The sequence below is a fragment of the Sceloporus occidentalis genome, unplaced genomic scaffold (assembly GCF_023333645.1).
Source record: "Sceloporus occidentalis isolate IW3139 unplaced genomic scaffold, rSceOcc1.0.p SCAF_51, whole genome shotgun sequence".
Classification (NCBI taxonomy): Eukaryota; Metazoa; Chordata; class Lepidosauria; order Squamata; family Phrynosomatidae; genus Sceloporus; species Sceloporus occidentalis.
Window position 1 is genome coordinate 2,307,845 of NW_028317031.1, and position 144,179 is coordinate 2,452,023.

The 144,179-nt window shown below is 38.4% G+C and overlaps 1 protein-coding gene across 1 annotated transcript; it reads right to left on the reverse strand.

Moving 5' to 3' along the window:
- Positions 1 to 50,137: 50,137 nt before the first annotated feature.
- On the reverse strand, positions 50,138 to 115,219 carry LOC149288426 (BMP/retinoic acid-inducible neural-specific protein 2-like). Its single transcript, XM_089491634.1, has 7 exons — positions 114,975 to 115,219; positions 107,377 to 107,561; positions 95,883 to 96,064; positions 62,055 to 62,160; positions 60,230 to 60,466; positions 58,003 to 58,225; positions 50,138 to 51,251 (listed from the first exon to the last, which is right to left on the reverse strand). Exons 1-7 carry the CDS (start codon positions 115,217 to 115,219, stop codon positions 50,138 to 50,140), a joined length of 2,292 nt encoding a protein of 763 aa, XP_089347760.1.
- Positions 115,220 to 144,179: the final 28,960 nt, after the last annotated feature.

A 144,179-nucleotide genomic window follows, 5' to 3' on the forward strand; every position in this document is an offset into this window, starting at 1 on the left:
CCCCTATGAACCCTTTCAGATGAAAAAAGTTAAAATGCCCCCTGTTGAATGTTTTTTTTTATGTCAGCCTTTTTAGCTTGTTATAGAACATACGTTTCCTCATCAAGGGATGGTTGAAGTTTTAATAAATAAAATTGACTTTTGAATGAATATGGTTATGTCACGTAAAACAATGCCACTTCATCGTCTGAGCAGTGGTCCCCAACTATAATGCACAAAGACACCCAACAGCACAGATATTCAGTAAATCATCGCAAATGCTTAGCTTGTTCTTTAATTAGGACCCCGGGGCGGATCCTGTATGTGGCACCCCCCCACACACACTCACACAAAAAATGAATGTTGGCAAGTATGTTTACTTCACAAATTTATGTCAACTGGGAAAAATAGAAATCTGGAAAATAAAATATTAACTTATAAATAAATAAAATAAGTTTAAATAAATAACATTTACCGAACAGATATGGTACAGCATAAATCCTATCACTATACATTGAGACAGACATTGATGTGGTAGACCTCGGCCCCTAAAATAGCCTGCCTGTGCCACAGCTGCCCCTTTAGCAGCCAAACTGTGCCACAGCTGCCCCTGAAACTGCCCACCTCTGCCACCTCTGCCCCTGAAGCAGCCTGCCTGTGCCACTTCTCCCCGTGAAAGAGCCTGCCTGTGCCAAGTCTGTCCCTGAAGCAGCCTGCCTGTGCAAAGTCTGCCCCTGAAAAAGCCTGCCTGTGCTAAGTCTGCCCTTGAAGCAGCCTGCCTGTGCCAAGTCTGCCCCTGAAGCAGCCTGCAATTGCCACCTCTGCCCCCAAATTAGCCTGCCTGTGCCACCTCTGCCCCCCCAACTCAGCCTATGTGTGTTATTTCTGCCCCTAAACACTAACTTACTCACTACTAACTTCATTCATTCACCCACTCACCCATTCTGCCACACCCCCTTACCTCTCTTTCGCACATTTCACTGGTCCGGGGGCCATCCAAGCATCACCGGGGGCCCGCAGCTTACTGCTGGGGAAAAGAGTTTCCTCACACGGTGTGTGGCCGCCACAGCCGTAAATTGTGGGCCCCAGGCCACCGGGCAGGGGAGGGCTGGCAGCCTAAGGCCTGGGGGGCAAGTCTAGTCAAGTGGCCAGTTGTGCCACCGAATCAGCACACCATCCATGCCCATCTTTTCCTGATTTTCTAACGCATATTGATGTAATGTGATGGGACTGGGAGTAAAAAAAATTATGTTTAATACATTAAAAAACAGCTAATCTTTGTAACAAAAAAGATAAGCATCAAGATAACATTACAGTCCAGAGTGAGCCAACTTTGTCCCCAAACAGCCCATCGTGAGCCAATTTTGTCCCCAAACAGCCCGCCCTGACACCAGTACAGGCTCTGCCACACCGACACCCAAACACACACACCAGGACAGGCTCTGCCACACAGATACCAGGACAGGCTCTGCCACTCCGACACCCAAACACACACACAACAGGACAGGCTCTGCCACACCGACACCCAGACACACACACACACACACACACACATACCAGAACAGGCCCTGACACACAGACAGCCAAACACATAGACGCCAGGACAGGCTCTGCCACATCAATACTCAAACACACACCAGGACAGGCTCTGCCACACCGACACCCAAACACACACACACAACAGGACAGCCTCTGCCACACCGACACTCAGACACACACACACACACACACACACCAGAACAGGCCCTGACACACAGACAGCCAAACACACAGACACCAGGACAGGCTCTTCCACACCGATATCCAAACACACACACACCAGGACAGGCTCTGCCACACTGACACCCACGTCCAAAATGCTTTCCACACTGGTTTGCTGTTTGTTTGTTTTTCCCCCTTGTGTATTGATGCCCCAGCCAGCCCCCCCCTTTGGTTTTAATGTATTTTCCCCCCACACCCTTGTGTATTGCCCCATGTGGATATGTGTACCCAGCCAGCCCCACTTTGTACATTATGCCCTTTGTGTATTGCCCCATGTGGATTTGCGCCCCCAGCCAGCCCCCTTTGTACATTATGTCCCAACACCCTTGTGTATTGATTTATGTGATGTCCCCAGCCAGCCCCCCTCCCTTGTGTATTGATGCCCCCCTTTGCATTGTTAATGACCCATGTATATTGAACCCAGCCACCCACCCCCACCTTTGTGTATTGATTTATGTGGTGCCCCAACCACCCTGTTGTGTACTTATACCCCCTAGCCACCCCCATTTTTTATTTAATTGTTGACCCATGCAGACCCCCCTTTGAATATGGCTCCCCTTCTGCCTATTACCCCAACAATTTTTTTATTCTTTTTAATACTTAAGTTTTTGCTGTCATCCTTCACTGCTGCTGTCCTCCAGCATGTTCCTCTAGCTGTCATCACATTGACAATGTGACGTGTCTCTCAAGGGGGCGGAGTCACATTGAACAGGACACTGTGCGGCATTGTGCAGGCACGCTGGCCGCTTAATGATTTTAAAGCTGCCAGCGTGTCTTACTGCCGCTTTAAGACTCGGTGCTGCGGGCATCGGCCACTTAAATGGGCGGCCGCGCGGCCGTTTAATGTAGATTCAGGGCGGCCTGGGGGGCAATTGCCCCCCTGCCCTCCGGCCCAGCCCGCCCCTGATTGCCCCCCGGCCCAGCCCGCCCCTGCCACCGGGCACCCCCTGATGATTGAAACCTGGGGCAGAGCACCCCACTTTAGGTACGCTACAGTTGGATCTGTCAGAAAAGGTTGATGGAACAGTTGGTTCTGACATGAGGAGATACTGAATACTGAACCGTGCTGCAGCTGCATACCGCAGGACCTCATTTCTCATTTGTAAGTATGCGGTTGTAACGACCACCGGCCCCTATATGCCTAATCATTACTACCCACACTTCCAATAAATATACATTCAGGATTGTTGTTTTATTATAATGGACTTTTTTTCTCAGTGACACTTTTAAAAAGTCCACTTTAAATTTTCCTTTCCCTTCTCAGTGCTAACAGTCTGAATGTAATAACAAATAACTCACATGGTCAGTAGGATGATCTGCTGGCATTTGCCCTGATATTGTGTTACAAAAAACCATAACTAAAAATGTCTCAGATTTGATTTATTAAAACCTACCTTGATTATACAACCAGTGATCATTATTATATGGTTTTTAAAGTAGCGAAATACTACTATTATTTTATTAAACAGAATGGGGGAGCATTTGATGGCTTCATATTGATATAGTTAGCACAGTGAGGAATGCAGAATAACCCACATTGTCACAATGCAGTATAGGGCAAGACAAGGACTGGCTTCTTTTTAGGGTGGGATGTTTGATGGGACCAGTATAAATGAAACACAACGTACAATTTGTACTGAAACTATATTCACAAGCTGATTCTGAAATCACTCTTAGTATTAGTTCTGAACAAGGTGGACCAAGTGAGCTCCCCTTACAGGCTTCAGGAGCGACTTGGTGAAGCTATCTTTAATATTGTATTTTAAAGAATAACATATGTTATTCTGCTTTGTGTTTACCATTTTGTAAGACCACCCAAGTGCCTGCTAAGTATTTGGTGGCTGCATGAACTTGCCAACCTCATGTACCTTCTTTCCATGACTCCTTTATGCATAAACTCAAGTTAAGCACAGCTGAACTGCTTTTATTGGAGACAATAATGAATACTAACAAGTGAGTCTTGGAAACATTGCATGCTAGCAGAGAAAACACATAACCACTAAGCATTTGCTAAAGTAAGTTAGGACACACAGATAGGTGACTCCACCACTAACAATACCTATCTGCTGTGAACTTGCTGTTTTCATAATCTGTGGAAACTCTGGGAGCATGTGGTTGCTCATAATGCATTTATTTTCTTTGCTATCTCTTTTCTTGAGCTTAATATAAGTGGAATCGCAGCAGTGTCTCTATCCTAATATTTTTTATAGATAATTCAGAGTGATTTGCCATGGTTTGGCCTCTGTGTGCACATTGAAGCGCTGGTATTGATGTATTACGTTTCAGTAAATTATCTGATTCTTTTGAGACATTGTTACACAGAACAGCCTCTATACAGCAAGAGCCGGCTAGGATGGGTGACACAGGATAATTACTCCTTTGGCTGGTGTGATTGTAATGATTTGGTCAGCCATAGAAAACCATACATTCATTGCAAGGCTAATATGATAGCGAAACATTTTCAGTGTATTTTTGCACACCAGTGGTTCTCACAATCAATGTACTGTATGAGACAAATTTAAAAACAGGTGCTTGAATATTTTAAAGGGGCTCTACTTTATCTTTCTTGTCCGGCAATCTTTATGGCCACAGTAAGTGGCAGTGAGATCTGTGTATTCAAGGTTATGTTTATTATGACATTGAAAGGATGAGAGATCTTGTTTTGTTATGGATATAGATTTAATGTACTGTACTTTTGGCTTAATAAGGATTCAAGGACATCATTCTGTGGACTGATCTCATTGCTTTGATACCACCAATAAGGAAAAGTGACCCCCTATCTTCTCACCCTCTGTCCTTTTGTGTCATGCATGGCAATGATGTCCCATGTCACTAGTATGTGGAAAAAGCGATTAGCTCCTAGTAAAGTGGACTACTTGCTATCATCACTCATCTGCCCAAATTGTTCACCTAGGTGGTAAGTGAAATATATTGAATGCAGACCAGAGAATCACTCACAGCTGTACCCATTGCCACTCTGCCCCTGAAATCAATGGTGACATCTCTTCTTAGTTCTTTACCTTGTGAGAGGCTACCTTAATTAACTTAATTATGCATTTCTTTTTTTTATACAGTACAGTACAGTACATGCATTTGTTGGGGGTAGTTGAGCCTTCTGTCAATCAGTATTATTATGTGATTTTCCTTTTCTACATACTCCAAGGGGAACTGGTTCCAAAAACAGAAGATGAACTATAGTACTATAGTACTATATATGAATTTAAATTTAACACTCATTAATCTTGGCTAATTTGAGAAGATACATTAATCATATTTATTGGGTATGTTTTACTTCACAAAATGATGCTTTGCATTTTTTTTCTTGCAGTTCTTGAATGTATTTGACCCCTGTTTGTTTTCTTTCAGAATTGGTCTTGCTTTAAAACTGGCGCGGTTGTACAATACATAAACATAGACACAGTTTAATTAAAAAGAAAATTCAGATTACTAAATTACTAATTATTTGTACAGTTCCATAATAGTCATATGTTTTAAAAAATAAATTACTTTGTGTGTATTTGACTCTCTATCTTTACAGCAAATATTCCAAAGTTAGGACATTGCCCTTAAATCAGGCAAATACAGCATAAATCCCAAATGTCTGGATAATTAAATGAGATTCTGCTGCAGCTGAGATCATTTGGTTCCTTTTCCTGGGAGAGTGGCTAGTGGAGTTTTATTCACTATATTTTCACAAATATATTCAGTGGGGTTGTGAAGGTTGCTAATGGCCTGAAATTTGTGACAGCAACAATCATTTGTCCTTCAGACAAAGAGCAGCCAACCTCAAAATGCTCTGAAAGCAGACCCGGCCCTAACTATTCAGTCAATTTCAATAAAATTAGAAAGAGAAATAAGTTATCCTCGTGTTTTGATACCCAACTCTATATCGGTCATCCCTTGTTACAATGTGTCATGAATGTACTTGAGACACCTATCAACTTGTCATTACTTGGTGACTGAAACTGTATAAAGAATCTATTGCAGAGGTTATGCTTTTATGGCTTGTGGAATTTCTAGGTCTGAATGATGGATAATGTGCAAAATAATTGATAATGATAAGAGTTCTTCTAGGATAAATTCCTCCACTGATCAGTGGCCCCAACACAAGGCCTCAAGCAGGTCAAAGTATCTCTGCCACTTCAGGTAGTTTAAGAACACACAACACAAAATCCACTTAGGGGTATATATATATATATATATATATATATATATATATTCATTGTATTTAGTTGAGTACATCATACCACCTCAGCCAGAAATATGCATAATAAAGTTGTGTGTAGCTAGCAAAAATCTGGAGGGGAGTTAAATGGACATGGTAAAGCAGGTTGTGCTGATAGATACACCTGGGTATAATGTAATCTATTAAGTACATAACCAAAATAACCAAAGATCGGCCAAAAATCATAAAGTATTTGATCCATTTGTGGTAAATGTGATTAAAACTAGTTATCACTTATACCAAAGGGGATATAGTCATAAAATACACAATATACTGTAATACAGAACATGATATTTAGGTTTGATTATATATTTTTTTAAATGTCATGGTTAGTGTTTACTGATACTAGTTTTAACAATTAATTATATATCCCACTGTGTATCTAATAATGATATAATGAGCATGAGTTATATCTCAGTGGCAATACTTCTATCTTCTGGTTGGAATTATGTCACTTTACTCAATGCAAATGTTTATTAATACAACAAGTAAGATTTTTCACAGGCGTTTACATACATTATGCATACTGCCTGCTGGGTTTCCTAATCTCATGTTTATGTGAAGTAATGAAACATTCTAGATACACATTTGTATTGTTATTAAACTGTTTGTACATAAGTCTTAGCTCATAAGAGACCTGGTTCTATTGTTAGATCAAATGACAAATTAGAATGTCGCAATCCCCAGCTTGGTCACTGAATATTAGACATCCATACGTGTGTCTGTATGGGCCCACAAAAGGTCCAAACTACCAAAGAGAAGGTGTTTTAGTAAGATCAACTCTGGCTCCAACCCCCCCCCCCCCCCCAGCATCATGTCCAAGACCACACTTCTACCATGTGGCAAAATACTTTACAAATAAAATATTAGTGGAAACCAAACTATTTCATTACTTGATGTGTTGCTTGGAGCTGTACTTGGTAACTATAGTTGGGAAGGTCCCAAGTCTATGCCCCCAAGGCTCTCCCAGTCCTCTTTCTTTTATGAGCCAGGAAGGAGTGTGTCCAGGTTGAGGAGGCACAGCTACCCACGCATATGGTTCATACAACCAGGCCCCAAAGATATGGAAGTGGCCATAATAAGTACATGGAATCCATAATGTTTCCATATATGCTGATGGTCTACAGTGACATCAGCGTGACCAGGGTGTCATCAGCACCAATATATCTTCTGACATCTGAATACCAGGTATTTGTTATTGTCTTAGACAATTAAGGAGCAGAGGTTTGTGGAACATCTTAGAAAGAAAGGGTGACCAGAGCAGTTACATAATACACTCACTGGGTTAGTAAAGTCATGCAACACAAATTTAAGTAGTCCTTAGGATGACAGTGACGTGTTTACTAATAATGTAAATTTAGGGTTTGCAAGTGAGTGCTTAGAGCCTTACCAAATGTATTCAAATCAGAATCAATATAGGAAAAAAAGATCACATCTTTTAGAAAAAAAAACCAAAGCTGGGACCCTGTAGATCCTGCTCAATATCACAAGAATAAATGAATGCATTGAAAAATAAAAATACATTCTTCATCCTTATTCATTCTATATACATAATACTCTTCAAAAGTATAGGGGTCACTTAGGTGTCTTCATTTAAAGCTTCTGTACGCATATGAAGGTATTTCATAAAAAATCAGCCCTTCCCAAATACAATAGTAATTTAGAACTTTAACGTCTACATTATATATCTCATCCATTTGATGCTATTCTAATGGCCAAAATGTTCTTTTCTTTAATAAAGAGGGACATGTTCCAAACATTTTTAACGGTAATATATATATATATATATATATATATATATATATATATATATATATATATATGATATTGTTATACACACACACACACACACCTCTGAATATTTGTTCCATTAATGCCAAAATAGATAAAAAAAAATAAAATGTACTTGAACAGAAAGTGAAATCATGTCATTGTTCTTCCTAGTATTAGGGTCCTACCATCAACAGGTTAAGTTGTTAGATGTAAGGTGTAAAATGAGCATGCTAAACACACGTGTACCAGGATCATAGTGTATGGATACAAACAGGAGTAATCCTTTGGCTATACGTTGGTTTCCTCCCACATAGTGCTCATGTTCTACAGAAGAGAATTGGCAAAGATTTTAGTTTTTGTATGTGAGGCAATAATTATTAGCATAGGTGGCAGCTACAACCGAGAAAGTCTGAAGGGCTTATCAGAATGAAAGAAAATGACTATTCTGCTTGAGGAAAGCTGGCAGATCGGCCGTACCTCGCTGTGGCTCGCATGTACTTTGATGGCTCTAACAGACAGGTAGTGGGAAATAGCTAGGCCGTTTAACCCTTATGTACAGGGAGATCTGACAGGGCGTGAAAATGGCTTCTAAAAACCCCAAAAGATCTTAGTGCATCGTGATCCATGCATTTCTGAGACAGCTCCTAGAATTCCAAATTCATCCTCAAATGTTGTCTGGCAATGATTCTTAATATCTGACATTCTCTTTATAATCTAATCAGTGAGTACATCTCATGCGCTCTGTTCTAAAATAAGCTTTTTAGAATAACTTTCCTATAATGTAGTTTTAAGAACTATGTTCTAAAGTAATATCATTGGCGAGTAATATAATAACATGTTTGCAAAATGTGGCTCCTGCTGTGTTTTTTAAATATCTAATTTGTAGAGTATTTCTCATTTAAGGCATTGTAGCATTATGTTGTCTCCTGCAGTGAGGTTTAAAATAGTCAAACATAGAACATTTGTACCAAAGAGTACTTATTCTGAAGTACTTTCTAAATCCAGTTTTCTAAGTATTAATAAGGTGATGTGTTTTGCACAGTATATTTTAGTATTGACCGAACTATCCTATTGTTTTCTGTGTTTAACGTTGGATCAAATGTTAGTTTAAGAAAACATTTGGGCTTATTCACTAAGAAGTTAAGGGTTAACTCGACAAGATACAACTTGAGATGTGTAACATTCGCAAAGCAGCTTGTATATACACTTGCTTGTGATCAATTCTTGCTTAAATCTTGCCTGTTACAGGCCAGGGCAAGTGAGGTGAAAACAACTTGCTTGTCCTCACTTCAACATGCATAAAATATGTTTTAAAACACATTTAAATGCAAAATAAAACAGTTTTTTTAACTTCCTGGAAGCAGGCATGATCCCCTCCAAGTTCTTCCACCCCATGTTAAAGGGGTTATAAAGAATAACTTTGGGAGAGGGTATAGAGCCCAACCATACTCCCGCCTCACTCCATGTTATGTTTTAACCACAACACTCATACTGGGGCGGGGAAAGGAACCATCTAAACCACTTTTCTACTAATATTTTTATTTTAAAAGGATGTTTTTATTGGAGAAAGTTGCATGTCACTTCAAATCCCCTGATCCCTCTTGCATGCATTTGCAAGTTGCTTGCTTTTTCAGTTCCCATAAACGCCACTAAAATGTAGGCAAGTTAAGTAGTCATTTATGTGCGCTGGCAACGTAAGTAGGACTTACAACCAGGATGTGCACATTTTGTTTTGCAAAAATTGACATTTTCTGCCAACTCACGTGTACTTTCTGTTTAGTGAATAGGAATCATTGTCTGAAAATACTCTGACAGTACTGAGGCACTGGTGTAACAGCACTCCAGAGGGTTTCTGGCCAAATTGTAAAAGTATCTTTGGGCTCTTTTTCTATATAGATATTGACCTCCATTAGCCCCTCTCTGCTCAAAATGTCTGCAGCTTAAGTAATATGTTTAGCAATTTCACTTCGCCGAATGCAGAAAAGATACTTGGGTGGTACATGGCCCAGTAAGGGTGTCATCATAGGGAAATATAACTGTAAGAGGTCAAAAACAAAATAATTTGACAAGATGTTGAAGAAGATGTTGTCATAATCATACAGCTTAGATGCAGAAATGTCGGCAATAGCTGGGTCAACAGAAAAGTTCAATGCAGAGATCCTTCTTTCCCCTCACTATATGTAAGTAAAACATCTATTATGTTCGGTGTACAATACATATTTTCATTTGTTTTTTGCAGTTTTTGTTTAAAGAAAAAATATGCTCTGAATGGCATTATTTTGTTGTGACTTTCCAAGCACCATTGAGAGAAACAATGGAAACAGCCTTGTTATAGAAACTCGATCTGAGGTATAAAGAGCTCCATACACACTGCAAATATTTCTCCAGATATGAATTATTATTAATTTCTATATTTCTTTTGTTACCATTGGGAGCAGCTTGTTTGCTTTTAACGTTGTCATTCCAGTATGGAGATACCCCCACAGTGGGTCAGGAATAGACCGTGATCACGTGGTGAGTGTCACTTGGGGCCGACCGCCCCTTCTACCTATACCATTGGTGCTGAGTAACGGGATATGGTGTCATAACTCATAGCGCATTCATTTGGGGCTGGTTAGTGGGAGATCTATGATCTCCCCAGCCAACCCATAGCCTGAATGGAGACTCTGGGGCTAAAGTATGCTTTAGCCCGAGAGTCTCAATTTGAAGCTATGAAGTTGAGGGACTCCTTTCAGCTCCAGTTGTTCCCCCCACCAATGCACCTATCAGTAATTTATACCTACCCTCCTACACACAGTCCTTTCCCACTTTACCTCAACAGTGAGCTCCAAACAGGTTGTAATGGCGCCAAAACATGGGAAACAAATGAACAAATCTTTGCTTTTTTTGTTTTGCTTGTTTCATTGAGACCTTCCTCGATATCAGAGATTCCTATGAACACTATGAAAAATTGGCAAATTTCATTAAAAATAACGTTTGTACAAATGCACAAGTGTATTATATACACCCTCTACTCCCCCTCTTACCTCACAGAGTCCTGTCTCCCATACTGCTGCCTCTCCGTTCCCCACTCCTCCACTCCACTGACCCCCAAGCTCCTACTATACACACATACACTCATTAACATTCTTACATACACACAGTAAAATCCTTACACATACTGACATACTTAAACACACATTACCCTAACATATGTACTTACACACACTTACACATAGTAACATATTTCCACACATACTTACACACCCTAACATACACCCATATACTGTTTGGGGGATAAGGTGGCACTCACAAGCTGTTTTGGGGCAAAGTGGCATTGTGGAATATGTTGGTTGGTGAAGTCGGGGGGCAATTTTCACACACCCATGCCCAGTGGTTTATAAATATGCCCCTGTCCGTATTTGCCTATGAGATGACCACCTCCAACCCCAAGTCAAATGTGCCAAAATTGTGCCAAAAATATCCCTACCTCAACCGAATATTTCAATGATATACAGTTTTGCAAATCATTTGTAACATTTAAACTACTGACTTTGTTGTTCAGGTTGTGGAAGGTCTGATAATTTACCCAATAGCAGTCTACCATTTATTCCAGACCTGGCCTCAAGCAAATGATTATCAAGCCTCCAAAGGAAGCAGCAAGTCACCTAATTTATTGCCACAAATGGTCTAAGGCTTTGCACAGGGAAAACGATATGGCCTTCAATTGAAACTCTATTGTCAGGTTTCCCCTTAAAGCCTAAAAGAAATCAACTTGTCGACACAGTGTGACCCTAATGAAAATGAGCGCCAGCTTTAACTTACAATCGATACGATTCCCCCGGCTCTATTTATAAGCACCCTAGGACACATGGCATATAAACAAAATAGACACTGACAAGAATTTTTGCTTTGTATCTTGTATTCCCTCACTGGCATTTTATATAATTAAAACGGCACTGTTCGAATCCTTACTAAAAGATTATTCTATCGCTCTACCTTTTTACGTGTATTTTGACCTTGTTAAAATAGTGTATCTGTGTGTATACACAGCTTAAATGTGATTTATGATGGAAAATTCTCAGGGGAGATGTTTAGTGTCTATTAGTACAGAAGAGCTAATTGATCTCCAATATCATTATGTGGATGCCTCATAGCTAAATTACCCAGCTATATACTTATTTGAAGTATATTTGGCTTCTCAGAACACCATTATCGGTGACTAGTGTACTTTAATTAGCCCTATCCAGATAGTAGCTAACTTTAATTTTTAACCATGTCTGCACAAACACCCCATCCTGTCAACCTACTTGTCGGCAAATGCTTGAATAAATGTCACTTCTCTATTTTTTTTTTTCTTTCTCATGCTTACAAATTTTATGCGATTTTTGTACAGTAGTCATAAGAATTAAAATTAGATGCCATATTTATTCAGAAAAAGGGTACATTGTGGAGCTATGTCTGCAAGCTTTCTACGTGTTCTGCTTGTGTTGAATCGGCCCATTGAGTCTTCTTATAAAAGAATCGCTGGGTAGAACAATAAGTAATAAGAGAGACAGCATGGCTTTTGTCTTTCACTGTAAGGGTCCCATCAAAGGTTACATGTGGGAATAATGATTATAAATTGATATCACATCATGCAATATGCTGCATATCTACATCACATCGATGTGTGAAGGCCATTTGTTTCATTGACAGGACTTGGGAGTGATTTTCAACCTCCTTCAAGAGACAGGTGGCAAAATAACTGATGTGAACAATAAGTATAGAAAGCCTTTAATTAAACAAAATCATTTCTTATAAAAGGTTTTGATATATATCTGTGATACAGTCTACATATGAGTCATATAGCTGATCTAAAATGAGAAACTCGTCTGATATCCACATTGCTTCATCATCAACTATACTCAGCCTTGGCAATGAATATTACTAGGTTTATAACCACGGATGAATGGGCCAAAAATCCCACAGTAATACTCCGAAATCTTGTGGAAAACCTTCCCAGAAGAGTGGAAGCTATTATAGCTGAAAAGGGGGACCAACTACATATTAATGTCTATGTATTTAGAATGCCATGTCAAAAAGTCATTAGGGGTGTAATGGTCAGGTGTCCCAATACAGTCTAATTTAAATATATATAATATATAAATTATCGGGACTGTTCTCTGTTGTATACTAAATATTATTAATTGTATACTAATATACTAAACCTACACACAAACCTTCACTGTGTATGGACAGCATCCATGGCACATTACTTAGCCTGCAAAGAGTTAATCCAGAGCTTCTTTGTTGATATGAATATAATGTATTCTGAGACTGTGACCAAGGCTGTCTGCACGATAGCTGTTCTGTGATGAGGAATACATGTCGAGAGAATGGAGCGCTACATTACTGCTGTAAAGAAAGTGTTGTGATGTGCATTGTAAAATGTTGGCGTAGAAACATGAAGAATTGGACTTGCTATGATATATATTTATATATATATATATACATGTATTAATAGTGTTGTTGTTAGAGAATGTTTTTAAAGGATTCACTGTGGTGCAACTTGGACATCTAGCTAGCAACTGTCAAGAGTCTGTAACATTAAAAGAGCTGATTCCAAAGACATAAATCCCATCAAAAACTGCGCTTTAGGGGTAATTTTTTGAAACTAGTGATTACACTGTGAACACAATGAAAATACTGGGATCGTGTAATACCTCCCAAAGAGAAGTTTTCAATGAGTTTCTGCCTCCAGAAGCATTTACCTTCCATTTAACAATATCTTGAGTGCAAACAGAGATGTAAATGCGTTATGTAGGACTATTTAAAAAAAAAAAATAAACAGGTATAGCCATTGGTGGATATTCAGATTACATTACCATCCTTAAATGCAAATATCTGGTGAGCTAGTGGCCAATAGACTGCAGCAGATAACCATTCTTATTCATACTGCCACTCCAGCAGAAGATCAGTGGCCACCAGCTGGATATGCACAGGCACGTGCTGTCAACTGGCGGCTGCTGGCCTTAAAGTGCCAGGGCCTTTTAGTCATCACCAGTCCTGCCCTACTGTTCCTATCTAACGTTAAACTAAACATCTTCAAAACAATACCACTGATTGCCAAACTACAAGATACGTAGACAGATTTATTTAGTTGTGACTGTATCAATTCCCCTTTAAATGGAACATTGCCAAAAAGCAGAAGTTAAATTGGTCTTTAGTCTGTTAGGTAAATAATTTGTGTTTAATCAGCTTTTTATTTAAATCATGGTAGAAAAGTCGTCAAGTTGCTAGGGTATAGGAGCAGGTGCTCAATTTTGTCCCAGAAATCAAAATAAATCCACAAATTGACCAAGAAGTAAAGGTGTGATTAGAAGCACATTGGCACTGGTTTTCAATATCCATTATTGGAAATTATAGTAAATATGTCCTATTATAACTAAGCTGTTAAGAAAGTCCTTGTAAAGATCTCTCCAAAATTAGTAATTGGTAAGAAAAACACTAATAATTTCAGCGGGTTATTCTAAAAAAAACGCTTCTGCTTAATAATTAGGTTTTAAAATACAGCATTGAACTGTACTTATGTGCTAAAAAGTGATTTTCAGCACATTAGAGATGGTACGCCAAAAGTTAGGCAGTGACTTTCTCGACAAATCAGTGTAGGATTTAGGAGCCACACAGAAAGATAAGTAGGAGACAGCACAAAACTTCATACATAGATAGCAAACCATGGCTTACCTGATTCCTGGGATTTAAATGTAAAGTAAATGTACTAGTGGTTGCATACATGTTTTATATCGAAGATAGCATGTAGACATATAATATTTTGACTCTTTTTTAATGAGGTAAGAGACAGTTCTGTATTTTGTTTTTTAGATTTAGAATGCATTATTTATGGTGTCTACACGCAGTACAGCTATAGATACACATAATAGTGAATGTCTATGGTCACTACATCTTCTTACCAAAACAATAATTGTTCAGTATTTTGGTGCCACTTTAGGTTGTGTATGGGTGACAGAGTCTACATTTGGTGTACTCGCTGTAGCAAAGCTTTATACAGATGTGTGTTTGCCTATCATGGGACTGTAATGAAGAGACCTGGGCAAACATCATAGACCAATGGTTTTCAAAACTTTTCTCATGAATCACAAATCATCCTGGAGGAAATGGTTGGAACAGAATTTGGTGTGAGGCACAGATACAGATTTCCCTATAATTAATTATGCTCTTTGGAGTGTGTGTAATTCATAGATACTGGAGGGCTGCCACCTTCTGGGTGGGGCAGGTAAAGCCAAGTTGCCCCACCGGCCCCTTGGCCCCGTAGTAACTCATACACACTGGTACACATATTTACACACTTACACAAATTTACACTCTCATCCTCACACATACACACTAACACACATACTTACACATGCTCACATTAACATACACTTACACACTCATGCTAACACAATCCCTCTTACACACACCTACACATAAACAATCATGCCAACACACTCACTCTAACATACATACAAACATCCCTCCCAAACCTCACCTCCTTACCTCGCCCACAGCTTTATTTCTGGCTGCTCAGACATAATTGGCCTCCACACCAGCCTCACTTTTACCCCAGGGTCACACAATGTTGTTTTACGTGACCCATATGCGTTCCTGCCTCTGCAAGTGGCCCTTTGTGGAAAATGTTGCCCCACCCTGTGGGCTATCATGCCACTATACATAGGCACATCCAGGCAACACACATAATACCCTACTGAAACATACTGAGCATTGTCTGCCTTCTCTTTGTTGTTCTACCTATATTACTGGACATATCATATGGTTTGTGGCACTCATCAAGTTAATAGCGCATATATGGTTAGGGGTTGGAAATCAGGTCTTTTGCATTCTACCAAGCCCCCCTGGCATTGACGTATCAATATAATTTGACATGTTACTGTGTTTTTGTGCGGCAACAGAATATAAGTCTGACCTGTATAGAGAACGCATTAGTATGCAGCTCTTTTTATGTAACATTGCAGTGGGGTGGTGAATATTGTTGCAGTTTGTAGCCATAAACCAAGTTAATAAGATTTACATAAATGAGCACTTGGCAGAAAAATCAAATGCTCAATATCAAAGATTTACGCAAATATGGTCTCCTTGTCTCATGAGTGTGTTTGGTGTGCATTTGTCAGGTAAAATATAGTTCTGAAAAATGTTATGTGAAAGGGTTAGTCAATTAGAAGACAGCAAAAGATTTACATTAAAGAGTAGTGAAACATGTGTAATTGTAAAGTGTCAATAGATGTTTAAAGGGATCTTTAAACATCTTAAAGGGAAAGTGCTGGCAGGGGAGGCTGTCTGAGCATATCGGAGAGTAGGATACGGGTCCCCTGCACCGCTGCGGGGGATCTGTATCCTAACCCCGCTGCCTGCCCGGCGCCCGGGACTGCATGTCCTGGGCGTCGGGTGCTAGACCCCGAATATAGGCCGCACCCCCACTTTAAAGACTTAAAGTGGGGGGAAAAAGTGCGGCCTATATTCGAGCCAATACGGTATATGGCCATATAGTATTACAGAATCCCCAATATTCATGCCTTAGATAGGTTATTTGAATAGTATTTGTTGGGTATGCGCTGAATTCTTGCTTTGTTTTGTGTACATATTGCTCATTATTATTATGTTTTTTATTATTATTATGTATTTTTTTTTTACTTCTGATATATAATCACTTTCAGCCATTATATGTGAATCAATTTATTTTGACAATGGCAATCAAGTTTTTTTTTCATCAAGACAGGTTGTATCACCACATTAGCATTCATAATTCAAGTACTTAGATTACCCTTATGGAGATGAATATTATGAATTGTGTAACTAATGGTAATGGCTATTGCCCTTAGATGTTTGTATTGGGTAATGCGCATATCCTAATACATGTGCCTGGTAAATGGTGGAAGTGTGTTTAGGAAAGGTTTATAATACAGAATTAATTATTGGAGAAACATTTTCTTTTTTAATGTATCCAATTTCCCACATAGTCTACGAGCTTAATTTGATCTAGAAGTGTTGCAATAAAAGGATAAGATGTAAAAATTGAAATAAATATGTATGTGATAGTACAAGTAGCAATATACTGATCTAGCATCAAATTGTAAATGAATGTTAAACTAATTAAAAAAGCTAATATGTGTATGCTGCTAGCAGATTATCATGTGGATTTATGTCAGTGGTGAACACTCGGTGGTGCCTGTTCAGCGTGCCTCCATATCACTACAAAAGATATGGCTTAAAAAGAAGGCATTGTGAGTGGGCATCCTACTGAGACACGTCACTAAAAATAAAATATAGCTTTTATGCTATAGATCTTTAAAAATGTTAAACGAGAACTTGTCACGGGCTAAAACCTTAAATTACAATATACAAATCAGAATTCAATTCATATTCCCAATACCACATAAAGATCCACGACTGACACTGAGAGGGCACCCAGAAGATATCCAAATGTTTCAGTCACTAGTCCTTTTTCAGTGTATATATTCTGACAGTATTACATATTTTTACGCCCAGCTTTAACTGTGATTTGTGTAGTACGCACACCGGGGAGGAACTTTTCATTGACTTGCTTTGGCTTATCTATATACAGTAAGGATAACTGTCTTGGGTGTGTGAATGCGGAGATCTGTGCTTTGTTTGTGCAAATGTTGAGCATGTTGGCAGTAATGTGTTTTAATAGAGCCCCAACCTTCCTTCAACATTCTACCTCTGCAGTCGCCATACTGTCTGCTGAGCTCCATGGTATGATGTCATACGAAAAGGCATCATAATTGAAAGGGACTCGTTGGAATCTGAGTTAGCACTGGGCTCGGTAATTTCCTCTGCAAAATGATCTGAGTTGGCTTCTCAAATACTTTAGTCCAATGCCCAAGATGATGAAATCCATTTTATGGGTAAAATTAGAGAGTACGTTTCCTGATATGTATCTGTGGAATAGGTGTGTACACATGTATTAGGAAATCTAATATTTTGTGTAAAAAGAATAGTTTAAAGGGGCTTCCTACATTTAGAAGAATTGTTGGAGAACTTGTCCATTGATTTTAGTAAGTTTCTAGAAGGTACTCTACCAAGTGTAAACTCTAAGCTGGCTCAAGATCATTTTAATAAATGTCGAAGGGTAATTCAACATTCACGTCTTAGCAGTACTCTGTCTTTTTGTGAATAAAGCCTTGAATTATGTTGTATTAGGTGACAGGCGTAAGTCCAATGATCACTATCATGGTAACGGTTGGATTGACCTCAAACACTTTGACAGAAGAAGGAGTGACTGGATTTCTGCATCATGCTAGACACCATGTGACAGACGAGGCTCTGTATTCACGAAGTCAATTCCTTCATCTTAAACCGAAGAGTTTTCAGCTTTTGTATTTATATATTACTTTATCCCAGTATAGATGACTTTCAAGTCACCTTGTTCTTTCCTCCATGTTGTTTTGCATTTTGTCCTGTTCTGCATATTTTATTGCAGTCTTGTTAATTTTTTTTTAAGATGTATCTGCCCCTCCTTTAGAGGGTCCCAGGACCCCTCCAGCAATCTTCCTCCTGCTGCTGTCTCATGCTGTGGAGCTCACTCACTGCTTTGATGCACCCACCTTCTGGGTTTCCATGGCAACGGCCTTCATTCTACAACGCGGGGAAGTTGCAAGATGCTCCCTTAGCTCAGAGCCTGTTTTTCTCCGTCAGGCTGAGAAGGGGGAGGAAAAACTCTAATGAAGGAAAGGGAGGGGTGTAGAGGAGAAACAGGGAAAGTACATGGAAAACTAACAGGCAGGAAGATGAAGGAATGCAGTGTAAGCTGGGCTGCCACAGAACTATTAAATAAACTGTAGAATAAGCACCGGGGCAAATGTGCGGCATGGATTAGACTGTAAAATCTCCGGGAAAGACCTTAGTTCTTAGATCTGCTGAACTTATGCCTCAAAACTTCTTGCTTGCTTTGAAGGTTCCACATGTTTAATTAATAATATGTTTCTCTCCTATGCAAAATAGTCTCTGTGGTAGACTGGGACAGCATGACTGCTAGGATAAAAAAATGTGTGTGTGTGTGTGTGTATATAGATATATATATATTGACCCCACGAGTTCCCAGGTACACCAAAGAGCTGCTGGACCACATGTGTAAATAGGTGAAAAGCCCCCCAGTCTCACTTTACTACCTGCCTACAGTGCAACCAATCAGCTAATATGAGGCAACCACAGTGGAAGCCATAGTTTACAGGGACAGCAAGTCATCTCTGCATGGCTCTGTACATTATTAATGACCTCAGCCATGTATGTGTATATACATGGGGAACTCGTGGGGTCAATTGGCTAGATTTTCAGGCCCATGTAGTCTGGCGGAATGCTACATATTATGATTCTAAAGCCCTGAAGTAGTGTTTTACTTACTAACATTCCTGAAAACCATGCTTGAATACAGTGTTAAAAAACAGTGACAAATTCTGCCGATGGCTAGAGGTCTTGGGCAACTAAGTCCCCTGATGTGTCACTGTTTGATGGGCCAATAACAAGGGACATCTCTGATCTCCCCAACTGGCCCATTTCTCTATGGAAGACTTCGGAAGTGCTGCACTTCAAGGATACCACCATGGAGGGGCAGTTGTGGGTGCTACCCTGTGGAAATCCTGAAGTAAACTAACGGAGGTAAATACACTTTTGCTTAAAAGACTGCAATATGTCCTTGCAAGTAGGATGTGCAGAACATTGAACAGTACATTCCTTTCCTCCATTATTCTACTTACACTTTGAAACAAAGTGTTATTTGTAAGTACAGTTGTACTGTTGACTGTGTCCAGCACATAAGCTTTTCTATCCATTTTTCTGTAAAATGTGGGGAGGTTCCTTTAATAGAAGGCACTGGGAAAATGTCAAATCAGACCCGGATAACCCAATTTAAGAGGATATTTTAAAAAAATGCTTATTGGTAGCTATGACATGTGACAGGGTCAAGTAAACCTACTCCATATAATGACGGAATGGCAAATCTCAGCTGTTAAAGTACAGTCAATTAAAATGCCTTAGGAATGTTTAAGGTTCTGAGCTAGAGAGTATGGTCTTGAGAATCTGATCATGTACCTTGAGACTGGAGTGGAGACTTAAGCTTGATAGTTGTCATGGATGACAGAGAGCAAGTATGTGAGTGTGTGTGTGTGAGTTTGCTAATAAGAGTAAGACTCCTCTTACAAAGAAGTTCTATTGCAGACAAAATGTAAGAAGTCCTATTGCGACCCTTTCAGCTGGTCATAAAACGCATCACGGGTTTTACATTTCCAGAGGGGTAGACAATGAATTGCTTGGTTAAACTTGCTGATATTATTCTGTATGGGGCATGGCTATGCAGGTAAGAAGGGACTATGCAACTCATCCTCTATAGTTTACTATACAACCAAAATATTTCGATGTCTAATTAACATACAATTATCCCAATAATGATATGTATCCCCAAACAATGTGTAAAAAGAAACAAGATAAATAGTGTTGTATGTCATTCGGAGAAAGGAAAGCCTATATATTCTGACATCCCTGCATTATCAGTCTTTTATAGGTACATTTTTCAAAATGTCACTTCTATAAACACCCTCATTCTCTCATTAATATTCATTCAATTTAGTTGGCCTTCATACTGGAAACAATACATGTATCTTGGAGACACTGGGCTTGCTTCAATGACCTATCTAAACCTCAATTGACTTTAACTGGTTTGCATGGTTGGCGATTCAATGACTTGCCTGAAATCAAATCTTAAATTGTAAAAACTAGACAGCAGCCGCTAAAAAATTAGTGTAGCTTATGAAGTGCATACATACAGTGGATATAAAAAGTCTACACACCCCTGTTAAAATGCCAGGTTCTTGTGATGTTAAAGAATGAGACAAATATATATAAATCAGAACTTTTTCCACCTTTAATGTGACCTGTAACGTGAACAATTCAATTGCAAAACAAACTGAAATCTTTGAGGGGGAAAAGGTGTGTAATGACTTCTATTTAACATGAGTTTGAATGTGATTGGTTAATTCTTAACACAGCCCCAGTTATAAGAGGGTGTGCACACTTATGCAACCAAGTTATTGTGAGGTTTTTTCCCCCCTCAAAGATTTCAGCTTCTTTTGCAATTGAATTGTTCACGTTATAGGTCACGTTAAAGGTGGAAAAAGTTCTGACATGATTTATCTTTGTCTCATTCTTTAATAAAAAGGTTCCAGCTTAGTTAATAGTGGTCACCAACATCATATGGGTTTCTATATGACCAAATAATAGTTATGGTGACAATATTTTAACTTGGGACCCTTTAAGCCACATGCTTTTTTCCCATTACAAAAGAAAAAAATGAAATAACCTGCATGCGTATACACACAAGCGTAGATAATACATTAAATTACTGTGACAGTCATGTTAAGGTGAGAGCCAAATAATTAATACAGTGTGAATGGATGTGTGCATTCAACCATTAGACATAAACAATCTTTTAAAGGATATAAAATTATAGCTACGCTGAAAAATATATGTCACATTGCACCTTTAAATATAAATGTGTTATTTAACTTCAGGAAAACAGAAAGTGGCTTTCGCATAACAAGTGAATCGTAAGTAAAACTGCTCTTTCAGATGACATCATTTATTTCAGATTATAGCTGTCCCTGGCCATTAGTGTATTCCAATGCTATAATTTGAATTTGCTTATCAATGTTTTGAGCCTTCTCTGCCACTCTCTATGCCTATATCTTTCTGTCTGTCTATGTCCAGGCTTTGACTGGGTGCATGGCCATTCTTTTCTTTTTTTTCTGACTTTCTCTTGTTCACTTTTTGTGTGGTTTTCAAGATATTAGGCTCATTTCCGACATTCTATCTAAACTTTATTGTCTAAGCAAGAAAGAGAAAAGGAGAGAATGAGAGAAATGTCGGTGTGTCAGAATTCCAAATGACAGTTGCTCCATATGGAAAATATTTTGTTGTAATGTCATCAGGTGATGACATTTAAGATTAATTTCAACTGAAAATATGGGACAACACACTGTATTATTTTGCTTTCTCAAAAGTATCATATTGCTTCAGAAGAATACGCTATAACATTTAGTTGAAATCAATTTTGTTTTGGAAGCAAAAATGAACTGACACTGAGACCCTTGAAATCTGTGGGGAATGCATGTTGCTTTTTTTCTGGCACTCGAAAACAGAGTCATATTTTATGTTATTATGTATTACTTATTACAATACAACAATAATGGAGATCTGCCATTGTGTTTCAATAAATAACACATGACCTTGTGTTCTCTTCAATCAGATACTTGACTATCCTGTGTAGGTTCATATAGCTAATTGCTGAATAAAACAGAAATTATTTTCATAACTAAGCCCTGGAAGAACAACTACTAACTAGGATGATCATCACATCAGCCACTTTTTATAAGACAGTTACTGTGTATTTTTCCACAGCCACACCTAGACATCCAAGGCTAGCTATGTTTACAGCACCCACATCCCTTTTCTGTTTTGTTTTTTTATTTTTTTTAAACTCTGAATACTTCTAATGGATCACCCAACAATGTATTTATAAAGGAAATTGCACCTGACCTAGGGCAGCACCCCCATGTGTCCACCCTGTGGCTGTTGATCATATTGCTAAGCAGCAGTATAGATCATGTTCCCTCGGTCTTCTTAAAGATGTACAGTGCTGGGTACAGCATGCAATGGAAGTTGTGCCTCTATACTGTAAGTGGGCATTGTAATTGACCAATTGAGTAGTGGTGCACCGGTAAAAATGATCACAGAATACAGAGAAAGATTGAGAGGACAGAAAAGTGAGAGAAAGGAGAAATAAGAGGGTAAGGGAGAAGAGATCGGGGAAATAGAAAATTATTGGAGAGAAAAGAAGGAAAGGGGAGATGGAGAAAGAGAAGTGAAATAGCAAAAGGAAAAAAATAAAGACAGAGAGAAAGAAAAATGGGAAGAAGAAGAAAAAAGGGTAAGATAGGAGAAAAGCAGATAGAGAGAGAAAAAAGAGGGGAAGATGGAGAAGACAGAGAGTGGGAATTAAGAGAGTGAGAGAGCAGGAGAGAAAAGAAAGGAAAAGGAAGATATGGGAAGATGAAAAAAAGTGAAAAAAACTTATTTGCATGCTCCTACCCAGAATCCCTTGTGGTTGTGGCAGCACCATGAGATTTCTGAGGGAAAAACAAGCCTTCTGGCTTGTCTGGTGTCTGTAGATGTCAGGGTCCGCAACCCCGGGTCCGACGAAGTGACTCACCTGAGTACCCGATGCCCGCGGGTACCGGATCCCGCGGCGCGTCTCCAGCTCCCTCCACCTCCGTCAGCATGTCCGCCGCTAGGCGCGCGCGCGCGCCCTCAACTAACTTTATGCGCCCCCGAGTGGAGACGCCGGGGTACGCGCACCGATGACGTCACGGCTGGGGGCGAGGCTTCCCCCTGGCGGCAAGTTTAAAAGCTGAGCACTGAGATTAGCTCAGTGCTCAGTGATTGTTTTTCTATTCGAGCTCTAGTGCCCTTTGGTGATTTTTTCCTATTGATTTCCTGTGTACCAAACCCGGCTTGTCCTCTACTCTGCTGCTCTCTATATCCCGACCCTTGGCTACTAAACGGCGTTCCTGATTTTTTGGTTCCTGACCCTGGCTTCGGATTTTGACCTCGCAGCTTGCTAGTTTCCCTGACCTCGGCTTCGTTTCCTGACTTCGGCTTATTCTCACTTGCCTTATCTGCTGATTCCTGGGGTACGTTCCTGCATACCGGTCTCTACCCTTTAATCCTGCCTTGCAGCCTCACATAATCACTGAGCCCTATGGAGCCCGCAGGAAGACCTGACATGTTCACTGCCTTAAGTCAACAAATGACTTCTATGAACCAGTCTTTGCAAGAACTCCAGGCAAGTCAAAACCAGCTTAGGCAGCAGGTGCAACAGCTTCAAGTTCCCCATGCCGCTCCTGCAGACCCAGCCGTGGCCCCTCTACCTCTCAACATGGAAGGCGCCTCGGCCATAGAACCTCAAGTTCCCCTCCCGGAACGATTCACAGGTGACCGCAAGAAGTACCGAACTTTCATCACTTCCTGCCAAATATTGTTTAATCTTAAGCCCAGAACCTATCTCTCCGACTATGTCCGGGTTCATACCGTTATTTCCCTCCTCTCGGACGAACCTCAACAGTGGGCTCATCACCTCCTCCACAGCAGCAGTCCGCTACTGGATTCTTGGGCCTCATTCCGTCAGGCTATGGACTCTATGTATGACGATCCTTTCAGAACTTCCTCGGCTACCACCTCTCTGAGAACCCTCAAGCAGGGTAGGCGCCCCATCGAGGAGTACATCACTGATTTCAGACGCCTGGCTCTGGACTCGTTATGGAATGAGCCCGCTCTCCACGATCAATTCCGTTGGGGCCTCTCGGAATTGGTTAAATACGAACTTGCTCGCACTTCCATCCCTTCTGGCCTGGAGGACTTTATCACGTTATCCACCCAGATCGACCGTCGGCTCCGTGAGAGAAGACTCGAGCGTCAATCTTCTTCCTCTACCTGGTCGCCTGCCTCTCCTCCTGTCCCCAATGCCTCACTCCCAGACGAGGAACCTATGCAAATAGGTATTATCCATGGACCACTGTCTCCTGCCGAAAGGGAACGCCGAAGATCGTTGGGACTCTGCTTATATTGCGGCAGAGCCGGCCATTCCTACCAAGACTGCAGAACACGCGCCCGATTCCGTAAGGGTAAGGAGATTATCCATCGTCATCAAATATCTACTGGACAGATGTCTCGTTTTGCAGCTCACCTTTCTCTCCCCGTATCCTTGCAGTGGAGTAGCGGTTCCGTCAACCTCTCTGCCATGGTGGATTCCGGAGCCAGTGGCAACTTTCTGGACTTTGATTTGGCACGCTCACTCTCCATCCCCACTCACCGTAAGAAGACCCCTATGACTATTCAACTGGTGGATGGCAGCCCTCTGAAAACTGGACCCATCATTCGAGAGACCACTACACTACTACTTAAGATCGGGGAGGGTCATTCAGAGAACATTCGATTTGACATCATGAACTCTCCCATCTCTCCGGTGATCCTGGGCCTCCCATGGTTGAGAACTCATAATCCCTCTATTAATTGGGAGACCGGTACTTTCCGTTTTGCATCCAACCACTGTACCCAAGGTTGTCTCAAGAAAACGTCGGCCTGCGTCTCTCTCCTGTCCCAACCATCCCAAGACCTACCTCCTCCTTACACACACTTCAAAGATGTTTTTGAGAAAAAGGGGGCAGATAAACTTCCTCCTCATCGATCTTATGATTGTCCAATCGAACTATACCCAGGATCTGCCATTCCGTTTGGTCGCATATACCCACTATCCGAACCTGAACTTACCGTATTAAAAGACTATATTGATGAAAATCTCGCTAAAGGGTTTATTAGACCTTCTACCTCCCCAGCAGGGGCAGGAATCTTTTTCGTGCATAAAAAAGACGGCGGACTCCGGCCTTGCGTCGATTACCGAGAATTAAACAATATTACGGTAAAAAACAGATACCCTCTTCCCCTCATTCCTGGACTATTGGAACATGTTCGTGGAGCTAAGATATTCACCAAAATAGATTTACGGGGAGCTTATAACTTGGTGAGGGTACGCAAGGATGATGAATGGAAAACTGCTTTCAGGTGCCGTTATGGCCATTTTGAGTATCTTGTCATGCCTTTTGGATTATGCAACGCACCTGCCACCTTCCAACACTTCGTCAATGACGTTTTTCGCGATATCCTGGACCAATACGTCATAGTCTACTTAGATGACATCCTGGTGTTTTCCCCAAACATAGAGACACACAGGGAACATGTCAGTCAAGTGCTTTCTAGACTCAGAAGAAATGGACTTTTTGCTAAACCAGAGAAATGTACGTTTGAAGTGCAAGTCATTGATTTTCTGGGTTATGTTCTCACTCCTACCAGCATCCAGATGGACAAGAAGAAAGTCGATGCTATTCTCCGCTGGCCTCCTCCTACAGACCTACTTACAGGACGATTGGTCTCTTTTCTTGCCATTAGCAGAGTTCGCATATAACAATCATATTCATCGCTCCATCAATATGTCCCCATTTCTTGCCAATTATGGATATCATCCCACAATGCTACCTGGATCTCCTATACCCAGTGTGGTCCCCTCGGTCTCAGAACACACTACTAGACTGACCAAAACTTTTTCCCTTCTTCACGAGACCCTAGTGACGGCTCAACGTCATTACAAGAATTTTGCGGATCGCCATCGCAGCAATACGCCACACTATCAAACTGGTGACAAGGTTTGGCTCTCTACTAGGCACCTCAAACTATCATGTCCTACTAGGAAACTGGGTCCCAAGTACATTGGACCTTTTGTTATCAGCCGTTTCATTTCCCCCACAGCAGTAGAATTGAAGTTGCCCAACTCCATGTCCATCCATCCCGTGTTCCATGTCTCATTGCTCAAACCATGGAGGGATAATCCGTTCCCAGGACGTCTTCCTAACCCACCTCCTCCGGTTCTAGTTGATAATATCCCTGAATACGAGGTCGAAGAGATACTAGACTCAAGGTACTATCATAGACGATTACAATACCTTATCCGCTGGAAGGGTTATGCCCCGGACGAAGATTCTTGGGAGCCTGCTGACATCGTACATGCCCCAGAGCTTCTTACGTCTTTTCACAATCAACATCCTGATCGTCCAGGCCCTGAGAGAGCCCGGAGACCTCTCGTCGGAAGGGGGATCTGTCAGGGTCCGCAACCCCGGGTCCGACGAAGTGACTCACCTGAGTACCCGATGCCCGCGGGTACCGGATCCCGCGGCGCGTCTCCAGCTCCCTCCACCTCCGTCAGCATGTCCGCCGCTAGGCGCGCGCGCGCGCCCTCAACTAACTTTATGCGCCCCCGAGTGGAGACGCCGGGGTACGCGCACCGATGACGTCACGGCTGGGGGCGAGGCTTCCCCCTGGCGGCAAGTTTAAAAGCTGAGCACTGAGATTAGCTCAGTGCTCAGTGATTGTTTTTCTATTCGAGCTCTAGTGCCCTTTGGTGATTTTTTCCTATTGATTTCCTGTGTACCAAACCCGGCTTGTCCTCTACTCTGCTGCTCTCTATATCCCGACCCTTGGCTACTAAACGGCGTTCCTGATTTTTTGGTTCCTGACCCTGGCTTCGGATTTTGACCTCGCAGCTTGCTAGTTTCCCTGACCTCGGCTTCGTTTCCTGACTTCGGCTTATTCTCACTTGCCTTATCTGCTGATTCCTGGGGTACGTTCCTGCATACCGGTCTCTACCCTTTAATCCTGCCTTGCAGCCTCACAGTAGATGAGTGTTTAATAATGCTTCTACTACCCCGATGAAAAAAGTGTGCTTGTATATATATATATATATATATATATATATTACTTTATGTATATATAAATAAAAAATGCTTATACCTTATACATACCAGGTTCCAGGCATGCCACAGCCCGGGGTTAAAATCCACTGATTGGTTTCACACGTGGTTCAATCCCTAATATCACCAATTTCACATAGGGCTCTTAATTTGCACTTCTAGATGGGCACTCTACATGTGCAGTTAATGTTATGCCACTTAATGACAGCCTGGGAAAACAGGACGGTGAGTGTTTAGGATCTAGCATGACACAAGAACAGTTGTCAGTGCGATCCCAACAAAAATATCACCTTTGGCAACTACGTAGTTTCAAGGTTTATTAAGAATGTTGCCATCAGATTCTAGGGATAAAAATCAGCATCCCAGATGCAGTTATTTAAAATATACAAATATAAACTGATAATAATGTTGTCATGTAATATAAAGTAGTCACTTTGTCAGCAAAAGGCATCCTGATTGTGTTCTGGATTAGGCACATATACATTATGGGCTTAGTAACTACAGTTGTATACAGGTAAAAGCACCACTGGGATACATCAGTAGAGACAGCAATTGCATCAAAGACCTTAGGACTACCGTACAGATGGCAGCTTTCAGACAAAAAGACGTTAATGGAAATCTAAATTCATAGAGACATTTAACACTGCACATCGCTTACAATGTGACCTATAAAAAGCCAAATGACTTTCGTTGCATTCCCCACTGTTTTGGTGATACCCATTACAAACATACCGGTATTTATACAAATCCATTTTAATTATATAAGTAATTTCAGTTTTTTTAAGGACCTAACACATTACTACTGACATTGGTGGTTATATAGAGAGGAGAGCTGGTAAAAATCAGCTCAGATGGGACAAACCTAGCAAGGTGGTGGTCCAATATTGGAGCCCAAAGATACAGGCAGATAAAAGGAATGAGAAGTAGCCAATATACATTCACCAAAAAGGGACTGCGTAAAAAAAACCCCCACATGGGAGCACATTAAGAATGCAGTCATGTTGTAAACTCTGAGCACCCTAATGATTATGAAAAAGGCAATAAAATAATTTAAAAAAAACCTTCGCCAATCAAATTGCTTTTAGGGTCCTAAAAAGCCTGAGTATTCTAAAGGGCAATTGATCCAATTGTTAGACTTCCCTTGGTTAGTTGTAAAAGGTGACTGTATCACCATAGCAACCAGTTCAATGTACCGGTTAATTGGGCTTTTCCATTGGTTGCTACGATGATATGGCCATTGCACCAAAATCACTTTTTACATGTAACCCCCTGTTTTCTATACTCTGAGCCATATATTTATGGCCAGGAATTGTAGGGCCTGTCTGTCTCTCAGATGCAAAGTCATACACATTATATTTTGTCTCCTACTTAATAAGAACTTAACAGAAGAGACGGAAATGATCTTAAAAGAAATTGGCATTTATGACTCAAAACACTCACAGCATTGTGAAACATTCAAAAAAAATCCAATGTAACATTAACTTGACAGAATGTAAAATGTTTGAACTCTGTTGTGCATTTCAGGAGAACAAAAAAAATGATACTAAGATACTAAGCGCATTGGAGAGAAAAAAATCCCTGCACAAATATAAAAATTAGCACAATTTCAAATCTAATCTTCACTGGTAGGGCTGACATTTTTCAGTTTCACAAAATGCAATTTTAAAAGGGGATGTCTTTGTTATTTTAACAATAGCCTCTCTTTAAAGAGCTTGCAATTTATCCTAATTTAGTTAATCAATAGTTGTCTCACCAGTACCCCCTATTAGCCTCCTGTTGTCCGACACAGCTGGTCGTGAAGAAATTGCTCATAAGGTTCTACTTGTACTTAAAATACGCACATCGTAGTTACACATTCGCTTTGGTTGCATTATCGGACTCAGCTACAATGGCAAGGACACTGCATGTGGGTTCGTTTCCCGCTGTCCAAACTCTGTGTTAGAGGTATATTAGTAGAGATGTGCATAGTGGAGATTATTGAGATAGCAGTGGGTGATATAAAAGTGGAAATGAACTGCATTGTCTAATTCCCCGAGATCAATGCAACCAGAGGAATAGTTGGGTGATGTCTAGGATGAGATAAGTTAATTGGAAGAGCTATGCGTGAAAAGCCAAGAATGGCACTATAGTGCCGTGTTGAATTGTTAAGTCTGTCTGGCAGATATCCGCTTGGACGTATGATATGTATGAGAACAGTAGGAGGTGCTGTATAGCAGGGTGAAGGTGAATCGCACAAGCCGAGTTTCGAAAATAAGCACCCAAGAGATGGATGTGCTGTATGTCTTACTGATTATAACTCAGCGGCATATGCCGTGAATCAGGCTGGAATATACTAGCAAAAGCAGTGTCTGTATGAGGGATCATTATAGCAGTAGTGGAACTTCATTTCTCATAGGACTGGCGGAAGAGCTAAGCCTGGGTGTTGTGTTTTCTTTTCTAATTGACAAAGCAGAAAAACATGGCATTCTTTGTTAAAAAGTGTACTACGATGGCAGTCCTTTATAGTTATAATTTATCACTCACACCAGACAAAAAAAATATATGGTTTGTGTGTCAATTGCTTTTTCCACATTGATATCATCTTTGTTTTTTTTTAACTCTAGAAGCAAAAGTGAGAAATTCAGTAAATTGCCTAAATCTATCAATGGTAAGCTGAGATACAATTCCCCATGGTATGCACATAAAGTATGGTTTTATTGTCTGTCTGAATCTAATTATGGGTGTCAGGTTATTGGATATCCACAAAGAAAAGAATCCCATTGTAATGACCTATGTTTACTGAGCCCTTAATACTCTTTGCCCATGCCATATATGAGGGGGGTTGAAAGATAGGTGGAACTAACCACCAGCATATTTGGTAGAGGTTAATATAATAAGCAGCAACATATTCTGGCATAGACCAACTAGACCTAGGGAGCAGTGCCCCTGCTACAAAACCCTGTACCACTCCACTGGCACAACAGCCCCCCCCACAGATCACCCTCTTGGATAATCTACCCCCAGCTGTGCCACTGCTCAATGGGGCAGCTACAAAGGAACATCTCTGATCTCAGCAGTAGGCCCATTTACACTATGGAGGGTTGAGCCTTTAAGACAAAGAGTATGATATATATATATATATATATATATATATATATATATATATATATATTTAAAGCAGAGTTAAACAGGACACATACTTCTCCCCCTCCTGTAGAGGCAACATTAAATATATTGTAATCCCTTTCAGTGATTGCATTCTTCAAGTTTATAACATAATAACACTAAAGCACATTCTGAATTATAAGTGCCAAAGGCCTATTGTTTAATGTATTAAACAGAAAAATAAAGACAGATTCTATTCATCTTATATTGTTATTGTATAATTTGCATAATACCTTGAAATTGCATGGATGAAAGCCTACCCAAAATGATCGCTTACACACACGTATGTTTTTTCTTAATATACAAATCGTTGCTTCTTGATTAGTTTAATTTACTTTGTTTTTGTTTTTTTTTAAATAGCCAGCTCTAAAGAGATAATAAGCTTAATTCATTTTTATAAATGGAACCTATGGACCTCCTTTTCCTGGAGACAGATATATTTGTAAGAGCTATGTGTGTGTATTGCATATAATGATTAGCCTCAAGACGGACCCACAAGTAACCACATCTGTAGTCACTGGCAGGGTTTCACCTACAATAGCCACTTTTTTCTGGTCTTTTGTGGTTCATCCTCAAGGTACACAATGGAGTCAGACAATAGGGGTTTCTATTGGGGCTATAGGGTGGTCTTGGTGAAAGCATTAGTGTTGTTGGTCGGAATACTCATATGCAAAACCCAAGCCAAACTCACAAGAACAGTAACAACTAGAATCAAATCAGAGGGTTGAGGATGAAGTAAAACCATAGCCAAGTTCATGAACCAACCAGCTAGGAATCACAATCAGGGCCTAGCGTGACAGCTCCAGGGGGGATCAGTTCCCCTTGTGTGCTGCTGCTTAGTGGGCTGGTTACTGGGGAGATCTCCCCAAACAGCCCATTTACACTATGGAGGACTGTGCCAAACCAGTGCAGGCCTCCATACACTGCATATACTGCACACCTTTAAGCTGCAATGTCCCTGGATATGACATCACTTCCCAGCACTCTGTTGGATGATGGAGAAAGCAAAGGGGGCAACTGGCTCAGGCCTAAGGTAGTGCCAGAAGTAAATACGTCTATGAGTTTTGCTCTATGTCTAAGTTTATTTATGTACCAGGAATGCAATTTATGTGTACACCACTTGAAACAGGGCCAACTAACCCAGTAGTAGAATTCAGTGGCAGGTGGTGATTATGGGGATTGAGTGCACAGTTTTCTATAAAAAGGTTGGATACCTTTATATATATGGACATAGCTATGGCTGGGCAAAAGTTAAAAACACTCTCCCCCAGAAGTCATCGTAAAAAGCTGTCTTTTTCATGTTCTTCCATGATCACTCCAGTGGGACCATTGACGAGTGTGTCTTCATGTCATCAGCAGTCATGTCATGTATATGTCAACAGAAATGTATCCATGAAAACAAGGTTTCCCTACCATTGTTTTACCAGTCATTTTACGATTTTTTTCCCCAGCTTTATTTCAAAGGAATACGTTTAGTGTAGGTAATGATTATTCAGGGAAAATGTTATGTAATTTAATATCAGATACCCCTATCATACAATCACCCTGCCAAATTGGAGTACTTAAATGTTCCAATTCTTCTTTCAATAGCTACTGTGGCCACTGTTCATTTTGAGCATACAAAAGTGCAAATCTTGAATCGTAAGTATCTTAAAAACAGGTATTTAATAACACATTTCAAAGTTTTTAATGTTCAACTGTTTCATATCAAATATATTTGTGGTGACAGACCCACGGAGCTGTCAATGAACCCCAACCTGTAAATGACATTAAAAAATAAATCTCTGTCCACAATGTCTTATAAATACGCAGTGCTTGATTACCATTGTACTGGATGATGGAGAAACTGGAGACACATAAATGGTTTTGATAGATTGATGAGTTTTTCACCTCTTTCCATGTTTTTCTGTGGAGTTTATGTATCAAAATGTCTCCCTTGACTCGCAGTATTTTCTTTCACTATCTAATACTATAGGATTTAATCTCACCCCAATGAATCACAGATAGCATAAGATTAGAGCAGACATGGATGCGGCATTGGGAAGTCCAGAGTTAATGTAGCTGTCCTTGCGGCTTAGGTTAGCAATAGGCACAGAGATAGACAGCTGATTAGTGATTCCCTGGAGTTTGTTTGGAATTTAATGTTTAAGAATAATTGCGCTAAAGCAACTGGAGATCCTATCAGACTTGAAAAAGGGATTCTGCGCGGGGAGATGAAATAGCCATAAACAATTAAATAATGTGTATAGGGATGAAACATCTTAAATGGGGCTTAAGCCCCAAATACACTATTAATGAAAAGGAGATGTAAACCTAAATTATACAACTAAACATTAAGACACAGTGTTCTAGAATTAGACCATAGTAATTGTATTGGTAACATAACAACAGAACTAGTGAGATTTCTAGTCTTACCACTAAATTCAAACCTCATCTACCTGGCCATAATCAATGCCTCAGTACACTGAGGGTGATTCTATCTCAGCAGGACTATGGTAACCAAACATTAGAACTCAATGACCTACGTGTGTTTGACTAAATTGGCTTTGTTAGGTGCCATGGATAGGAGACCACTGCAATTGTTATATTGTTATATTCGCGTATCTACCAATACTAGTAATCTGCAACACTTAGCAACTACAGCTATTACAGATTATGGCTTATGTCATATCATAGTTAGATTTCAACTAACATAACACGTCATGTACAGTTTTGCTCTAGAAGCCATTATGCTTGCTGACACCAAAATTATATTTTTCAAAATCAGATCTCAAGAGGGGCCATACCAGCCCGAAATGGTTTTCACAATTTGCCAACATCTATTACATGTACCAATACAGTGACTTTGATGATCACCTTTCTTGGATGTATTTTCGTATATGAGATCTTTGCTGTCACTATTAAGAGTCATACTATTTTTCAGACACTTATTGAAATATCCATAACTTGAAACATGCCTCAACATATGCACTAGCACACACACTATCACACATTGATTCTCTCACACTCACATACATATAACTCACTCTAACACACAGACTCACACCATACTGTGTCACACCTCGCTCCATCACACCTCGCACCCTCACCTTTCCTGGGGCTCTACCTTATAGCTGCTTGCACATGGTGCGTGTGGCCACACATTTTTACTGTGGGTTTATGTTACATGACCCTACTGCCTTTGCGAATGGGCCGGTCAAATTCAGACTGGATTAGTTTAAAAAATTTGGGGCAGCCTTCCCCTGCTTCTCACCCCATCAAAAATTACTCGCAACTTAACAATAGATTTAATGAGGTGGGATAATCATGCAGGACAATACGATAGATACCTCATGCTATACATGCATAAATAAAGGAGCTACATATTGCTTATTTAACACAGTTCTGTGACTGTTGAGTTTTTTAATAATACATATATATATATATATATATATATATATATATATATATATATATATATATATTAGCACACAAAATGTTAGATTATCATTAGGGCAGTATGTTTGTTCTGTCATTTGATGCTAGTACCCTTAAATGTTGTTTATGGTCACAAAACGGTATCATGTAGAATCATTTGTAGCTCCAGCAACTATTTTTGTAATAGACATTTATTGGATGTATCTACAGGAGGACAGCCCAGAAGGAGAACACTTTCTAGGTCCCTGTCTCTACTCTGGTGGTCTTTCCACCACCTTTCTTCCATTGCTGTTCTGACAGGGTGGTGGAGGGGTGAGGTGTAGAAGAGCAATAAGCCACATGTTGCTGAGCTTAGTACCCTCTTACAGCAGCATCATTTAGAACCATTACAAATCCTACACACAGCATTAGAGAAGGGCACCTCAAAACCTACAGGCAATGTATGTTTCAGCTTACGGTCCCAGCTCTATTGACTGAATCATGAATCGAGTGAGCAGTTCCTAGGAGAGACTGCCTGTCAAAACACTATAATTGGTGGATAATTACCTCTGTATCTATGCCTGCTCTGATCATAGAAGAGCTGTGCGTTTGTTTTTGTCATAAAAATGTTTGGCGTCCAATTTGTGTCTTTCTACCTGTGCTCACTGACACGCATCAAATCTTAATAAGGCCCCAAATTAAGACTGGTTTCCCTGAGATACTTTAGAATTGCAGTGACAACAAAGAACTATAACACCCAAAACATTTTTTGGGATATGCATTTGTTGTCTGTGGACATTAAAGATTTTCATGTAGATATCTTGCCAAAAGCAGCCACTACTCTGCATAGAAGCACACAAATAAATGAGTCCTCCCCATAGTGTTAAAAGCAAAGTACAGCAAAAAAGAACCAATATTTTGACAATGTTACAGCACATGTACATCTGCGGCGCTGCTGATCTTATAAGACCTAAATTAGTGATAGGTCAGATATGGAATGTTCTGCAAACCTCTCTAGATGAAAAATGACTTCTGGGGTTATCAGTGTTTTCCATTTGAGGACAATATATCTTCTTTTTAGGGCACAACTACAAGATGACAGGCAGCCAGAGCCAGCGTGCCTTGTGTTGTTAACCCTATCTTTTAATTTAAGAGCAGAACAACAGAATATTTACTCCAGCTGCATCCATAATTTATGTTCTGATGGAGCAACCTATTAAAGATTAAAGAGCTTATAGATTGAAATATTAGAGAGTCAATTCTCAGCATGGGTTTAAGGTAAATATGCCAAGGGTAAACTAGCTGGCTGTAGGGATGGTTCTGCTCGTAAACATGGCCTGATCGAGCAGTCAGGGGGGGAAGTGAAAAATCTGAAGAAATGCAGACAATTAGTGCATGACCAGCTATACTGAGCTCTCATGGACATGAAGTCAGAGGATCACTGAGCCCCGACCATCACAACTCAAACCATGCAGAGGAGAGAACAGTCGGAAGGGTACTCATTGCTCTGGGACGGTCTTATAGATGCCTCTTGCATAGCCACAAATGAGTTAATGAATGCATGAGCAATAGTCTGCAACCATTTTGCAAAACAGATTGCCCTTAATGAGTAAGTGAAGCGACAACCTGCAGTTTCAGTGACCAGGAAAAAGGGAGCATTACTCTAGATTTATCCTTAAACAGGTTAAAGCAATGACACTTTGGCAAAATGATATCAGTAATTGGTTATTGTAATTACCTGCAGCACAGATTTTAGCTCTGTTGACGACTTATGCTGCACAGACTTGCAAATGCATTTACAATGGGGCAACTGGATCAATGTTATGCATCTGAGACACAGTGATTGTTTGCATTGTTTGTACCTGAAAACATGAATGGAATGTGTATAGTTGTGTTCTTTAGATGGGTCGTGTTCTTTAGTTGTGTTCATTGTGTAATCGGACACAATGCAGGTCTGTGCTCGTGACTGCAGACATGACTCAATCACTGGGCAGAGTCAGCTTATGTTACAGACCAGGAACAGGCAGTGTGTTTTACCATCGTGAGAAAGGAGAGTTTTATGGTTACCCCAAGAACCGAGGGGTTACCTGTATTGCAGCTAAATGACAATTCTAATGTCAAATGTTGCAGTACAAAGAGCAGAAGATACTTTATATTGTAAGACTTATCTCATAGTGACAAAAATGTTGTATATTGTTAGTCAATATTCAGAAAACCCCTGCCCCTAGCGCCTTGTGACTAATTTTCTTTTTAATAATAAGAGGCTGACCTTTTAAGAGGACCTATGTTGTTTGCACCTCAAGTCATCCAAGATGGCTTCTGTAGCTAATGGTTTTGCCTCCATCATGGAATTCTAGCAGGAAATGAGCATATCTTTGGGTTTCCCTCCACTAGCATTTACCTGGGTTGTTTTGTTTTGTTTAGTGGACCATTCTTGATTGCTGCCTGCTTTGACCTCTTGCCTGTGACTCGGAGTCTACCAGACTTGCACTCCTGGGAACTGATTATTCTTCTCTCTCTGTGAAACCAATAGTGTTATGCCTTTCATACCCTGATTTTGCGACGGGCAAAGCAATACTTTTCTCTGCCAGTCCACAATAGCCAGGAATCCAAATATCAGCCATGACTGGCCTATAGGTCAGTCCACAGAGTGTTGATTTAAGAGTAATAAGAAACCATACAAGTCCGATCAATATTCTTAAGTGAAGTAACTGAGATAGGGAAGTTCTGGGTATTATTCGGCTTAGTGTACCCAGGAGGTTTCCATATTTAGAAAACTATGCAGCAAGAGAAGCACCAAATCCACCTAGTTATTTCTAAAAAGCATCCCCACCATCAATGTAATGCTAAATCCTCTCCTCCTGCTTATTCTGTTGATCCTCGGTATGCTTGCTGTATTCACATATAGATGTATACAATATAAATCTCTATTAAGCATACATATGGAAAAGGTGAGCAGGTTTGACACTTTATCACTCTATTCTCACTGGGTTCTGAAGCACTGCTGATGAGAGTAGATGAAACTGTTGTTTCAGAATGTCACTCTGCTGTATTTATTGTCATTTTCCATTTACGTAATAGAAATTTTATGTGATAGAACAGTTTCTGATTGTCAGATGTTGTCTGATGGTTTTCCAAGGCTGTGTTCTCGGTCTGTTTCTACACAGATGCAATGTTCAGACACTTGGGTTTCCATTGTCTGAGGCTCAGGAATGCTCAGCTAATTAGAGCAGCCCAGAGATTGATGATATACGGGCTGTGTATAAATCACATCTAAACATAGTTCAGATCTGATAAATGTTTTTTATCACAAGGAATTTATCACCATCTATTACTCCTGCACGCATACGGTATAATTGGGTGTGTGTATATCTATATAAAAATTGAAACGGCACAGAAGCTCTTATGCCAGGTACATTAAAAGTTCCCTCATGAGCTAGTTGCAGCTTAACTAGCTCCCTGTGCGTAAAAAAAGAAAAAAATAGTGCCTGTGCGCTATATCAGAATTGGAGCATGAACACCGTGCGGAATAACATATACATTATCAGGACATACTCATCTACATCATACAGAATACAGAGTTGAAATGCATAATAGGTCATATTTATAAAGAGTAATTCTGGGGCTAAACGTGGAACAGAAACCATAGAAACCAACAGAATATCCCTGGGGATTGATCCATATTAAGGAATACGTTCTAAATTAATATGGATCATTCTAGCACACATTAAGGTGTTGTCCATAGTGTGGGTTCCTAGCCGCCCCATTGCCTGCTCATTCAGAGGTACCATTATGTTCCTGGACAAAGTGTCATGGAAAAGCGAGAACTGCCCCTATTTCATTTTTCTAAGACTTGTCCTTACAGCTGCATGAGCCTCTCGAACATGATGACCAAAGCAGTAGAATCATCAGTCTTTTCCTTTTTCTATGTGTTTTATACAAATACAGTACCATCACGTTAATGGTAATTAAGCTCTGTACCTGCGTCTGTTGGCTAGATTCCCATATTCTTGGTGTAGAAAATCTGGTAACTCTACGAAGGATTGCGCTAGCTAAGAATAAAATAAGAAAATCCCCAAATGTCCTTAAAGAAAATGCATTGATTTTTGGAGTACATTCTCCATTTTATGTGCTGTATGTGTAGTTTTTAGGGAGTATCCTAAGCTCATTGGGCAACTGTTCGCCATTGCCCTTCCCTGAGACAGAGAGAGCATGAAACAGGAGTCACCTGAGAGCTACACTTTTTCCTTGAGTTTATCTACGAACAAAAAATTATAGCTGCTACAAAGATATATTGGGGCATTTTCAGGATTAAAATACATTATTAATGATTTATCTTTATAATATATTTCTCTCTGTGGGTCTGTAGCTTTAGAATAGATACATAACTGATGAGTGGTATGGCATCAGTTGGTGAGCTACAGGAAAGGGCTGGCACGTTTTGTCCCCCTGTGCAGCTACAATTTAGAAGACTGTGGATCACTCGCAGAATGTTTTTTCATTTTTCTTACTTGACATGTTCTAGCACTTGCTCCTTATGTCTACTTGCAACATGGAACATTTTGAAAACTTTTTGTTTGGACAGTACTAATGAGTGATCTTGTTGGTGCAGTTTATACCAAATGTATTTTGGATCACTGTGTTGCTGGGCCATATCTCTGGGTTTGCCCCCCTGGCACAAGAAAAGTTGGCAGCTGTCTAGTGGTGAGCTCCCTCCGAGGGATTTAGTGCTTAGCAAAAACTGTGTACAGATACTCTGCAGAAAAGGTTAATTCTTATCATACACACTGTGAAATGCAGTATTTATATCAGGGTTTTCCGACATGCAGCCCGTTGGCCATTGAGATCTGCAGCGGTAACCGCACCTCCAACCATTGGCAGATCCAGGGGGCAACTGGGCAATTGCCCCTCCTTCCCCCCTTATCTCTTTATCATCCTAATTTCCAGGAGGAGGCAGGGTTGAGCAGGAGTAGTGCAGCAGCTTCCTGGGCGATCTGCATCAAAGATGTGATGAGGCATTGTAAGGTAAGTTGTGTGCTTGTGTGTCTGCATATATTAGTGCATGTTTGTGTGTCTGGCTGTGTCAGTTTGTGTGTCTGGCTGTGTCAGTTTGTGTGTCTGGGTAAACGTGTCTTTTGGTATGTTATTGTATGTATGTCTTTGTATTTTTGTGTGTGAACATGTGTCTTTCGTTATGTAAGTATGTGTCTGGATATGTAAGCATGTGTGTCTGGGTATGTAAGCATATGTGTCTGGACATGTTAGTATGTGTGTGTCTGGGTATGCGGCCCACGCACACACACATTCCTGATGAAGTGGCCCACTGCAGAAAAAACTTGGACACCCCTGATTTATATCATGGCATACATTTTATTCATAACATGTTTTTTACATTGCCATGGTAAAATATTGTATATGTAGGTACCCTGAGTAGCCACACAACACATAGTATGGCCGTGTTTACACACTTCTCCCATTTTTATATGGTCTTGGTTTAGTAAGGGAAAGTCACTGCGGATCTCTGTATTGTCACCTTTTCAGTATATAGCAGACAGATTTAGACCGTACTGCAAGTCTGTGCTTCCAGGATTTGGGACCTTTAACATTGTGTCCAAAGACTTCTGGGAAACGTCCAGGATCCCACGACGAGAACATGTTGCATCACATTTATCTCTTGTGTGCCCTAGTCTCTCGGACACCAAGGACACACACAATGTGTTGGATGTCTGCAAAATGTATGATGTGTGGGCCAAGTCTGGCTGCAAATTTATGTCTGTGGGTAAATCTCTACAATAAGGTGAACCTGTCACCAAATACTTTTTTTCCTGATTGTTTTAGAAGGTGAAAAAAACCCAATCTAAAAATGTATTTTGTCCTCCCCAGTTTGACCTTATTGTAGACTTGATACCTCCCTACATCCCTCGCACATTTTCTGTAGTATATTTCAAAACCATTTAGTGTTTCCTCTGTATTGAATATTCTGTGCTATGAATGGGATTCTTGTTTAACCCTTTTATTGCTCTCACACTGAAAGGGACAAAGATAGAGGAACCTCTAAAATCTCTATTATATACAGCTGGAGATCAAAGTATACACTGTTTAGAATGTAAGCTTTAATTGTCAAGGACCAATGCGTACTTTACATCCCTAATGTCTCTCTACTATGCAATTATACTGTACTGGCATATGGCCAATGAGCGTACCCGTTGATACTTCGTAAATTAAATAGAGCTGCTATGGTACCCTCCAAAAACTGGGTTCCTCCAGGCTGATGGAATGCATTACCAGTACCACCAGTAGCACTGGTTTCAATTGGTCTCTATGGTGGCTGCACCACGTTCCACCAGAACTGCATTTTAAATATAATAAAGTGTTATATTATTTAGTATTACCCCCTCTCACATACAGTACATGCATATCAGGTGGAAGTCACGGTCACTGGCTCCACAATAAAATAATCTTTCCAATACGTTTAAGCACTGCCTCTTTTCCTTCTGACATTTTTCACCTTGTCAAATAGGCACTTTGTACAGCAGTCATTAAAAAGATCAGTCTCCGGCTTAAGAGCCTGGTAAACAGCGAAAGCCAAAACATGTATCATGATGTAACAGGCTTCATTAGCACAATCATTTGTCATTTACATTGAGAATGACAGATCAATGGCTGCTTTTATACAGGTGATATATAATCATATTGATTCAGATATGGCAGTCTGAGTATTGAGAAAAATGCTCCAGAATTCATATATCCTGCAGGGCTGGGCCATGTGAGGTTGTCTAGCTGCTGAACGGCATATCTCACCATTCTCAGACTTTCTGGGTTGATGGAAGTGTACTCTCTGATTGTGCTGTACCCTGTCTGTGGAGTGGGATACCGCATCCTATTCTAATTTGTAGCACAGAAGGCACTTATGTCTGGTGTGCATCAGGCTTTCTAGGCAGTTTCCTCAGGGTGCCTTGTTATCAGGACACCAGGTACTTTTCTCTCTCGTTATAATCCTTCTCTGCTAATGTAAGTAGCAGTTGCACACTTTAGATAATGATAGAGGACGCAAGAGGTGTGCAGTCCACGAGGTGTTATTGTGATATGACCTATAGTGCTATGAAAAAGTATTTTCCCGCTTCTCAATTTCTTCTATTTTTCCATATTTGTCACACTGAAACTCATTTTTTATAGTAGATAAAAATAACCAGAGTAAACACAAAATGCAGTTTTTAAAAAGATGGTTTCATGTTTAGAAGGAAAAAAAAAACCTATCCAACCCTACTTGGCTCTATGTGAAAAGGTAATTCCCTCTTAGTTACTAAATCAACCAATTAACCAAATTGAATTGATAATTGGGTTCATTTTCACTAGGCACACCCAGGCATGATTACTGCCCGCCCTGTTGAATCCAAACAGCAATTAAATAGAGCCTGTCAGATGAAAAACAAAGTCATCGACATTTGTTAGTCTGGAAAGGGTTACAAAGCCATTCCTACGTTGCTGGGACTCCAGCAAACCACAGTGAGAGCCATGTCTACAAATGGAGAACACTTGGAACAGTGGTCAACCTTCCCAGGTGTGGCCGGCCAACCAAAATTCCTCCAAGAGAGCATCGACCACTCATCCTGGAGGTCACAAAAAACCCAGACTAACATGTAAAAAAATACAGGCCTCACTTCAGTTAAGGTCAGTGTTCACGATTCCACAATAAGAAAGAGACTATACAAGAATTGCATCTATGGGAGAGTTGCTAGGCGAAAACAGGGGTGACCAAAAACAACATAAAGGCTTGCCTCACATTTGCTAAAAAAACATCCTGATGACCCTCAAGGCTTTTTGGATAATATTATGAGGACTGGTGAGTCAAAGGTGGAACTGGCCTGGGCAACTTGCCATAATTGATGGAATCATGAATTCTGCTGAAGGAGAATATCCGCCCATCAGTTTGTGACCTAAAGCTCAAGCACAGTTGGTTTATTCACCCGGACAACGATCCGAAGCACATAAGCAAGTCCACCTCTTAATGGCTTAAAGGAAACAAAATGAAGGTTTTGGAGTGACCCAGTCAAAGTACTGACTCTAATTTTATTGACATGATATGTCATGACCTTAGAAATGTAGTTCACATTAGTTAAACTATTTACCCTAATAAATTAAATCTTTATTTAAAAACTGCATGTTGTCTTTGTGTTATATTGAAATGTTTCAGATCATCCAATTTTAACATGACAAACAAGCAAAAATAGAAATGTGGGCAAATCCATTTTCATTGCATTGTACATGGTGTGCCAAAAAACCCTTGTTTCCTGTGTAAAATTTGGTTTTCAGGCTTAAATGGTTTACATTATAAGTGATTGGAGACATACACACTATGATGTATACAGAACTTTTAGTGAATGTACTTGCCAAGATCTAATGGCATTGACTGCCTCATAAGGCAACAAGGTTGGCTGTCTCCTTTAGCAGACTCATTTTTCACTTTGGTCCAGTTTAATTGCAAAGTTGGCTTTATTAACACAACTTTGACAACTCTTATAACAGATGAAGAATAATTCAATGCCCAAGAACCGCCCTGTGTTTTTTCTTCCCATAGGTATCCATGTGCTTTACTGGATATATATTATAAGCAGTGCCGTATACTGACTACAGTATGCATTTCTACCAGGACCAGATTTAAGTACCAGGTGTCCCAAGGACATCTCCCATTCTTGTTAGGAAAAGCTTGGTGAAGCAGAGGCAGTAAATATGTGGTAGATTGGGGAAAAATAATGCAGGACAGGCAACCGGTGGTGGGGCTTTCAAAGGAGAATTGAATGTTTCTGGATTCCTACATTTTGGATAAAAATGGCAGCCTGAACGTTATTGAATGTTTATACTCTTTGTGCTGCTTTGTACATAATCTGATAAACACAAGTACTTTATGTGTTTATTTCTTCATTCTTTTTTTAACAAGATTAAGTAGTGTGAATATTTTAGACCATTTTGTGTTCTGTAATTATAAAACAGGATTAATTGCCACATACAGTTGGGTTATTTGTAAATCTCTATTATCCTGATGAGCAACATAATCAGAGCATTGCGATGAAATATGATGGAATGTCAGTGAAACACAGCAATTGGATAAACTTAGCTACAAATCTTTTCATTAACTATGAAAGCAATGTAATATCTATTAGAAGAACAGCCACTCTAGCACAAACACTGGATCCAACTCACGATTTTGCATTCAATTAAAATACTCAATAACCTAATTCCTCTGCAAATGTTAAATGACAATAGACAAAAATCTGCCTGTGTAGAGAAATTCATTTGTATATTGTAGAATATTTTATAAAAAACATATTGATTTTGTCTTGTTTTGTCTTATTGGTTAATACGGTATAAAATAAGCAAACATAAGGAAAAGAAACGCATGGCTATAGCCAACATTTGCAGCTGTGGACCACAAACCCAATCATGAACGCGCCGGCAGTAATGGAAACTGTTACTGGACGCAAACATCCTTCTGGGGGTATCTATAAGACTTTAAGACTTACAAGGACATCATTTAAAGTGGCTCAGTCAAAAATAAACTTCACATTAAACAATCGAACCCACACAAATTATACATGTTTTTTTTAACAGAATAAATAGGGGTTTCTTTGGAAACTATATAAATGTATATAACATATTTATTAGTACTTGTGTAAGACATTACAGTAATACCCCACATACATAGGTTTTTCTTGTTTTGGATGGCAACATCGTTTCTTTACATAGTAATCTATATTTATAAAGAATTCTGGATTTGGTCAGTAAAAGTTTTCTTTTTTTCTTTTTTTATATATAGTTGTGGGGGTATTAGGTATTGATTCATTTTTTTTATTTTATAACTTTTTTTTTTACACTGCTCCCAGTTTAACATGACTAGAGGTACCATTGGGGATCTCTCATGTATTTTGACTAGTGATGTCATGGTCCATATATATATATATATATATATATATATATATATTTTATTTATTTTTTATTATTTTTTTTTATTCATTTTCATTTTGTATTTCAGTTTGTAATAATTGCATAATAAACTATTTTATTATTATTATTTCTTGCTGTTCTCTGTGGGAGCAAAGCTGGCTCCTGGTGGGAGCCTTGTTAATGTTTTGCGCACCAGCAGGGAAATCTCCCCATCAGTACTAAAAATGGTGGACGTGCTTTAATGTCCAAAGGATCATCTTGACAGTTTTGGGGGGGTGTAATAATGGATCCATAAGAGCCTGAAGGAATTAAAACACCCGTGTGTTGGGCTAATATTTTTTAACACAACGTGAGCTCGACTTAATGACCAACCAACTCTAATGTACCGAGCAATTCAATGACCCTGACTAAAACACAGAACGTCGTACATAACATGTCAGCATTGAAAGGGTTAAATGTCCTTGCACGTGGTTTAATTTTGCTTGACTGCTCATGTGCATGTGGTTCTTGCGCAAACATTTAGAGGAGGTTAGACGAAAGCTTTTGATGGTCTGAAATGTATGGGCAGAAAGTATCCATTTTAAATGCTCGTACACAATGCGCACCTCATTGAATCACTTTCTGGACATGGCTTTCTTTGGTTTTAATGTAGCGTTTTCTGGTAGCTCATACCATAGGCTGTACAAACTGTTGAATTGCTCTTATTTTAAGCCGTTGAGTCCAGTTAAGGATTAATCCTCATATTGCAGTTTTTAACAGTTTAACAGATGAGCAGCTAAATAATATGGGATAATATTGTCTCAGTGGCAAATTTAAACAGCACATTTGTTATAACAAATAACTTTTAAGCCTTTGTATGGTGTTAAAAATCTTAAAAGACTGAGGCTGTTTTTTTACACTTTGTTCATTACTGTTATATTTAATTTTGATAACAAAGTCACTTTTAAGTCGTGCAATAAGGGCAGAATGTGGGGTGTTGATGGATTCAACACAAGTTACATTTATGATGTAATACCTTTAAAATGGGTAATGGTTTTACAGGAGAAATGACACTTTGACATCTCAGCTGTTCCTACAATACAATTACCCAGTTGGAGTATTTGAGGGCACCAGTCAATCCAATATAAGGTATTCACTATAGTGGCCACTGAAAAAATTGGAAAAAAACAAGTGCACATCTTACTGAGAGTATTCTAAATGTAGCTATATGCTAAAAATGATAACATGCAGTTTTTAATAGTCTATTGACTTAAGTGAAATTCACTTAAAGGTTCTGGTAGCCTGTTGGGCCACCAACTATTTGTATTATACCGGAATAGCTAATATTTCAGATGTTCCAATTTAATATTCCAAACTCACAGGGTTTATAAAGATGGTCTGACTTCTTTTTGAAGAAATATAATACAATAAACAAATTACTAGTTCTACGTTTAATCCAAACAACCAATGTGACGGTGTTATCAGATAGTGTATTTTATTCTGCTGTATTTATATTTATCATGATATTATATGTCTCCTGATTACGTAAGCTTTCCCTCAATTTAAAAATCCTAGCTGCGGCTTGACCTCCAGTTTTTCAGAGAAAGCTCTATGATTCAATTGTTACTGAATGATACAGAACGCTAGTAATTTGTTCCCTGTGACATTTGTCTTGGTGGCAGCTGAACATTAATGGCAGAGCGCTGATTTATTATGGTTTGATCGGCTTTTACCACTGGGCACTCATGCATGCGCATGCATCCACCATGAGCACCTTCACATCTACCTGGCAGCACTAACACTTTGGATTTGTTGTTTGAAGACTGAATAATTGAGCTCAACAGTAAGGACACCTAAAGAAATAAAAATACTTTCCTTTGCTTGGGAAACAGCAATATCGAAAGATGTCTGATGCATGACTATACCTCTGATTTGTGGCTGTGCATAGTGAAGCATACAGTGCATACGCAGATGTGCATGCAAAAAAGTGTATGTTTCCAGATTTTCCAACAAACACAATTTTATGGATATAAATTACTATGGTGTTTCATAATTTTTATAAATAGTATCATAGAGCAGGGCCAAATGCATCCCTCCGGACTTCACTGTGCAGCATGGTGTGTGCAAGCCGGCCGCCTAATAAAATTAAAGAGGCCCGCGTGCACACACGGCGGTCTTACCACCTCACCTCGCGCCCACGCCACATGACCGTTGGTCTGCCGGCTTTTTTTCGCCGGTAGGCGGCCGGCTTGCACATACCGTGCTGCTGAGTGGCAGTGCCTCAGTGAGGTTCTTCGTCCCGCCCCTTTCAAGACGTGATGCTCAAGGGGGCGGGCTCATCACGAGGCCGAGGAGCGTCACCTCAGAGGAGAGCAGGAAACAAAGGAAAGCGAAAATTTAAGTACTTTAAGTAAACGTTAGGGGTTCGAGGAAAGTGGATCTATATTTAAGGGAGGGGGGTAATTCCTTGGGACATCATTCATTTTTGTTGTTGAAAATAAAACTTTATTAGTTTAAAAAAAAATCCTGACTCCTAACTTTTTTAGCAGGCTCCTAGATTCAAAACAAATTTGTCAAGCCCTGTCAAAGAGTTGAAAAGGTTGTAAGAGTTTATAGGGAAAAAAGTAAAAACATTACCTTTTCAGTTTAAAAAACAGACTTACCGCTTCTGACATCTTCACTGCTACTGTTTTGACACAACATTGAGGTGCTACTGTCTCTCTTATAGAGACGCTCTATGCCTGACAGCATCTCTATGGTTTCCCTAAGCCATTTTTTTTTACTAAAAAACACCACCTCCCTGGTTTAGTAACAACTGAACTTTTCCATATTCTATGTTCCAGAAGAACAGAACAAATGTACGTAGCAATCTGCTCCAGTAACACCAGACAAAAATGTATATATTATTATGGTTACTAAAAATTATATTTACAGTCATGTGAAAAGGTATTTGGTCCTCCCAATTTCTTCTGTTTTTGCTTGTCACATTTAAATGTTTCAGATCACCCAACTAATTTTAATATAAGACAAAATGAATAAACACAATGCAGCTTTTAAATGATCATTTAATTTATTGAAGGCAACGAGTTAATTCAAGTAAGGACTTTAAATAGGTCACTCCTAAACCTTAATTTAGTTTCTTTTGAGTCATTCAAAGGTAGACTTGCGCGTGTGCTCCTGATCATTATCCTGCTGCATAACCCAACTGCACTCGAGCTTTAGGCCACAAACTAATGGCTGGATATTATCCTTCAGATTTTTTGGTAGAGAGCAGAATTCATGGCTCCATCAATTATGGCAAGTTATCCAGGTCCTGAAGCAGCAAAGTAGCCCCAGACCATCACACTACCACCGCCGGACGTTTGGCACAATGTTCTTATTGTGGAATTCTGTGTTAGCTTTACACCAGATATAATGGGACTCATGTCTTACAAAAAGTTCTGCTTTTGACTCATCAGTCCACAAAATATTATCCTAAAAGTCTTGGGGATCATGAAGATGTTTTTGGCAAATGTGAGATGACCACAGCGGTTTCCACAATGGATGCCATTTTTGCATAGTCGTTCTTATTGTGGGTACTGAACACTGAGGTAAGTGGGGCCTGCAGTTCTTTACATGTTAGTCTGGGTTCTTTTGTGACATCCTGGATGAGTCGTTGATGTGCTCTTAGAGGAATTTAGGTAGGCCGGCCACTCTTGGGAAGGTTCACTATTTGTTATCTATTTGTAGATAACGGCTCTCACTGTGGTTCGCTGGAGTCCCAGAAACATAACAATGGCTTTGTAACCCTTTCCAGACTAATAGATGTGGATAACTTTGTTTCTCATCTGTTCTTAAATTTCTTTAGTTAACAGCATCATGTGCTGCTTTTTGAGACCTTTTAGCCTATTTCAGTTTGCATCACAAGAAGAAATGAATGTTTAGATTCAACAGGGCTGGCAGTAATGCCTGAGTGTGTCTAGTAAAACTGAACCTAATTATCAATTCAATTTGGTTGATTTAGTAACTAAGGGGGCAATTTCTTTTTCACGTAGGGTTGGATAGTTTTTCCCTTTGATGAAAATTTAATAATTTAAAAACTGCATTTTGTGTTTACTCTGGTTATCTTTGTTTAATATTAAATTTAGTTTGATTATTTGAAACATTTAATTGTGACATATATTCAAAAATAGAAGAAACCAGGAAGAGTGCAAAGTATAAAACCAAGTATAAAACCAAGATTCTATAAACCGCTCACTGTTCCGTATTTTTATTATTGTGGTAATGGTATACATTGTATATTTACCTGTTAGTACTGTGAACTTTGATTTGTTTATGCATGTTATCCAGTGTGTATTCCCATGTCAAAATGAAATTACCACAGCATATACTACCAATGCAATATTACTTTTAAATTTAGAAAATCAATTTCCTTTATCATGAGAACCCCACTATAGGCAATGAAAAATGCTACCATCAGCTCAAACATAATATAACCACACAAAACCCCCTAACTAATTCAGTTACACTATCGCTACTTATGTTGAGATACCGCACTAAATACATATGCATTGTGCTGCTGACCCTGCTAGAATTAAGTATTTTTTTGTGAAAAGTCTTTGTAAATCAGCAATTTTTAGGTGGCATCTGCAGTCTCGTGTAGACTGCGACTGCTATATAGTTACAATTTAGTAATCCCAGTTAAAGAAAAAAAAATCCATGCTCTCTGTGAAATCTAATTGGCTGCCTCATTAAATTCTTAATTAACAAGGTTCAATGACCAAAAATTATGGGATGTTAGGACTGCTCAATAATAATAAAAGATTGAAAGATTTTTTTTTGAAAGCCTCTGTGGGAAGGTTGATGTTATGAACCAGCAATGGTGTTGAAGCAAAGGGAAGTTAACTCCTACCTACCATGTTGGACTGTTCGCATATACGCAGCACGGGTGAAATCTGCTGTATACAATGCAACGCAATATTCATATCACGCATTAAATAGATTGGTGTTTGCAGCTTTTTTTATTTTTAGAAACTGATTAGATATGGGCAAAAAAGGTTCAAGAGCATGAAGAATTGGATAACAACATCTTTGCACTGTTAAACTGAACTGGTTGTGTGCCGCCAACATTTTCACGCACCATAGAAAGTAACCAAGAAGTGATTGTTTTTACCCAGCTGAGACATGGCCGTAAATGATTAGATATGCTGTGTGTGAGTTTTGTTGCTTACCTTTCAAACATGTCTCTGCATCTCTTCATGTACGATCATTAATGCAGACACAAAAATAGTAAAGAAATAAAGCGGTGTAGGTCATAAATCACTTTATGTCCCCTGCTCCAACAAATGGTCTACAAGTGCCTTATGGTTTAAGAAATAACCCATATTTTTTCATGCTCATTTATTCCTGATGATACATAATTAGATCAACCTGTGTCCATTGATAAACTGCATTTAAGCTGATACCAGTTTCTTTTGACCTTGGAGAAGCCACATTATCTCTGCTGTGAGTTTACAGACACTCGTTTCATCCTGGACTTTAATCTCTGTGCAGTCACTCAATGAGCCTCTGTTCTGCTGGTACAGATCTGCATTCATTACCAGAGTGACATACAAATTAAATATTGCTAAATTGCATTTGGGACTACAATGCTCCCGTCCTGTGTTGTCTTAAGCCCATGCACACAAAAACCCTGCATATTCATAATCACACACTAAACCTTGTGTCCACACAGACACACTCGGAATGTGTACTTATTCAAAAGATGAACACACAGTGGTCACTGTAAAGTCTTATATTTTCTTGTGCTTTTTTCAGTTTTTGCAAGTTTATGACCTTTTATAATCAAGGACTGAGCTGTTTCACCCCCTTTGTACCAGCTGAGTATACCCTTGAAAATGTCACTGGTGACAATAATAAGGCTTTTTAGAAGAGAGTTGGGCTGTTGAATTACAGCAGAAAGGTAGATACCCAGGGTGTCTGGAGCTCTGACTGCTGGGCAATTTGTGAAAACTATAATCCACTTTACACATCCCCATTTTAATCTCAGTACTACAGATCCATTCTCAGTTTCATTTGCTCATCTTGACACACCATATGGTGACATCCATCGGACGGCTTCCGAATTAGAAAAGGAGAGGGGGTAGTACATTGTTATATGGCTTAAGCTGCGAATCTTCCTATTATTTAGTAACTTGACACAGCTCTTGATATGCCAGCACAAACTGCATACACTCTGGTATTTATCATTATGCCACTGTGGGTTGGATTTTGCATTATCCCGTTTGTACAATTACATTTATCGTGTATTTGCTGTAATGAATCATTACCACATGTCTTAGTTTCCTTTATTCTGCTGGTTTAACCACTTTTGTGCTCAAGGTGTTTGCAACTCTAATAAGAAGATGCTGCAGACCCTAGAGACACCAAACTGGTTAAGAAAATGTACTGCACAAAAGGAAGACATTTTTACACATATTTTGGGTCTAACTAATCCTCTTTTCTGGAATGGTCAATCACAGGGGCTAATAAATGCAGAGGGCATCAGGGGCATCTAGCTGCACAGCTTGGCAGTTTCATATGTTGAGATATTTGGAGTTTGGCTGCTTAATGCGGCCAGTTGGACCTGTATTCGTGTCACCTCATTGCTACTCATCTTCAGTCGATGTCTCAGTAGGCAGCTAAAGAGGTCTAGCTTCCGTGCACCTGGGGGAGACAAGAAATTCACCCTCTTTCTTAGCTCTTGCATTTCAAGCAGAGCTCCCTCTCGTGACCCTGGCTGGTCCATTTGGAGAGCCAAACCCCTGATGGCCTCCGGGTCAAAGGGAACGCTGTAACCAAATGCTTGAAGACCATCTATGCGAACATACTCTGGATTCTCTAATTTATCATCCAGAGTCTGTTTGTCAGTCCATTCAGCTGAATCTTCCTCCCCTTCTTCCTCAAGTGGGCTGCTTCTCATGTAAAAGTGAACAGTTTCAAAAAATGACCTCCAACGATGGCCTAATATCAAAGTCCAGTTCTGGCACCGGTCACCTCCTTCTATGTCCCAAGTCTTCTCCCAGCTAGGATAACCAGGTTCTCCAGCTGGCAGCAGCCAGCTTTCTGAATGGCTCCCACCAAAGGGGTTTACATAAACAGTCACTTGAGGGTCCCGAGTCTCATTCCCAGCCAGACAAAGGCGCATTGAAAGTCCCAGAAGCATGTGCAGTTGCCGTGGCCAATGCTTGTTACTCTTGCATGTCAGCAGCATACGCTTCCTCCCACCCATCTGGAACCACATGCCTAGCCTTAGATCACCCGAGATAAAGAACGCTGGGGCTCTTAGGCGTCCATCACGTTTAAGAAGCAAGTATTTAACTTCCAGGTCCTGCAAACTACCTTCTGTCCCTAGATAAGGTTCTGAGGACTCAGGCACTATAGGCACACACAGGCCTTGAGCTGTAAGAGTGTATCCTGGGTTGCAGCTGGCACACATCGCATGGTGTACTGATGAGCAAAGGGAACACAAAGGACCAGGTCCCTGGATACAAGGAATAGGCCCTTGGCACAGGGGATTCTGAACAGTGCAGGTACAGCTATGGGTGGCTTCTATGAATGTGCCCGGGATGAGGGTTGCACTACAGTAGAGAAGAGATTGAGCCCGTTGCCACCAATAAGAAACAGATCTGCGAGGAATGCAAAGGGAAAATTATTGAGTTTCATACATGAGCACAGTTTCATATAATCTGCTATGCCCTCATCTCAGAAATGTTACAAGAAACATACAGGAGGCCACAGACACACATTTAAACAAAGTCAATCCTATGTCAAATGTGCAATGTATCTTACGAACACTCAATTTCAACTTCAAGCTGCACATTAAGTATTATAACAAAAGCTGAAAGAAACAGTGGGCATAATTTCAATCTATTACATCTTGTTCTTAACAAGTCTTCTTTCAGTCTTCTATTGTGTTCTAAGTGGTCCTTTCAGAGCTGTGCAGTCTGTAGCAGCCCTATTGCCATATTTTTCTGTGTGACTCTAATGTCTGACCAGTTGTATTCTTCCTTCACAGCTGGTATGACATCATGACCAAAGATAATGATGTGATAGTGGATATAAAAATGGACATTACAATCTGGACATAAGATGCACAGATAAGCTCCTTTGCTCTGTATAGCATTGTAAGAACAGCCTGGTAGCAGCTGCATATAATGAGTCATATTTAAGAGATTAAAAACTTCAGCAAAAACCTCTAATATTTTGGCAAAGAGTATACCACGACTCAATATTACATTCCATAATGCAATTTATGTCTACAATGCTCTCTGTTTTTGACATTTTAAACCAATATATGCACAAAGCTTACATATTCATAATCCTGCACTAAACCTTGTGCCCACACAGACACTCTCAGAATGTCAAATTATTCAGTAGACAAACACACAGTAGTAACTACAAATGGAAATATTTCAGGTTTTTTTTTTAATTTCATGAGCAAGGGAAGAAGCTCCATTAGAGGGAAAATCTAGTGTATAGAAGATAGTATTTTGGGATGACAATTTCTTCCGTATTGCAATACAACAAAAGGGTTTTAAAGAAAAGCTGGAATCTTAAAAAAAAAGTGTCTTCAAATGAATTCACTCAGTCTAGTCTACATGTAAATTGATCTTTTCTTGTATAGCTATTTCCAGTGACTATTGATCTTAAATCAAATGTCTGGTTAGCATTTTTGCACATTAGGGTCTGTGTTTAAGTACAAAATTAGTCAGAATAGAAGTTTATACAGTTCAATAAACACTGGATTATTTTGGAACATTAGATTCCAGTTTTCACATTTCTTCTTTACAGAAATACAATAGTCTGGGTTACATATTAAATTAGACGATTAAAGGGGATTAGGCTAATTTATAGGAATATATTCCAGGTCGATAAAAAGGTTTTATCGAGAAGACTTTCTGAATGACACAATGTGACTCTCACAACGAAATAATTTTTTATATATACAATTCAGACGGGTATACAAGGACGAGGAAACCCTACCATAGTGGATTGTTAAAGTAGATTATGATGGTAAACGCACGAGACATAATTTGAGACAAAAAAAAGACAAATTAATTAAAAATCATTGGGCAGGCAATATTTTAAAGGTACAAAGTATGGATGCAGTCATCAGCTGTTGTACAACGTGATTTCTTTTTCTATCTTGTTTTTTCTTTTGTGTTGATAGGTGCAAAGCTGTTATTTGGCTGTCAGGTCTATTGTAAAATGCCTAATTAGAGGCTTTATTTTTTATCCTTTGCTAATTTATTAGCATTTGTAAAGAGAATTGTTCTATTGTTCCAAGATGATGCATTTACTAAACACAAGACATTTAATAAAATGCAATGGGTATTATTTGTATTGCTGGTATATTTTATCAGCTAAACCTTCTTGCTCTCCCTATTGAGTGTGACAAGTTTCAACTAAAAACATCATAGAGAAGTAGGATTTTGAGGCAGTGCATCTGTAAGTATATATAAAACAATATTACCATTCATTTAAGGGTAAAATGTCCATTATCCATCTCCTTTACAATTGCAGAGACGAAGAAGCTGGAATTGCATTATTTTATCTAAGTGTTTCAGCAGTTTTTAGGTTATTTAAATTATATCAACCTGCTAGCGTTGGATCCTATTATCCTGTTGGCATAGATGACATCAATTGCTAATTGATTAACACTCTTCCCCTGAAACAACTCCTCTCTTTTGTAGTATAGAGAAAAGATGTAAGAAAGAGTAATAACAACACACAATATCCTATCAGGATGCAAGGTTGAGGTTAAGCTTATAACTATTGTACCGCAAATTCTGCAAAGCGTAAGTAAAATAAAGCGTATGCAACGAAGGCCAGAGCTGTCATCTATGGAATGACAACTAGCACTCTCTATTTATGCATTACAAATATTGTATTTAGATGTCTTTTGAATACTTATGAAAGTATTCTTGAGTTCCATCTTAACAATGTTATAAGGTCTTGTTTGGAGCAATTTCATGCATAAAACACATTGTTTCTATATAGAGACAATATACTATTCTTTGCATTAACAGGCTCCAATCTTTCTATAGTGTTTGCTGTTATCTGTCCACCTATATAACCACACATTGCTTTTTCATGTTGCTGTTTTGGAGATTTAGGAAAGCAATCAATGTGAAAATTTGGCTTGCGCTGCTAGGTATTTTGATAATATGAAATAAGGGTATGAAAACTGGATTTTAGCGCAACAAAGTTTAACTCACGAAAGATAGTTAAGAAAAAATACAATAAATTATAATATACGAATGTTATAATACATATATATATATATATAGATATACATATATGTATTTATATACATATATGTATATATTATTAATATGTATATATGAATATATTATTATATATTCATATATACATAATATATCTGCTTTTCCTGCCCGTTCTATTTTCTTTTTTCTATCTTTACATAGCCATTGCCGTAAGCATATAACCATGATAATGAGATGCATTTGAAACCACCGTGCATTCTGGGCACTATAGGGAATTCATGAGCTTTCTTGCTAGGAAGGAAATGTAGCAGACTGGGAATCACTGTGACTGACCCTAGGTCATATAAGAGCATATACCGTAAGTTGGTTTTATTTGATGGTGTATATGAAAACGTCACAGAAGTTGCTCTTAAATAAAACAAAACAAAACATCAATGAATTATAAATCTTAAATTCTTGAAGTTCTGTACAAGAAAGAGCTCAAACAATCATAAATTATTATGAGGCTTGAATCGATTACCTGGCAGAGGAACGTTAATAATGTTGAGATTGTGACTTTAGAGGCATTATTGCTGTACATAGTGATGAGCTAGTGATCTATATTTAATAAGCACTACTACATGAGACAGCTTCAAGTGGCTGAGCTAGACACTGCACAGCTACTCACCTTGCTTCCAGGAACAACTGTATAACCTACAGATGACTAATATTATTCAAAGGCTGTCTGATAAATGTATCGCCATTTTTTTGTTCTTACTGATCTGCATGCTTAATATCCACAGCTCTTCCCTTGCCAGGTTCAATCTTCTTTATAATGATTTGCACCCTTTTTATCATCTTCTTGCCTATGCCTCATAAACCCACCTGTCTCACTTGACTATTAGAGAGATGCCTGTAAGGACACATGTGATATTGTCAGTTCACTGAACAGTGTCGACTGTAATTAATTACAGTGCCTGAAAACACGCGTGCTCACAAATATGCATCTTCTTTCAGCAAAATGTTAATCAAATGCTTTATTGGAAATATCTATCTATCTACATATCTCATGAAGCTGTAATGAATCTACATGGACGTACACAGCTCTGCAATGAATGGGACGCACAGACTGAGGGGCAGTCATGCAGATCCTACAGAGAAGAAGCAAAATCTTGTTATAGACAAAATACAGTGAATACATGGAGATATTATATCTATAGCTATATATATATGTATATATATATATATATGTATATATATTAGCTTTAGAGCAACATTCTTTAAAAATGATGTTCATGCTCTTGCAGCAATTGATTACCCAGTTTTTTTTATTTTATATTTTTTGATTGTTTCTTTTTCATGTCTTTATTGCTCTGTTCATCCCATTTTAAGCCTAATACATTTTTTCCCCCAATCTTGCAGGCTTGGTGTCCATAAAAATAATAAAAAAAACCACTGTAAAGGGCGTACATTCTGTTCTTTTATCTTGTGCCACAGAATGCATGGAATTAGTGACCCCACTGGTGTCAGCACTTTCCACAAAAGCTTAGTGTTAAATATTCTGTGTTAAAGCTCAACCTGTGACTTTTACTGCCGCGGCAAAAAAAAAAAAGAATGACAGCAACAAGATATACAAAAGTATAGCTCTATTATCCACAAGAAATGTAACTATGTATCCTTCCGGATAGTATAAACCTCATCATAAAGATAAAATCCCCAGTACCCATTTAGTTATGTGACTTTTCAATAAAGTAGATGTTTTTATGTCTTTTTTTACTTACAAAAAAGGAGACAATGAGATAAATTTGAGACAGATACTATTAAAACAGAGCAGGCAGCAAGAATGTTAACGATGTAGGAGTATATTTGGGTACGCTATCTATAAATCTCAGAACTGTGCGGTATATGGGAATTTAGGAATTATAATTGCTCATTGGTATGGCTGAACTTGCATGGGGTAAAATACATTGAAGTCCAAAGCGATATGGACTCTAACATTCATTAAGACAAAATAAAAATACATTTTTGGGGGCTGGGCTGATTCTTTAACTTTAAATTGTAGATAAACCAGAATTCAAACTCTGGTACTTTAAACCTGTTCTACACTCGTATGTCATCGCTTTAAGCACGCATGGCATATATAAAGGTAAAAATACTAATTAGTGCCTATTTTAGTTTTAGAGGATGCTGCTTTAATTGAGGACTCAATGTTTCAATTTCGTCTCCCAGCATCCATTCCTCACTGTGTATTAGCTTCTTTTCAAAGGTGAGGGTGATTACATAATTAAAATGTAATTAAATCTTTCTCTGATTGTATCTTCTAGGTTAATATACCCCATGCAGCACGGACGTCTCACGGGAAATGCCTCCTGCATAAAAAAGGTCACAGAAATGTCTGGTTTCCTTTAGGAATCCTTCTACCTTTCAGTAGAAACCATCCAAAAACGCATCAGCTAGAGTACTGCATACTAGATTCATCAGAGCCCATCACCTCCAGTGAATACAAGATAAATGTCTTTGCAAGAGTAAGTAAAAGTTGCTCCAAAGTTTGGAGAAGTTTCCAGAAGTGCATCAGATCTGCCTTGGTAAACAAGACCCTAAATCACAGGCCTTCAGTGTTATCTTTCATAATTATTACAATTAATTAAAGGTTTTTAGTGCTGCCATGAATATATATTGTGACAAAAAATACATTTTATGGATTGGGGATACATTTTAAGCCACATATTAATTTATTATTTAGATTTTAATTGCATTACTTAGTGAAGGTTCTAAAGTTTGATAAGACTCATTAGGGGGGTAGCTGCAGACTATTCATGACGTGCAATGACGTTAACCGCTAATCTCATAATGTAGTGTTCTTAGCTGAAGTTTACAGAAGAAATTGTGGATTTTTTAGATACCCAATTTATTCTTATAACACGCATCAAGTATCATGGATACATTCAGTCTTGATTATTAGCGGCATAGGTTGGTCAAAATTTTAGCTATATTTTACATGCTTAGTAATAAATTAACACTTTAGTAAAGTGCCACTTCTTTTGTGTAAACTTGTTTGCCACTTCTGATTTTAAATATATATATAAATCTATATTACTATTTTGTACTAACAGTTATCTCAAAAGTCTTTCCAGCAAAACAAAAAATTGGGACGTGGGTGTATTTTTTTCCGCTACCCGTTCTTCTGTCTTTTGTTTGTCTTGCCGCACGTTGAATAGCCGCCCCCTACTTATCTTCCTGTCTTGTTTGTTCTATGTTCTGCATAGCGCAAGCATATGATTTGTAGTATCATACATATTTACAAAGACACATAGCAGTTGACCCTGTAGGCTTGTACGGTTCTGCTTGCACGTGCAAACATTGTGCACGTGTAAGTCGCCTGACAAGTGTTTAAAGAACATAAAAGTGTTATTTTTAGGTGTTAAGAATTCTTCACTATGTGCAACAAATCTGCGTAATGTAGAATTCTGTGGTTGCTGCAGACAATTTAAAAGAGGGATTCAATTTAACATTCCTACATTATTTTCCATTACACGCATAAATGTAATTTTAGCTTTTATCTCTGGAAAAAGCAGCACCACCCAATCATTAGTAAGCAGCTGGATTCTGGTCATTTAGTACATCAGGGTATGGTGGTCAGATTCTAAGATGAGAGGCACATTGAAATCCTTAACTAATTTGTTTTTAATTTGTTGCATTTTTTTTTATCTTAATGTTGAAGATTTATTTTAATCTTAGCAGCTGCTGCTGGTAGCAAATTAAGGGTAATTGATATATGATTAGTGCTTGTAATTTTAACCAATCAGGAAGTTGGTGGCCCAGTATTCTGGATATTGTGGCCAACTAAAGGACAATTAACCCAAAAAGGAAACTAAAAATACATAATAGTAATTGAACATGCTTAGACTTCTGAGAAAAAAAAACTAATTATCAAACTGAAAATATCCAGCAGAATTCTGATTATTATTTGGAATGGCGTCCTCCCTATTTTCATCACAATTTTGTTTTATGGAATAGAATCCTTTACCAACAACTTTTTCCAAAAACCTGGTGAGAGATGGGTTCCTACAAACACAACCATAATACAGGAGATGATATTTATGAATACAGTAAATAAATAAAATCTAGAGACCAATCACGTAAAAGAAAAAAGAACTCAGACATTATCTACCTCTCCCGGAGAGATGTGTACTGAGGCTGGCGCAGGCAGTGTTTGCTCAGGTTAATCAGACGACGCATTTGACGCTGAGATTTGGTCAGCAGCTGCTTGAAGCCGGCTCTTAGCTGCTCATAGCGCCGAAGGAGATGGAGGTCAGCATTCCAGAGTTTGGAGATAGCTGTGCTGTTAAGGAAGCGGTCGGTAGGCAGATTCTTAAGGAAAGAACGGACCTCCGCTGTAAGAGTAGAAACAAAACACGGGTAGTTAGTAAACTGCTGAGCTAATACAATGTATGTGAGAAGTAATCACGTGGGAGCTTCAGCATAAAACTGAACAAACCCTCTGTAATATCTTGCTCTCGCAAATTTCCGTCAGTATAAATATTTTGGATCAGCGATGACTGCTCAAAGCAAAACTATGACATGTAAATGTAAATAATTCATTAAAACAATTCGGTTATTGGTGTGGCCTGATTTTAGAAGTAATTAAAATACACTTATTTGTAAACAATTAGATTTAATTATAACTGCCTTTTGTGCTCATAGGTGGCACTATCATACATAACCCTCACCAACCAAACCTCACCAACCATCAACGTTACTATAGATGTCACAAAACGCTTTGAAGGACAGGTCCCTCGAAAAAATGGGGAGCAAAATACCCTTTTAACCCCAGGTATTGTCATTTTAAATTGCCCTCCATCATTTTGTTTTTAAAGAGGAGTCTCTCAAGAAGAAAGCAAGTAACCCTCGCTATAGCTTTGGGCAGGTTGTAGATATGCTAAGTGATAGTTTCAGCCACTTATAACATTTTATTCATAACTTCCCTAACAGCTTCTATATGTCTATTAGTCAGAGGCATTTCTTCATCTATAGCTGTCAGCTGTCTCCCCAACATTCCCTACAATTTAAGTCGCATCAGCATGCTTCTGTTGTCATAGCAACACCATCCAGATTATTAACAGGACAGATGCTACATGAAGAACCTGTCAGATGCTCTGGGGCCTTTAGTGAGAAATATCAAGGACTGTAGGAGTTAGGTTATCTCTAGAGAGCTCCTCATCTAAAATGCATGGACTGTTTAAAAGTACAATATAAGGTTCTCTGGAATCTAAGCAAAATGTTCTTTCTGAGTAGTTCTGGTGTATACAAAACAGCATAGTTACAATGTAGCTAAAAACAAGTCTAATTCCAGAATCAGACTGTCCTGCACCGTAGATATTCTACAGACAAATAGACAGGGAATAGACAGGGGATGATAAAATATCTGCATACTAGCAATTATTTCACTGACAGGCCATAGAAGTGTTTCACTTTTATCTAATAATATGGCCAACCCTAATCATTACAAAGAAACTGGCTTAATGAGGTATCATCTTTCCTGACTGGTGATAACAATGACCTTGGGATATCTGCCCAAATCCCCAATTTGTTCAGGTCAGTCCCAAGAAATTCTAATTTCTCTGGCACCTTTGGGGATACCAATGGCCGTCCTGCTGCAACAAAGTCATTGCACAGGAACAAACTGCATCACCAGGATGGCCAGGATATCAATGCCAACAGCCACGGCGCATGTGCAAAAAGGGCATGGCCTCGGTGCCCTGCAGAATCTGGGAATCTCTGATCTAGTGGTAACTTCAAAAGCATTCTCTTTTTGTATTTTGGTTCTTGCAAGTACATGTATAGACACTGACAAGGACTAGCCAAATGTTGGGGGTGAGTATGACACGGCTAGTTATCAACTGGACAAGCCAAAAATGTTTCAGCTTGTGCCGCTCCACCGGCCAGATAACCAACTTCTAAATCTCCATTAGTACAAATGTTAAATACTTACAACATCCAAAAGGTAATAATATAGAACATTTAATAGCTGCTAATGTGTTGGAATTGGCCAAGGACTGTCTAGTGTGATATATGTTTAAATAAAGATAATTAGATAGTAATTCCAAAAGTTTAAATAATTTGTCAATTCAGCAGCCCTTTCAGATTCAGCCACACAGCCCTTGCCTAGTAAATTTTCTTAGAAGTTACTCCCACAGTGCAGTTTTATTCCAAGATGGGAAGAAGAAGAGACAAACCATCTTGTGGCTGGGCCTAACAGCGACCACAGCTATGAGCAATGTAGGCCATTCCTATATATTTCATGAGACAACACAATAGGCGCAGTTGATTAATATGTTTGTGTACAAAATAATCCGCCATAAAGGTCTGTCTCGCGTGAACTTGAATAGACATCTCACCTGAGTCCTCAAACTCTTTATTCTGACTGTCAGCCTGGTCTTGTGCCTGTTCTAGGCTCTTTTCCAAAACGTGGATGTCTTCAGCAGGGCAGTTGCATTGTGGGTAGGCTGTATCACAACGGCACGCGCATTCTCCTGCTTGACATTCTAGCTCTCCTTGGGAGTTACAGGAAATGTAGGCCAGCGCAGCCCTCACAAATTTTGCACGCAGGTACTGAGGCAAAAGCGCCTGCAGTCCTGGAAATAAAGAAAAACGTAATTCCCCAATTATAAGCGAGCAGCATTAACAATGAATCCCTCAGAACCCTTGTGTATACATCAACGTAGGTGTACTTATCTATAGATACAAGAAGGCGTATTTATCTCTGCGTAGAGAGTGCTGCTTCTATTGAAGTAACGGTTGTAGGTATATTGAAAGTTTGTGCTTCTCAACTATGTCTAATTACTGGGCACTATAACTATTATTTATGTTCTATACGTAGTCAAACCAGGTGCAATCATTATACCTATTTCTATATATACACAAGGCCAAAAGAGAAATAAATAGCTCAGCTGCTATTGGCTAAAATTCAGAACCTCTCGGTTAATTACGGCAGCTCAAACATCAATGTCTTACTTAATAACACATTCCTAGGAATTTATGCATAGCTCTATTTTAGGAATAAATTAACAAAAATGCACAAAATACAAGTATTTTATTGGTAAACAGCTTTGCATATAATACATTTCATGTTATTGTGCATTCATATCAGGTCCCCGGTAGCCTGCAAAATCCTCATTGATGGAGTAGCTAAAGTATACAGAGCCTACTTTCAAGTGCCCAGCGGAGTGGGAAAGGGGGGATAAACCCCTCTGCTTTACAAAAAGCAAAGTCTTTTGTATAAAACTAGTATTTATGTTGGAGGATAGAAACCACGTATGGTAACTTTTGTGCCTTTGGATGTGTGGGTGATGGGAGATGAATGGAGTGTCCCAGTTTTCTTCAGTACCATTTCATTAATTATTCAAGAAGTCTTGTATCCAGAATACACTCTTTGTTCTGTCTTGGGTTATGAGAGATGTCAGTGTTTACAGACTCTCCAGATAATCCCTAATGTAAGGCACCTAATATTACATATTAGCCGTGATCAAAACTAAAATGGATTTAATTCCATTAATTTGCAGTTCTTGTCTTAAAGACAACACTTCTGAACGGTTTTCTATGATGTATTTACAGATTTACTAATGTGTGTGTGCGAAATTAATCATTAACATTGTTTATTGAATTTCTCCATCCCTTTAGGTTAGAGGGGGGAATATACATAGCTGGGAACCTTCCCGGTTTACTCCTTCCTTACTATGGTGGCGGAGACATAGCCAAAAGAGAACACAACTGGGTATTTTTATGGAAGGAGCTTAGAAACACTACCCAATGCTAGAGATCAACACGGCTGGGAAGCACAAACCATATGTTGATTTTAGTTCCTAGGTATGACAGTGGAGTAAATGGTAACCATTATATGTATGATTTAGGAATGGTACATTAAGCTTCCATCATAAGTGGTAAAGGCTAAAAGGTATTGTTTAAGGCTAGGACACATACTCCACATACAAAGATCTCTTTTTGCTTGCCTTATATCAACATACTGATAATATGATGAAATACGTGTGCACTAGTGGACCTATGTGTCTTTGTGAGTGTTTGCCTTACTTTTTAATATATATATATATATATATATATATATATATATATATATATATATATATATATATCAATATATCATACCAAGTGAATGTGAGATGAGGGTGCATAAACGGAACGTGCACACAGGTTTTTTTTTCTCACCAAGCAGCTGTACCCGGCTCTCTGGGCCCATCACCAGCACCGAGCTCACAGAATCCAGGTTGTCGTAGTTACTGCAGCCCAGGGGACCGGTTCTGGTTTCCGTTACCTATATAACGGAAGCGTGTATTGTGAACTGGCAATTATGACATTCAATTATCTGCAGCAGGCAAGGACATCAAATGCATTGTTCGGTAAGCCAAACCACTCTCTATTTCATTTGTCTTGTGGCAGCGGCTGACATTGTCTTGACCTGAACACAATGTATGTACACTTTTCTAGCAGATAAATAAAAATAATAAAAAACAGAAGAAAAATAAAACTAATCCCAATTACATTTTCAGAATATCGTACAATTAAACCTTTTAAATGGCTCACAAAAAGATGTTTCTATAAACACACACATATTATATATTTGTAGAGCATAAATACATTGTTGCTTAACACAAAGGGAACTGAAGTACAAAAACAAGCCTTGTTACGAATCGATGAAATGTTTCTAGTTAACAGTAAATGTGATAACTGAAGACTGCGACTCAGACCCTTAGAAAAGCATTTATTCTAGAACCCGGCATTTCATATATTAGGGAGTGTTTATACACACAATACTATCAACTATTTTGCCTTAGCTAACAACATTTCCCAAAATTCTGTTTAAAAAACGACTTACTATATACATTTAAAATGTAAGCTCTGCAAGACCTGGGGTCTCTTCCCATAATGGGGACATAAACAAAGAACAGTTCTGATATAAAGTCTTATAGGGGATCTTATCACTGTAGCAACTAATGGAATGATCCTGGAGATTATACAATTCCATAGGTTGCTATGGAAACATGAGTTTTTTAGCTAACCCACTACCACCTCGTCATGTCTACTCTTTGACCATTTTCCACTCAAACTCCCTATACAGTCTACACAAGGAGGAACTCCATGCCGCTTATCATCCAGTGTACTCATGCATTTGGCTACTTAATGTACCCTAGTCTAAACTCCAAAAGACTTGGAACTAAAAGGTGTATATTGCACACAAACATCTGTAGATTTCATAACTAAATACTCCCTAAACATTACCAAGTCAGGACATTGGGTAGTCAGAAAGGTTGAATTGGATAGACTGTGTGTCCCTTTTCCAAGTAAATAAAAACATGTGATGTATTTATCATTGTTAATAGAATTCAGCTCAGCATGTCTAGAAGTTATTTTCTTCTGCTTCCTGAAATACAGCGTCCATCACTTTCTAAAGTGACACATCCGCAAACTATGCTCCTTGCCTGGGGTTCATCTTTGACTTTGCCCTACATTTCATTCGTCAAGCTCAGTCACTCACCAAGTCCTGTCAACTTCAACTACACGCGGCACTGGAATATATTCTTATCTGGCTTAAGACACTGCTGAAGATTACAATTCAATTGCTTTCCATATCATGCTTATTTTTTTCTTAATCATTCCTAATATTTTATGACATTGTGTTTATTTTTAGTGTTTTAAATATCATAACACGACTGGGTAACAAGTAGATATCAAGTAATGTGTAGGTATCATAACTACTAGTCCCATTTAGGAGGGGAACTAGAGACTTAAAGATACATCCTGACAGATGTACTATTACATGCTGCACTATATTACATCAACAGGAAAATCTCCATTTCTGATCCTCCTTGACTCCAAAGACAATAATATTTTTCCATGGACCATAACTACTAAAGTGTAACTAAATATTTTTACAAAACTTTAAACAAGATCCCAACATGAACCCAAAGATAAAAGGTAGGCTGCTCACAGCCAAAAGGAAAGCTGCGGTTAAGGTAAAGGAGGATGTATGCATGCATGACTGTATGTACATTAGAGTGAGAGTGTATACATGTTTGTGTGGATGTGGATGTGTGTAATTGTACATAGATGTGTATGTGTATGGGTAAATGTGTCAGCATGGATGTGTATTTGTGAGCGTGGATGTGGAAGTGTGCATGGGCATGGATGTGTAAATGTTGGTGTGTGAGCATGGATGTGTATCTGGGTATGTTAGCACTGTTGTGTATATGTGTGAGCATGAATGAGTGTTTTTATGTGAGCATGGGTGTGTATCTGTAAGTGTGTGTCAACATGAATGTGTATTTGTGAGCATGGATGTGTATGCAAAAATGTGTGACCATGAATCTGTGTAAGTATGTGTAAGAGGGAGTATGTGTTAACGAGTGTGTAGGGTGCAAGTGTTAGTGATTATGTGTACATGATATGAGTGTGTAAGTTTGTGCAAATCTGAGTGTGGGTTAAAACATGTGCCAGTGCATATGTGAGTTACAGGGGAGTATAAGGGGCCTATGGGGTGCCAAATATAGCATTCACCCCGGATGCCAAATACTCTAGGTAGGCCCCTGGACAGACCCATTGAGCAACAGCTTGCTTATAATCATATGCATTGTACATCAACAACAGTTAGATGTATTGAGATTTCCCAGCCCCCCTGTTAGAAAGTATAATTATATTTTACAAAATTACGCTATTAAGGTTCCTCTTTTCCTTTCCTTCTTGAGCTGATGATACACTCTGCATGTCCTGCTGAGTTAAACACGAGAAGCCCTATTTAAATTTGCAGCTGTTTGCTCTGCTACTGGAGCCCCTGAACCCAGTAAAGACTCTCTGGTACACGCTACTCACAAGAATAATCTGGTTAAAAAAAAGACGGATTTACAGATGTTTGATGCTGTTCAATCATAACTCTTTTTTAAAATTAACATTGACTAATGACTGTAATTATATATCTTGAAATGCATGGTGGTTGATTTCTTCAGTGCACTCAACAGTTAATGTTATGGGGTTGCTTTTTCTGCAGTTTGTCTTGCTTTCAGAATTATTTTAATCAGAATCCATTACGTGTAGTTACCTAGTGAAAAAGGATATTTATTCTTTAGTGCAAATTGGGATTTATCCCAAATGTGTTTTTATTTCAGAGATCCTCAAAAATATTATAGCTTTCAGCCATCTCTCTTCACGAGGACAAATATCTTGTCCCTCTTTTCTAGGAGCTCAGAATGGTTGGTGGGTCACAGTGTTCTAGAGGACTAAAAGTCACAATAATGTATAAAGAAAGAGCAGAAGTTAAATACAGTATTCTTCTATCAAATGCCTAACACAATTAGATAGATATATATAAATGCATTGTTAAGATGTCACAGTTATTCCTCTAACCACACTCCAAAAAAGAAGGTGTCCTATTTTTGGCCATTTGAAATGTTGGGAGATATGCACAGTAATGGCATAAGGGAAGCCTAAGTACCAGAAGATTACATGAACCGGTGGGGATTTAGTCTGTGTAGAGGTACATGCTTGGTTTATTAAGAATAATCGCAGAAGATGTCTGTTGATATCTAACTCAGTCTGATGAGGAAGAGGAGGAGGTGATATGGGGAGGTGTTTGTAAACTGTATGGTCTTTGATAACTCTTTTTAATTTTGTGAGTTGCGCCAGGGAGTAATCATGTTTTAGAAATACTTCATGATAAATAAAATTGAGCAGAAGGGAAGGACATATTAAAAATCCCTCACAATATCAAAGGGATATTTTTTTAACCAAACTAGGTTTTCACATATCTGTTAGGGATCTGAAATGTTTTGATTTGCCAGAACAACTATTAATGACAAGAGGCCAACCTGGGTTGGGTTCTTCTGCAAGAAGGGCAAAGTTAATTCTGTACAATGCATTGTTAGATCAGTAGGGTATGTTTAAAGTCTAATGTAACAATGCATTGTGAAAGGTCAACCCAGCCCTTCCTACGTGAGATACATACATGCTGTGGAGGTAATTTATGAAAACAAAGAGTGGAGAAGACGAGGAAGATGAGTTTTGTGAAAGCAGTGGTTGTGAGGGGGGATCCCAGGTTCCCTTTGAGCACCTGCCTATGGGGGCAATAGACCTCCTTTTATAACATTACAGTGGCACAGCTAAAGTGGGTGGATTGGGGCTTTAAAGCCACTATGTGATATTGTTTGGGAATGTCCATATCAGAGACAATTCTATTAGAGGAGAACAAGCCCAGGTATAAACACGGGAAGCTTTCTGAAAATAATAGCACAGGGAAAGATAATATGGGGTTTAAATGTAGGTGAGGTATTGAAAACACTCAACAGATCTCATAATAGACACTCAATGGCCCTAATGTGACAGATATATGGATTTGAAGAACTATTCTCAGACAAGTAGTTTTATAACAGCTAAATGTGTAGAATTATATGCATCGCTGTATTTTAAAAGGTAATAGTAAAGTTCACAAATGGTTTATATTTAGGAGCAGCTGCAGCTCCAGTACATTGTCTCCTCCTTGGTGCTATGGTTAATGCCACTGATTGGCTGCTTAAAACCACACCCACTAAACCATACTTCCGTTAGCATAGATCCTTGTGCTTCTCTGCTAGCCAGAACCCATGGCACTCAATGAAACAGTGACATCTAAAGTCTCCCCCCAGCCATAAAGCTTCTCCACTGAATACACTACATATATAATGTAACTATATATATACATACATATACATATATACGTTTATAGTATGAGTGCTCAGATATATATATTTGAAAAACGGTGATACATTCTGTTTAATTCTTTCTTTTCATTGTGCATTTATTGATGTGACTTACAGCAGTTCATGGAATTATCGAGATGATACATTAGGTATTGAACAATACGATTCTTGCTTTTCCAAGGACAGAACTGCTGCAAACAAATTAAAATAATGGAACAAAAGCATTGCTTAGAGAACTCATTTCAGGAACAAAAGGAAGGGAAAAGATGGGGAGCAGTCAAGTATATATCTAGTAAATAGCTCATCATAACATGGAGATTTGGTTAATGTGCAAATCCAGTTTAATTGAAATAAACACAATAAAATATTTATCCACCAAAATAGTGGCAACTTGTCTGATAAGCGTTCCTGCCAAGGGTTCAGTGTACTTTTCATGGTATTATATTATATGCTTTTTACATCTGACATACATTTTAAAGATATTTTTACATATTCTTACACATTTCTAAAGCTGTTTCAACTTAATTAATTTTGTACCATTTATAAACCAGCTTATACTATAAATGTTTCAAATAGTAAAACTATACATAGCACACATTCACGGGTCTTCTTCCAAACTTAGCAAAGTTTATTTGTGTTAAATTTACATAATCCCCAACGTTCTTAAGACTATTTTTGGATATTTATATTGCTGGCTACACTGCACCCGGGTGCTTTACTTATTGTTGCGGAGTGCAGGGGATTTGGAATAATATATACGGTGTGTATATACACATATATATATATACACTGTATATACAAATATATACATATATATATATATATATATATGTATATATATATATATATATTTATACACATATATCTAAAAACTAAAAATACTTTCCACAGATCTATCAATGCTTCAATTTATTGTGAGAAGATATCACAACAGACCTGTATGTGCATGTGATAATAATCTGCTTTATGATGTCATCAGCTGATATTTTCTGAATACCTGAGTCAGGTTTAGACGTGTCTCCATTTCTATACCCAATGGCCAAGGATACCGTAGAAGCTAGAAACAGAAAACTTCCAAAGCCAATGCTAAATATTTTTAAGAGTGCCCTATAAACTTTAAAACAATGTATTGCTGATTGGAGTGACAGCAGTATTTAGTCCCATACCGGCTTGCTCTAATTTAGAAGGCTATTATAAATTATTGTATACTTATACTAAAATGTAAAATGTGTCTGGTTGCACTAATGGGAGTAACACCATTTAACTGAATCATTAGGAAGTCATTTTATTTCTCTATCTGAGAATAGAAGGTCTCTGTCTACCTGAAGGGAACACAGGTCAAAACCGTTTTCAACCTGGGGGTTCCTTTAAGGCATTATCACAGTGGTTCAGTATTCTACAAAGCTTCTAAATGTCATGGAAGGTTCCAACACCCCACCCGGCCTTTGACCCTTGTTGCATTTTTTCTAAAAACAAAACAGTTTGGGTTTAAGAAAAATAAAAACTGAATCTAATAATAAGAATAATAATATTAGTGTCTGTACAAAATAATGGGGCTTTATCAAGAGCAGCTCTGGAACAAATGTCTGGACCATACTATTATACGCATGTAATAAAAAACACCTATTTTTAAACATCCATACATTATCACTTTATCTTAAAAAGATTATTATTAAAAAAAGCCTCACATGCAAATATATTCAGAAAATGTGATTTTTGTCTGATCAATGAGAAAAAAAATGTTAAATAATTCAGAAATATCTAAAAAACACCGTAAGTTAGGTACCACATACGGAACATTAGATGCTAATGTTTTCAATTTATATATCAACCGTGTTTCGTGCTGGGATAATTTTTTTTATATGAAGATCGAATCAGAAAATTATCTCAGCATGAAACAAGGTGACTATATAAATTGAACACATTAGCCTCTAATGGTCTTAACGCAGAATTTAATTTAAATTGTTTTATGTGAGATATTTTGAGGATTATTAAGTAACATTTGGTCTTTCCGTTAGATCATTCAAAAAATCTTTTATCCACACGCACCAATATGTTTAGGCCTGTTTACAAGTCTAATTGTTATAGTGTGTCACTTCAATAAAGAACTAGTTATACAGAAAAAGAGAGTTAACGGCCATCTAATTTGCCTTTTGCAATTTCTGTGTAATGAATTAAAATCTTGGACTGTGCATGTGTCTAATAAGCAAGCTGTACATATAAAAAACAAATAACCCAAACATTTGCTAGTTTAGCTAGGTGTGGATCGAGTGATAGAGTAGACGTGGGAGCAACATCACAATATCATATCACATTTCAGATCTTTGATATTTGAACTAAGTGAAATATTTTTCAGGAATAATAAATAATGCACTTATTCTAAAATACGTAGGAAACATTAACAAAGGGACTCCAAACCCAACAGGAACAGAGCCATCCTTTAGATATCTAGAGGTGGCCAAGCCAGCAGGTATAAGCAGGAGACACAAGCGCATCAATCTAGGGATCTGGGGATAGAAGCAGCTTTTTATTTTTTTTAATAATGTTTGTGGATAAACATCATATGTATAATTTAGAATTTACACATGTCTAATTCCAAATCAATAAATTATTTAAATTTGACAGCTTATGTTTAAAACAGCAAACTCAATTTTTAAAAAGGAAGGAAAATAAAATGTAAATTAATCTGTAAATGTTCATGATTACAGATGTATCAAAAATGTTTGTTTCATAGAGTCAGAGTCTCGGGATGAAAGCAACTTGCTCAACTATTAGGAAAGCGCAAAAAAACAATTACAATTCTGGATAGCAGGTTGTTTATAATAATAAAGAAATAATAAATATAATATATAATAATAATATAATAAATATAATAATAATTTGTATTATATAAAACTACTATAAAAGCAAAAAAAAAAAGATCTTGTTCATTAAACTATGAAACCAACGTACATTTTTTTACAACTGAAGGAGACGCAGTTATGGACAGTCTTGCAACAGACTGCCTTTATACTATATAATTCCCAACTGTTCACTAGGAACTTGACTGTCTGTTCACAGTTGGGAATTTAGCTAATGAGACTATTGAGATTTTTTTTACAATACTAGTTACTAGGTTGCTTCTATGCAAGAATAATGATTTGTTGGGGGGCAGTGACAGTTTTTTTTCTATTTTTTTTATTTTATTTTAAGTTATTGCAGGTATTAGGCACCCACATGAAACTGATGGATGTTAATTGGGTTTGTACCCACTACTTGGCAAGAACTATAGGATTAATATCAATAGAGATACACAAAGTGGTATGTCTTTATAGGATTTATCCGAGGTCCACGAGCTCAAGCTATATATATACATATAAGATTATGAAAAAAACCCAAAATGTAGCTAGAGTTTCCTACTCATTTTCATTATTATACTTTTCATACAACCTGTAGGAGTTTATAAATAGCTTTAAATTTGATTTGAACTGTGTGAGTGCATAGCAATTATATACACACTACAGTTCAAAAGTTTGGGGTTACTTGGAGTGAGAGTGAATAAAAATGCGAGTGGGCCCACATATTCTAGATGAAAAAATCAAAGGTTTTTGCTTAATTTTCAACCAATTCGTGGGGTGTCTGGTCATGTATTCGTGGCTTTGTATAAATCGCTGGTTTTAACAAAATTCTGTAAATTTGCAATGCGCAATCTATATACATCTTAACGCGCACGTCATGCACGCGCACGTCACGTGCCATTCCATAAGTTGTGGTGGGTAAAGATGATGGAAAACCCTTCCACTTAAAATTAAGGGGGTAGTAAACACATTATTTAACACTCATCTACAGACACCAGACAAGCCAGAAGGCTTGTTTTTCGCTCAGAAATCTCATGGTGCTGCCACAACCACAAGGAATTCTGGGTAGGCGCATGCAAATAAGGTCAACAATTATCACCTTTTGCTTCTATATCCACTTTATACATGGATCTCTTGACAATAATTGCCTGCTGTACAAGACAGCCTTTTAACAAAACCCAGGTAAGAGATGCAGTAGCCAGGGAAAACCAAGCCTTCTGGCTTGTCTGGTGTCTGTAGATGAGTGCTTAATAATGCTTTTACTACCCCCTTAATTTTAAGTGGAAGGGTTTTCCATCACCCTTACCCACCATAACTCATGTAATGGTATGTCTTGTGCTACCCCAAGCCTCAAGTATTAAACCATAACTTATACCTGTTGTATAGAACTCTGCTATCACTAATGTCTGCCCTCTGCCCTCTGCCCTCTGCCCCACGCCCCACTCAGAACTCAATTACTGGGATCAGGTGTGCCTTGTTATCTGGGTTGAGCCCTAGTCCATACATCCAGCTGGGCCTTGTTATCTGGATTACCCTGCCTTTATGAACCTGCCCTGCCCTTCAGTCAGGGCCTTTGTATTGAAGTCTATGGACCTTCCTGCTGTGGCTCTGCACCTGTACTGTTCCTGGTTCCCTGCTTTGTGCCCTTCCAAGCGGGCTCCCTGCCAAAAGACTTATTACCGGTATTTATTTTGCCATACGTCTGGTTTCGTGCTTAGACTGTATTACCCTTATTTGCTGGTCCTGTTATATACATAAAATACACTGCATTACCTTGATTTCTGCTTGTGGTGTCTTTGTTTGCATAATTATGCACCGTGGGTTACAGACTGAACCCCAAGTATCCCCTGTGCATGGGCTCCTACCCGACCTGATCACCCGAGTCCTGACACCATGAGTGGTGATCTGGCTACGGCACCTCTTACCCGGGTTTTGTCTAAAGGCTGTCTTGTACAGCGGGCAATTGCTTTCAAGGGATCCATGTATAAAGTGAATGTAGAGGCAAAAGGTGATTATTGTTGACCTTATTTGCATGTGCCTACCCAGGATCCCTTCTAGTTGTGGCAGGACCATGAGAGAATCTGAAAATAATATAAAAAAATTTTGTCAAAAAGGTTAATTTTCACTTAATAAAGTTACTTTAATGTTTTAGGGTAAGGTAATAAATCATTTCTGGCACAAAGTAGTAAAAGGTTCAATTGGCAGCAATATTCCGCTGGTAGCTATGGTGAGTTTCATTTATCACCAAATTTGCTTCAAATGGGGCTTCCATCAGGACAATACAGCCAGTGCAGCTGTAGGGGCCACGGAGTTGCACACTGGTTAATTTCCCCACTAATGAATACACTTGCAGGAAGGGACTTTACTATAATAGAGGGTGGGTTTTTTAAACATGATGAGCCTGGAGAAAAGTGGTTTTTCATTTTTTTAAGATGAGGTTCCTGGTGGAAGACAGTTGGGGCTTTTTTGGCCATGAGCAAGGAGCCAGTTGGCTTTTTTTTAAACATAGAGAAATCTTGAAACAAAAAACAAAATACTGTCTAGACCTAAATCTTGACCTAGGTTGTATATATGTTGCATACGCAGGGTCACAGACATACATGAGAACTCTCCAGGTTTGACCCAGTGTCTCCAGGACAGCTTCTTATTTCTCTGGAACCTAGTTCCCCACATATTCCTCACCCATGTTCTGCCCACTCTTCCACCCATATCCTCTAACACAAAAGACACTATTGAGCTAGCCCTGCCCCAGAAGAAGGAGAGCTCCAGGTAGCCTTTGTTGCCCTGCTACTGTTGTATGCTAATCAGCCCTATAATATAATCCGCTCTGAGGCTCTTGAAATAGAAAGATGTTAGCTCCAGAATGTATGACCCTAAAAATCTGCCCCTTCACCCTGAGATAGGAAGAGAGTTCCCAGGTATGAATACAATTCACAATTTAGGGTACTCTATAAGGAAAAAATAATGAGAAATCAACACAGAGGCAACACATCGTTATCTTTTTATATAAAAACTGTTTTGCTTATTGAATGCCTTCATCCCTTCTGCCCGTCATCCTCCTCCAATACTTAATTCTTAGTCGCCCCACTATTTTCTCTTACTAGATTTATAAAGCAGTGAGATCACATGATTAAAATTGCTCGGCTAATTACTTGGCAGATGGCTGAAACAAGTATAGACACAGAATCGCACCTCCATATCAGAAATCTGATTAAGCAGGACTAAATGAAAACACATAGCGAGTTACTTAACAATACAGTCTACTGCAATCAGGGCTCGTAATCTTTGCCGTTACATCTAAATAGGCCAGGTTGCCTACACGGTACCTTAGGGAGATCAGCCTATGCACGACTGAACATAAACATACAATGGATCATCTGTTTCAAACATACTAAACGCCACATTCATGTAAAACATATTTTTTTTTAAAAACGACATCACTGCGGGGCAAAACAGAAATAGACCTAACATATCAAACTGACTTATATTTGAACTTGTACTGGGGTAACCTTTAATAATAATTAAGGTCTCGCGCAGATCTGGATCTGCAAATACAAAGGTTTATTAAGTCCTTCCCACCTGACATGGTTTTTGGGTCACATTAAATCCACCATGATGACACAGAACGTCATGTCTTCAACGGAGCGGTCTACTTCTGTCGATGATTATAGCGCTGGATTACCTGTGCGTGAGACTGCCCCACAAATCACTTTATTTTTATTTAGTTAGACCTTGGGGCATTTAAATTTGAGGGGGTAAGTTAGAGAGAGTAAAAAAATACAAATACAAACAAAAAGTACCCTACCCCATTCATCATCTGATAAGCTGATCTTTATTAATCATAGTTTATTACTAAAGTTTCTATATATGCTATATTTTTTTGTTTTTTTTCCTTTCCCATTTTGGGTGGGGGGGCAGTTTGGGGTTAGTAGGGATGAGGTGTTTTTTTTTAGGTTTATGTATTATATATAAAATATTTGTATTTTTCTAAATAAAAACAGTATGCAATTTGTATAAACTGCATATGCCTAAATATTTTAAATGGGACTGTTTTAGGGAACCATAGAAATATGTTACTACTTTAAAATTCCTTGCAGAAGATAGCAATGTTAGTCTGAGAGTGAGACATGGTCAGCCAAGACTATTATGAATAGAAAGAGAAGAATGCGTTACTGTCAGATTCCTTGGTAAGACCTTGTCTCAAATAGCTAATTTTGAACAACAGCTCACAAAATCCAATTGTAGGAATCGGTGAATGTTAGTAAACTGAAGACCTTAGCAAATAAATTTAGAATGTCCTTCTATCAACAAGGAAAGAACACCATGATGTGTACAGTTTGTACTCATATATTTAAGGTGACTACAAAGACATTTCTGATCTGTACTTGAACAACGATGAACAGTGGATCCAAGATCATGCTTTGATACAAGTTGCTTGGCACCATTCCAATGGAAATGACGGCTTTGAAAATGTCAGTGACCTGACTATTATTGGACTTGGTACCTTTGGGTCTATACCATCTGTACTTGGCACTATAACCGCCATACGACTATGTCATTTGTTATTAGAGAGTAGATGAGTCAAATAAAGCCATGTTCGTTTAGGTTTCTAAAATATTGTACAATTTTAATGTCAACATACACACCACATAGTGAAGTGTAACAAATAAAGTTCCAAAGCATTCGTATTCAGATTTCTACATATAACACACATAAAATGTATTTTATACATCATTTAATTTTATGTACCCCTCTATGCCTCTAGGAAAACGGGTTAAAGAATTAAGAGAACATAACCTATAGTTTTCCATTAAGGTTGAGTTACAACCTCAATGAAATCATACCATTATGATGAAAAAATATCTCACTTTTTATCTTCTCTATGTCCCTGGGTATCTTATAAAGCCCCTCCAAGGAAGCATTTGTGAAAAAATACTGTGGCACTTTTTTTATGCCCAGTTTCTAAGCACTTAAAAAAGTAAACACAAACCCCAAATCCCTCTGGACTCGTACTGCTTTGTCCTCAGATCAGAACCTTGCTTTTTACGACCTTCGGCTGCAGATCTCTTTAACTCAGACGGAGATCAAACATGCAAGGGCAATCTGTTCACGTCTCCATAGCTATGGTTCTTACTATGATCAAATTAGCCCACTCAGACTTCAGTGTACTCACAGTGCAGTATCATTTAAAGGTCTGTATGCTTTTATTGATGAGTCTCAACTGCAGTTCATTAGCCTGAGGCTTCATAAGTTTAACTGTTCTCTTCCAAAGAGCTTTAATCAGCACAGAGCTAATATAACCTACTTCAATGATTGTATTAGCCAGGACAGAACCACTAATAACTGTCATTCATTTCATCCTCCAACTTGCTTCTTCTTACTTCAATAAGAAGTCCAAGCTTTGTAGCACTGACTCCTATCTATAGCGGTAACAAACGTTTGGACCACCAGCAGACTTACTCTGTTCCTTATGTAAGGCATTGCTTTAAGATTCTGAAAATGTTATCTAACTTGATCTGGATACTCTGCCCATTTGTTTTCATGGGTTGAACCTGTTGCAACATCTTTAATTAAATATAAACAGATCAGAAAGAAAGCCCCACTCCGACTGATGACCAAATTGTTTTGTGGTGAACCAAGGAAATTGGTCCAGTGCAAAAAAAAATTAAACAATGGAGGTAAGGAAAAGTCTTTGCGCAAAAAAAGGGTTTTTAATGATAGATTAAAAAACAGTGTGAAATGTGTCATCACCGAAACCTCATTACCAACACAGCTAGCATTGGCATTGTTTATGATCACATCTTTCTAATTGCATCACTGCTACCAACAAAACATGGAACTTGTTCAGTAAAAAGACATCTATGCAAACAGATCATCTGGATTTGGGTTTTTTGGCTAAATATTAATGAAAATCAGGCTTCTCTGCAATTGATGGTGGATTTTGTACAGAGACCTCTATTAACACCTCCCTGGTTTCCTTCTAATGCCTTTACAAAATGTTAAAAATCACAACCTAAAGTATCTTCCTCAGTGGACCTCAATGCCACAAATCATTAGAATTTTATTGGAATACAAATATTTAAAAGCTTCCTAAAAATATGTCACTTTTACCAAACCATAGATTTTAAAGTTCAGTGTGCATAATATATGCATTATAACCCACCTCTTTGTATTTAATGGAAACAGCTTAATTTCTAATTCCTGGTATTTGCCAGATCTCCTCATTGTTATCCTTCCTCTGTTGGTTAGTTGCTGATTCTTGTTCATTGGTTGATACAGGTAGGGAGGAATGGAGATAACTCCATGATTGACAAACTGTAATGCATATTTAAGTCAAGGAGATAAAATGCTCCAAGTGAAGTCCCCCAACTAACAGTTTAGAGAATAAACCTCAGTATCCCTGCAATGTAACATCCTTTCTCATAACACTCAGCAGTTGAATAAGTATAGATTAAAGTTGGTTTGTAACTGCTTAGGACATGGCAGATCATAATCAAGTGGGACCTGGTGCAACAGTGTTACAAGGGGCCACCTCTAATGACATTATTTATTATGCCAAAGTGTCTGTGCATTGGCAAGTTCTTGGCTACTCATTAAAATAAAATGTATTTTTGTAGAAAATTCTGGACAACCCACTATAAAAAACATATTTGATTTCCTTCTGTTGCTAAGCATATATTGAAAGACATGCAAAGGCATAATGTATGTACATGCATACACACATTATTTATAGATATGTAGCCACATACATACAGAGACATCTCCAGATAGGTGCATTCTGGATTCCACACATGGAACCAAGCTCCAATTGGCAAAGGGTATCTCTATTCCCGTGACTGGAGGCAGCTGGCTGGCTGAAGGGATGTGATCTGTTTTGCAGAGTGTTGTGTGACCTGTGTGGCTGAGAGTGGAATCTGGGTGTAGTGTCTGTGTGATTGAAAGTGATTTGTGGGGCTGAGAGCAGTGTGTGTGATAGTGTGATCTGTGTGGCTGAGAGTCATGTGTATGGTAAAGTGTGATTTGTATGTCTGATCACTAACCTCTCTATACTACATGATGCATCATTCACATTAGCAACCAAATGATTGTACCAGGATTCTGAGCTGGGTGCTACGGCACATATAAATGGTAATGATAATTATAGCCATAAAGACATACACCACTTAAGGATAGCACTTTTATTTCTTTCCCTCCTCTTTTTTTTAGCTTTTTTGTGTTGAAATATAGTTTTATTTCTGGCATTTAACTGTAAGACTTAAGGCGGTGTAATTTCCAGCAAATACATGCTAGTGATAGTTAAAGGTCTTTTTGTTAAGTGGCTGAGAAGGCTGCACACTGAGCAGCTTCCATTCTACTCTTCTCCCAAGTCAACCACTACTGCATTTAAATTCTGTTTTGATTGACATCATCTGTGATTGTCCTCTAATGGTTATAAAAGCTCATTGAATTGCTCTTCAAAAGATATTTATGTCTAATGCTCTTAGTTTCAGCATCTATTAATCTACGACCCGCTAAAATAGAGCTATGTAGTAAGGTGACTGATGGGCTCTTCCAAGGCTTAACGCTGCTTAGAAAACCTGGGTCTACAATGAATTCCATCATTTAAAAAAGAGAAATGCAATCAGCGGGTTCTTGAGTACTTGTTCAACAAAGAAGGGCAGATACATCTGCATTAATGTTCCCTAAGTAAATTGCTCTAATTTTGGACTATTTATAACTGTTTGCTATAAGCATGTAGATGTGAGGTTTGTAACTGAGATGGATTGTAATTCTGCAGTATATTTTTTTGGAAACTGCTTTATAGAGGCTTAACCTTTTTAACACCAGAAGGGACTTGAACAAGCTCTGTTTTTTAATCAAAGGTAGTACCTTTGGCTGCTAAGAGGTTAAGGACCTTATATCTGATTGATATTGTTCTTATATCTTATTGATATTGTTACTGGAATATTTTTTTTTTATAACTAACCAGGGAGCACAATGGCCATGGGCACTTAAAATCCCTAAAGGGCAGAAAGTATATTTCTGTACATTGGTGAATATATTTCTTTTCTCGTTTTAATGATTTCTGGTGTAGTGCTGAGATAAGTAAACTCTAGCGCTGAAGCAGTTGTGGAGTGAAACTCCCAGCGCTCATGGCTTGCCTTATGGAACAGCTAACATATTAGATACTGTGGACTACAACTCCCAACATGCGAATCTTGCAAGAGTTACATGCATGCTCGAATGCCAGAAATATGGACTACAATAGAGCGAGTGTTGTACTTCCAGCAACTGAGATCACACAAAATTTCTATCCCTGACATACTTGACTAATGTCAAAACAGTCATCATAGGACTCCAACATAGGCTTTTATCTTGCGCTTGGAAAAATTAATGTTCCGCTTCATTAAGGAAACCATTTCTCGATGTAGCACTTGTGAATTGCAGGTCTTTACATCCGCTGTAATTCAAGTCGCATTGGTTCTAAAAGAATGTTCCTTCAATGCGTTTCTAAAGTTGGATGAATGTTACTAAGGAAACTCTTCTATACCTTCTGAAGCAAACATGTAATTAGAAAATGCTTTCAAGGGTTCAATTCTACAGAGCAATCCGTTCTGAAACTTCTAGAGCTTTCATACTACCTGGGTATGAACATATAAAGGAATATCAAGTATGTTAACCTTTATAAATACCACACAGGCAAAAACACTCACAGGGGTCTATTCACTAATTGAGGATTCATCTTATAGACCGTATGCAACTCAAATTGCATGCCCTTGGTTGTTTACGCTTGCATTGCAACATGTCAGTGAACACAACTTTCAAATTTTGCAGATGAGGGCATATGTTTTAAATGACAACTCACATGCCCTGACCTGCAACTCAGAAAATATATATTTAAAAAATTATCATGAAAATAATTAACAAACAGGGGGGAGGTCACTCAGACCCAACTCAACCAAGGTGGTTTTACGATTGCATCTCCTCCTCTTGGCACCTAAAGACTGCATTTTTTTTCTCCCATCTGTCTTTGGGAGCCATTAAGCAATGAGCAACAAAGCTTTCAAGTTTTGGCCCAAAGAAAAGAACAAGTTTAAAGCCAGTAAAAAGAGACACTCATTGACTATGATGGAAATAAAGAAAAGCTCCATTGTGGAGAGTTTGGAGCTACTGAGGATTAAACACTTAAAAAGTTTGGGAATACAAAAACAATAGAAAAAAAAGTAACACATTTAAAAGAACAATGCTGGAATTTTAAAAAGTACATGTCTCTGGTTTAACTATTCAGGTATGAGAGGAAATCGAGCCATAGAAATTGTTTCTATGTACAAATAAATACAGTATTTTGTGCATTTAACAGGGTATGTTGCGAGCCTCTATGGAGGTCAAGGTCATACTAAAATGCTGTTTTGTTTGCTAGAGATCTCGTAGGCGGCTCTTAATACTGAAAGTTTGGATTAACCTTCTGTGTGAGAAAGACAAATTGCAAAAAGTTGCCTTTTCTAATTAGCAGCTGGAAGTTCAAATCCTACCCGTGGATGGGAGAACGGTAAGCCGTATAGTCTCAGCAATAAATATTAAATCAATACTTACATACTTGCAGGCAGAATAATTTTATTTACAATTCACAATCATCCCCTAATGAAACATGTACTCAGCGGCTAAACCTGTATATCAGAACACATTGAGACAACATAAGACAAATAAAATATTTAAGTACGCATAAACGGTTATGTAGAAATTAAAATTTCAAAGATCAGAGGGCATAAATGTTCAAAATTTGCCATGCAGATCAAAAGATAGACTACGGGAACAGACACAGATATGGAATAATTTAACAAGGAGCCCAGTGTGTTCAATGGCAGCCAAAGATCTAATAGAATAGGTGGTTAAAGGGAGAGAGGGACATTTTTATTGCACCGAACATTTGCACAAAGGACTTGAACAAGCCTTCAGCATCCTATGATAAAGCATATGGAGCCGGTCAAACCACCCTCCCCTTCACTGCTTCAGGGTTTCAACCACAGAGGTATTATGATCCCAAAAGTGAAGGTAATCGAAGCAGAATCGTGTAACAACTAGAACCTGCTTCTTTAATTACAGATGGTCGATACTCCAGGGCTACATCATCACTTAGTCATCCCCCCTTATGACCACCTTTCCCTGCTTGTTTCCTTTACTTTAATTACTTTGAATGAGTTTCGGTTTATTTTTAATGCTAATCCAAAATACCCGGCAACAGCGGCAGAAAGGTAATTGCAAAGCGAAATTAGGTGGGGGGGGAGCTTCTATAAATCTCAAGATTATTTCTCAAACACATCCAAATAACCAGACAGAGTCTAGAAAATAAGGAGCAAGATCCGCTCCAAAATCATAATAGATATAGAATATTAGGAAATGAGCATTGCACTCAGTCGTCCTTAGAAGTAAATTGACTGCACATTACCATCTTATTACCTGTCATTTTGCTAGCTGCGAGGTACCTTAATCAGATCCACTCTCTGTGACACTTTCTTAACAATAACATGTAGTGCCTTGTAAATGTACTTGTGGAATTACTGAACATTGGATGTCATATTAAAAACAAGAAAACGGTTGCTACCCATTTTTCTATTTTATGGTTTTTGGTAATTCAATATCTGAAAAAATAAAGATTTAGTTTATAGTGCACAGCATTTGAAGTACTTTCTGCGCACCTTCCTCTCCATCTCCTTGAATGTGCATAGGTGCATACAATATCTTTTTACAACCACTATCTACATGAGGACCAAAGTAAAGGTCCTAGAACAGTTGGCGGCCCATGGTCCACTACCTACAACATCTTCTGAAAGGACTTGAAACCACAACACCACAAAATAGCACAGGCAAATCGTAACTATGTAGACAACATCAAAGGTGGTTTATGCCATCATGGTGTCTGTCACTCAGTACCTTAGAGATTAGCAAAGTAGCCTCTGGAGTACGAAGCATCTATGAAATACAGAAAAAACTTGTAAATGGTCCATAGCACAGCTATATTCAAGGTCAATCTTTATCTCTTTCTACACTAACATGTTTTTTCCCTAAACACACACACATCCATAAATAAGTTTTTAAAAAACGTCAGACTTTTAACTTTAGACACTAAATCTTGCTATTTAAGTGCTTTTATTTTTTTATTATAGGAATATAGACATGAAAACCAACTCCCTGTTTTATAGGTCCAGATTAATGCTACTCGTAAAAGCGCAAAAAAAAAAATAATTAATCTGTTTCATGTGAATTCCTATGATGCTTAGGTTGTCATAGGCAAGTTCCATACCAGCTTTCTTCCATACCAGCTAAACATCATGGGAATTTGTGTTCAACAGTACAGTAGCTGGACTCTACACTCATATTACAGATAAGGGGGAGTACATTTTTAGAATGTGCACCGAAAATCTTAGATACGCAAGCTTTTCTTCAGGCAAGAAAAACATAACTGTCTTTTCATCTAAAACTGTGCCTTCTGCTTTGGTTACAAGTTGGATGTTTGTTTGACCGAAGCCATCAAATTGTTGAGCAGTTCCATCACTTAAAAAAAAGGTTCAAACATGTTTTAGTTCTTGCTAGGGCTTATCAGCCAACAACATATTTTTGTTGCTGTTGGTTATGTGTATAATGAGCATCTACCACTCAAGCATCCTAAAACAAGAGTCTTATTCTCATTCTTTCACAGTACATGCAATTTAAAGCAAACAAATGGAGTCGCGTCCTGTAACATCACGGGATTATCCAAATTCTTATGCTGTCCATGGAGAGTCTGCTGGAACAAAGAATCCGGAATGTGGAGGAGGTAACTTCCAATTACAATTGCTTCTCAAACCAAGAAAAAGTATCAAAATGAAGCAGAGTGGAACATGTATTACCCAAAAGTTTAGAGAAACTACAAATAACGAATACTTCCCCTTCTACGTGATATCTTTCTAGCTTTGCAATTCTTTTTATCAAAAAAGTGATACAACACAAAACAAGCTGAAACTTGGTCAGGTCTACTAAGTTAAATAAGCCACATATAGTTTTCCCAAGTGTAACAGAGGGCACAGAACCGATAAGCAAGAATAGGGAGTGCAGCCTAAGGCAAAAGAAAAAGGAAAGAAAAAATATATTAATTTTTAAGCCTGCCCTTCAGTGTCTATAGAAAAAAGGAATTGCTTTATAAAATGCTAATATATTTAGTGAAGTAACCTGTACGTTAACACAATCGCTCTCATCACACCTATAAAACACCTCATTCAATCACACTCACTGGTCATCACTGTGTAACTATGGATCTGTAAATGTTTTTAGAAAATGGAAAAAAATAAATGCAAATACAAAGTGAAACCATAACTGTGTGCTGCCTGCTGTTATTTTAGGGGTTTCATGTACTGGATCCTGAGCCTTGTCTCTATAGAGACTAGAGCTCCTCAGGGTCAACTGACTTTAAATTTTATATTAAAATCATTTCACAATGTATAAAAGCTAGCCCACATTTTTGTCACATCTACATCCCAGAAATAACTATATAATTTATCATAAAACTTGAAGCCAAAATGAATTAAACGAGAGTTATCAGTGTTAAACACAATTGAAAAAAGAAAAGAGCAAATGACACACAGCCTTTGGCAATAACATATATATATATATATATATATATATATATATATATATATATATATATATGAAACTGTCACTCACTCATTGAGTCAGACTACCCATGATACAGCCTATAGCTCTGGAACACCCCTGCTTTCCAAACTAATAAACTTTTTTAAGAAATGCAGACCTTTTCAGCAAGGGTGACCGTGAATAATGGTTTTCTGATCTTCAAAGTAAGTAAAATGGAAATCTACCATTGATAAACTAGAATGTAAACCATTTGCCATGATGCTACTTCTTGGATCAAGGAGAGTTGGAGGTCGATAAGTAGGTATTTCTTGATGTCACAGACACAGAAAACCCACAGAGATTAACTTCCAGCCTCCATAAGACATTGGGTAGCGCAATGATACCACTGACTCATTGTATTCTTTATATGACTATTCTTTATATTTTTTTATGAAAAAAACCCCAAAACAGAATAGAATACATTTCCTTGAGTGTCAGAAGTGAGAACTATCAGAAATGCTTAATGTATATTACGTAACACGCATTTAATAGTACTTCCATGATATAACTAAAACTTGTTCTGTTTAACACAAAACTGCCTTAGGGGAGTTTTACATGAAACATCAAGAATGTAGATTCTCAAAATGAGCCCTCAAGATTGTCAACAAGAGAACACCCAGAGCATATCATACTGGGTCACCGCAGTCAGGCCATCTGCAGATCACAAGGAAACAGACAGTGATCCTCCTAAATGTATTAATTTGCTAACCTATCCTTATAATTAACCAGGTCGGTGAATGGCTCCATTGAACATCAAATATGAAACAATGAAGCAACATCTCATTTTTTGACCACATGGAAAAATTCATAGTTCTGTGTTTCTTTTCAACTCATCAATAGTGTAACAACATTGTATAGCAATTTTATGATCAGAATCCAGTTACTTCCGTTTGACAATAGGAAGCTTAAGCGCAAACAATACGCTTTTTGCTATGAAATCTACAGCATTAAAACATTCTCCCTATGAAATGTTTGTTGCTGTGCTAGAATCTGGTTATATATTAATAGAGTAAATCAATGACAGAATACATTAATACATATTTTTAAATATATATAAATTTATAAAAACGTGTTTGAATTTGTCATATGTTCATTTGGGAAAATGTACCTGTTTACTTAACTTGCTGAAGGCAAAAAGTTTTTGATCTCTTCTTTGTTTTGTTTGAATACCAATGGAATTGAGCATATCATTAGGCAGTGATTCTTTATCGGTGCCTCAAGGAGACTTGCTTCAAGTTATTAAAACTCACTGCTATGTTGACCTACAGAGAAACTGATTGATCTCACTTGGGCCTTAAGGTCTATGGTCATTTCTCCTCCAGCTACCAGACCTCAAGTCTTTTAAACGTAATGCCTGAAAGAGGAAGAGGAGGGTGTATGTATGGCTGGAACTAATGATCACTAATATTTCCCTAATTTTACCATAAGCAAGCTCCAATGGTGAGGTATTTTTTAAAGAGGATCAGTACACATTTGTCACTCACGGGATCTTTTCTCTATTTAAATAACCAGACTAGTTGGGCTGAACGGTTCTTTTCTTATAGTAACTGAGTGGGAACCAAGTTTTTGTTCTTGGTGCTCCTTCAATAATTCAGCTAATCACTTATAGGTCCTGGTAGAAGGTCATGCTCCCACAAATTAACCTGTGATTACTGTTGTGGTGCAACATTTACACAATAAGATGACAAGCCATGTGAATTGTCAAGATATCAGATCTCGATGAATTGTGTAATTTCTTCTGTTTCAATCGTGATAATCCAATTATATCTGAAGTAGGGGCCCCTATGAACATCAGTCCTCAAAAAAAGGTATCGCAAGCTTCTTAAGATTTCTGCTTCCTTGAGAACGATACTGTAACATCCATTGTTGTGTCACAATCTAAGAAAAATCCCAAACCATATATACTTGTGGAATAGCACTGTCTTCCTGATAAATCTAATGCTATTTTGGTACCTGTCTGGCTAGATGCATGCTCTAATATATAGCTCTCATGGAGCTGTACTTAACTACTATATTACTTGAGATCTATGTTGGAGTCCCATCTTATTATGTCTTCTTGAATTATTTTTCTGTTCAAGTGCTGACTGCTGTACTCTGAAGTTAAGGCAGCAGGGGTGGGCACTTGCTCAATATGCATAAATCTGATTGCTAAGATCTTTAGGCCCTTTTCCATGTAGGCTGTGAGTTTCTTATATGACCCCTTGGATCACCTATCCTATTATATTTTTGGTAGCCATTTGACCCACTGGACTGCCTTATTAATAATTCATACTATAATGTTTTTGTTCTTTGATGCTTTTGATTTAAATCATAGGTGTTGAATATTTATGCTGACCGACCTTGCGAATTTTCAATTTTACAAAGCCTTTTATATGTTCCTTCAATTATATTTTAACTAATTTATGACAGTTTTTTGCTTAAAATGGGGATAGAAAAGTACTACCAATATGATATTTACAGACAGGCAATTATTTAAATGTGGAATAGATTGGACATTAAATGAATGTGTCTTTAACTTTGGAAAATGTTCTGTGCGGTGGATCATATGATAATTTGTCATATATCACTAAGCTATTTAGCGTAATCTATCAGGTAATGAGTCTATTGTGGTTGTACTTGGAATGCATGGATGGCTGTGAAAACTGGAGACACCTTTACTTAAGATGATACATTGATGGATATTATCTCGTAATACGTCCCCCCCCTTTGTTATACTTTAAATGATTATACAATTAGTTAGTTTAGCATGACATCGTAATATTCCACCATTATGTTAACACACTTGAGGGAAAAAGGAAAACTAAACTAAGGTTTGTATTATATGCTGACATTCAGTCTATAGGAAAAGTATGTTTCAGCTTTTTATACTTTATAGCAGTTGCTGTTTCTCAGTTCTGTTGTAGGAACACATTTTGCCTAGGGGCTGAAGTTAAGTATCCCCAAGTGATTTTCCATCTGCTTATACATAGACTTTAGTTACATTTCCCCCTGTTTTTTTTTGTCTGCTGTTGTGTCGTACAGGATCTTAGGAAATCATATCTTCGTTTTTCTTCTTCCCTAAGCCTTGAAATCGATCCAGTATCTTCAAAGAAACATGCCCCTTATGTAACCCAGGGTGAGATGCTCTCGGCTTACAGCTTCTCTCAACAGCTCTGCGTTATCATTTTAAATGTTATTGACAGGACCCAGAGCTACACCCTGAAATATCATAAATGAATAATTAACAGCTGCTAATTACTGAAAACAAAGATGCAGAAAATTACATGATTTAGAGCCCACCCTCTGAACGCCCGCCATTTTCTCAAGAATACATCTTGGAATATTTAATGGAGCCTACAGACAGGTAGTTCCTGCTAGCAATGCCTAGATGAACCTGAGATTGGAACCTTCTGTGAAATCTTTGGCATGCCAGCCCTGATGGATAGCAGCGCTGTCCATTTTGCCAATGGGCCTTCAATATTTTTACTCGCCAACCCTTAACGGTACTTTTTAGACTTCACATTAGCACAATTACATGTGTGAACACAATGACTACCCTCAAATCAAGTAGATACAAGTTCCTGCTATTTACGCGGTTTGTTTGGATACAAAGCTCTTGAGATGATAATTTGAAATTAAATCTGAAATCGTTTAGGGTTTAGAGTTTAGGACTGCATGAAGTAGGAACTGGTCTATCCTGAAGATATGACAAGGCCCAAAAAAATATAAAAAAGGTCTGAGGTTCTACAACAGGCAGTGCTTCTGCAAACTTGATGACCCAAGAAGGCCTCATCTGAAAAATCTTAAAGTATGTATTGCAAGGTAATAATAAGGGGATAGTAGAAGCATTATTAAACACTCATCTACAGACACCAGACGGCTTGTTTTTTCCCTCAGAAATAGGCACATGCAAATAAAGTTAACAATGATCACTGTTTGCCTCTATATCCACTTGGATCCTCTGTACAAGACAGCCTTTGACAAAACTCAGGTAAGAGGTGCAATAGCCAAATCACCAGCTGGTTTTTTGGTTTTTTTTGAAGCCCGAGGTGCTTCATCTGACAAATCCTCGTAAGGAAATGTCAAACACAAATTCCTCCCCTCCCCGGCCATAAGACCTGTAGGAGAGTCGGATCTTCTGGTCCTCCTCCGAAGAGGACAAGACTTGTTTTTCCCTCAGAAATCTCATGGTGCTGCCACAACCACAAGGGATGCTGGGTATGCGCATGCAAATAAGCTCAACAATTATCACCTTTTGCCTCTATATCCAGTTTATACATGGACAGCTGTTTAGTTTTGACAAAGGCTGTCTTGTACAGCGGGCAATTACTTCCAAGTGCTTTCAACAAACATGTATGTGTTTAAAAGTTAGACAATCCTTTTTTCAAAGACAATCTATTTATAAAATGTTTTCGATATCTTTGCTGCGCCCGCTGCTTTCTCATTTATATATAAAACACTGACATAGTGTTCAGTCCTGTAGGTAGGACAATATAGTGTGTTGTCAGGTATGCCTCCCATTACTTAAGATTAATTATCCTTTTTTCCAAAGTTTCACTGGATGAACTTAAACCCCGTTCATAATGTCTGTTTTACATTTATATAGAATTCCTATTTTGGGGGGCCAAATGTCCTTAATTTTACATCAGCTTTAGCCAATTCTCATGCAGAGGCCAAGTGAACCGTTACTTCTTTTAATGTTTATGCTGTCTGTGAAAAACCTTCACTGAAGCTAATTAGAGTATTTCATGTCCAAGAACCATGTACAATGAGGCACCTATTGTACAAATTAAGGATTTTATGTAGCCAAGTGGCTGGCAGCATTCCCATTGGCTATTTATCATCATAAGTAGTGACATTATCCAATTAGAATCTTGCTATTCTGACAAGGCATATTCTATACTATGCATCGTCAGCATCTTCTTGACAGTGCTTCCTGCTGTTCTCATAATTTATCATTTACTCACATATTAAATACATGTCATACGCTTAGGCATGGCAGGCATGAATGTGGACATGGGGAAATAAGAGGGGTTACACTGCACATTTGGTAAACTGTACAGCGAATTTTACTCACATTTGGTGAGTATCGGGGATGTGGCGTAAATAAGGAGCTGCATACTGACTTGTCCTTTTTCTAGCAATGTACTGGTGGTCAAGAACTGTAAATTCGTTTGTCATGAAATGGAAGTCAGTACTTTCTGATTATTACGAATGGTCAAACATAGGCTCTCTAAAGCCTGTGCCCTGAAAGCAGATGAATAAGTCTGATGGATAGTATATTGGCCCAAGGTTGCATTGTGGTTACTCTTCTTCATCTAGATGCTGTGTGTTACTTGGTTGGACTCAGTTTGCAGCCAGTCCAGTTAATCAAAGAGTATTTATAGAGTTTCTATAATAAAAGGCTTGTGATAGAATATTTGCTGCTATCTAAATCCTGCTCAGATCTAAGCATTTCACCTTTGAACATCTACTACTGAGCTATCCCAAGGTACATTTTGCTTTCTTTTAAATGGAATTTTGATAATAAATTACATTAACCTATTAAAAAGTTTGGCATGGTGTGAATTGTTTAGTGTGCTGTTGATTTGTTGCAGCCAGCTTAAACCCATTCAAGATGTCCATATATAAGATCATTTACATAGCGGATGCTCCTTTAGCTTGCATATAAAGTGGGTGTATTACGTTGCTGGTTTTAATCTGCAAACACAATGACATGGATTTATTGTAGTGAACTTTTAGATTTTGGAAAAGTGATAAATTCCATATCTATTTTCTCCCATGCCTTCTACAAGTTTTTTTTGACTTTTCATCTAAAATGTCACCTGGAATGCTTTTTTGTTTCCGGCTAAAAATACTTTTCCTTGCAAAAATAATGGGTTCCTCACAGGTTATGTTTATCTGTCGGTATCATGAGGTGTTTTTCTTTTGGTTTGCAGCCTGTTGACATTCTCAAGATCTTCGTCTTACAAGCATCCTTGCTCTTCTTGTGCTATTGACTGCAAAGTCCTCCTCTTACTGTGTGAACCTTTGAAACGGCTGACCATGCTATAAAAAGACTATGATGGGTGTTACAAAGTCTCCTGTGCTCACTGTCTTCCGTACCTATTCTAGACCTATTCTAGACACTGCATGTTGTGAACATATATCATCACAGCCGCTTCAAGTTCTTTATAAAAAGTAGAATAGAAAAAGCTAAAGTTTTTTTTTTTGGATAGTTAGGATGATGTGAGATGCGGTCCCCACATTCTACGTTAATAGCGATTGCGAGCTACTGTTTTAAAGTGATTCTTTTCATTCTGCTGACATTAAGAGCAGCATTAAATTGCCATTTCATAACCAGTGCCAGACTGTTATACATTTTGCTTATTTTACCGTTTTTTTGTGTGTCTGCTGGGAACTTTAAAATCTTCTACCCTTCTTATCCTGGGGATTCATTCTGCCGCACAGTAGTAGATAACATGTCATAGTTGAAAAGCGTTCTATATAAAATGCATTTCTTAAGTTATAATAAGAATTTCATACAAGTCGATTTTATTGTTGCCTCCCATATGGTTTGGAACTTGCTGTTCTCTCTTTTGAAAATACTTCCCCAGCCTCATGCTCGGCTCCACTAGGCAACCATTTAGTGTTTTCCCTCGTGGTCTCAAACTTTTGACATGTGTAGTTCTGATTGTGTTCATGCTGAATTTTTTTCCACCCTTCGAACATTCAGCAGTATCCAATTTCAGAACTAAATCATATGATCTTGTGCTTACATGTGCGTCCTCTTCTAAGATGAAAGTTCAAGAAGTTCCTAGGTCATATGCTTTTACTAAAGAAGCAAAAATAGGTTGTTATGTCTCACCTTCTTTTAATTATTATCTAACAAATTGGCATAATATAATAAATGCAATATAGTATGATGCATTCCATTTGGGATTTTAGGTTGTAACTGTCAAGAGCTAAACCTGGTGATGAAGTCACCAGAGTTCGATCATGTTAGGGTACTCTTCAACATATGTCCATAGTATAAATATTACAAATTCCCTTGCTGGCCTTGTGGAAGAGAGCACTGTGATGTCCGTAGAACATATCTCCATGTTATTGTAAAGGATAAGTAACTGAAGAAAGTAGAATAAGATGTCGTACCGATGTGCTTTGTTATTATGCTTGAAAACCATCCATGAATAGGGAAGAAACTCTTCTTGTAGTTGAGTATACCTCTGCAACTCTCATTTCTCTTTTATTATAAAAAAACAAACTCTTTCAAGATTTGTTGAATGCCAACACTCAAAAAAATTGCATTAAAGGGACAGTCTTATGCCCCAAAGAATAACTCTAATCTGCATTTTTATACTGAGCATTAAAATTCTCTGCAGCTCCAGGTAACAGTGACTTATAATAACCTTTAAGGTGCATATAAGGACTGATATAAGGTTATTTTGAATAACAGACATTGTTAGGCATCCATTTAACTGTAATACAAAAATATTGCCTCACTTTCTTGAAGATCGCGTATGAGTAATCTGTGTGGGGGCAGTAAGTATAGTAAGTATACTTTATAGCAAAATCGCTCTGAACTGTAATGCCTTTGGTGATCTTTTAAACAAAGTATGTTTGTATACAGACTATATAAAAAACATTCTGAACAAATTTGTTCCACACAGACATCCTTACATCACGTAAAATAGTATTTTCTTGTAACAGATACTGCAGATTAGAATGGATTTCAAGAATATATATACCTGCAAGCAAGGGTTAACCCAGCTTGTTTAGAGCCAGAACTTGCAGCTGCTTATTTAATAATATCGTGAGAGCAGATTTGTCATTTTTATAGATACAAAGTTTTCTGTATTGCTTGCCCTTCTCTTTAAATGTTTGTCTTTGGCGTCTAAGTTATACTTCAATATAATAGCGGTCTGCCACTAATACGCACGTTTCTTCTCTGTTACACATACCCGTGTATTAGATCTTGTATAGCGTGAGCCATCTGTTCGGAGTGAACGTAGGGAAGCTCAGTTGGCCATCTCTACACAGTTAACTTCATTATCAGAGAATATAGATCTCATTGCAACAGTGTTTAGATATAACCTCATAATCTCCTGTCTGTACAGAGTTCCTTTTCTATTTTAAAGGGAAATTGTGCCTGAAAATACTGACTAACATGAGGTTTTATACGGTCTGTTTGAGCTATTTTATGGGGGGTGTTAAAGAATGTTATTTTGAGGACAGTATTAAAATGATGACATTTTTTCCAAGCAAGCTGGGCACTGGCCCGCGATGTATTTACCGCCTACTCCGCAGCTGCATTCTTCACTACAGGGCACTGGGATATGATGTCATATCCTGTTGCTCTGTGTCTTAAAGGCATGCAGCGCCTGCCGACTCAACACAACATAATGTAAATAGGACAGGCCTATAAATAGGCCATAGAGTAAATTATTATTATTTATTGTTTTATGTAGTACCATCAAATTCCGTAGCGCTGTACAATGGGTAGACAGGACATAACAGAGACCACAGGTGCTCAAACGAGCTTACAGTCTATAGGCCTAGACACTTTATGTGACAGAAACAATGGTGGCTTTCTGCACCATCTCAGTCTAAATCACACAAAATTATGACATTATCAGTTGCCTCGTTAATACTAATGCATGTAGACATAGCTTAAATAGTAACAAATCAAAAGCACAATGGCAGGTGGTTTATTCAGAGTTTTGGACAGGAAATATGTGATATTAATAAGCAGTGTGAGAAGGGTCTAAAATCAAAGGCAAAGTCACAACATGAAATTCAGAAGAGTAAAAAGCAAAGCCAACTAGTAGGATATTAACATTACAGAGAACCAGAGCAAGAAAAATGTGCCAAAAACAATTTGTACTGTGCCCATAATTAGCATCCCGCTGCTGTTGGAAGACTTTGCAAGGTTGTGTCTATAGCACAGAAGCTGCACGTCCAGGTTATATTTCTAATATCAGGAACACGCGTGACGGTGCAACATGCATCGACTGTATCCAGTGCATCGACTGTATCCAGTGCATCGACTGTATCCAGTGCATCGACTGTATCCAGTGCATCGACTGTATCCAGTGCATCGACTGTATCCAGTGCATCGACTGTATCCAGTGCATCGACTGTATCCAGTGCACTGTTCCTTCAAGCAGGTTAAACACTAGAAATCATATGCGGTGTTGTGGTAGAGTAGCAATTAATTCTTCAGGGAGCAATTTCCCATCAAATTTCCTTCTAAATATTTTTAGATCCAGACACTAATCCCATACAGTTTAATTTCACTGCCAGGAATGTTTCTATATGCAAAGAGCAAGAGTATTTATTACCGTGCCTGTGTGTTTCAGTTGCTAGGATCCCACACTATTTTCAAAAAAATACTGTAAGCGGATATAATTGCAGGCCCCTTAATGAAACCACATACTCCTTCCTATGTCAGTTATAAATCACTATATCTCAATACTTTGTGTTCTTTATTAGGGACAAAAAAATGCTAACATTCATCAAAACCTTCCATGCGGCATAGGGCATGAAAGCATTTAACAGACGGGATTAATCTAAAACCTTGCAATACGGGAAGCACTTTCAACAAACAAGTCATCCCGTATTGATAGCTTCATTAAAGGGATATATAGCCTAAAATACAACAGACCGGTTTTGTAATTTTTTATGGAAAGATATTTTTTCCCAGTAGATTTATACAGGAATATTTGGTCAGAGTAATTATTTGTAATTGCTCGGGGCATTCATCAGCTTCAGTTTTTGCTCAGATGATACTTCCAGGTTTGTCAAATAAGCCCCAACCCACACGTATGTGCAGAAAATATTTACATTGATCTTAATGAGATCATGGGAGTCATTCTACATCTTACCAATACTTTCAATATACATATTTTGTTCATTTAACTTCAAAACTTTAAACCCTGTAGAGATCCATAGGGTATGTTGATGTTTTTTACCAATTGACTGACAATATTGGGCCTTCAGACTATCGTTGGGTGGATTCTGTTACCGGCAATGACCGCAATAGTGGTCATCTTCAAATATTCTTTTACAGGTGCTAGAATATGCCTTCATGAACAGTTTTGAATCATTGCATCATCTAGTCTGATAATCTGTGTTTTGATATACAACCCAATACCCTGTTAGTTCCAACTATTGCTCGTCTAGCTTTCTGGCATAACATTGTCATCTGAGATAATCAACTTTTCGGTCAATTTATCAGTTTACCTGTTCGGGTTTCTTCATTCATATGCACATAATGTGCCGTATGCTTTAAAGACTCTCTTCAACAGAGCGTCTTAACCTTCTGAGAAGACCATGGGGCATTTTTATATCTAGTCAAGTTTAAAATGTAAAGGCATTTAACAGAATACAGCTTTTACTGAATACGAAAAAAGACTGATGTTTGGTGTTCTCAGTTGTAAAATACTGTTTCTAATAAATGTTTGTAGTATGGTTGAGAAATGTTACCTAATCTCAAGGATGCCGTGAAGTAACTACAGTAGTCACTCATAGCGACAATGACCAGAACTGGAGCAGGTACTGATCTGCTTACCTGCTAGACAACAGGGACAAGAAAGCACCTGACATAAAGCATGTGCAGAATATGGCATTACAACTGAATGACACGTTTCAGAGAGAAAAAGACTGTAAGCTTGCACGAGGAGGGCCATCTCCTCCTCTTCCGACATGTGTTTTAACATTTGTTGATATCATTTTAAATTGTCTTTGTTAATTATTTTCACTGACCCTGTAACAGCACTACGGAATCTGTTGGCTCTATCTAAATAAATGTAATAATATATTAAATGGATTTGAAAAACTAACGGCTATAAAAGCATGCTTATGTATAACACACATCACAACTACTTTAAAATACTACCTGTAAAGTAACAAGAGGGAAATCCGGCTTTTAATTACAAGGTCCCTAGGTCTTTAGAACACTACATTTTAAGACGTTTAAAGCATATTTGATCAGATTTATACGGTCATCATATTTATCGAACAGATATGTAACCTGATGTAACCTACGCGGCTTACTGAGAAAACAGTATAATATTTTAGTTGCGCTGATTAATAATACCATAAACTAACACAGCAGGCAAGATGTCACAGGGTAAATAAAAGTGGTTGATGAATAAGCCCCAAAGTGGGTATTTAAAAATGTTTTTCCAAGTTCACTGCTAATGAAGAATAAATGCTCATGATTAATTTAAACAAATGCCACTGGAATTAATGATCTCTGAGAGTGTGGTTGCGGTCTGATTGCAACAGCCCCTTTCTAATCCCCAAATTTTGTACAATCAATGCAATTTTTGAGCGAATCGAGGGTCATGCACACAGTAGCCATCCTCATCAAAATAGGTCCTAATGGCTCTGAGTGTCTTGAATGGAGAATCACAGCTGAGATTGCTAGTGGAGCCGCATCCCCATGAAATTCTGGACCTGTTTGAGTGATCACAGACCAGGTGGTAACATCATTAATGGACAGCAACATCTGTCGTGAAGATAGGGGTGGGCTCACGAGCTGTTAGCGAAGCACCCAAGTGCGCTCGTGCTAGGATTCAACTTTTGGGTCTATGCCATCCAAACAGTTCTTCAAAGCCAAAAAATGCCACGGACGCACTGGGGGGCAAGTGAGATGGCCGAATGTACGCAAAAACAAAAGAGTGAAGCAAAGCAAAACGGCAGAAAAGAAACTAGCAAAAAATAAAAAGGTCTTAACCAGCTCATTTTTGTCAACATAAGGGAGCTGGCTGCCTTTTTAATGAGTGGCAAGTTCATTAACGGGGCCAATGTTCCATTAATAATGTTGCTGCTGAAGCTTTTCTCATACTTGATACACTGCTCCATTAACCCCTTCCGTTCAAAATACCAAGAGAATGCTACCTCATTAACATCTTGGAGCTAGAAAACCACATGACATTTTTTCTTGCCAAAAAATAGACTTTTGTTCATTTAATGCTTTTTAGAAATGAGCTGTACGGTGATCCATTAAAGGTCATTTCTTAATTATTTTCTAGGTACAAATTAATTTGAGATTAGTCTTTACACTTCTCTAATACGAAAGGCTAAATATATGCTTCTAGAACATAACTTGAAAATGAGAGATCTTTTGAAACATGTATTTCTGGATAAATATATGGAGCTAGGGTGGTGTCAGTCCTCTTGGACCCCATACACAATGATTTCATTAAATCTAGAATTATACATTCTCCAGTGATACACAACGATTACAAGTTAATTTTGGGAAATCTTAAATCTTTGTGGTTTTTTCGGTCTGATGATGATTTGAAACACTGAAGGTTAAAAGAAATAATCTTTGGTCATATTATTCACTTTTGGAACACAAAAAAAGGTAAAATTGTTAACATCAATATTACACTGTTTCTTAAATTTTTATCACCTATGTACAAAGTATTATTTCTGCTTTTCTTAATTCCTTATTGATATTAATATGAAAATTGCATCTATTGTTTTCTCTTGTGTTGTATGTGAAGCCACCACGTACTGTCTTGTACGTACTCTGCAGTTGTATGTAACTTCTAGCACAAAAGGCTCATGCTAAAACGATGCACACAGTACAGGTAGAGGTGTTATAACTTCCTAGTTACATTCAAATGTGTTCAACCATAAGCAATTGTAGGAAATTAAGGGAAATTTGTAAGAAATGTTCTAGCTATGCTTCTGGTTGATGCCATAGCTGTATAAATGATAAATAAATAATTAAATAGCATTACTGTTTTATCTCAGATTTGATGACTCCCCTTGGTGTTCATAAAAAATGTATACATGTTGGCAATTTAGGATACTAACATATCTTAAAACCAGATGTTTTAAGGATCAAATCCAAGAAAGGTATCCGTTGCAAATGTTACATGGCATACTTGCCTGCCGCCAATACGATTGGGGACTGGGCGACTGCGGAGAAATGAGGAGGTGAATTGGGGAGGGTTTGGGTCTTTGTCTGTGGGTGTTATTTGTGATGGGTCTGGGGTTCTTTTTTTATTTTCTCTGAAAATGTACTTGTTCTGATTTTGAGGGGACGATTCTCTTGTGTCTGTTAGCTTTTGCTGGCTTTTCTTGTATTGTTTCTTTCCAACAATGATTAGATTTTGCTCTTTTGATTTTGGAAAACTAATAAAAATATTGTTAAAAAACCCCCCTAAAATCTCGGTTTCTTTAAGTCCTCGTAAATCCCCCTTTTTTCAAACCCATTTATTTTGCACCTAAAGAAATAAGAAGGGTATTACTTTCCTTAGAATGGAATTTGAGCTTGGAACGATCTCTAGGGTGAACATCATTGCATTTAAGTTAAGCTGTTACAAATCCAAGAGGTGGTTTCCTGCGACATAAAGTCATTTTTTTATCTATCTGTGCCCCAGGCAACAAAATTATATTGCAAGACCTTATAATACAGGGATGTGCACCTGAAAATGTTATGTACACTGCTGCAGGAGAACTAAACATTTTTATTATCGCCAGATCACAAGAATACTGCATTCCGCTAGCTTCCTGATTCCATCTAAAAATACCATCCGGGAATAGCTTGGATAATGAACTTCCTTCAGATAATCAACAGTAAGGCAATTTTCTTACAACCAAAACCCTTGCAGAGCAAACATGTCAAATAGTTTTAAATTACCAGGACTGCTTGGTCCAGTCCAGTAAAGCTCTAACACATTGCATCATGGGATTTGTACAGCTGTCCAATGTAACCTTTCGTAATGAACCTCTCCGCCATCAGCAGGAATAGCGAATCACTGCTCCTCTAAAAGCAGAGAGGTGTTAATCACTACTATGCTAGATGGACTTAGAGAGGCAATAGCTTCATTAACCTATGCTCTGCGTACCTTAATAGCTCCCGTGGTGATCTGAATGTGGTGCAGCTGTCTCAGCGCACTCTCCCGATCCATGAAATATGAAGCAGCGAGTTGGTGTAAAGTGTCCAATGTGGGGGCTGAAGCATTCCCGCGGACTCCAGCTTCTCGCTTCAGTTTCCCTTTATCCACAAACATGGTAAGAGACTCTTCTCCTGCAAGAACATAGGAAAATAAGTCACATATAAAAGGAAAATATTCTATCTGAAGTGTAAGCCATATAGCTGATGTGATTATCATTGCCAATGGTTTGTAAAATATCCAGTGTTCAGAAGATATATCCTCCTAAGGGCTTCTGTTTCTTAAAAACATGGTGGACTGGAGATCGTCCCTAGTGTGTAAAGGGGGTTCCTCACAGAAATTATTATATCTAGGTACTATAAATGCGTTAAGCTTCGTTGAAGTTGACAATGGAACTCCTTTATTTTGTCTTTAGTTAAAGCTGATACCTATTGTTGGGCCAACATAGAAGAAGATACAATTAGAAAAGTTTTGGAACCTCAGAGGTTTGGCCGACTAAAAACGTATCATCTTCAACTAAACGCTCCATTTTCCCTTGGGCTAATCCAACTTTCTCTTAGTTTTTATGTCCGTACCTCTACCCATTAGAGAGAGCAGAAGCTATAAGTGCAGACAAGGGCTACGCTAGTTATTGCATCATACAGTAAAAAGATAGGAAAAATAATAGGACAGTGGATCTCCAATTTTGCTCATTTTATGTGTATACATGACATTGGAATGATTATTCTTCCCTGTTACATAATGTTTTCTCAGTTTTAGTTTCTTTGGTGATAGCTCTATGCTTTTTTGTTGTCTATTTGAATGTTAGGGACAGTAAGTTCATTAATATGCTAAGCTTGCCACATTTTCTCACAGACTTCAGCTTCCCTAAGTTAAAATAGCTCCTTACTTTTAAACCAATTATCTCCAAAAACAATAACACTAAATGAAAAAAACAAAAATGCACAAACTGTAGGAAGGAATTTAATTATAGTTAAATATGTTGATGACAGTCCCCCTTTAAGATGGAGAAAAAGCATTCCAATTAACATATGTTTTGCATAATTATCTTCATAACTAGTGTTTTTGATGTGTGCAGTCGCGGTTTCCATGCTGCACTGATATGATTTACAAAATAAAGTAGAAGCAGCCATTTTTCTTTTTTGCAGATCACACAAGAGATAACATAACCGCTACTATTGCAGAGATTATTATTATGTGAAATCATTCCTTGAGGCTTTATAAAAGCATGACATTTTTCGATATCACAATGGTATTTGTTAGGAAAACTTTTTCTTTTTACAAGTAAAAATAAAAACTAATATTGAGGTAATATATTTGTAGAATGAACCTGGCACCTAATTAGGTGTTGCTTCCCCCAAAAAAGTGTTATTCCACTTAAACAAAACACTCATTCCACACTCTACTGTGTTAAGCAAATAAAACTTATCCGACCTGTCATTTTATTCTTTCCGATCAGGGTTGAATTACATAAAAGGAACACAAAAACTTTTCAGATTCTATGGCAACAGCCTATCAATGCAAGCTTTTGTGTCACACGACGCACGATCTCCCCAAAAATTAGAATGGGGCAAAATTTTACATCATTTCCAGAGAGAATTTGGGCCTATTTTTTTTGCAGTGTCTGTAATGCTGCAAAGGTGCTAGAGATAACTGAGCATCCCAGTTAGGTTGTGTTTTTCCCCAAATATATCATGGGTGAACTATCTGCTTGAGTAAAAGATCAGTATCTACTATGTGCCAACAAGTTACGCGGTGCTGTACAATTTAAGTTGGGTAGTTGACACACATAACAAATATACATTAATATATACAGAGATCAGGAGAATGCTGCCTGTGAGCTTGCCATCTAGCCTTATGGTACTTTTATATAAAGTTCCAGTCTGGATTCGTGGGCTTTTGAGGCGCCGCTCATGAGCTTACAATCTAAAGATAGAATATTTGTCTCCTCATAAGAACAATAAGAAAGCCAATTGGTTGCCATAATTACAGGGTTAATATTTAGAAGAGTTTCAGGTTTAGTTTCCCAAATATGAACATCACCACGAGGTCCTGTATGCTAATTACATTTTATAATGGAAATATTAAATTAGCATATATGGACACGGGGGATTTCACAGCAAAATCAACAAATTTAAAAAGCCAGCCCTCTTTAACTTTAATAGTGTTAGAACAGCATACCAATGGGTGTGTGAGCGGGGAGAGGAGATTATAAGGAGCTTCTGCATGCTGTCTCATGGGTATTCTACACTTAAAGGGTAATATATTCTCTCAACCTATCTGTAAGTAACAGCTCCGCTCTGTCTGTCCGTTTCTGCTTCTGTCTATTGCTTTACATCCCTATGGAACGTAAAGGGTTACAATTAATAGCAGTTAATAATATTAAATGTTAAAAAGAAATAAGAACTCTCAGGGAAATCCTCGGGAGATTGTCGCGAAGCGTACATAGCAGCTTAACTAAGGAGATTTAGTTTAAAACACAACACATGTAGTTTAGAGAATCTGTGTATCCCTCGCTACACGGCGTGTCTATGGAGAATACTCGCTCTGATTTCCTCTACAAATTTTTCTTCTTCATGATTCAAACGGGCAATATATTATCATAAATATTTTTACTATCTTTTGATCTCCCTCCTGTCCCCTTTGTGTGCTTTCTTCTTAAGCTACGCATCCATGAATATTTTAATGTGACTTTTTGAGCTTCTGCGTTAGGGGTGTTAACTGGAAATCGCTCGGCCCCCCAGAGAAATTTTAGAAAGCAGGAAAATACAGTGAGAGGCCGAGAGACATGCTATTAGAAAATGGGGAATAGGGGGAGGAAAGTGGAAGGAAGGATAAACACTAGAGGATAAAAGAGTGATATGGTAGAGCATTAGGCAATCAAAGGCTATCCTACGTTAGATGATTTACCTTTTGATTTTTAGTTCTAAGGTGTTAAAGATGTCTCCAGTTCTATTGAGGGGTTTTTTTTGTAAAAAACTACAAGGAATCATAATCCCTATGGTTTTAAAATACACGATCTGGGAAACTTTGACTCAGATTTCCATGTTAAAGTCGCCATGCGGCCCCACTATGACACACACCATGTAAATGTTGTCATCTAAATTAAATATTAAGTTACCTCTAAGCTTAGAATCAACTGAATATTAAAAAAATGCAATGCAAATGTTACATTGTAATCTATTATTCAATGGATATTCTCATAATATTGAAATGATGCTACTGTAAAAATCTAGTTACTAATTGCTGAGACAGACTGGTCAACTGGAGTTCTTGACCTGTTTTTGTAGGAAGATGACCATCAATATTTGCATAGCTGAGAACATGAGTATAGACAGTGGTGTGTTCTAGCTTAGGCCTACTTTTCCTAGGACGGTGGGTACAGGGAGCAGCAGTCCCCTGGTGTAAAACTGAAGGGGTGGGCAGATTATATATATATATATATATATATATATATATATATATATATATATATAGACTATGCATTTCTATATTCTTAGATGATATAATGGAGGCTAGTGAATCTGAAGGTGATAGCACATATAGTACAAGAGCCAGATGGTTCTATGTTACTATTCCAGGAGTAATGGGCACCCGTTTCCCCCAGCACTGGCCTAGCCATTCACAGGTTAATTCCCTTCCTATCCATCTTCTTTGTTAGCTAAAATCAGACTCTGTGCTGGAACCCGGGTAACAACAGGTCAGAGACATTTATCAAACACATTTCAACATTTAGGATTTAACATTAGAACATTTCAAACAATTTAAAAAAAAAAATACCTTCATGGCATTTATAACAATTTAACTGACATTCAACAAAGTGAAGCAAGAACAGTTCTATATGGCTTATTATTTCCTGCCCTTCCTCAAATCCAAATTTTATTTTCACATACATACGAACCATTAGGCAGGCTCTACAGCGGAATGCTCACTACTTGATGAGTTTTTAACTGCTCTAATAAGGGAAAGGGGTCCATCCGACATTTTTCCGCCCCTCTGGCCTTCAGAAATTCTAATTTTTTCACATGATGGCTGGGGTACACGTTATATCCCCTTAAGGTTGTACCTTCATACCAGCCGTTTTACTATTTATCATCCTTCTAACTAAAGGCACCATCCTTAGACGACTCATCACGCTGCCTGGGAATATACTAAATGAGCTGACCCAGAGACTTTTGAAATATTAACCCTTTAATAGCACATTGTGGAGATTCTATGTAGTGACTCATCAAATGTCTATCTAATACCTGACTTCATGGACACCTTGTCATTATTAAAGATACATTTAATTGAGTCACCTGTGTTCAAGCCAGGATATTAACCATTACATACTGATAGCAAAAACAGCAGTTGTGGGTCTTAGATATGATCCCAGCAGTGTAGAATAAGAAGGAGACAGTTCCAGACTGCGTGACCCTGAGAATCTGCCCCTTCTCCCAGAGACTATGAGATTGGGGCAGAAACCCTGAGACTCGTGGTCAAAACCTGAGATTTCCCAGGTATGCTCATCCCCTATCGCTACTGTCACCCAATTGTTCTATTATGTGATAATAGCTCCCTGACATCACATTTACCACATCCTAAATGTTAAAGGTCAAATAATGTGTGCATTGACAGAAAGGCCTATATACATTCATGGTGCCAAATCCTTAAACAACAGGTGGGACCTTTCATAACTCTCTATTCCAAGCCCATAGCCACTCATCAAAGCGGCAGATTGGGCAGAGACCGAAAAAATCAGTGACATCTGTTACAGTGAGCAGTTCAGTACAGGAACAGTTAAGAACCTTCCTTTTAAAAAATGCATTATGTGGTGTTACCTGCGTATTGTTATCCTGCGCACTGCACAAAATTCTTTTATATCACACTTCTTAATAGTTTATGTGATAAACTGCTCACCTTAGTGTTAGCACATTATGTGTAGGAAATTGTGAATCTTAATGTATCATCAAAGTGATTTTACACGGTTTAGTAAGAAAAAAGAAGGTATGCCTTTAATTGAAACACTTTATAACAGTTTGTGAGAGTGACGTGACTTTATTATACAGGAATGTTATAAAAATGGTGTAGGCGTCATTTTATCACTTAATTGCAACCTGTTTCATGCCTAAAATACACATATATTCATAAGTAAAAAAAAAAACTTACTGACAAACTGTTTACATAAACATAAAACATTATGTCACTTAGACATTTGGTAAATATGTAATTAATTAATTGCAGTAACTGGTATAATTAGCTGGAGAAGTGATTTCATATTCCCGCATCGGAATGAGCCCAGTAAGCAAAAAAACAACAAACTTATAGTAAATGTTCCTTCACTGGGATATAGTCTTTGTTACATGGATAGCAAAATGTGGCCTCTTAGTTCACTATAGGGACCACAACCTTCTTCTATGATTGAGCTTGGCAGAGGAGTTGTGGTTCACTATAGCCGGAAGGCCAAACCTGACTACATTATTATATAGTATATCATACAACTGAAGGTTTCAGGTGTCCAAATCGGCATACCTGTGTTAGGGACGTGGTAGGGGTGACCCCAGAAAAAGGTGGGATCATTCAGTCACCCTACAGGAAGAGCTACCTTGTGCCGCTCAGCTGCAGAGCATCGTAAAGTGGAGACAAGGGAGCTCCAACAGCACAGACCTCTATTGATTTTACAGCTACTGGGCCAGTCAGGGGCAATCAGGATGGATCTGCTCAACTGGCCCATGTTCCCCATATCCTACAACAGCAGGACAGTGGGGCAGCTACTCAGGACCCTACCCAAAAATTGGGACCATCTTGTGTAACCATCATTGTGGCACCATCATCTGTAGGGAGTATGTCATATGTATCTTCAGAAAATCACCAATATCAAATACCCACCATATCACTGGTTCCATAAGATTATCGTTTGCATGGAAGCCGTCTAGGTAGCAACTCTGCCTGTGACCTCTATTGCTTCTGTTTCTTCTTTGCATCCCTTTTTCTTCCTCCATACATTCACCAATCCTTCTGCTTCAAATTCCTAGTTTCCTGCCCTTCTCTTTATTGTGAAAACCCAATATAGCTGGAAAATTAATCCTTTAAATTGATATACAATACTCATTTGCATGACGATGTCAGCATAAGGCAAAGCTGATCATAGAACTTAGAGATAAAGGAAAATGCTTAAGTAGAAAATCCTAAAAAATATTAATACTGTCATGTATTTTAATGTATTTAATATTCAGATTTTCTTACTGTCATTGATGTTTTATTTTTTTTAATAACGTCTCCCGTTGTGAGTGGCAGATATCTCAGTGAATCTTACAGCGGCTGAAACATTCTATCAGTATATAATCTGTTTGTAGCCCGACTTCTGTCTGTTGAGATATATAACATTACTTAAGTTCTTTAAAAACTAAGCTGTGTGAAAGGAAATGTGTATTTATTGCTGCGTCTGTGAGACTGCAAAGAAAAATCAGGGAGAGGTCTCACATAGTAGCTTGAACTTTGGGAAGTAACTCCACTGACGGAGCCTCCAACCTTCTGTGTAATTTGAAAAGATAGCAGGGAAGAGTATACATCTGTACTCCATCACAGTAACAAAAATTTGAAACATAAGAAATCAAATAACGTTACCTCCTTACACGTACCAACCCAAGGTTGCTTCTTTAGGGCTTCCATATTCTCTTTGGATGTATTATCTCAATACCAGGAAGAAGGGGGATTTCAATTAAGAACATACTCTTTAATAACCTAGTAAAATAGGTTGAATTACTGTAAGGACCCTCAAATGGTATAGCCATAGAAGTCCAGGAGAACCCAGACTATTAAAGTCAGACCTTGGCCACAACGGTCCAAAAAAAATAAAAAGAGGAGACATAAAAGATAATTAGGAAAGTAAAATGCTTGATCAGGGAAGGCAGAACGAAGAAAAAGGGAAGGTAATAGGGAAAAAATGGAGAAAGAGTACTTAACAGAAGAGCCTGCGCTAACAGGATAAAGAGAAAAATAGGGGAACATTTCCAAAAAGCATGCAACAGCAACCATTTGGGTTGTCAAATAAGTAAAAGACAACACAAAAAAAGCTTTTTAAACTTCAGGGGTATCAAAGGCCACAAGGTTGCAAACAGCATTTAGTTTCTAGATATCCCTACTTGATCAGGTGGCTCCATCAAAACTATTACTATTGCTAAAGCTGACTGTTTCTGTTCCCTGGCTATTAGTGATGATTGACAGCTGTAAAGAAAAGCACGGAGGGGGGGGACTTTTTGGTTTGGTAACTGGGGTACACCAGTCTACACCAATCAATTTTCAAAAAAAGATTATTTCTGCATTTAATAAAAGTTCTGTCACTTCTGTTGTCGGACCCACATATCAAAACTAGAGACTCAGATCATTATCCGCGGGAAAGCTCAAAGCCGCCGCAAACCAGGAATGAAAAACGCTTAACATTCGACAGCAGCAGGGGTGCATGCTAACCTGCCAGTATCCGCCACATTACATTCATATCTTATGAGATCCCACCAACTCCCACAATGCCTTACCTCTGCGGGACACAATATCTGATTCTAAAGCAGATATGGGTTGGGGGTATTAAACTAAACCTCAGCAAAAGAATAAAAAAACCTGCTTACATTAGCGGTGAGAACTATCTGTGTTTTAAAATCTGAGCTTGACATAATTTTTAGGCTCTTGAATTTACCCTTAAGTGCATTCACCTGTCTTATAATCCATCTGGCCCTCGGAGGGTTGCATTGAGTGCACAAATAACCCTACTAATCAACTTGTATGTGTGCTGTTACCACATTGTTAAGACCAAGGAAATAGCTCTCCTACCATCGATCAGGTTTAAAGGCAAATATCGCAATAAATTGTGGTTATGGAAAGGCTAAAAGCTCTTTCTTGTGAGAAAACCCTGTTCTTTCTTGAAATGTGGTCCCTGTGGCAAGAAACTAAACATAAAAACACATTTAATAGCCTGACCTGTACAACGTGATTGTTCAGCCACCGATTTTATACTGAGATTTATTTTAGATACAGAGCCACAGATTTTCCTATCAGAGAAAATCGTTCATTGGTTCTGCGCAGGTAACACTGAGTCTGGCTCAGTGTTTGAATATTTTTAATGCTGAATTTTTATTTTTTTAATCTGATTTTTTTATATTATTTTTACAATCTACAAAATTCTATTATTTGGTAAACAACTGCATTCGTTTTTATAATTGTGTAACCTGTGATGGATCCACAATGGAAAATACTGCACTCGAACAAGTATATTGATAATAAGCATTCACTTCAATAACCAAAAATGTCAAGAAAACAAGCTGCATCCCTGCAAAATATTAAGTTAACAATACAAAACATGTACTATATAAATACATGCGTATACAAATAATACCCAGAAGAGCCAGAGAATAATATTTGGAGCTGTTATATATCCAAACTCACATAAAAGGTTAGTTTAATACTTTGAAAAGCAACACAAGCAGCCGTTTCATTCCCTAGCGTTTTTTCAGCTTAGAATGAAAAGAAAAAAATAAATGTTAAGATATATTTTAAATGGACTGCCCCCATGTTTTTACTCTATGATGGTGGAATCATTGTCTAAACTAATGTGGATATTCCCACTATCCAAAAGAGACAGTTGTGAGACATTTTCATCTAATAAAAATGTTAGGAAAAGTATTTGCTCACTGGAGGTATGTTCAGCAGATGTTCTTGCCAAAACTCCAGGGCTGGCTCACATGGGAGTTCCAGGTGGTCTAAAGAGACCACCCCACTTACATGCACAGAAAGCATCACTGATTTCAATGGAAGCATTTTCCACCCATCAATTGCCTGGCTCAACCAGCCAAGAGTGGCATGAAAACAGGACCATAAAGGACTTCCTACAGGTATATGATATGAATTAAAGAACTTGCAAAGTACTTTCATATATTTTCATTATTGGCATACCTGGGTACTTTCTTAATAAACAGACCCTGAGACTTGAAATATTACCTTTTAATAGCCCATCATAAAGATTCTATGCAATGACTCACCAAATGTGTTAACCACATGGCTCTAGTAGCAGTGCTCAAAGAAACCTTGACCAGGGATATCAATCATAACATACTGGTAGCTAAAGGAATAGTTGGGAGTCTTATGTGTGATCCTAGCAGTGAGAAAACACATAGAGTCTGTTCTAGACTTAGAATCTGCCTGTCCACCCTGTGGGGAAAAATGCTGAGACTTAAGGACAAACCTTGAGTGTTCCCAGGTAGGGCCATTGGTGGGGCTGTGTAGGACACTAGAATGGAATAAAACAAAAAGTGTTTATTCACAAAAGGGAGAGTTGGCAGGGGAGAGTTGTGTTAACTCTGTCACTTCACTATTCATTCTGAAGATCCAACACTGGCAAGTTCCTCCAGCATGAAGGGCTGAGCTGGCCCTGTGTAATGTATAATTCAATGGGTGAGGAGATTTTGGAGAAATCTTGCTGATTTAGATACATTATACAGGTTATGCTGCTCTGCAGCAGAAGCTCACTGGGCCTTCATAATGTATAGTGAAGCCAAGATGCTGAAACACAAACCCCTGTAAACTTTCCGAATAACCACCAAGGTAATTTTGTCCAGGCTGCATTTGATATCAAAGGAAGGAGATAAGGCTGATCCTGAATCATGTAGCATAGTGCCGTACCATACACGTCTTTTACATACCACAGCAGTGGTTTTCAAACTAGTTTACAGTACAGGGCCATGCCTCATGGATTTCTCTCCATCTGGTTTGAGATCTGGACTTTATTACAAGGAAAACTTTCTGAGAGGACAAATCAGCATCTACAGATAATCCGAGCAGCTAATTAATTGAATTTTCTATGCAACCGAGAAATAACTAAATGCCAATATTAATTAAATGTTCTATTTTCACATTTTGATTTCAATCATTAATTTTAAAAAAAAATCACTAGATTTTAATCATGATTGGTTTGTGCACAGTGTGTTTTGGGCTGCTATATTTCTGCTAATTTGGCCAGTCCTGGCTCCAAGAAATCCTAGTGTCCCATGAAAGAGAAACACTGCTGGAGCTCAATAACACTCAAAATATACTTTTTTTTTCATCATCAGTGATACATTCCTTTTGTTAACAAACTCAATAAAATGTTACAGCTTTGGTTATGAATGTAAGCCATAAAAACTGTAATAAGAGAAATTAAATATCTAATATGAAGCTATCAGGAACCCTGTGAGAGGCAAAAGGAAGCTAACAATAAAAACGTGCACAAGTGGTTAATCTTTCGAAACAAGGGGGAAAATCGGAATCCTGTTTAGAAATTAATGACTGAGTATAAAAGGCTATGAAGTTCTATGTTGTGCTAATGTATACTTATGTGTTTATTGTCTCTTTAGGGTGTAGGAGTTCCAGATGTACTTCCATCGGAGACTTCCCACATACTCCATTAGTTCAGATTACAGCAAAGAGAAAAGCCCAGCGTGTATTGATTTGCATTACCAAATGACTAGCAACTGTCCATAGCCTGAGACCAGCCTTAGAAATTATTATTATTATTATTTATTGTTTTATATAGCAGCACTGTACAATGGGTAGGCTTGGCATGACAAGACAAGTGGTATATAACTTACAAAAACAACAGGTGAGGAGGGCCCTGCTCAAATGAGCTTACAATCTAGAGTATGCCTTATAATTGCCACATAAAAATAATGACTGTTAAAACTATTCATGTTGGTGCATTCCCAAAATTGGTTAAGCCGGATCAATAGATTGATCTATCGATTTTATATAAATTGTGTATCTGTTAGGATGCATCTGCCACTGTTTAGGGAGAGTTTAAGGACTGGTATCCCTGGTGGGGGCACAGGAAAGCAAGGAGATCTGGATTTTGCTGTTTTTTTCTGTCCAGTCGTTCTGCTTTCTGTTTAGTTTCTGGCGTTGTCGCAGGACTAACCCTTGGGCAATGCCCCCCAGTCCCCTCTGCGACCTCTGCTGAGCACTGGGATAGGACATCATATCCCGGCACACCGCCTATCCAGGACACGCAGCGCATAGGATCAGCAGGCAATGGAGTCTGTGCCATTTATGCACAGGTCTCACAGTGTAACTGGGGTGAATGAGGAGATCGAAGCTCTCCATTGTAACTGGCCAACTGAGTAATGGCTCACCAGGAAGTCCAATCTCCTATCTTTGTGATCTTCCCTTGGTTTGATGGCCGAGGGGCTGCTGTTGGCCAATGCCAGAATACACCTCTGATCTCATGTATAAATATACGTCAGGCTTATGCTCCCCTCCAAAAAACACACCTAAAGATGGGGTATTACATTTGCAACATAAAAAAGACTGGTACTTCCATTTATATATATATCATTATGTCACAAGCACAATTTTGGGCAATGTGCCTCTCGTGTACTTGTGGTAGTCATCATATGAAGTATCACTCTGTACAAACATTTACTACATTTACTTTTTCCTGACTCACCTCCCAGGACAGCAGAAATCAAGAGGTGTGTGCCGTATTTTTTAATCAGGGTTTCTGTGATCTGGGTCAGAGAGGGTCTCCTTCCCAACTGACGGATGTTCCGGACAAATTCTGGAGCCAGAGTCAGGTTGGGGAATTCTTTACTCTCTAAGGCCATGTTCTTTACTTTCCAGCGACCAAACTCCCTGCCCAAGGAGAAATATATTAAAACACACGGTGAGACATTGTGCCACATTTACCAACACAAAACAGGAGGAAACATAAAGGCAATGTGATTGCTCTAGTATTACAAAAAGAAAAATCTCCATAGAAATCAATAGAACATATCAAGTTGATTGCACTCTATTTTGTACTTCTGCATTTAATATTCATTAAAAGTCAGTAGGGGTAAAATACACGTGATTCATATGAAAATTTGCTTGTTTAACTTCCATCCAGGTGGGTTTTTTTATTATGTGCCATAGACTAACCTTAAGAAGTGGTAGTTATTTCTAAAGCAAACGGTTTAACATAAAAAAGTCTGGTGACCCCTAGCAGCATGGATCCCTGCTGAGATCCTTCCTTGTCGTTGGCCTGCTAGACAAGCTGACGTGTCATCAGTTTTAACGGGGCAGAAAGTGGCTCTGCGGAGTGTATGGTCATAGTCTACAGAATAGTCATGTAAAAAAATCATTTGGTATGACCGTTCCTTAAATTATCCCCATCTAAAACGAAAGAGCTTTTATTCACATGGAAATTAAATTAATGCAAACTATTGTTGCGGTTGACAATAATTTACATTTACACACACTGAACTACTGACATTGAGGAAGAGGAGTTCCATGTTATGCTACTGGTATAGAGCTCAAAAATATGCTGTTCCATAATGCCCCTAATTCTTGCCTTTATAGAAGAATCAGCATTATATGGAAAATGGATATCTTAGTCTTAGACATATTGACATAAGGGTATTTTATTTTGCTTTTGTCATATTTGACCCACTGTAAGCATACAAATTCATTATATGGGCAGTGAGTGTTAGCCAAGACTATGGAAGCCCAGGCTGGAAGCTTGTGCTTCTATAAATATTATAGTACTACAAGTTCAAAGCTATGTCATCATATTTCCTGCTCCTTATGAGAACCGTTCTTATTATAGAAAATCCATCATTTTCCATATTTTCTTTCAAACACATTTTAATAAAGAAATAACCACGTATGCAAGGCGGCACCCGGGCATAAAGGAAAAAAAAAAGGTACATACATCAAAATCTATGCATTTGCTAGCAATTTCGAAAGCATGCGGTAGAAATGAAATTTAAAGCTCTGTCATTGTCATGACAGGTTCCAGCAATAGTGAGATCAATTAGCAGAATTCGTAGCAAACCATAGCATTTCCTGGCAGGTAAGAACCAATTTCTCTATCTGCTTTAAAGCTCTAGGCAGTATTGATAAAAAGGATTTCATTCTCAGATAGCTGCTTGTCACGGGCATTCTTCAACTGCCATGTTGCAGAACTGTCCAACTAATTCATGGGGTGCCCTTGGTTTCTCTAAAGGGATTCTGACATCTGAATAGTGTTTTCATATATATGTGCAACAGAGAGAGATCCATATGTTGAGTGGGCAAAATTACAAGAAAATGTATAGATCAAAAAAAAGAAAAAATAAATTTAAGGTTCTAGGCCACTTTGGGCAATTTAACAGATTTACCTATTCTTCCAGGAATTATTCTCCCCAATTCAAGGGCACGATGATGTACCAACGGGATTGAAAAACTATTTTATACTCCTGTTACGCTTGTAATTCAATATAGGTAGACCATTGCTTAGCTTAACCTGTATATTTAAAGGATTTATAAACTAAATTGTGAGTTTAAACATTTTTACGTACTAACATCACATCGCATTATGAAGAACCAACTCCAGTAAGTTTCTCTTGCAAAAAAAGGCTGAACTGTCCATGTATAATTTCGCTAAATCAGCAATATGCCATTGAACAAATCACCCGACATTAACAATGTATTACGTATTGGCAGCTCAATCCTTCCCACAAGAGGATCTCACTTAGGTTAGCGTTTTATAATGCACTGTAATATCAAGGAGTTGAAATATTGAAATCTCACCTTGACTTACCTGCAAAATTGTGGATTAATAAATAAACCTCTTGGGTTCACACAGCAGTATGTGAGACCAAGTCCGATCAATGATTCAATATAATCAAAGCCCAGATCCAGCCTGAGAAAGAACGAGAAGCCCTAATTGGTCCCCTCTGGCGTTCATGGATGCATTTAAGCACTTTTACCCCCTATGCTGGGCAGCTGCTCTACAAATACACCACTATTTCTGTGAATCAAAGAGTCACGTGTCTCCTGTGTATTCCACCTTGCCAGCTTCTGAACTTGACCTCTTGTTCTAACATTCCCATCTCTGTGAACTACATTTTCCTTCTGTGCGTTTCAGAATCCCTTTACTTATTTGAAAGTGTCTAATATATCCCCCCACCCTTTTTTTTTATTCCACACGATACATACAAAGATATTTTAAGCCTTTCCTGCAAAGTTGTAACATATAAAATGTGCGCCATTATCCTGTCCTCCTTTGAACGGTCTTCAGTTTACTCTTGTATCTGTTCTTTCATAAATCTGTACAAAACGCACACTTAAATGTGTCAAAATGCAGTAAAAAATCCCATACGGATGGAAGGATAAAACTCACATTTAAAGAATCCACATCAAAGGGTGAGACATCAACTGATAGTCAAAAGATATACGTTATGTATGACACACTGATCCAATGTGCCAGATAGGCATCCTGATTGCATATTAGAGGCTCCTAGCTGTGGAATTAATTTATATATGGGGAGAATGTGGCTAAGTAGATGACCCTCAAACTCGGGGGCATGTTTTGAAGCTGCCGGAAAGTTGGGTTTGAAGAAAAAGAAAATATTCAGCCATAAAGAGTTTCTCTGGACAACATGTCTTATGAGGTGAGCTTCCATTCTGTTACTTATTAAAAAGACTCGAAGTAAGAGGCAAAGATTCCATAATAACAATCCAGCTGTTTTTTCAGCTATTCTGATAAAAGTTTAAAGCCTAAAGGCATCAAAATCGCTACTGCTAATGTCACCATGGAAACCTATAATATGATAGAGAATGAAAATAGCCAGCAAAAAAAAAAGCCCTAAACATTTTTTTATACATTTCCTTTTCACAGAAAAAAAGTGTATTTTTTCCAATTACCTTTTTTCATGCTTATATATTTTGGAAATTGTTTCAACACATAACAAAAGAAACTAGCAAAATGTTTTTTTATTAAATATGTATATTCATTCATTTTGGAAAAATAGCTGTAAATAAAATGTGAATGAGGCTTTACTGGTGTAAGTGGAGTTTCATAGAACGAGGAATCGGCACTATGTAAAGGAAAGCCGGATGGGTAAGGTTATAAATCCCGGTACTACAACTTCTCACAGTCCTTCTCTTGCATGTCCTTTTTCCTTCTTGAACAACCACTGACCTACAGATCCTATAGACTACAACTCCAAAAACTATAGGAATGCTAGGAACTGTAGTCAACAGCACCAGCAAAGGCAAATGGTAGCCAAACATTTTACTTATCATCTACCTTCTTCTGAGATGTAACATCTCACTATAAATGGTGCCTGAGGATCCTGAGAGTTGTAGTCTACATTACCCCAAGACACAAGACTGTGTCTAGTCTACCTGTAATGTTCAAATTCTGATATGTTCTTCATAATAATCAACTTTTTATTGTTCAGTGAGGATGTGGGTTCAGTTCCTGGCCAATGATCCATTGTAAATGAATATGCCCTCCAGAGAAATCATCTGGCTACAGGATGCCTATTTCCATGACTACCTTCTACTCTGTTTTTTTGTCTCTCTATTGACTGTTGTATATGTGGAAGTTGCAGATCATCCCCAGAGGCCACCTCTTCCTGTTTCTCCACCGTCATATTGCTCCCACAGGATAGACACAAGGGCTCCTGAGACACAAATGTGGAAACACAACACAACCCTACCCGCCCTCTAACTCTCCATGGCACCGGCTACTATAGCAACAGGTGTGGCACGGCTCATGGCAGTAGATGCTCAGCTTGCCCACTGATCAGCTGGCAACCTATTACTTTTTTGCTGAACGTTCCAATGTGACGGTACCTGCCATAAAACTTATGAAGCAGAAAAGCAGCACATTGTCCTTCTCCTATTCCACGCTGTATAGTGACTGCCAGTTCCCCGAGTGCACTGATCCAGTGTTCTGGTTCTGCTTGCTTTGACACTTGGCTGTTAAAAACCTGTGTGCACCGGTGTGTGACTCTGGCCTGTGTGTGCATCTGACCCTCAGATCCATCTGTGTTCTAGCACACAGCATTTGCATGACAATTACTTTGTGACTCATAGATCCCTATATGTTCTTTTGAAGGTTCCTGTATGGACAAGCCGCTAATGCTTAGCTGTTCATATTCACCATGTGAACACACCTAGTAACTGGCCACCAGAAATCTATGACTATTAGCTCAAAGTGTGCACAATAACGATGATTGTGTTGGCTCTCTGTGTGCAGGACATTTATGTCCAGAGGCCTGTGTAGTTACACACACTCACCACGGTGCATTGTGTTGGAGGAGACTTCCCTACATACCCTTTTTCACAGACTGTGCCGGGATCACTGTAAACCAAACACTCTCTCCAATCACTCATTTTGTATGGAACCCACATGGAAGGTGACATTAAAGAAGAACGTTGCCTATTGTTTTGTGTTAAGGATGCTTTATTGTTTGCCTGGAACTGCCTGATCCTGGGCAGGGAACAGGTCACTGTCCAAGACAGGCTGACCCTTAACTTGCTCAAAAACTACTACATCATTGACGTTCTTGAGGAGAACTAATCCCCATCCTTCCCAGTCCTAACTGATGCCAGCATGCATTTTTACATCGTTCACATCGTTTGTGAGATATTCCACCGATCCCCAGGTGTCAGTCCAGCTGCAAAATTATTTTTTTTTTAAATATGTGCAGATTTTACATAATTTGTGTCAGTTAATGCTAGATTGTTGATGCTGTGTTACATCATAGAAAAGTATGTGGCTTTTGATGTTTCGAGTGTGCTGTTTCTGTTATCGACTGCATACATTCTATATTCTTAGTTATGCTGCTGATGTCACAGTATGTCTTGTATATGATGTGTCTTGGAATAAACCCAATCAAGTGTGCACTGATTGAGCTACCTATCAGCTCTCAGTGAGCCCGGAATGAACGAGCTTTCATTTCCCTGTGTTGGCTGACCAGGCTAGCCATCAGTTCCCTGTGAGCACTGATCTAGGCATCACCATCACGTGTGCTCTGAATGTGAATGTAAGCGCCCTGATCTCTGATCTCATGTATTTGCACGGAATAGTATCACGTGATCACATGCCTGTATACACTAAGTGCTGATCCCTTGTGTGCTTATCTGTGAATATCACTCCATTCTTTAAAAGGAATTCTAGCTATCAGTGAGCCGTGTTCCCTAATCTGTGACTATCAGATCCCTGTGTGCACTGATCTGGATCATCATCTCTCTGTGTGCACTGATGTATGGCTTTCAGATCTCTGAGTGTGCTGATCTGTAGCTATCAGCTCCCTGTGTGCACCGTGTGCATTAACATGTCATCCCAATCCTGTGTGCACTGAGATGTCGTTTTGCATGCTCTGCTCTGTTAATCCTAGTTCTTGTGGCTGTCATTGCCGCTTTTCTAATTTTAGTCTTTGCACACTGCTCATAAGTCTTTATCTGCAGTTACAACTCCTCCTGTGTGCCCTATGACTACAATAATCCTGCATGCACTGCTTTCCTACCCTTTACAGAATAACCATACTGCTATTTCGCCATTACATTGTGGACACATAGCTCCCATTTAAGCATTCATGCTATGCTGCTAGCTTCTTTGTTTCCTCTGCACGTAAGCATAGAGGATAAGGATGCAATGTAGCCTTTATTAAGGGTTAAGCTCAAATAATTTCTGACTTCCCGACTAGAGTGCACTGGCTGCATACTTTCTTCCTCTTAAGAGCAAGGTATTCTTCTTAGCAGGATACAACATTTTTGTCAGGTAAAATGGCTGCGGAGACATATTATAGTAATCCATGTGCTGAGCACAGACAAAGAGACATGGTGATTGAGATGTCCATTGTGTGGCATGATAAAAAAGGGGATATAAAAAGTTCCAACCACAAAGCTACACCATCCAGTTCAGACTCTCTTGCAAATGACTGGAAAACTCTCATAGGGATACCTCTGAATGGGGACTCAAACCCCTACATGCAAATGACCATCTGGTTGTCCTGAGTGTGTCTAAATACTTCTGTGTGTTTCCAAGCAGTCGGTGACCATACTGTACTATTTTGTTTAAGCACAAAGTAAGTCCGTTAAACCAACTTTGTTTGTTTAAAGGAAATATAGAAACATAAAAATTGATGGCAGCCATTCAGTCAATCTGGTCTGCCCATTTTTCCTGAGGTAAAGATGCAAACCTCAATCAGTCCTTGGTCCTGTTTTAAATTCAGGATAGCCATATGCATGCTTTAATTTCCTCACTGGTTTTGTATCTAACACTTCTGCTGGGATCCTCTTCCTGGACCCTGCTGGGGTCTTCCCCTGCTGGCTGATTGCACACATTGCAATCAGCAATGCAGGGCTGTAGAGGCCTGCTTGCTGATCACATTGAGATCAGTCAGATCATGAAGAGGAGGGGAAGAAAAATAGTTTCTCCCCATTCCAAAAATATAAAATATATATATATATATATATATATATATAAACATGTGCCCCTTAGCCCTTCCACTAGAAGTAAAATATTTTTAAACCTCTTACACCAATAGTATTATGAATATGTAATATAGGGCAATATGGAAAGAATGGATATGGATTGCAAAAAATGCGATTTTTTTTGTTTTAGTATAAGTATTTTATGTATTTATATGGTTTTAAAAGAATGCCCTAATTCTCCTGAACAAAATGGTGTAAACTTTGTGAGGCTTTGTCAAATTTGGAAAAGGGGAATCAAGGTTTTAACAAACATATGGCTTGGGTTTAAAAAACCTGGGCCTAAAGAGGATAATAGGACTGTGCACAGAACAAGAGGCCATCCACTCAGACCTCGAGAAAATAATTTTCACTTAAACCAGTGAAAAGTGTTCTTTATAGTAAGAAGAATAAAGATGTGGAAATTACTACCTACAGACATGGTGTCATCAAATTCGATAGATGCCTTTAAATGTGGGCTAGATTACATTTTAGTAAAGAACATACAGGGATTATGGTTATGGTTATAAAGATAGGATTAGCTATGGCTTGTTGAACCTGTGAGAAATCAGATTGCCATTTGGAGTCAAGAAGGAAATTTTCACCATTTTGAGGCACAATGTGGGTAATTTGCCGCCTGGATCAACAGCAAGAGTGAAGTGATGGACTTGTGTCTTTTTTCACCATACGTTTCTGTTACCCTGGGCACTGTATTTGGCTACCTATTGCACCCTGAATAGGCCAATAGTCGTTCCTGTATTTTCGCTATGAAGCTAGAGTTTTATACCTGAAACCACCAAAAAACATTTGATTTCTCACCTGTGAACTCTATACCTCGTGGTATACCCTTGCTGGTATCGCTCGGCAAAGTCCACATACTGCTGGGTTCCATGGAAGGGTCCCCTGTTACTAAGCAACCAGTCCAATGACGCCTGACCGGGTGAAGGGGCAGATCCATGTTGCCTAGATACTGTTGCCGTGGCAGGTCCCAAGTACAGCATTCCAGTCAACCATGCCAGCACCAGCCATGCCCAATCAGAGCGGGTGTACGGGTGCCACCTCATGCTTCTCGAACGCAGCAAGATGCTTCATTCTCTCCCTCACACCCTCTCTCCCTGTCAGGAAACAAAAATGGAGGCATGTATTTAGAAAAAGAATAACAATCAGTTAACATAACATAAATATATAAATTGCTTACAATTCAAATTCTTGGGAAGTTAAAATGTCCGCCATTAATTTTTGTTACAAAAAACTGTGGTTACTATAGTAACTTCTGATGACAGCATCAAAAAATTAATTAATAAAGTAAAAACAATAAAAACATTTTGTACAAATGAAAAGTGTTTCCAAACAAACAATCTATTGATATAATTAGCTTTCTTAGGAAAATTCAGTCACCTTTAAATTAAAATTTTCACTCAATTGCTTACTGTGCTCTACAATAAAAAAGAGAAAATGCATCACTGTATTATTAGGGTTCATTAAATCTTAATACCGCTGAGAAACTTAAAATGTTAGGCAGGCATTTAACCCTATAAGTAGACAAGGGTAAAGGAAATAAACCAAAAATAGTGCAAATAGCATTGCAAAAAAAATAAACAGATAATGCCATGTGGGTAATTATTTTGTAGCTAATGGATGACATACAGATACGAAAGATGTAACAGTAAATGTGATAAATCCTGTTATGTAGTAAATGTTTCTAAAAATGTACAGGAGGTAAATGAAGAGGCAATGAAAGGAAGTTTTCTTTTACTGGGAGGGTGGTAGATAAGTGGAAAAGCCTCCCAGCAGAAGTGGTAGAGGTTAGTACAGTAAGGGTAGTTACACATACATTGGATAGGCATCAAGCTATCCTGAGTCAAATACAAGACCAAGGACTAATTATGGTCTGAGTCTTTACTTATTTATCAGGACAAACTGGCAAACTGGATTGGCCAAATGGTTCTTATCTGCTTTAAAATTCTATTTTTCTGTGTTAATAAAAATTGGCATACTATGGAATGTTATGGTGTGATTGTGTTACATACGATATTTAACAGACTGTACTATATTTGCCTTTTGTGCTGTTTTCAGTTTACCAAACGGATTACCAGACAGGATTTGGACCAGAGGACTCGAGGAGAAGCTCTGCCTCTCCAGTTCTCCGGGTCAACATCTGAATCCTCCGGGTCACCAGAGCGGGGTCCTGATCGCCCTACTCCCCACCCATTTCCCCTTGAGATAGGGGTGTTTCCCCCAATGGTCAGCAGGAACGACCACTGACATCGGCGGGAACGCCCCCAACATCAGTGGGCAGTCCTGGCAAGGACTTGCCGGAGCCCAGAAGTTCCAAGGTATGCTGATTACTCACTGGATCAACAAGATCTACGCCTTGATTTCTACTATCTAGATTTGTGTGATTCACAAACATGGGACCTCTTTCATGCCAGTCCCTGTAGTCTTGAATCACGGGAACTATTTAATCATTTATTATAGCCTATTTTGATTTATATTGACTCTGCACTTTCCCAGTTCACTGTGCACTGTCAATTATTGCACTTGCCCCACATCAAGCCTCTACTGTCTCTTTAAATATATTTACCCTTTTCATTATTTATTATATATATATGTATTTTAGCTCTAACAGACATCCTTAGCATTTTATAGTTTACAGTATAATTAAGAGGAGGTACAATAAGTGCAGGTGTATAATAAGCACTGTAGTAAACCTGAGATTATGATCAGGGTATAATAGATAAGGAATACATTAAGAATGGAGGTCTTAAGTATTTACCCCTTCCATTTGCCTCCCACCGTCTTTCCTTTTAATTTCTCTGTGTAAGAACCGTGTTCTCATTTTATAATTTATTAAACCATCCAAACAATAAAATAATTTGCTAAATTAACAAGCCGACTGCTCGGAATTTATAATACTGTAAATCTGACAGGTGTCACCATTTAGAGAAAATATACTTCAAACAGAAAGTATAGGATGTTAAAAAGCTTAATGGACTATAATTTCATATATGAAGTACCGTACTCTCATTTTGTATTATTGCACTTCTCTGGTTATCTAGAAGTAACATAATTAGACAATCACATTAGGCAAAATAATGAAATGGGGAAAAAACGGAAAAAAAATCAACAATATACCTGTGCGTGCAACACTTTCAGAGACAGATATTAGGTAAACAAAATGATATTATTACTTTTAAAACCACTTATCAATATTGAGTGCATTTTGTATTATTTCCATTGTTTCGCAACATTAAACAGACCAATAACATTACAAAGGTTTAACATTGAAAACTACTTGAATGAAGCATGTGCGGCTATGAAGAATGCGTATTTTATTTCGCTGCAAAGCAGTATCTATGGACTAATGGCTTAGCTCTAAGGATTTCATTATTAAATACAGCAAGTGATCTCTTAAAAGGAGAGGTTTTAAGGATTTCTTTTGATTTTCAACACTAGATGTTATATTTTTCAGCAAGCCGGACTCATTGTCCACATAAAGATATTATCTGATGCGTTATTTCAGAAGAATTCGCATTAAAATGGACAAAACATCACCTTTCGATAAAGAGCAGCTAAACCACACAGCAATTTGGATGAGATCGCTCAATTTGCGCAATCAAAAATGGTGATCGGAAATCCAGATTTTATTTTAAATAAATTAAATCTCCAGTCCCTTGATGCAATTTGTTCCTGGATACGTTTACGTTCCCATCTGAAATGTAAATATAAAGTATCACATAAACTAGTGTACATGTAAATGATATTTGATGGACTCTCCAACACAAAAAACAAATAGTTTTAAATACGGCATAAAGCTAAAATGTTTTACGCCAATAGATCTCTATCCAGTCTATAAATGATGAGAATAGTAAAATGTAGCAGGCTAACCTACGCATTTCGTCTCCTCCAGAGTTATTATCAAGAACAGGCCTCAGGAGGTGAAGTATGTAGATCTTTGTTTGTGCAATCTGGCCATTGGCTTTATCCACAGGCATGATCTTGATAAAAACTCTAGAGGGGGTGGAATATGAACATGCGCGTAGCCCTTTGATTGTAAAAACTATTCTCCAACTGCAGACTCTAGGAAAATGGCGAATCCCGTTCTAGACGGAGGAAAGAGCTCTTCCCTTATCCCCTTTTCTTTATTGGTAATACTTACAATTACAAAGAAGAGGAAAAACATTTAGTATTACCAACAGTTGCTGAAATTAAAGACACTAACCCAGTGCCTAGGGTGACCACATCGGCCATGTTTTCCAGGACACATATAAGTTTTTCATACTGATGACCAGCACAGGTAATGCCTGCAGTATGTGGGATGTATAGACTCATGGAAGAGAACCAATTCGTCAGTTATACATTCTCCATACTGCAGGGCAGCACTTTATCTGGGCTGGGCAGCAATACGTAAAAACTATATGTGTCTGATGTGGTCCACCTACCAATGCCTCTGGAAAACTGCGTGTTTTACCCAGAGTCTCTGATAAAATGATTGGCTTGTTGAACATTACTGTGTCCTTTTTGGAATAGATTTTACCGGTGATTGTTCCAAATATAGGTATTGATTTGTTTTTTTTTGGTTTCTGGAATCTTTTTTTTTTTAGTAAGTGCTTGCATGTTCATGGTACATAGTTGGGCATAATACCTTTCTTCAAATAGAGAACAGCATATTCTCGACCTACACAAACCATATAAAAAAAAGTAGCACGTGTCAAGAGAACAACATTTAGAAAAAAACAATTATAAGGGCAGGTCACCTAATGTAAAAATGTTACAAATATACTTTTTATCAATCAATATATATGAATAGTATATGGAAAATTGCTAATAATAGTATACACAAATCATCACATCGACTGAATGAAACTTGTAAATTATCCCATTACATACAATCAATAAAACATAGTACTTTTGTGGAAAAAATAGATTACACGGGCAGTGACCCTAAACAATGATGTGACTGTTTATATGTTGCGAGTGTTCCCCAAGGACTAGTAGAAGGATATTATCGGATCTTATTATGTAGCTATGGAGTTCAATATCACACAGCTAAGGGCTTTATACGAAGAATGAACAGACCACACCAAACTGCAGGATGCTGTTTAGCAGTGTGAAATGACCACAGCGACCAGAAGACCTCCTGATGTTGGATCAACTAATCAATGTAGCTCCATGGCTTAAGGCAACAAGAGTAACAATGCGTCCCCGTGTGAAGGAGAATCTTCATTGTTCTCTACAAGTAACAGAAAACATCAGTTCTGTTCCTACACATTCAGTCAACTCTGCGACATGTAACACTTTTACAACTAAATGCGGCTTTAGAAACATCATTCCAAATACCAGTGAATGCTTAAAGCCCTCCAGTTTTGTAATCATTTAAAATTTTGCTTCATTTATAATTTTTCTGGGAATGCTAAATTGCCATGTGGCATAAAGCAGGTACTCACGGCATGTTAGAAACAGAAAAGGGTTTCTTAAAAACCTCCAAATTGAGATCCACGATAGTTAATTTGCTGGACATGCCAGAGAATATTTCGTCTAAGAGGAACAGCACCTTTAAAGGTCGAGATGCATGACCGATACTTTCCAATGTAAAGTAATATTCTCAGAAGGTTTAATTCTCTAAAAGGCATTCGATTAAGAACCACTTTCCCTGTCCCTCGTGCCTTCAAAGGGTTATCACCCACTATGGAAAACATTCTAAATTAACAAAAAAAAAAGCATTGGTCAAAGCCCAATAAAAAAAGAGAGAAATCTTACAAACAATGATCAATACATACGCAATATGAAGAATAATTAATAGCAGCTGTCACAGTATATGCCCAAAGTTGATGTCCTAAATATCTAGACCAAATCAATGTTTGCAGGAGCAAAAAAAAGAAAAAGGAATCCATCAATCGTGTTCTGCCAATAAACTGAAATTTGAAGCTGGTAAATAGGGAGGGAGGAACGTCATATAAAAATCATCTCCAGCTTATAATACATCTCAACCAGCCTGAGGTCAGTTTGCGTCTCTCAGTGTAGGCTCAATCGGGTATGCAGGCTGCAGTGTGCAGCTAAATCCCAGCATTGATGTTTAAATCTCATTACTAAAGGGCATATGACATATGCCCCCAATACAGTTAGCAAATTTACTCCACCTAAAATTAGATATAAGGGGTCATGGAATTCCAAGCTGATCATTGTAGCATGTATCGATCGAGCAGGATGACCACATCTGCCATGTTTTCCAGGACACATATACTTTTCACATATTGATATAAAGTTGTGCCCTACAGTGTGTAGTAATCGGTTCCCTTCCATGAGGTTTATATTTCACCCACTGCAGGGCAGCAAGTTACCTGTGCTGGTCAGCTATACACAAAACCTATACAATATATGTCTTAGGAAACATGGCCAATGTGGTCATCCTACCTTTGCACTTTTTGGAGTGGTGAATGACCTGACAAGTGAAACAGTCAGTCATCGTTCAAGGTCACATACTTAGTTGCACATGAGTATAACATGCATAAGGGGCAGATATTTTATATTTTACAGATGCCAGAAAAGCATGAAATTAGTTAGTGCTCCTCATCACCAAATACCAAGCATGTTCTTACATACAATAGAGCAAGTAAGAGTGTTGCAGCCAAATATCAGATGATAACCTATGATGTACAGCTGCAGATGAAATACAATGTAAGAGCCACTGTGATAAGACGCATGCATTTATTCATGTCTCATATATACACACAACATATACCTAGGCACAGTTTTTATCGTTTGGTGCGCCTCTAACTATATCGTAGGACCACACCATATACTGTTGTAACCGATGAAAGTATCTCTTTTTTTTTTACTATCCAATAATCCCTTATAAATTCTTCTAGGAGAAGCTGTAACACCAGAGCTCTAATGCACTACTAGTGCCCCCTCACTTGTTGGGGGTTGGAAAAAGAAGGCAAATGCATGAGAGGATGATTCTGATGACACACTAAGTTGGTCATTGATGATGAGCTGGCCTCAGTCTGTAACAGCAGACACATACTTGGATGACAAGGATTTCAAACCCACAACTGCTTTCCTAAAGAAAGAGGTGGATTTTTAATGGGCATACACACTTTAAAAATGTAAAATATATATTTTTTATATGAAAATCACAGTATTCTGGTATTGATCTGTTACAGTGCTCAGCACACCTCGAGCACCAGGAAACCATGACAACTATAAACCGCTTACTGGCACCCACGGTTTGAAGGGCTGCCATCATGGATCCAGTGTAGCGATATGCAGGAAAGAATAGTGTGCCGGATTCACAATGGCAGCAGCGTAGAGGACCAGAGGGGTAGTAGTGTATATGAGTGTGTGTGTGTGTGTGTGTGTATACTATAGTGTCAGAGTCAGCGTGTATGTGTGTATATGTATAGTGCCAGAGTCAGTATGTCTACTGTATTATAGTGCCAGATTCAGTGTGTAAGTGTCCATAGTGTGAATTTTTATATATGTATATTGTTAGTCAGTGTGTGCATAAGAGTGTGGAGGTAGCATGTATGGAGCTGTTTATGTTACAGTATGGCATTAGCGAGAGTGTGTATGTCAGCATATAGTGTTAGAGTAGTGTTTGTATAGGTGTATGGTGTTAGCATGTGTGTACACAAGCGTAAAATGTTAGCATGTGTGTGTGTTACTGTAGTGTGTACGTGTTTGTAAATGTATGTTAGTGTATGGCAAGGCTCAACAAACCCTGGGCCCCAAGTTGGATAATATATGAAAATTAAAACATGATTGGGGAAGAAAAAAAAAACATTGACCCCCTGATCTGTTATATGACGCTCGCCTTTCTGGTAATCAAAAAGTTATGATAGGTAGTTTATATTTTACATATATCTTTGAAATCACCCCCCCCCCTCGTCTGTCGAGTAAAGAACTTGGCTGCGTGGACTATTCTGTTTTTGACATTTCACAGCATAATCTGTTGGGGGTGAAAAGGAGACAGGTGGTAGCGTTAACGTTTTAAAAATACACGTCTGCTTTATGGAAATGCAAAGATGTTCCCCTGCACAAATGGAGCATTGCCAATACTATCAAGGTGTGAGAAAGAAGTTAGCACATTCTAAAGCACAAGGTTAGGCAGAGGGCAAAAGCAGACACTGTGTATTGCGCGGTGCTACAGGGAACACTTTTAATCTCAATGGGACCCGCAGTGATTTGTAGAACGTCTTGCAGACTCTTTTGACAGTGAAAGAGATAACAGCTTAAGTTTCCATTCAAAAACCAAGACTATTTATTTGGCACAATATATGTTTACTGCTTTCACCCTGTATCACATTAAGAAGACGCTAACTCACTTTGCTGCGGTGATATAGGTCACTGTCTCCAGAGTATTATATGATATATTAAATAAATTAAAACTACATTCTCCCCATGGAAAACCAAAGTAAAGTTTTTTTACTTTAAAGTAGAAGCAGGAAGCTAGGGCATAATCAGCGATGGAAGAATACAACATCATATGTTATTAAACTGAAAGCGCATGATCAAGAGCATGTTACGTTCACAGGTGCATCTAGTATTAGTTACCCCCACTTAGAACGGAGATTACTTCTAGAAGAATTGAAAACAATTATTGGAGTCTAGTCTTGAGGGTATGTTGGATATGCCTCTGTTGGGAAAACAGGTAGAATAGATTATTAAAGAATGTTATTGCCATTTTACAGGATAGTCCAAGCCAGTTTTAGGTGTGAAGGGGTACCCAAGGTGGCAATTTAATCTGTGATCTGCTTACGCAAGGAGCTTCAAAATTAACTGATCCATTGACCTTTGAAAATAAACGAGTCAACATCTTCAGCATTTAATTGGTTCTTTAATCAGCACAACTGATACGCAAACAAGCCAAGATTTCAGTTGTCCTACGCTATGTCTATTGGGATAATTTTAACAGATCAGTAGACAAGAATTACGTTTGAACCATCAATGAATAAACCCCAAACTGTATGAATCAAAGAATCAGACCACTGATCAAGATTTCTGTAAAAACCTCTAATATTACAGGTTATACCCTTGTTCATAGATAAGGCTAGAATAATCCCTAATAGAGAAATGCTAATCAGTAAAGAAAAATTGGCTTTCATTGTCCAAACCCCAAGCAGGACAAGATCGCAAAAATTACAGTTTAAAGTTAAACAACTTAACTTGTTTTCATCACCAAAACAAGATGGGCAGCCAAACACTTTATTTCACCACATTATGTATGCATTATATCAGCAAAGACCCCTTTTTACTGATTAAACCCCATTTTGACGTATAGCTAATAAAGCCAATTTCTAGGGTAGCAATAACAAGGATAAAGGGTTAATGTAGAACAAAGTTTAAGGAAAATACATTTTATAGTAATATATATAAACAGAGCTTCAGCCTTAACAATAACATTAAAAAATAAAAATAAAAATCATTCAAAAACTGTAGTTTTGCACCGGTTACCCTAAAACAAAAGTTGCCACAAAAGAAACTTCAGGTAAACAACGGGGTAGTGTTACATCGCACAGGGGGGGCTTTGTAAAATGCAGGCACTGTATAGTCATATACCAACATACAAAAGCCTATTAACAAACACACAATCGCACACACAGACATTATATACAATCATAAAGCCGACAGATGCTAGTTTGGCTAGCCTGTCCGTCACACAAGCAGTGTTCAGAATCGCACACAAAGCCGCACAAATGACTCTTTGCATACAGACCCAGAGATGTACCAATGGAGTAGTCAGAGAAGACAGGGAGAGAGACTGAAATAGAAAGCATCTGGATATCCTAGAGCAGGAGAAATAGTCACACATAGGGACCAACAGCACAACAGAGAGACGCAAACAAGGTAAGACAGACAGAGAAGCTTAAGGGCAAACAGCAGTGTCAATTTTGGGACGGAGCGAGAGGTAGAGAGTCTAGAACGTGCAAATAGGGATGGCACGGTGACAAGCAGAGTGAGAGACAGTTTGGGGACAGAGAGAGGTACCGAGGGGGACAGACATATGTAGCTGAACAAAACACATTGAGAAATGGGAGAGGGCTAGACAGAAAAAAGAGAGAGGGGGAGAGACCGAGGACACAGAGGGGTGGAGATGTTCTTTTCTCAAATAATACAAGCTAGTACCTAATGGTTAGCGGTAATTTCTGGGGGTATAGAAACCCTGTCCCTGAATTATAATAATATAGAACTTCAGAAATCATGATTGTCACCTGTCCACATGAAGAGCTTCTGCAGCTACCAACACATTTAAGTTGCAAAAGACGCCTACAATTCTTTATGCTTGTTACGATGGCTACTGTCGGTCTGATATCTGGACCGCTTGCCCTCCAGTGAGATGCTGCCAGCCTGCCCCTGCAGGTAATTACGGTTTGGAAATGCTGCTGACGGATCGGTTCCTCTGTCCACATTTTGCACGGCTCTTGTGCTTTTGCATAAATGAACGTTTTGTCTGGCAGATGCATTATTGTTTTAATGTAATCGATACAACATGGTAAAAAAGCGAGCACCGTTTTTGCCTACGCTGCACCTCCTCCCCTAACCCGTCTGTATTTTAAGAGCTTAGATGGCTGGGTACAAACAGAATGCCAGCTTCACCCCCCCCCCATGCAAAGTATGGCAAGACTCAACCTCAAACTCAGAATAATGTCTTTTACGTGCATTGCCTTTACAGAGCTGGGATCAAAGCTGATACAGAACATTACGGCATTACATGTATACGTTACGGGTTTCCCACCCGTCCTCAGCTGCAAGGCAATTTCGTAGTTTTACGTGGCAATTTAAATGGGCCCTTGTGCTTTTTATAATTTTCCATAAACAACCTGTTATGAGGCCAGAGGGCATGAGAGGAACTCTAATCTGCCTATAGGAGCGTGACAGCACAGCTGTGATTGCATACACTATGCCATTCATGCCTAGCGTTAACTCGTCCCTATGTTCACAATGGCCTGCAATGCCTTTGGGGACCCTCGACAGGAAAGAATTAAGGTGCCACAGTACTGCTCAGAGAATAAACGTCTATCTCCCTCTCTCTCTCGTATATATATATATATATATATATATATATATATATACGAGAGAGAATATTTGCCCTTTTTCTTTTTTAGCTTCACATAGTAAAACATTGTTTTTTATTTTTCCTTAGACTCTTGCAATGTATTAAAAATAAATATTTACAAGTGCATGTTTGTTCCTTAAAAACTTACAAAGATCAAAGCTGAAGTCCCACTCTGAATATGTTAAATATTTATGTAGCAATTCGATTGTGACCTCAAGCTTTATAAGGATGTGTGTGTGTGTGTGTGTGCATGGGGGGGGTAGCCTCCAGATCACCTATGAACTTGGCCCACATGACAGAATTCATCTGCCCTCTGGCCTGGTGTGATTTTAATGATCTGGGCCAGCACCAGCCAACCGCTTGTCCACTAGGACATTATAGCTGGCAGCTGCTGTGAAATCTCACAGTCAAAACGACGGAAAAAAATATTTATATATATATAGAGAGAGAGAGAGAGAGAGAAAAATTTCTGCTTCGCAAAGTTGGCCCCCAGCTTGAAAAAAAAATGGCAGGTAACAATGGTTCTTTTTTTTCCTTGAGAAGTTCTACGGCTTCATAAGCCAATTAGTTCCAGAACTGATCCAGACCGAGCTGACTGCTGCATTCCACTATTATAAGGGTATCTCCAGCTTTGTCTAAGCCTTCCATATCTACATAGATGAACTCTGACGGCTATTGGGGGCCTGATATTTAGGCCACAAAGAATAATTATGCTTCTCTCAACGTACAAGCTGCCAGCCTCATAGATTACCTCTCTACTGCCGGAGGGGCCGGGATGACAATACATTGCTGGCCCTTACAGCAATGAGGGGGTAACTCAACCTCTGTCCTAGAGGTTTATTAGATTTTCTGCAGCGCATCGAGAACATAAAACCCAGCGATAAAGTGATTAATGGAGCAATGCCTTGTGGGTCTCTTTAGCAAGGAACAGGTCAATGGAGTGGTGCCCTACAGCATTATTGCAGGGAAAGAAGTTTAACCCTTTCACGGCTCTCCAATACGTGTCCAGTTGTAAAAGTAGAGAAGGGGACGGCAAATTGAAAGGCAGAATATGGCTCAGTATAATATATACATTCCTACAGATGACTTCAGTGTACTATAAATAAAAGCCATGCACTGCCGCACAAACATAATGAATATGTACACGCTAGTGCCATTCCATGGAGCGGTCTTAGAGCTTATGCATTTGTTTTACATTTGGCCATTTCCCACTTTTGCCTCTAGCGAGTAAAAGCCCCTGTCTTTCATATGCAAGCAGCTTGCAAGATCATTTAGCTGTTACTCTCACGGCTACGAAAAGGTGTTTAATGCATTAACTTGCGTGCGTACATAGTGATAGTTTTAACTTACCCAAAGGGCAATTTCGAAGGGGCCCCAAAACTCCTGGGCACTGCCAATCAAATGTCCATAAAAGCGTCAGCACCCATCACAATGGCATCTAGCAGATTTCCAGCAGTGGAGCGATTTCTCCAAGTCCCTTAATACCTTCGGTTATTACCCAGATGCCAGACTGAAAGTTCAAGGAGCTTGTGATTAGCTGCACATCAGTCTCATTTGGCTTCTTCTGTCCATCAGAATCCAAGATCAGTAACACAATCCCAGGCGAAGGAGGGGGAATGGATGGGCTGCTACAGTGGAGATCTCCAGGTCAAAAAGTCACCTGGGGACAGAGGTTCCAATGCACAACACTCCAGGAGCCCCTGCAAGACAATCAGCTGTACACCTGCAAATGTGTGCATGTATCTGGGCATCTCCTACGCCAGGCCAGGGTGTACATCACTCAGCATGTGCCATCCATATACAAAACACATCATGCAATCAATCCTATAAGGTCAGGATGTGCTTCCTGATTTTCACGGTCTCTGTATCTCAAGGTCTGTGCGTCTCCCATTGTCTCCCAGTGAAGCTGATCTGTATTGTATCTGTATGTATATATATATATATATATATATATATATATATCCCTATATGTGCCAATCCCTCTTAGTCCATCCCTTACCTCTCCCCCTCTCCTGCTCCTTTGCCTCTATATGCTCCTCTCTCAGTATCTGAGTTTCTCCTCTACCTGCAGCATCACGAGCTCCAGTTCAGCACCAAGTCCGTGGCCAAACTCTCTCCTTCCATTCCCTTATTCCATGCCTGTCTCGCTGCAGCCAATGGAATAGAAAGACACACCCCTAGCGCCTGGCGATTGGCTCCAAAGCTCCCTGGGGCGAGAGTTGATTGGATGAGATCGTTCTCTTGGCTTTAACCCTTCGCAGCTTGCTGTAAGCTGCATTGATGAACAATATCTTGTATAGAATTACATCGGGTAGAGAGGGAGAGAGAGAGAGTTAGGGCTGCAGCTGCCTGGATTTACAAATCTATTAAGTCTCTTATTTCCACTTAAAGTAGAAGAGTTTGAAACCAATTGTTCTGCAATCCCTGATCCTTAATGTAATAAGACACCCAGGAGATGATATATCATATAATAACAATTCCAAAGCTGCAATTCCTGCTTCAACGCTGCTTTCCTTATAAAAGGGGACAGGGAAGTAACATGAAAACACAATCATTGCTGTAATACTGGCTGGATGAAATATTGATGTGAAATTGAGTTATCCCTGTATCTCTACAGTGTATACATGTTATTTTAGATCAGATTTCCCTGTGTCCTAAAATGTGAATGGCTTGGAAGATGAAAAGATGAGAGACTAAGGGATGTTAATATGTACAGCATGGGGGGGAACCGAAGAGAGAGGGGAGATGTGACGGAAACATTTAAATACCCTAAAGGGATTTAATATAGTACAAGAGAAGTTTATTTCAAAGGAGGAGAAATGTTAGAACAAGAGGTCATAAGATCAGGGATAATGTAAGGAAGCTTTGATTTACTAAGAGGTGGTGGATAAGTAGAACAGCTACCCAGTAGAAGTGGTAGAGGCTATTACAGTAAGGGAACATGTATGGCATAGGCATAAAGTTATCCTGAATCTAAGACAAGACCAGGGACTGATTAGAGTCTCTACATCAGACTAAATGGGCCGAATGGTTCTTATTTGCCTTTAAATTCTGTGTTTCTGTGCCTTTTACTCCGTGTACTCAGAGCTGCAGAGGTGGCCTGAACACCAAATTCTGCTTTCCAAGGACAGCCTTAATTTTGTCCCCAGTGGTTGTTCTAATGAGCCTAATTGACACAGGCCAAAAAAATAACGTGGCTGCAAAGATTACAGAACATTTCAAGGGTGCTTGTATGCATCCTCTACTGAAAGAGCAAAACACACTTCAGCTTTAAAAGGTACATTTTCTTTTACTTATGGCACCTAAATGCGTTTCCTAACAGTATGCAAAATATTAGTCATTTCGCTCTAGCTGGTGAATTACGCTGGTTTTATGGAAAACTACTTGCACAGACAATAAGCATTTCCTTTGGGTTTAAGACAGCTGCTCCTATTATATACTTTTTTTTCTTCTCCTCCATTGCTTTTCTGCATGGCTAAGATATGCATTTGAAGATAATTATTCAGCATGTAATGTCTACAGATAGGGTTGCCTCCCTGTTTTCTCCAAGAATGACAATGGGTGGGTGAAATGTTCATCAAGCACAAAGTGGGTATTCTCCTTCTGTCTATGTGATCAGACTTGGTCTGTGGTTTTTATTAATACGTTCCGCATGCCCTGGCTCTGTGCGCTAGAAACACATATTGATGTATTAACCCTTGAGAGTCAGCATTGACCCCTAAAAACATTGATGGTATATCTGGGAATTGTCACTGTACATAAAGCCAAGTACTGACTCAAATGATTTGTACCTGGGAGCTCTCCAGCTGTAAGTCTAGCAATGGACATAATTCCTTTGGTTGTGTCTTGCCCCATCCAGGAGGTGGCGCTACCATATAACCCAATTATGGGGCTTCTCCAGGCTCCTATTGGTTTAAGAGCCCCTTTATATGATGTGGGATATATGAAAAACATAACAAATATGATACAACAATGTATCAATTCCTAAACAATTCCTAAACATGCAATAGAAACATAGAATCTGACAGAACGTAAGAACCATTCAGTCCATCTAGTTCGCCCATGTAAGACTCAAACCTTAATCAACCCTTGGTCTCATCATATATTTAAGATAGCTTCATATCTATCCCACACATGTTTAAATTCCCTCACTGTTTTAGGCTTTACCACTTCCGATGGGAGGCTGTTCTACTTATCTACCACTCTCACTCAATCCTATGTATTTTTTCATTCAATAAGATCACTCATTCATAGCTTCTATTAGAAATTGGCCCATTAAGTCTCTTCCTCTGACCCCATCCCATATGGACATCATTTAGGGAGTGCCTGAAGTAGACTCACTGGCACCAAAAGAGTTAATCTCTTGGCTATAGTAGCCCATGGATAATGTAGTATTGTGACGGCAGCATACTAGACACAATTAGCTATAATGAACCTGTATCTTAAACCATTGGGGTATAGGAAAGATTAATGCACAGGTTTTGTTTCCCTGCAAATGAAAGGGTTATGTTCTTAATCTCCATTGTATAACTTTAACAAACAAGTAATACGCCTGTACAATTTGCAATATAAAACCCGGCGAGTTGAGCATAGCACAGCAGTAATAACTGGTAAAGCGAAGTAAAGTAAAATTGTCTTTACAAAAAAAGGAAATAAATGCGGTCAGCTGCAGACAAAATAAATCAATAAAAAAAGAATTACTGTATATCAGGTGATAGTCTCAAACACTACAAATAATTTAAAAAACACATTATCCACGAACCATAAAATAAGCAAAGAATAAAGGGAAACGTGCTTTCACATTTAAAGTATATATTAATTTAATGACCTTTTTTCACGATTTTGACTTTAATTGCACTATAATATACAGTGCATTAAGGATTCATATAAATATAACTGCAGAGCGAATCAGTATCCCTATCATCAGGTACATAAGGAATATATCTATCTTTAATATATATATATATATATATATATATAAAGATATAGATATTTAGGTATATAAATAGGTTACCTGCTCCGGTTGGATGCATGCAGAAATAAAAATCTAATCCACATTAATTTTTGTAATGTTCCAATTATTGGCCGCACATTAATTTTATGATCAGTAAGTTTAAAGAACAAGTGAGGTTTATATTCAGGCCATTTCATAATATGACAGAGGCAGCGTCATTCCATGAACATTTATGAGACTGTGCAAGAAAAAGAAAATGTAATGTTTGGGGTTAATATTGGTTAAATCTTACAATGTTGTCTTTGGGAAAGAATACTAAGAGTTAAAGGTGTTCTCAGAAACATCATCCCAAAAGAGCATTTTAAAAGTTTCTGTGCAGTTTGTGTGTGATTAATTCTTCAGAAGAAGGAAGGAGTAAAGTAACAGATCTGCTAAGGTTTATTTGCTTAACATACTAGAGAGCTTAATGAATGTTCCTCTAGGTGCAACAGCACCTTGTGCTAGGAAAACACAGGGCAAACTCCAAAGGGACCCTGAACGTACATATTTATTAATCCGTCTAACCTATCTGGTGTCAGTGTTTCTATCTGGTTGTTTAAACAGTACTATGCAAGTATGACAGAGGTCATATAATATAGGTAGCACAGACATAAATAGAATAAACGGATAATTGCAGTCCCTCTGTATATAGTATCAACCATAAAGACTTACTTGAAACTGAGCGAAATTTTGTAATTCCGGCGCATTAGAAATGGGTGGCTCATTTTATCAACAGAAAAGTGATATATAGTGTGTATTCACCATGTTTTCACTTCTGGTAGAATGATTTGCTTTACATGCTATTCCTGATATGGCCACTGGGGGCACCAAGCAAACTGCACCTATAATGCAAAACGAAAACTGCACTTTAAAGAGCCGACAATCTGATTGCTAGCATATGCAAAGAATTTAAGAGATTAGTTTACACAACCGCTCACAATATACTTTCACTATGTTTTGCATGTGTGATATGGTTAGATTCTGAGAATATACTATAAGTAATATATTATGGTATTCCATTTTGTCTTAATGTCAGAGCAAAAATGCATTTGTGTTACATTATATCAATGATATTGCATATTCAAAGCAAGAATCTGCGGATTATGGAGCTGGTTGACTTTAGTAGCTGGCAGCATGGCCTGAGTATTGCGGTAGAAAAATTACCAGCCAATGTATAGATCAAATAAATAAACACTTTTGTTACTTTTTTGTTTTCCCTAGTATGTGTGCCAAGAGATGGTCCTTATCACAAAGGGCCACTTTGGCCCTTCAGGCCCTGGGAGGAATACCTGTCATGGATCCTTACTAGAGGGAGGAAGAAGTCTTTGGGGGAATAATTGCAACAAAGAAGCTCCTGTAGCTTTAGAGTCAGTACATAGACCTCTTTGTTTATTAGTCCTGCTGTGTTTGTGAGGAAGTGTGATGATTTAGTTCATTATGGAAGCAGCAAGTTACAAAGAAGGCCAGGAGCCAAATACAGCCACATTTGCACAGGAAAACACATGGATAGATCGATTTTGTGGTTACAAAAGAATCTCAGTTCAAATGATTACGCATTTCTGGTTTGTGAAACCAAACTTCCGAACATTTCCAACTGACCCGCATCATAGTGATAAAATGCACTTTTAATTAGTAAGATAATAGAATGGCTACTCCCCCTGTAATGGTAAAAAGGAATCTTCAAAAGAGAAAGGAATTTTCTTGTTTCTCTTCTCTTTTTCTTGTTTTTCAATTATTTTTACTCCATTATCACTTTTATGTGCGCAACACCTAGGGGGTATTACTCCGTTTTTGTAACTGTCTTAATTTTATACGTGACGTGGAACGTGTTCTTTGATGTTTTTCTGCAGCACTAAAAGTGTCTACATATATTTTACAAAAAGTAGCAAAAATAATAATATATGTTTTCTACACCTTATTGCACTTTTAATTAACATTACTGGTAAATGACCAACAGCCAGTTAACTTGATGGTTAAACAACTCAAAATAGACCAGCTAATACATGTTTTGTGAGCATTTGTAGATTTTTGTACCTCCCTGATGTGCCCCTCTTTATGATGGAAAGTCCATTTTTGGGACCCAAGTCCACCTGTCCCTCTTTTGTTGGAGCTCATTATACTTGGGGGCATTAGTGTATCATGGTGTTCCACACTCATAATAGCATGTATAGAAACAGCAGGAAATGTTTTTCTAAAACGAATTATTACAATCAACTTCTTTTCTTCTAAATTCCGTATGTCTTTATATAAATGTCCATCTATAGCTCAGGAAAGTAGACCCAGTAAAAATAAGCCCTGCCTCTAAAACAGCAACTCTCTGGTCAGACATGGAATCTGGTGAATTTCCACTTCCTTGGGTCTCCAGGTCACTTTCTTCTTTCTTCTTTCTTCTCTTTATACTCTCAACCCCCTTACTTGGCTAGCCACACCCACTCATAAAACCACTCCCTCAAAAGAGGAAGTGCTCCAAATTGCCTACCCTTGGATGGTAGGTCTACCCTTATCCATACCTCTAACTATGACCCCTGAAACAAAAATGTCGATTAGGCTATTTGAGGAGATAACAGTGTAAAAATGGGATGTGTCCTGGAAAAAAATGTGATATGGGAACACTAATCAAAATATATCTGTATTTTTTCTTCATGAGCAGACAGGCCCGGATTGGCCATCAGGCACACCAGGCAAATGCCCGTAGACTGGTGCCCAACAACACCTCCAGCCATCCTACTTCAGCTCAATGCAGCCACCATTTGTATACCATTTGCGGTTGATATAAATGCACAGAGTATGATTGCATGTATACAGTAAATGGCCTCACACATGCAATTTAGCAGCTGCTGGCCTTAAAGTGCCAGGAGAGATTTTTTTCGCTACCAGTCCCATCCCGAGAGCAGTGTGTCCTAATACATCCAGGTTGATGAGCAGCAATACACGCTAACACTACCCTTGTTTTTTTCCTGCATATTACAGCCATTTCTACTTTTCATGGCTACAAGGAATGTTTACCATGCTTTGCAGTCTGACTTACAAAAACTATTTGAAAAGCCCCATTATGGGTTACCAGGCTACCTGCCTCACAATTCAGAAAGGTACAGAGTCCTGATTGCTGCTATTGCCCCATGTACGGTATATGCTCCAGGCCACCGCTGGTTGGGGAGCTTTAGGGAATAAAGGCCCCCAGGACATAAAAAATCTAAACATCTTCTCAACAAACCTCCACTAACACCTTCCTGAATGATAATCTACTGCGGCTCCAGAGATGGCAAGTCTGACTCAGTGAATCAGTTCTTCAATGACACAACTACAATGCCCTTATCACAGCGCCAATGTCTCATTCAAATCATTCTTGTCTTATTTTCGAGCATTTTATCTTAACTTGATGATGTCCTTTGTTTTCACTGGATCTGAAGAGAATAGCGCTTTATAAACACATAGTCTTACTCCTTATAATTACATTGGGTTTAATTTCCCGTTGTAATTTCTTCCTTTCTCTGGTTTTAAACAATTTCACTGGTGTGTCAGTAGATTGCTTAGGATTAACCCTTTCGTGGGGTTCTGACATGTAGAACTGCAATGCTTAGGTGATGCTAACCTTTACATCTGAAAGAGAACTAATAAAATAGTATTCCAGCTTTGCAGCCTCTGAACCTTCTCGAGGGGACCTTGATAATGTCTGACTTTGCAGGCTAGTGTTATCAATTTTTGTACCAAAGGGGTTAATCCACATTCAGTTAAAGCTTTAGGAGAAAAAAAATTTCCTGGCATGAAAAGGGGAATGAAGGTAAAGCAAACACAGACCTCATTTGCATGTCTGCACCCAGGATCTCACTACGGAACATGAATTTTATGTTCTGTATGATGTTCGAGACTAAAATAGGCTTCTGGATGTTTTTTTTGTCCTTACTTTTATGGTTAGACAGATGGGCACTTACTATACCCTTTTGACCATTTTATCTAACCGCGATCACCATTCCCATTTACTAAGAAAATATATATACTGCGATTGAAATATGTTTCTAGAATTAACAAAATGACCCCCATGGTAGCATAAACAAGCTTCTATTCTCCGTGCCTGGCTGAGCCCAACTCTCATTATGCCAATCCAGCCACAGTCAAATCTAGAACATTATGGTAGTTGTGCTCCATGACCTCTTGAATTTCAGACGTATGTGCTTGTTCACAAGGTTGGATGAGGATGATGTAAGTGGTAGTTCCCAGACACTGGAAATTAAGTATCCGCCTAGGCATGTTTAGTAATCATTATGCCACCTTTCTAGGTTTTAAAGGTATAAACAGAGAGACGCGGGCTAATGACTGTATGAATCCATTGGGCATGTTCATATTGCATAGTGAGCAGATGTCCTCTTTAACTGTACAAATCCTGCAGTAAACATTTTTAATACATCGCGGATTAAAGGGGAAATCCACTAGCCCCGCATATTCAGCTGTTCTAATCCTATACACACCTGTGAATTAGTAGGTATATGGGAGTTTGAGTACCAGCTAGGAATGCTTTATTCATGCAGACTTTTTATTACTTGCTTTCACTCCAGTTTTTGGAACGCAGTGATGCACTTTTAATGCCATTCTCCTAACGAGGCATGGCTGTTAACAAAGGAGAACTGATGACGGATTGTCCAAATAAAATCACTGCTCTTTGATTTTTCAGTGTAAAGAATGACACAAACTGATCAGCTAGAAGCATGTGACAATCGTACATTTCCTTCTTTTCCAAGCTTTTAATCTTAATTGGTGGTCAGGTCCACTTTATTTGGCTGTTGTTAGTGCCGAACTGGGGATAACGAGGCGGTCCTGGCACTTTAAGGCCGGCAGCCACCCAATGACGAGCCACGCCTTAGGCTCATGTGATATACAGGAGTGGCCAATCAGGTGCATATGGAGCAATGTCAGGCATCAGCCCAGCAGGCGTTTGCCCAGTGTGCCAGAGGGCCAGTTCGGGCCACTAGGGGTCTGCTTTATGGTTTGGATTCGTGAGAGTTGTAACAGGGAATGGAGATGTCTGTTATGGCTGGAAATAATTGGAATTGCATTTTGTGCTGTATAACATATCCTTGGGCTTTTTTTTCCTGTCCTCTTTAAAATTCTACATGCTGCTGACCGGTACATGAAGTGTCACCCAGCAGTATGTAGCATTCATATGGAGCTGAAATTAAGGAAATCAATTAATTAATCACAGTGGTTCCTATGTGAACCCCGTTGAGATCATTTAATTAATTTCCTCAATTTTGGCAGCATCTGAATGCAACTTACTGCCAGGCAGCACTAATTCTATGCTAGCCATTTTTACGTGGAATATATGTGACCAGTAAAAAAATATGCCAACCGCACATTAGGCTATTGTAAAGCAATTCGTTTTGGGGTGAATTACCTAGATGGCAAAATGCATATCGACTGGAGTTGATGCATTCGCATTGGTAGGTTTGTACAGGCCGGCGTGATTTGACCTGTCGGCTGAAGTCATATTGGTATAATTAGCTCCGAGGTAGGCAACAGGTAGCTGGCCAGCTGTTCCCATAATGCTTAGCTTTGGCTGATGAATATTTCTTTTTTTATCACATTAAGCTATACTGTTAGTGGTAAGGTGGGAAAGGGTTAAATAATGGGGAAAGGGCAAAGATGAGGTGAGTGGAGGGTGAAAGGGTTAACTAGAAAAAGAAAGGCTAACTAGAAAAAAAAGGACAGTCTTTGTTGCCAGGGTCAGGGAATGGTATTTTACTCTGTCCACTACCCACTGGCCACCTTGGTCCTGCTTTGTTTATGGGGGCTACCTCCACCTCCGGGACTTAGCCCCACTCATCACATAAAGGTCAGGAAGGCAGAGAAGAGCTCAGTGGTACAAGCCATGGGCAGTGCCAAGGTATAGGCATAAGGCTACACAGAACAAGACAAGGTTAAGGACGTCTTACAAGAAGCTTGGGTGCTCTAAATATGTATAGATTCCTGTAATGCATTCTACGGAGGCCGAGACAAACCCATTTTTCCATAGTGTAAATGGGCCGGTTGGGGAGACTGGTCAGAGATCGCCTTTGTAACTTGCCCATTAAGCAGCACATCAGAAGGGCAGGTTGCCCAAGAGGGTGATCTGACCTGGTTTTGCCAAGCAAAATTACTTAGTTGAGGCCCTGCTTACATTTAGATTCTTATGATGTCATTTTACAGAGCTGTGGAATATGAATAAATATGTAATGCTAGGCCCAAACGCTCCGTTTTTTGACCCTGGCGACCTGTAATTTTGTACCCTCTTCTCTAAAATACTATGAATCTGGCATGGCAAGAGCACCTGTAGTAATTGTACATAGGGGAGCCAGCGGTGCGAACCTGACATAGTAACTCTGAAATTTCCTAAAAAGTGTATCAACTTGAGGGGCAATTTGCACTTTGGGGACGCTTTATCAGATTCATATTTCACTTTGGTTGTTAGTAAAAAAAAAAAAAGTGAAATTAACCTACCACAGTGCAGCAAATTGACTCATTTGCAGTGACATCCAATATCATCAATCTTTAGTAAATAGACTCCTTGGAGAGAAATAAGAACTAACTTAAATACAGGTAATTAGCATCAACATTACTACTGTTTCATTAACTTACAGTAAGTGTCAGTTGAAGCATTAACTGCCATATCAAATGCTGGTAATGGTGCCAGTCAATAAAAAGATACGAGAGGTGTTCCATGCCAAATAAATCCAAGGCTGCCTCTTAAAAGGACCCCTCACCAGCAAAAAACTAAATTAATCAAATACATGCACTATATGGACAAAAGTATTGGGACACCAACAGGGACTTTTATGACATCGTATTCTTAAAACACAGATATTACGTAGAATTTCCTCCCTAAAATAAAAATTCCGCCCCCCTCCGAACCGAATGGGTAGGCAATGTAATTTATTGTCCAAAAAGAATGGGCCAAAAACAAACCAAAAATGTCCATTAGTCATACTAGACTTGTGCCTAGTGGCCCCCATATAGCCAGGATGAATGTAAGTAAATGTGGGAGAATGAGTGTGCTTATTTCCTTTTGTTTGAAGAAAGGAGCCTGAATTCGTGTGCCTTGGGGGCCCTGGAGGGTCTTCATCTGTCACTGTTGGTAATTGCCTAAAGGAGTTAAACATGAGGGAAGATAAATGCGGACACTCCACTTGTTCCAAACAGAACGTCATTTTCTCTATAGATTTCCTTTACTGTGACCATCGGTGAGTCACAAGGTCAGAGCTTAGAGATGCAAACATTTAGATTGCCGAACAAAACATATGGGCAAACAAATCAAATAATTCAGAAATCAAATAATAATATTATTTTACGGGCACTTTATCTGTTTTATATATATATACTTATATGTTATATTGTATTTATTTTAATCTACAACATGTGCTATTTGCAGAATTCCTTGGTATAAAGCATTACAGTCCCATTACATCTTTGGCAGGCATAGCGTACGAGGGGCTATAAGAGAAGATCCGTAGTATGGTATTTAAACACATATATGATCATTTTTATTTTCTACTGATATATATATTTTTTTAAATAACTGGTCTCCTTTAAGCATTAATAACAAGTTGGTATTTTATGCTATATGCATACTGAGAACAGTCACTGGCACAGCAATTAACTGACCTGTTCCCAAGAATGAATAATTTAAAAATCTGACCTTTTAACGGTATTCAAGGACTAACATCGCTAACCATACTTTATATATAGCAAAAGCTAATAATGCGTACAGAAACTCAGCATTTGGTACTACGCAGACCCAGAGTGTTCCCATTATGTTTATTTGGAACAATAATATGACAGCCCCATGATACATGATTATAGATAGGGATGGGGCAGGTTTGTGGAGCGAAGGACTGGGGGTAACTCAAATAGGTGGGAGAAGGGCCAGGAAGCAAGCAGAGCCAAATGCCTTTCTCCATACCTTGAGATCAAAGAGGTCTTGGAAGTCTTGATAATTAGCTGTGATTATTATTCATGACAAATTTGTTCTTTTTGCCCATTATATGGATTTCCTGATCGCCGGTACATACATTGGGTATTTGGAGTCTGGAAAATATACAGTGATAGTAGAGATTAGAGGCTTTATGGTTTCTTTTTTTTTTTGTAAAGTGAATACAGCAAGAACTGGTTTTGACAGAACAGCCATATTTGTTATAAAGTGGGAAGCGATGTAATGGTTATTTTTATTTCCTGACATCCTCTGGGTCAACAAATGTAAGTTCCTGAACTACGCTGGCCTGCATTGCCGTCTCTTTTAGTTTTTCAGAGCTTTAGACAACAAATAATTGTTGAATTGAAGAATTTGAAGGCAGAAAGGATGCATTTTCCACCTGTTGTAAGACCTCCGACCTTATTTACTCCTTGTTTTTTCTTTAAGCCTAATGTCTGTGCCATGCAACGTTACACTCAATATATTATGGTCAAAAGATATTCTATTTACTTGCTATAATTTGGACATTTCAGGTCTTGTGCTTAATTAAAGCCCTGCATTAATCTTAATGTAGCTCTATATCAGTCTTACTCTGGCATACTGACAAAGGTCATGGAAGATGGGTTTGTCAGAGTTAGATTCTATGCCACATTTCAACTACCACCACTGGGGGCAAGTTGGCATAGCATTACTAGCTCCCCTGTTGGTAATAAAATGTCACTAATTTGTGCGCAGGTTCCACCTAAATGGGCTTATACCCACATACAAATTATTTATTTAAAACAGGGATTCCTCACTAGCATATATGATGTAAATCAAGACCTGCGGCAGGCTCCTGGAGAAACGCATATCTGTCAACACTTCAAATGAGAAAAGAGGGACATTTTTTTAGAGGATGTTGTTAAATTGCTAGGGACATGTTTTTTTAAGTGCAAGAAAATCATTTCAAGAAAAACAAAACCTAATTTCTTACAGTTTTTATAAACATTATTGAGAAATTTAGGGTGGTGGAACCTCTGTGAAACACTCAGACCTACCAAACATAAGTTTACTTGTCAGGTATGCAAAAAAAGATCTTTAAGATAAGGAATGTCTGCATTCTTTTCATTTCTGGTAGAAGAAACCAAATGGCAAGTGATTTGGGTAAATTAGAATGGTTGGGAGCGTGGCAGCTGCAGTTTCATGTTGATAAATGTAAAATTATGCACTTGGGACATAAAAATCCAAGAATGATGTTTATTTCAAAGGAGGAGAAATGTTAGCACAAAAGGTCATAATCTAAAACTAGAGGGTCAGAGGTTTAGATGTACATTACTGAGAGGGTGGTAGATTAATGGAACAGCCTCCCATTAGATGTGTTAAAGGTTAATACAGTGAGGAAATTTAAACATGCGTGAGATAGGTATTAAAGGTATTCCAAATATGAGTTTCGATATTTGTTGTTTGTAGGATAAGAGAGATGATTTTTCACCTCTGTACAATGAAAAGAAAAGAGTAGTTTACAAAATCCGTGCCTTGATGTGAATACAATCATTTGACTCAATAAACACATTTCCAGTTAAAGAAAATATAAATTCCAGAAAAATAAAACCAACACATTTCTTTATTACTGAACAGCCGGCAAGCAAGTGGAAAAGGTAATATTTGTGTTATTTAGACAATGTCAAAATTGTGTAAATTTATAAAAAATTTTATTATACCTTCTGTTCTTTATTTTCTTGACAAATAAACTGATCAGTTTATTATTGAGAACCCTGCATATAGATATAGTATAGCTTTTGTGTATCCCTAGTTTACAGTAATGCCGGAGTGTGAACTGGTCATTTGGGGGAAATATTGTGTTTTCCCATAGATGTTCATTAAATTCCCTTCACTTTAGAAGGCCTGGAGAAACAGAGAGTGGATTATTAGAAGAATAGAATCCCAAGGGAAATCAGCAGAGTACAGAAACAAATAGAAACTACTACAGGTAATTTTCTAATTTAAAAGGAATCCATCACCAAAATGTTATATGATATGTAGTCTAGAACTTTGCTTGACATTAGTGTCAGTTTGTATACAAATTTGGTTTATTATAGTGTTATTATATTGCAAAATGATAAAACATGTACTGTTGTCTTGCAGCGTTTGGGGTTGAATCTCACGTTAGACTCTATGGAGCTGTATGAGGCTAATTACCTCCCTCTATTTAAGTTTTTAAAGGTAGATATGGTCAGTTGGAGTACCTTCCAGATATCCAGACTCTTCCCATAATGACTCATTTGAATAATATAAGAAATCTGCAGTTGGCAATATTACGTTTAATTTGGAATAACAAAAGGCCACCTCTTAAAAAGGAAACATTGTATTTACCAAAACATAGGGGTGGGCTCACAGTTCCTAAACTACAAGCCTACTCATGATTTGAACGAACGGCGTATAATATATGTAGGAGATACAGGGCCCCCCTGGCCCTCACCCAGCAATGCTCCAGACCTACTCCCATACCGTACAGTTAATTTTTTTCTCCGACCTCTCAAGTAGCGAAGTTTATATAGTGGGAAAATGCAGGTCTGACGTCTCTGGGATCTCAGATCTTGAATGGAAAAATACTGTCTTTTGAAAGTTTGAGAGAATCTTATCAAATACGCTATGCTGAAACCTTGCGATATTTGCACATTGAACATTATGTAGACTCTATAGTGACAAAATGGGGTTTTCCCTGAATTATCCCTTTTTGAGAAGATTTATTTCAGAATTTGTGCATCTACTGCGCAAGCTATAGCAAGAGGGTAAAAAGGGGTTGCATAATCCAAGGCTGAGGTGCTCAGCAACAATTGGAGCTTGTTTGTCATGGGAAGAATAACTGCAAAGATCCAAGACAGAATGATCAAAATTCAGGCCATTTGGGCACCATGGATGACAACGTTTGAGGAATACCAAGCCCACCCGACCATCACTCACCTGTAGACATCCCCGTTTGCTTTATTTCCTGTAATTTCCTATAATGGATCATGGTTTGAGATGTAAGACTCACAGCTCACACTTACAGGTCGTTCAAAGGGGTCATTATGCCTTCACTGCACTAGACCACCTGTGAAATTCGTGGGGCATATGTTGATGGGTCGTGATTGACATTATGTGGTTCAGGCTGTTAGGAGTCTTAGTGTCAGAGAATAAGTGCTTATAGTTGGCCCTTATGCTATGCATATCAACCAGACAGTAGGGAGAAGATTTATAAGGCATAATTTATTGACCCCTACGCCCCTCAAAAGTATTGTACTTCATAGTAGGCAAGCAGCATCAGAAAAATAACATTTCCTACTGGATCATTTTTTTACACGCTATAATCCCCTATACAAATACATTTGCCCTCTAGCTCATAGATATGTGATCTCTAAGGTCAAGGATCTATTATGAAATCATTGGAAGTCGAAAGAACACAAAGTTGTTCTGAAAGTCCATATCAATGTATCATTTCTTTACAAAGGAATCATTATATTGGGAATTTATTAGGTACGTTTTTTTGACATTAGAAAATATTTCTTTAAAGTACAGTCCTGGGAAGATGTTCTTATAAGTTTGGGGAAAGAAAATTGTAACCGCAGGGAGTCATTTCTGTGCAGTAAGTATTCAAGATATTATAGTTTTTCAGCTTTGTGTATTTGAGACTTTGAGAAACTGTTCTAGGGGGAAGTAGTCAAATAACAGGAATTATTTCTTTTGGGAACATTGTAGCAACACGCATTTTTTTCCTTTTTATTTTAAAGAAAGATTATTAATGCAGTGATTTTTTGGAGCATTGTGGCTATGAGGATACAGTCTCCAAATGTAAGCATTTTAATAACTGTAATTATTCCTTAGGTGAAAGCACATTAGAGCTGCAAGGATATGTTCTTGTAAGGGGAGAATTTCTCTAATTGTAATGATTTTTTTTTCTGTGGGATAATAGCGTAGTCCTTTCAATGAGCAACCCCATTTGGCCAACCATTTTGTTCATCATTATAACTAATTTATTTAATCACTAAACAGTTCATTTTTTTTTATTGTAAGCTTGATGTTAGCTGCTTAATCCTGTCTTTTCCAACAACTGACCACATAGTAATATTGTGAAGGCTGTATTTATATCAGTAGGATTTAAAACACTACTTGGTCACCAAAAAAAATCATAAGGTTTTTATTTTATGTCGTATAAAGCTTAGAAATTTAGCTTTCCGGTTAAGATCGCAGTTTCTGTTCATGCGATCCTAACGCAGTAATTCATCTTCATAAGCCCAAGGCACCAAAAATTAGACAGTCCGTTTTACAAGGCAGAGGCTTGATTCTGAAACATTTGCGTTGAACCACTTGTACGGCGTAATATTTTATAAGAATAGCAATTTAATTAGGATACTGTAAGCATTACTGTCACCATGTTAACCATTCTAAGACTAAGACAAATTAATTTATGTATCCTGAAGAATGGGTGATGTTGCCGTGTTTGGACCTGTGTTTACTGATCGGACCCTTACCATTGATAACAATTCTGTAGCCACATTATGTATTTTTTTCTATGGCCTATGCAACGCCAGAACAGAATCTATACCGTATAGGCACAAAGGATTGTAGGTGGGGCATTAGTAAAAATGGGTGGGGCATAGGCAGTATGGGTGGGGCTACAGTTAAAGATTTAACTACACACTTTCCCTCCAAAAAAAACAAAAATTGTTGCTCTGGACACAAATACCTGCCTTAGATTAATTCATTTTGTGCTTTAATGCTGTAGAAAGAAATCAAAATATAATATCAGGCTTATTTATTGTTATAATTGTTTAAAAACACACATTCACTTCCCATTTTAACTACTGGCTTACATACAGCCACTTAATCCGAACACGAAAGCAAACTTCGTGTTAAAAATTGTACTTTCTAGTGCTTGGCTACCATCATAAGCTTGTTTTATACTGCAGGGCCTGCTCTGCCTCTGGAGCCGCAGTAGGGGTAACTTTAGGGCGGGATTGGCCATTGATGGCCAGTCTAGGCCTGATTGTACAGATACATATTTCCAAGTTACAGTGGGGCAAAACTGGATTTATCATTCCTCCCAACATTATGAATGGCAAAAGATGTGGTCTGAGGAGTGCCTATGGGGTTTGGCTTTCCTCATATCATTTATGCAATTTTGTGAGCCTTTCACAACTATTTATGTCAATATAAGGCATTTTTTAGCCACATTTATATTTTCCTGCTGTTAAAATATATATTATTATGATGTAGGACAGTGAAAATGCTTATGAGAGCATCTCATGTGTGTTCCCTAAAAGTGCTCAATGATTACCTGCTTTTTGGTCTGAAATCAGAGGAAAATCATTTGGTGCTTGACCCAACCCAGAATTAAAGACGCACACCATAATACAGCACATAAATAGAATGGAATGACATGTTCCATTTAGATGGACGGATGGATAAACCCACACCTATTTGTTAACAAAATATCCCTTTAAAACAAGTGTAATTTAGGGTATAATTTCTCTATCTGTCATTCAGTAACTCTTAGAAACTCTTAGGAGGTCAGTTTTGAATACACCGACCAAGCACAGTGAATTTATAAATAAAACATTCCGAGTGGATTGAACATCAAATACTCCAGTTGTCAGATTTTTCCATTTGTATGTTTTTTTCTCTATCATGATTTATTTAAAACATAAGGGTTATGCTTCATAAACCATCCAGGAACTCACTGCAGTGTTTCCTATCAATTTTGTATAAGAAATGCAAATAATTCAGACAGAAAACAGATTAATGTTTTTAAGCATATGTCCTTATTGGGAGGTATATATTACTTAGATATGATTCTGAGTAACAAAAAAAGGTTGTTGCAGCAATTATTACATATTGAAGCACATCGGAGCCATTTGGGCGATAAGGTTGTTTTCCTGTATGAATTGTCCTTGTAGCAAAGCAAAAGCCATCTGTCATGTTTGACAGCCAGGTGTGGGAAGCTCCACAAAGTGTACATGTTTGTCTGCATTCTCCGAGGGGCAATAAGGTGATATAAGCACAGGGAATAAGTAA

Excerpts from the sequence above, each read along its gene's own strand:
- LOC149288426 (XM_089491634.1), bottom strand. The coding sequence starts at position 115,219 with ATGAGGTGGCACCCGTACACCCGCTCTGATTGGGCATGGCTGGTGCTG. Across the intron at positions 96,065-107,376 it reads GATTTCTGCTGTCCTGGGAG|GAGAAGAGTCTCTTACCATG; the intron begins GTGAGTCAGGAA and ends ATGTTCTTGCAG. Across the intron at positions 62,161-95,882 it reads TCACCACGGGAGCTATTAAG|GTAACGGAAACCAGAACCGG; the intron begins GTACGCAGAGCA and ends TCCGTTATATAG.